The sequence below is a fragment of the Mytilus trossulus genome, chromosome 14, assembly GCF_036588685.1.
Source record: "Mytilus trossulus isolate FHL-02 chromosome 14, PNRI_Mtr1.1.1.hap1, whole genome shotgun sequence".
NCBI lineage: Eukaryota > Metazoa > Mollusca > Bivalvia > Mytilida > Mytilidae > Mytilus > Mytilus trossulus.
Genome location: NC_086386.1, coordinates 30,425,619 through 30,542,384, shown reverse-complemented (window position 1 = coordinate 30,542,384; position 116,766 = coordinate 30,425,619). Strand labels below are relative to the sequence as shown.

Below are 116,766 nucleotides of genomic sequence, written 5' to 3'. Positions count from 1 at the left end.
AACACAAAGCAAAGTTTACATAAGTGTAGGATAGTTGATTTATCATATTTTTAAATTATTGATAAAAATAACCCAAACAAAGATTCATCAGAGAAAAGTGCATTACAGGTTAATATCTGATTTTCCCGAGGTATACATGTACAAATTTCATGCGTCTTTTATAAGAAGACCGTCAAATACTCTTAAGATGTTTCTTATTATGAAGTTGCTGCTGATGTTAAAATAGTGAACTGATTGTTCTGTTTTTCTTTGGACCATTGTCATCAAGAAGTTGTATCATTTTTATACAGGAAATATATGGTTTTGTGCACTCAACAACCCCTCTAACCTGCGAGAGTTGTGTAAAAGCAAAACATCATTGACAAATGGTTGTTTATGACAGAAACTCGGAGAATATATGGCTTTCAGCACTCAACCTGCCCTTTTCTGTGAGAGAGGAGTTAGTACACAACATCAATGCTAAGTGCTTGGTTATGACCGGTACACATACAAATGTGTATTTGAGCACTCTCTAACCTGGGAGAGAGTTGAGTAAATACACAACAGTAATTATAAGTATTTGGTTAGGACAGAAACACAGAAATTATGTTTTTTTTAGCACTCAACTTCTCCAACATGAGAGAATGGTGTAAGGCCGCATCATTGTACAGTGATTGGTATTGGTTAGGACAGAAATACAGAGAATATATATGGCATTGAGCACTCAACCCTACGCCTAAGCTGGAGAAGTAGTGCCAGAACATACCATTATTCATTAAAAAATTCTCTACTATATGGCAGCTATAAATCTTTTCACATGCGTATTTTTGTATTTTCATTTATTTCAGTTTCAAATGTCCAAATATTACTAAATATAACCAAAACAAAGCAAAGTCCATATGAGTGTAAGGTCGTTGATTTATAATATTTTTAAATGTCTAAATACATTGAATTCATGAAAATGACTAAAATAAAGATTTATTGGAGAAAGTGCATTACAGGTTAATATCTGATTTTCCCGAGGTATAAATGTACAAATTTCCTGCGTCTTTTATAAGAGAACCGTCAAATACTCATAAGATGTTTCTAATCTTAAGATGTTAATACTCTTAAAAGTTTCTTATTGTGAAGTTGCTGCTGTTGTTAAAATAGTGAACTGATTGTTCTGTTTTTCTTTGGACCATTGTCATCAAGAAGTTATGTCATTTTCATACAGGAAATTTATGGTTTTGCGCACTCAAACAGCTACTAACCCGTGAGAGTCGTATACGATCAAAACATCATTGACATATGATTGTTTATGACAGGAACACGGACAATATATTGTTTTAAGCACTTAACATCCCCATCGTCTGGCGTATACTAAATTTAGTAGTCCTGATATCTATGATGAGTTTATTTACTGTGAGAGAGTGTGTCTTATTGTCAAGTTGCTGGTGTTGTGAAAATAGTGGACTGATTGTTTTTTTTTTTGTACAATTGTCATCAAGCAGCATTTTTCAGATGTAAGAAAACTGACGAAAATAATTAATGAATAGAGAAAAAAGAAAGAATAGAGGATAATGGGGTGCCACTCTATAAAGGTTATACGTATCTGATAATATGGAAGTACACATAGATAGTAAATAACTCACAGATATTGATAAATCATAGTAAAACATTTAATCGCGGGTGTGTTCTAGTATTTATAAAAGTACAAATGTAGTATAAAATCCTTCTGAAGTATGTCATTTGACAAGGCTCTTATTATAAGTAGCTAGTTTGACTGCAACTGTAAATAGGTCGGTGTCATGTGCATAGTAATACCATTTGACAGGGACAGTGTTTGTTATATAATACAAGGTCAAAAATATATTTCAATTCAAAGTCGATTTTACAAGAAATGGCTACACAACACAAGCTATTGTGAACTTTTCAAATCAAATGCATTATCCATAGCAAAATGTTTACACACATTCGGAATTATAATATGGATTATAAATATGGTCATCTGAAATGGGTGTCCAGTTTCATTATGTCAAACTTCACAAGTGTTTACACGAAATACCTTTTGAAAGTTTATCTTGAATTTTCTTATTTCGTGTATTTTTTCTTTTTCTTTTTTTCTAGAAGGGATGTAAAAAATGAAAAATTTTGTTTGAATTGAATTAAAAAAATAATCGACATTGATAAAAAAAAATATGGTTCTGGTATGTTCAATCAGGAAAGAAATGTGTTTTTCAACTTGAGAAACATTGTTTGTCCTTAGTAACAAACTCATCAGTGCTTCAATCAAAAGATGAAAGGTTGTTTCCTCTTCGATATATCTTACTTTGCCTGGACGTCAAAAAGTTGCATATTCGATTTCATCGATGATATTGGCTGATTTATAAAAGCGTCCAACGTCGAACTGAATGCATTTATATTGCTTTGTATAATCCTGACCGACGCCCTTGGCCGGTTTTAAGTGCTACTTCACCAGGTAACAGTCCACAGGAAGAAATGTCACCATTACCAAGACAATTATTCTAACTCCGAGTCTACCACCTTTGCTCTTACACTTCTCTAAAACAACAAACCCAGTTTGCTAAAAGTTAGTTTAAACTTATTTATTTATAGTGGATTGGAAAACAAGTTATTGCAAGCCAACTAATATTGATCCCTTTCCACAGCAGGTGCGAGTGCTGCACAGAAGCGACATTAGCATGCTCTTTTTCGAAATATACAATGATGTCTTTTACGTTCAAGATATATTGCTCTCTCTATAAACGGGTCAGCTATTTATTTCCCCCTCACGACGTCCTATCATCGTTTCTCAAGACCATACAAATAAATGGTGTCAAGGAAGAGCTGAAAATTCAGTCCATAAAATGAACGCCAAAGTAACTCAGATGCTAGATTACAAAAATTTAGAGCGCGAAAGATTATGGATTTGTAGAAATAATTCTTTCTCTCTGTCTCTGTCTGCCTCTTTTTCATTCAATTAGTCGGTAGATATTATCTGTCAATAAAGTGCAGCGCCTTCATTGCATAGTCGATTTTTCGCAAACGTTAAGATGTTTATATATAATAATTAAGGAGATTTTAATTATCAGAAGTTGTATTTCAGCGAAACAAACAAGGATATATATTTCGTGCCCTTAACTTTAAGGAAATTATTTATAATAAGCGAGAGAAACTTCCTGTTAAATGGAAGTGTAAAACCCTTGTACAAAATATCACATTCCTTTCAGAGAAATGGAATACTACTGATAAAAAACGCGCAAAAAAGCTTGAACGATTATAATCCACATAAAAGGAGTTAAAATGATAACTTCCAGGAAGTTAACTCTTTATCTAACCTTAACATTGCTGGCTAAATATTCACTCATTTCTACGAAATATTTGAACTATCTTTCTCGTTTATTCTGTCATTTCATTTGTTTTTTTTTTATAAACATTTATTAAATCAGATATTAATAGCAATATATGAAGAATTGTTGCACCATGGGTATATTATAAAAAAAGGAAAGCAGTATAGTTTAATCACAATATTTATAGACAAGACTAGACAAAAGCTATATATAAATAGCACTAATCACACCACTTATTACAGATAAGGTTTACAACATGATAAACACTTATATTATGAGAACGTTTGATGAGTTATATAAAACTATATATAATTATATCATACAAATGCAAAGTCATCCATCATAAGTATACAAAGCTTAAAGAAAACATGACCGAATTAGAGCTTACATCATATTTAACTCAGTTTTCATTTGCATTCCCCTTTTTCGCCACTAGTATAATATATATAGTACTATATGAGACATGGATGACTTTATATAAATATGGGCAACATAAGTATACCGCTGTTCAAACTCATAAATTGATAATTAGAAAACAAAATCAGGTTACAACCTTGATCCGAGAGAAACACAGCGAAACGTCTCAATTATTTAACGTGTTTGACAAACGCTTGTTTCTTAAAACTTATGCATTATTTCTTTGGCCAAATACATTTGTTATTTAATTTTTTTAAGTTAAAGTTAACGCATCTAGAAGTATCAGTTGACTTTGACCCAGTTTAGGCTCGTTATCTAGTGGACTTCAAACTATATATCATATCAATTTTCAGCGTTGTAAAAAATATTTACAGCAATCATATCAGACTAAAATGCGACCATTTTTAATTGGATGATTCTATAGAGATATATTTGTACAATTTGAAAAGAAAAGCATTTGTGATAGCATGTACTTCTAAAATTTAAATAACAAAATTGGAAAATTACACAAGGCAGCCTTCATCCTCTTCAATAAAACAAGTTTGATAATCTGATTGTAAACAATTTAAAACAAAAGTAATTAGAACGCAACATTTCGTTAGGTAAACTCGAATCTAAACTTTTCTTCGTGTCCTTCTTCTATGATGTGTGTGAGATGCACGTGATCAATGTCTGTTTCATCTGACAGCATGGTCCTCCATGTTCCTTTGAGGTAGTCATTACAATGAATTACTCCTCCGGGGCAATAGAGTGTATGACGTACAGGAAGTCGGAAGGCTGTTATGTGGAAGTCGCCATTGTCCACGAATTTTGCAAGAATGAAAAATCCCGAATCTTCTGACAAAGGACAATCTAAATGTGAAAAATCATGTTTTTCAATTCCTGCCCCACCATTTGTAGCCGTTACGTACTTTTCCAAGTATCCGTTTTCATAAGTGAAATCCTGGATTCCGTGACGGAAGAGCAAAGATATTTGTTCTTGTTGACTATCAGCAAAACTGCAACCATAATACCGCAAAAGTTCTGATGTGGCCTGTTCGGTTGGTATGTGTTTGTCAAATTCTAGTGGGAATATGATCTTTCCAGATTTTCCAGATATTGTACTTGATAACCATTGTGCGTCCTTTACTACCTTATGCTTTGGTACCAATGGAGGCAGGTCACTGAAACAAGCAAGGTCAATCAAGCTATACTGCCCTGGAACAATATCCGCTACCATTCCGTGTCCACCAGTCATAACAACAGAACCTGTTTTTCCAGCCCTTCGGAATGAAGCAAACTTATTCCATCGCTGTCTTATATAGGTAGTAAGTTCATTTGCTTCTGTGTCGTCATACACCTTCTGAAGGCGGCCTTGGAAATCATCTAGAGAGGAATCAGTGCCTTGTTCTATCTCTTCTTCTAATATTGGCGCAAAAACCTCTGCTCCACTGCCTGCTACCAATTTTTCAAAATCTTCAAACGAAATTTCATCGGTACTAACATTCGAGAAAGACTTCAAAATTTTTGACATATTTGCGTTTCTGTTCTTTTCCCAAACATATTCCGTGAATTCCCGGAAGTTTAATGTTCCTGATCCATCACGATCAGCCTCCAAAAATGCTTTTCGCATTACATTGACGCATTCTGCAGTTTCGGTTTCATTCATGACGTGATTACAAAAGTAGATTTGGAATTCCTCGAAGCAAATCTGTTCACTTTTATTTGTATCTACAGAATTAAAAACTAGATTACTTTCTTTTTCTGACATGTTTAAGCCAAGCCCTTGAAGGAAGTCTGCAAATTCGTTTTTATCCAACTGGCCGTTTCCATTCGTGTCAATCTTCATAAACATTGCCTTTATCTTCTCTGTACTTTCTTTTTCCAAGGAAGGACTCTTTTGTTGTGTTTCCTTTTCTGGTTCCACTATTTCAATAGAGGTGTTGAAAACATGCTTTTTAGTCTGTGCATCGGCTCGAAGCTTTGTTTTATTTAGAGCTGAATCGATATCCTCTTCTTGTTTAGTTGTTCCATTTTTCTTATTCCTTTTTTCCATATTTTTTAAATGCCGTTCCTTAAGGAGTTTTTGAACAGGCGTTGTTTTATCTCTAACGCACTGAACTATTTCCTCTAGGTCAGATAACCAGGCCCTTTTCACAGTTTCGTCATCGACAGCTATTTCCATTTCTAGCATTGGGACATTCGCCAGCCTAAATCTGCCTTTAAGATTTTTCATAAAACCACTGTACATTTCAAGGCTTTCTATTTTGGTATGTTTAATGAATGTGAATTCGCCTTTTTGATTGGAGTCATTGTCACTACTATAGTATCGAAGACACTGAGGTGTCAAAACACACCAACGTTTCACCCAGTTTGTCCAATTTGCCTGCTTCTTAGTACGTTTGTACACCTTGCCTTTTCTCATTACCTCTACAACCAACCACATGTAGAGACCGTCAATGCATGTGTTTATTTGTTGCTGTGATGTATTGGAAAAGGCAAAATCCTCCATAATTGATAACATTTCTTGAAAAGTAAATTTGTCTTTTGAGAAGACATCATCCGAAGATTTGAGATTATGTCCTAGATTGGCCAGAATTTTATCTAGAAGCCAACTTGCGTCCTCGCGGAAGATCACTGGTGGGTATGTATCTTCATCCATCAGACGATTTGTTATGCACCATAGTTTGTAAACATCTCCTGTTTCCAGCTTACTTTTTATTCCAGATTTAAGGATGCTCCAACTCAAATCCTCCAAATCACTGCAAGATTTTGAAAAAGCAACTCCAGGTTCCCGTATATTTTTCTTTACATACGCTTTGAAATCACTAAATTCTATAGTCGGCTCTGAAAACGTGTCGAAAAGTTTGCGTTCAGAAAATTGAATTGATTCATATCTAGAAGACGCTTTTGCCAGAAACCATTTCAATATTTCCTTATTTATGGTTACACTGTCGGGTCCGTCTTGATTATGTATAGCTTGCCAAACACTGGTCAACTGTTCTCCGGGCATTTTGACCTGCAAATAATAATGATGAAAATAATAATAGACAAACTTTATAAAACTTGTAGGAATTTTGGTCCACATTGCTCTTCAACTTCGTCCTTTATTTGGCTTTTTGAAAAACTTTTTTGGATTCGAGCGTCACTGATGAGTCTTTTGTAGACGAAACGCGCGTCTGACGTATATTCAAAATTTAGTCCTGGTATCTATGATGAGTTTATTGTACTCATATTTGTAACTGTACCCCATTATTAAGATGAGAATCATTACATATACGACTAATCCCACAATTTAATATGAACGTTATTACCCATGCTAATTTCGCAAAGAATAAGTACGTCTTTCTGGAATAAGACATAACTCATACCAAATGAAATAGATTTAAGAAGGATTTCTAAAATAATTACGGAACACACTTCGGACATGTGTAGGACTCTAAACTGCAATAGTCACACATAATATTTAGATACGCTGAAGTGCGTTGGTCATGACTCGGAAGTTCGATGGATAACAAAAGCAATGTCTTTTCAAGGTTGTAAATGTTAACATGTCAGTTAATAGAAATCAAATGTATTGTGAGAAGCAGCTATCGGGTAGTTATGTTAATCATCGATAGTATGTAGTTAATTTATACAGTATGAAACTACAAAAGATACCAGAGGAACAGTCAAACTCATGAATTGAATATTAACTGACAACGCTTGGGTAAAAATGAGAGAAGACAAACAGACATTGAGGACATACATATAATACCTTCATATATCTAGAATGATGCCAACATTGTTTGAAGAGATGTACATTTCAATGTTTCTAAATCAACAAGGTACTCACAGATGATGATAAAACAGTATATAAATTATCTCTTACTAGTGATCCTTATTTGCTAATTGCAGGATTTTTTTTATTTACACCATGCAAAAACATATTATACATTCCAATATGCCATAATTGTTTTATTCACATTGATGAATGCAAATTTAGATACTAACTAATTCTGATAAAAGAACAAATTCTAGAAAATGCACATCATATAGACCATCAAACACCAGCATTACAAAATGCCATAAGGCAAAATCAAATGACAAAACACATCAAACTAATGGACAACAAATGTTATATTTCTGACTTGGTACAGGCATTTTCAAATATAGAAAAGACATTGAAATAAGTGTACTAGCAGGAAAGCCAATTACGACTTAATTAAATTTTATTTTCACCGAGTCACGTACACTACATACATATATATCTGTTATGTAGTTTTTCAACTAGTTTGTATATTTATTTCACGATATGCTAATAAAAATATCGAAACTTGTATTCTAGAAAAAAACTTCTGAGTAAGAGACATCTTCATTAATAATCTTTCGTAAAATTCGTTGATGAAAAGAACGATGTCGAATATTGCAAAATTAAACATTCAACCCCTTGTAAGGTTCAAATGATACTTATATCTTTTATGTCATGTGTAAAATCTTTTCTAAGTCGATACTTATTATTTGTATTTCCTTGTAAAACATTATTCATTATAATCATTAACATGATAACCTTAGAGAACACGTAACTTTTACCATGTTTTATATAATTTCTACTTTTCTACACATCTCAAATGAGATTTTTACCTACTACACGTCTTAAACTGACACAGATTATGTAACGAAGTCACCTTTGACCTTTTACAAATAAACTTACAAATTTCTTTAAGTACCTTATTCCTGTACAATTCAAATGCGTTACAGTGTATTTCATGTTAAACTTATCCTGCAGAAACAAAAAAATGTTTCAATCATCATTTTGGTTTTACTTTTCGTGAAGATAAACAAGTCCTAAATTCATTTGCTATTGCATTCTCTTTCATTTTATTGTAATGCAAAGAACATTGTATTTAGTGTTTTATTTTGTCAGTTTTAATGAGGAAAATCATGTTGTGCACTTATATAATGTATATCAATAAAACAGGATATAAAATAGGCAAAAGATTCAAAAAGGATTTTCTAATCTTATAAATGAAAGATCTAAGCAACATAAAACTTGTGGGAAAAGGGGGTAACGTTTGGTCCGAAGGTATACAGATTCTGCTCAATTATTAACACATATTTTGTAGTTAAGGATGATTCGCACAAATCTGTAGTCATCTGTGGCACCACATATATTAATAAAGGGTCAATCGGATCGTGATGGCGTCCGTCAAACTTTCGCAAGATGATACGCTTTTCCCTTGATTAATTAGTTTTCTTGTAAAAACAACTTTCTATCAAGGAAATATGTTCGGAAACGAAAGATCTGTAGTACTGTATCATCTTTGAAATAAGAACTCCATATACAGATTTTGACTACATAGATATTGAAAGCTTACAATTGGAAAGGTGAAATGTTTTCATTTTGTCGTAAAGTTAATTTTTACGACCATTACCATCAATTTCCAAATGAAATTCAAGATATGGCGCAGACTTAACTATATGTATCTCTGGTAACCTTTATTTCTATTTCTTTGAAAAATACATGTTCATCGATTATCACTAACTAGTGTCCAAGGAAAACTAACAACCAGAAAATAATTTCCTCGTGAATCTATAATTTCCTATTTTCAATGATAAAGATGTGGAGATTTACTATTAAACATGATTCAGTATACCTGATGAAAACAAATTATAGGTTTGATATCTCATTTTAGAAGATACTTATAAATAATATAATACTAGGATATATCTTGGTTCAAGAAGTATGCATGATAAGTCTTAACATTATTGACAATTATATACATCATCTGGTTTTAAGACTTTTGTAAGAGTTAAACGAAAATTAACGTGTTAGGAAATATGGCAAACACATTGTCAGTGTGGAATTTTTTTTTAAAAGGGATCGTTATTCAAATGATATTTAAAAACAAACTACTAATAAAGAAAAGAAAAAACCGAACTCCGAGAAAAAGGTAAAAGGCAAAATCAAAATCCCAAACATCAAAATCCAAAACATATTAAACGAATGAATAACAACTGTCATATTCCTGACTTTGAACAAGCATCATTTTCTCATGTAAAAAACGGAGTTTTAAACCTAGTTAGTTTAGCTAGCTAAACTTCCTTTATATGAAAGCACTTCCACTGTTATTCATCAGACTCTACTCTGAATCATCAATCAGATAAGAGCGAGACAAATCAAATTTAATGAGCAAAAGACACTTTTGACAAATATACAAACTTCAACTACTTCTTTGTTGTTGAGGAAATAAATAAATTCACACGGAAATATGTAGTTTTGTCGTGAGAAAAAATAAAAATTAGAATTTCCTCCATATACAATCGATTTCTGAAAATTATTCAATATTACTTACTGCACTCATTTCAACATTAAGATAGAACGAAGAGGATATGGTGTGTTTATCTATGACACAAAATGAAAACATGCACAGGAAAAATCACAAAATGCAAAGTAACAGAACTTTTATCGTTGTTCTTCATATCAAAGATGAGGCATTCAACACGGATTCAAATGTTCCCACCTCACTGCTAGTAAAAGACGGCCCTTGACCGCTTTGAGCGGAATTCTTAGCAAACAGACTACCACAAGACGACTTCGAGTTAAATTTACAAGTTTAGTTCAGAGAATTACTCGAACAATTAGTTATATAAAAAGGATATCACATGTAAGATTATTTATAAAAACAATTGCCAAAAACGAGAATTTCTTTTTACGAAAACGAATACTATATATATACAGACAAAAGAAATATATCCATGGGAAACTAGACATAATCAACTGGTCTTTATGAAAAGTTTACCCAGTGAAATAGAAATTTTACGCCTTAGTATTTCCGAAATTTTGCACTAGAAATCCAAACTTATTGTTTCCCAGTGAAATGTTTCTATTTCTGGTTTCCTTTTAAAATAAATTGTCGACGACTCTGGTCAGCTCCATAAATTGTCTCAGTAGTGCGTTTATAATAGACACTCATTTTAGCATATGTATATATGTGAAACATCATGAAAATTGTCTGCGTTGCCTAAAGGCTTACAATATTTATGAAATTTAACTGATAAATAAGTATCGCTTTTTGTAGAGTTATTGCTTTCGAAGACGATAAACTTGTAAAATAAAAAACGTAAACTATTATTCAAATTTATTGTATGTGAATATCTTAAAAATCAAAACATGCAAAAATAGAAAATAAAACTCAGCAAAAAAACAAGCAAATGTTAGATTATAAGGAAAATAAACCGTCTGAGCATACAAAATATGTATGTTTTTGAAACGTTTTTGAAATCTATTGCAAAACACCTCTTAAAATAATAACTATCTCTGGAATTGACATCTTCCTGTTCCTCATTTAACAACATCAATAACGATAGGAGGAAAAGACACAGGTTGTTCAAGTACTACTTAAATTTTGATCAGGAATCTTACTACGAATTGCATTTGTTTTATTACTTGTAACCTAAGAACTGTTTAGAAATATTGATACATGCATTTTTTTGTATTCGATGCATAATATATGTGTAAATACTACGAAATGTAGGTTCTTTTAGATGCTTTGTATTTCAATAGTAGTGTTTACTATAATTATAGGTAAATTTCAACCCCCAACTATACGTTCATTTTCTTAGTTATCTAACGGTTAACAATTGTATAACATGTCAAAACTGATAGAAAGTAATACTTATGGCCACAAAATATTCTTTACGAAAGAAATAAAAACTTCCCCAAAATCAGATGGTATCTCTGGAGTTCATTCAACTAAAATTATAAATTTCTATTTGAAAATAAAAATTTTTTTTTACAAAAAATATTGATTTATTTATCTGTACAGCAAACCAACCCCAAGTGATGACAATACAATGCCAACTACTGAATAATGATAAGCTGGATTTCATTTGTATTAAATTTTAGAATAAACCAATGTAAAACTTGCATCTTTCCTTGTTTATCTTCACCAAGTAAATTTGAAAATCGCTAATTTAATCACCGCGAAAAAGGGATAGAAAGCACTTCACAGAAAATAAATTATCCACGGAAATAACAACTACCCTATTTCCACTGTAATGAGTGCCAATGAGAAAACTCTCCAAGTCCCAATTTGTAAAAGAAGAAACTTTATAGTTCAAAGAACGGAAAGGGGCTTTTGTGGCCGAGTGATCTAAGTAGTTACTACTGTATTCACAATCCAGTCGACACTGAAGTTGCGAGTTCGAACCCCGCTCGTGCGGGTGCACTCGACTCCAGTCTTAATTGACTAGGATTGTCAGTTTTCCTACCGAAGGTTAGTGGTTTTTCTCCGGGCCGCCTAAATGCGGTGATTAAAAGTAGCGTTAAAACAGCAACACTCAAATAAAAGTACGGTCTTCAACTTGAAGCCTATGCTCTCATCGAACAGCTATAGTATGTTTTAATGAGTTACTAAGATGATGATGATCTGCATTAATACATCAGTCTTGATATTTATCACTACAAAACCAAATAATAATTAATACAATGTTCACCATTTTATACAAAATTGACAACAGCTTATCATTCCCTTGATAATTAACTAAACTACCAAGGTTAGATAAACGTCCACCATCTTATGTTACATGTACTTACTGGTATTGATGTCTCAAGTCGTACAATAGTCACTACAGTGGGGATTTCCTTCAGCTATGCAAAATATATCTGACTCCTCGGTTTTATAAGATTAATTTTATATTGGTAACACTGTATTTACTTGTACACATCTACTTCGTGCTTTCCGGAGGAAGACAAACTGAAGTGTGATAATAAATATAAACAGATATTCATCAAATAATTGATTTTGTTTAAATTATTCTTAGAAATATATAATTTTCAATGAAAATATGTAAAGCTGAATCCGCTGCTAAATTATAAGGGATGATATATTTAAAACTTATTCTTCATTATAAAATTATTGATCATTTGAAATTTTATTCATTAAGCGTTTTCCAAGTTTAACAGGACACATATACTAATAACTCATGTTGGAAAGAAGCAAAAACTAGAATGTAGATTTATAAGAAATAAACAAAAAGATAAATCACAAAAATCAAAAAGAAAAGATAAAATACCGTATTTCGAATCTCAACGTTAATTTAGTTTATGAATAATAAACAACGATGTGCATAAAAAAATGAAAACTTCCAATTGTCAAAAGCAGAACTTTTAAAATTTTTCTAATTGTTTTTAATTCAAATTTTGTGATGATACAAAGAGCATCAAAAGCACATCTTTCATTGCAGTACTATCATAATATAAAGCAGAATGTAACAGAGATAAAATATGACAGTTTATACTTATAATTATATTAATTTTGGTTACGTTAAACATGTATAAATAATGGACGTAGTTTATATAACCATACATCTAAATATGCTCTGCTCCAAATCTATTTTTACAATGCGATGTGGTCGGTGCTCGCACCTAGACTTACATATGACCGTAGATACACTAGGAAGTTAACCCTGCAGAATAGCAATACATCTATTGTTTTCGCATCCTGATAAAACATAAACATGTTTCTGTTACGTAATTTCTGATAAGGGTAAGGTCATTATATAATATAACCCTCTGTAAGGAATTTAAGAGTGAGGCGCAAGATAGCAAAGAAATATTCAGGCCATTTCACAAAATATATAGTTAAATGACAAAAAGACAAACAAAAAAATCATAGAAAAACTAAAGACTGAACAACAAGAACCTTGAGGTGTAAACAAGCTAGATTCCTTTTCCCTTTTTACATAATATAACATTAAATCAAATTTGGTTTTACTCATGACATTTAGTGACAGTGTTGGTAAATCTCAATGCTTTGTTGTGTATGCCATGAGTGTAAGCAGTTCATGTATGCCATGAGTGTAAGCAGTTCATGTATGCTTGGAAGCGTCCATTCGACCACAAGTTTTTAAAGATCATTAGTCAATGCAATGGTTTAGTTAATAAACCAATGGTGTATGTGTACATGTTTATATGTACGCCTTGTAGGGTTCATATTACCTTCATGTATTTTTTACTGTTTATTTGTGAACGTTGCATTTTAAGGATATGACTTTTCATATGAATACTCAAAGCGAAAGGTCATTTTTATTTCCTTTATGGTATGATTGTAAGGTGTACATATCTGTCTAACAGAGTTCATATGACTTTATCATTATTTCCATAGTTCATTGGTCTGTATTAATTATTCAAGAACAGGTCCCTTTTTTAAACATAATTAGTCAGATGTAGTTTAAGCATTTAGTAGTAACCAGCGTGTTCAACTTTAGCTTAAAGTAATTAATCAAATTCTTTTTTTTTAATAAATTATGATTGTTTAAGTACCGTTAACAGTTCTTCATCAGTCTGGTGCAATAAATAATTATGATGTGTACACTTCTTTCGGGCAGGATTTTTATACCATAAACTCATATATTCTCCTAAGTTATTGTAATAACATGAGCAACACGACGGGTGCCACATGTGGAGCACGATCTGCTTACCCTTCCAGAGCACATGAGCTCACCTCAGTTTTTGGTGGGGTTCGTGTTGCTTAGTCTTTATTTTTCTATGTTGTGTCATGTGTACTATTATCTGTCCGTTTGTCTTTTTTTTTCATTTATAGCCATGGCGTTGTCAGTTTATTTTCGATCTATGAGTATGACTGTCCCTGTGGTATCTTTTGTACCTCTGTTATTGGCAAATTTAACTTTATCTTATGATCGTTATGTACATTTTTCATAAACTACAAGCAATAGAGTCACTACATTTGGTGTATATAAATATTGTTAAGTGTGAATGGTTGTCAGGAAGAGTTTACATAACCTTTTCATCTTCTTTTATTGTGTATTGGTCATTAACGTTACATTATCAATGTTATGTCTATTTCCCTGATACTGTGACAACATAGGTCATATCCTGATGGTTTTTTGATAATAAGTCGATATTGTTTTCTTTGGGTTATTTTCATAATAATATAAGGAAAAACTAGTTTGTTCGTGTTTAAGTATACACAAAACCCTTTTAATTCCCGATGATTTTTTTTTTCGTGTCGAGGGTTTAAATTATCAGCTCGCCCAATAAAACAGTTCAGATACTAGTAATTGTAATTGTTTGCTGTTCATCCATCCTAGTCTTCTATGATGAATTTTTCCCACAAACATAACAATTCCGACACCTTTGACACAATATACATGCTTGGTGTTAACATTATGCCACGTTTCAAGATTCTTTCTGAGAATATCATGTATATTGTGATTGAATACTTTATTTATCTCATTTGCAGAAATTTAAAAGATTTCGTTTAAATCTTTTTTAATGGCTACTTACATATGGTATCTTTAGGAAACGTGACGTTTGTTTGAAAATATTTAAAACCTTAATAATTATTTAACAAGAATGTGTCCATAGTACACAGATGCCCCAATCGCATTATCATTTTCTATGTTCAGTGGACCGTGAAATTGTGGTAAATTCTCTAATTTGGCATCAAACATAAAAAAATATCATATCACAAGGAACATGTGTACTAAGTTCCAAGTTCCAAGTTGATTTGACTTCAACTTCATCCAAAACTACCTTGATCAAAAACTTTAACCTGAGGCCGGACGGACAAACGGACGAACAGACAGACGGACAATCGAACGGACGAATGAACGGACGCACATACCAGCAATCTCGCGTTCTTCTTAAATTGAAATTTATTAAACAATGAAATGTAACATTGAATTTCATAATGACACGAGGTCACACAATATTACGCAGAGGTAAATTAAAGAAAAACTTCATAATTCTAGCTAAAAAAGGTCATTATAAGTATTGCATGCTTCTTTTTGTAATTTCATTGGGTTGTAAAAGCGTTGACCGTGCGCAGATTTTTAGAATGAAGCGTTTACACGCTTCATGTAAAATGTACTTCGGTCAACACATTTACAACCCAAAAAATTTTACAAAAAGATACGTATATAAGTACTATTTGGTACATTTTGTAACAAAACGTTGATCAATTGTTTAACGAAGACACCAAGTAACAGTCCTGTTTAATATCTTATTTATTCCTGATTAATAAGCCTCATATTATATCACCTTTCCCTGCATAAAGCAAGGCAAACATTTTTACCAATCAATTATGATCGATGTTTCCTTATTTCATTAAAAATTTTGTAACAATGCTTTTCATTCAAATTAACAAGTATTTGTAAAAGCATACACGGGTGCACTAACTAATTATATTTCTTAATCAGTTTCTAAATTAAGTATATACAAATAATCAACAACCTCTTTGTAAACAAAGAATTTGACTGGAATTAGCAATTATGTAAACTGAAATCTAAACTTTTCTTCGTGTCCTTTTTCTATGACATGTGTGAGATGCACGTGATCAATGTCTGTTTCATCTGACAGCATGGTCCTCCATGTTCCTTTGAGGTAGTCATTACAATGAATTACTCCTCCGGGTACATACAATGTATGACGTACAGGAAGTCGGAAGGCTGTTATGTGGAAGTCGCCATTGTCCAAGAATTTTGCAAGGATGAAAAATCCCGAATCTTCTGACAAAGGACAATCTAAATGTGAAAAATCATGTTTTTCAATCCCTGCCCCACCATTTGTAGCCGTTACGTACTTTTCCAGGTATCCGTTTTCATAAGTGAAATCCTGAATTCCGTGACGGAAGAGCAAGGAAATTTTTTCTTGCTGACTATCAGCAAAACTGCATCCATAATACCGCAAAAGTTCTGATGTAGCCTGTTCGGTTGGTACTTGTTTGTCAAATTCAAGTGGAAATATGATCTTTCCTGATTTTCCAGGTATTGTACTGGATAACCATTGTGTATCTTTTACGACCTTATGCTTTGGTTCCAATGGAGGCAGGTCACTGAAGCAAGCAAGGTCAATCAAACTATACTCTCCTGGGACAATATCTGCTACCATTCCGTGTCCACCAGTCATAACAACAGAACCTGTTTGTCCAGCCCTTCGGAATGTAGCAAATTTATCCCATCGCTGTCTTATATAGGTTGCTAGTTCATCTGCTTCTGTGTCCTTATAGACTTTTTGAAGGCGGTCTTTAAAGTCATCCAGAGATGAATCAGTGCCGCGTTCTATTTCTTCTTCTAATATTGGCACAAGAACCTCTGCTCCACTGCCTGAAACCAGCTTTTCAAAATCATTAAACGATATTTCGTCAGTAGTAATGTTAGCGAAAGACTTCAAAATTTTTGTCATTCTAGCAGACCTGTTTTTTTCCCAAACAAACTCCGTGAATTCCCGGAAGTTTAGTGTTCCTGATCCATCACGATCAGCCTCCAAAAATGCTTTTCGCATTGCATTTACGCATTCGGCAGTTTCCGTTTCGTTCATGATATGCACACAAAAGTAGTTTTGGAATTGTTCAAAGGTTATCTGTTCACTTTTATTTGTATCTACAGATTTGAAAACTAGATTGCTTTCTTTTTCTGACATGTTTAATCCAAGACCCTTTAAGAAGTTTGCAAATTCTAATTTATCCAGCAGTCCGTTTCCGTTCGTGTCAATTTTCATAAACATCGCTTTTATCTTTTCTGCACTCTCTTTTTCCAATGAAGGGCGCTTCAGTTGTGTTTTGTCTTTAGTTTCTCCTGTTGTTAATGGTTTTACTACTTTGGGTGTGTCATCGGAAACTTGCTTTTTAGACTGCCTCTCGGCCCGGAGCTTTGTTTTATTCAGAGCTGATTCGATATCTTCTACTTGTTTATTTATTCCATCTTTCTTTTCCCTTGCTGCCATACTTTTCAAATGCCTTTCCTTGAGAAGTTTTTGAACAGGTGTTGTATTATCTCTCAAGCACTGAATTATTTCCTCTAGGTCAGATAACCATGCACGTTTCTCATTCTCGTCATCGACAGCTATTTCCATTTCTAACACTGGAACATTTGCGAGCCTAAATCTTCCTTGCAGATTTTTAACTACACCACTGTACCCTTCAAGGCTTTCTAGTTTAGTATTCTTAGTAAACGTAAATTCGCCTTTTTGATTGGAATCAGCTTTTGTTTGAACTTTTGTTGACGCTTTAACATCCGTACCATAGTATCGAAGGTACTGAGGTGTCAAAACACACCAACGTTTTACCCAATTTGTCCAATTTGCTTGCTTCTTAGTACGTTTGTATACTTTGCTTTTCTTCATCACTTCTACAACCAACCACATATAGAGATCGTTGATACATGTATTTATTTGTTGCTGTGATGTGTCGGAAAAAGCAAAATCCTCCATAACTGATAACATGTCTTGGAACGTAAATTTGTCTTCTCTGAAGGCATCATCTGAAGACTTGAGATTATGTCCAAGATTAGACAGCACTTTTTCTAAAAGCCAGCTTGCTTCCTCTTTGAAGACCACAGGTGGGTATGTATCTTCCTTGACCAGCCGATTAGAAATGCGCCATAGTTTATAAACGTCTCCTATCTCTAGTTTACTTTTCAGGCCAGACTTCAGGTTGTTCCAACTCATTTCTTCCAAATCACTGCAAGTTTTGGAATAGGTAACCCCATTTTCCCGCAGATGTTTTTTTACGTATTCTTTGAAATCATCGAACTTAACAGTTGCCTCTGAAAACGTGTCGGAATATTTGCGTTCAGAAAAGTGGATTGATTCGTATTGAGCGGCATTTATAAGAAATAATTTCAAAGCATCTTTGTTCATGTTTATACTGTTTTGACGATCTAGGGCATATATGGCTTGCCAAACACAGGTTAACTGTTCCCCTGGCATTTTTCACCTGTAAAACAAGTTTGAAAGAATGTTAAATACAAACCAAAATGACAACAACTGGTGGAGGTCAACAAAATAAAACCAATATGGTATATATTACATCCGTCTGTAGAGCTTTTCTGGATTTTCCTTCATCATGAATGCCACATATCTGAAAAGCAGTTATGCATAAAAGTAAAACAGTTGGAGAGCTAGATGACCAAACAGAACTCAAACAAATAGCCAAAAATCATCGAATGTCAATTTTGCCTTAGATAGTTAGTTTCCTAGTTTTTTTTTCTGATTTAAGTTAATATTCTGAAAGATTTGCTATTAATAATTACAGTACTGAAGTACTGACTACTTAGCTGATGATACCCTTTGGGACTGAAAATCCACCACCAGCGGTATCGACCCAGTCATATGAAAGATGATAAAAACACTTCATAACTTTTATGCGTCTGAAGCTCTTTTCTGGACTTTGTATATGAAAATGTTTGTCAATTTTGTCGTTTGCTAAGTTTCTAAGTATGTATGTTTAAAAAGGTAGACCAACTTGAAAGACACTATTAAATGATATAAAAAGTCAAATCATATAAATACTTAACTCCGAGGAAAAGTCAAAACGGAAATTCCTTATCAAATGGGAAAATCAAATGATAAAACAAATGATAAAACACATCAAACGAATGAACAACAACTGTGATATTCCAGACTTGGTACAGGCATTTTCACTTATAAATGCATTTTTAATGTGAAGAGTCAAACTATATCTTCTCCTAAATTGTTAGCCTTCCGAAAGTGTGAATTGGAACACCAAATAAAATTTTACAACTGTTCAAGTAAATAAACTAATCAAAAATACCAGGCTAAAATTTTGAATCTGTATATATAGTTTGCTGCAATTAAGAGCATTAATGAAAGGCAATTTAATTTTATTTGGCATCGACTAATCATAACAAAATGAGTGAGATTGGAGATTTATTTAAACTTTTTTTTTTATATATATAAATAAAGGCCGTGACTTTTCTCGTTTGAATCGTTTTACATTATCATATCGGAGCCTTTTATAGCTGACTATGCGGTATGGGGTTTGCTCATTGTTGAAGGCCGTATGGTGACCTATGGTTGTTAATGTCTATGTCATTTTGGTCGGCTGTGGATAGTTGTCTCATTTTCAATGTTACCAAATCTTCTTTTTTGTTAGTTTGATCAATCATTTCATCATTTCATTAGATAAATATTTTATAACCATAAAAAGTTAAACTACAGAAGATATCTTAGCTGCCCTTATATTTGTACCTTATTTATGAATAGTATATCAAATTAATCTTAATTATTCCACAATTTCACTTTACCGCTATTACTCAGGCTCTAATTCTGCAAACTAGTATAAGTTCATGGAACAGACAAATAATACCAAATGAAAAGAGATTAAAATCAAGGTGTCTGAAATAATTGTATTGACAGAGTTATCAACCAAGACTTATAATTGAATATATTATAAAAACGGCCGACGTTTAAATCAGATGATATTGTTTTCATTGACAAAATGTGATCACATTATATGATTCTTGAGGAAAATGACTCCCAAGAATAATGTGTCTATTAATGTTCAGATATACCATGTTCACATTGCAAATTTTCTTTTTATTCTTATAGGTGTTTCATATACATTTTAATTTTTAGCACACTATATTTCGCGTCGTATAATTCGTAATAAAAAGGAGAGTTTAAAAAATTTAACAGCTATGAAAAGATGTTTAACAATATGTTCTAAACAATACTTATATCTCGTATATTTAATCTTTAAGTTTCTTTTGTATCAAAGATTAAAGATAATTTTTGGTATGCGTTGTTGAAACGTATTGAAGTCATACCAAACCGAATGTGTTTCCTTGTAAATATGTATAAATTGTGCATTTTACTACAAATTTTAAATGAAATTTTATCTGATAAACACGTTAAATGACACTTTGAAAAATTATACTTCTTTAAAATTATGTAACATTATTTAACGATGTCAAGCTTGAACCAAAATAACTTATTTCATACTTTTAAAATTCTTAAGTACAATCATCCGCCCGGTAAATTCAATTGTGGAATAATGTACAATGACTTAAGCTGATCTTGCAGATGATAGATATTTATAAATATTTTTTTCAATTATTGACATATCATCGGTTTCAATATCACAAAAACAGGGTTAGTCATGATTACTTTTGTATTACTATTAGATTACATTCTTATGATACATTGACGATTGTAAATTTTGTATATAAACTGTTTTTGATATAAAATATAAAAATAAGAAAATGTGATATGATTGCCACTGAGAAACTCTACACCAGAGATCAATTTATATAGAATTTAACTACTATTGGTTGCTGTACGGCCTTCAAAATAAGAAAACCCATACCACTTAGTCAGCTGTAAATGCCCGAAATAACAAATATTACCGTATAGCGGGTTATTTTGGCGGGTGTAATATTCGGCGATTTTCATTGAATAAGGTATACGAAATATGTTGGCGGTTATTATTTTGTTTTTTTGGCGGGTGTAAAATTCGGCGATTTTCATTGAATAAGGTATACGAAATATGTTGCCGGTTATCATTATTTAGGATTTAAAACTTTTAACAATAATTTGCACCGGCCGTTTTAAATTGGCGGAATTTATTTTTGCGATTTTTTTTGCAAAAATTTGCACCCTGCAAAAATAACCCGCTATACGGTTAGTCGTTCAAACTCATTTAAGACAAACAATTGGGCAACGCTCCTTTCTGATTTAATAGTCTAGTATGGAGCTGAATCAACCTTAAAGGGGTACTAGCTGTCAAATTCATGTTCACCGATTCTAATCAATTTCTCATATTTTATTTATAACAATGTAAAACATTTATTCAATCTATTAAAAGTATAAATGAAGCAATAAACAAGGCACATGCATGAACATATGTAGCTTCGTTTCGTGTGTATTTGAATCTAGAAGCCATCTAATTATTTATCGAGATGACCTCTATAGTTATCCGATGACCATATAAGCACTGTAAACATAAATATAGATATTAATAAATTAAGCAAACACGTGCGTTCGAATTATTCTAGGTCTTTTTATTTCCACATAACAGATAAAAAACAAATGTTTATCGTCGTTTTTACCTGTATTAGATTGTTTATTAGTGGATCGAATAAGTCAATCAAATGATTTGCCTTCGTTTCATTTTCAATGTTGACATTCTCTTCCTTAAAATAATTTTACACATACAGTTCACGTGTTATTCATCTCAAGCTTATGGGTTAAATCAAAGTTCAAATATATATATGAATACGGATTCAATGGAGTCAAATTAATCACTTGCAAGTTAATAATTCATAATCAATGTTTTTTTTGCTTATTTTGACAAAATTGAACCTTTTTGGCAACTAAAAAGGAATTATTATTTCACTATTTGTATTTCATTTCTGATTGAGCCAAACAAAATATATATCAGTTTTTGTTCAAATATCTCGTAGCTAGTGCCCCTTTAACTTGTTTACAAGACGAATGCAATTTTAGTTTACACTTTCCCAAGCTTTCACGAAAAACATAATTATGTAATGTAGCATAAGTGCATAAATCTTATAAAGTGCAAGTGGTAACATTTAAATTTACGAGGTATGTTTCCTCATATTATTTCTCATATGACTTTTAATATAGTAATTCGTGTATGCTCATTATGTAAAAAGATCTTGAAAAACACAACCATACACACGTAAAAAAAACCAACACCACAAATATAGCTTAAATTCCGTGTATACAACTTTTGTCTGTTTCATTTTAAAACTTATTTCAAACTAATAATCACTTTCTAATGATTGTGTTAACATTGTCGATGCCATTGTTATTAACTGGTAGCCTCGATTGATGTTGTACAATGCTGTTATAATGTATTGTGCTTTATTATACAATAAAAATAAAAGATATTTGATAGTTTGGCACAACTATTTGGAATTTTGGATCCTTAATGCTCTTCAACTTTGTACTTGTTTGGCTTTATAATTATTTTGATATGAGCGTCACTGATGTGTCTTATGTAAACGAAACGCGCGTCTGGCCTACTTAATTATTATCCTGGTACCTTTGATAACTAATTATAGTTGTCAAATACCACTTAACGAAACTACATTTATAGAATAACAGCAGAGAGATTACTAGTTTATTAATTAGACTACCTGTCATCAAATGTAAGACAACTCTTTTCTTGTAAGTAATGAATTTCATGCTCATTAATATGGTCGAACGACTATAAAACATAACGGTAAGCTCATCCATTGAAAGAAAGATGATAACTCAATCCTATGGCATAGATGCAAGATACAGATACATTGACGAACTTAATGATTCATGTCCATGTTAAGTAGCAACACACTTATTGCTCCATTTCTAAATAAAGAATAACCTTGCATCTGTTTGGTAATCAAAAATGAGGATAAGGTCATTATACGTTACATATTTATAAATGATATTTAAGTTTTAGGCAGAAGATACAAAAAGAATTTTCAAACTTATAAGTCGAAGACAAATATGCACTGTCATTCATTCCAACCAACGAAAAACGACCAAACGAAAAACAGCAAACACAACTTATAGAAAAATATATATGACAAAACGAACTCAACTTAAAGTCAGATCGTTAATATACAATAATAGATTAAACATTTATTCGTTTTAAAGACTTCAAATCACATATAGATAAGTGATAAAAGGTCACCGAACGGCTTTCAACAATGAAAAATCACATACCGTTTTGTCGAAAAAAATTTAATCGAAATAAAAAAGGAGAATCAACTGAAATTAAAAAAATGACCAATTGTACGAAATATTACATGACAATTGAATAAAAACTAATTTAACCTACATGAACAAACTACAACCAGGCTACTGACTTGGGACAGGCATAAAAAGAATGAAGCAGGGTTCAACAAATTTTTATGAGCTCAATCCTTTCCTTACCTTGACAGTGGCGTTTCAGCTCAAAATAGGTACAAACAGTAAAAATTAGTTGCAAATGATACAACTCAATACATCGATACACAGTACAAAAAAACCCACTCAAATACGAAGTAATTTAAAATTAATAAAATTAAAACAACGATTTAAGGCCTGAAAGATCATTTTCAAAATAATTATAGATCTTGGGGGAGTATTATTATAACGATATCAATTATTGTGATGTTTCAATCAATATTTTACCATAATTCTTAAAACAAAACAAAAAACAGAACAAAATATTTAACACATTAATTTTGAAATAATATCCACAAATGGTTAACATTGCATTGGAAAACCGCTTTACAAAAATACTAAACGTATAAAAACTTAAATAAAATTGAGAATGGAAATTGGCGTCAAAGAGACAACAACTTGGCCAAAGAGCAGACAACAGCCGAAGGCCACCAATGGACATTCAATGCAGCGAGAAACTCTCACACCCGGAGGAGTCCTTAAGCTGGCCTTTAAACAAATATGTTTCTGGTTCAGTGACAATAGACGTCATACTAAACTCCGAATTATACACAAAAACTAAAATTAAAAAATCATACAAGACTATATAAAAGACTGACCGACACACCTTTCATATTCAAAAAGATAAAACTACATAGTGAAATAATAGGGTTGAAGCATTCTTAATGCAACATCTCATATTTTACTTACCTGTATTAACAATGCTGCCGATTTCCAATAGTTAACTTATGAGAAGAATATGAATAGGTATATTGCTCCAGTCAACTTTAAAGGAGTCTACACTTGTAATCCAGGAAGCCTTTAATCTACACGGTGATTCCCGCTCAGTTTTGTTCTAATTTATATGTAAACGTGTTCTTCTATTTACAGATGTTATGCATTTCTTACTAATACTTTTAAATTCTTGGTAAAACATTACGCTACCAAAGTTCACGATTACTTTTCATAACAAGTGTCCTATTGTTTTCTTAAAGTTTCCGGATATCGTTTTTTCTGTCTTTTGTTCATGTATATTTTGCGTGTTATACTCTTTTAAATAAAGTTGGTTACATTTTTCCTTTTCTTTCAATTGTACTAATTGTCTACAATAAAATAACTCGATGAAACGATGAATTTACTTTCATTAGACAACCCCCTACCAAAATGAGATCACTCTGCTCTACATCTGAAGATAAATTGACCTTTGATATTCAAATCTGAAACTAACACCTCAGACGCAAAATGAAATACTAACCGTTATGTAGGTTTACAAAAACTTCATTATCTCAAAATGTGGTTTCATGTATCAGTCACCAATTTAACCATTATTATGAAAACTATAATAACTACCGTTAATCTACATTTGGTGAACCTATTATCCTGCTTCTCTGCTTTTGGTAAAATTTGAATCTAATCTTAATTATGCCAATGGTGAGACCCGATGGACAATTTGGAAATTTTCCAAATCAATTGCAGTTACTGTGGATTCATTAATATTTGTTAGATACAAATTTTCGTAAATGTTGTGGGTAGAAGAGAACAACGAACAAATATTTAACTTTATACAAATTTACTGAAGATACAGATAATGTACTTATTAATGAATTTGAAAGATGATCTGCTTCATATAAATTTAAATGGAAAAAGTGTCTACGTTGTACTCAAACTTACATATCACCGTATATAAACCACAGAAATTGACGAATATAGTGATTCAGGTCTATGTTAAGTACTTCTCTTGAACTGAATTTTAATGTGCGTATTGTTATGCGTTTACTTTTTTACATTGGTTAGAGGTATAGGGGGGAGGGTTCAGATCTCACAAACATGTTTAACCCCGCCGCATTTTTGCGCCTGTCCCAAGTCAGGAGCCTCTGGCCTTTGTGAGTCTTGTATTATTTTAATTTTAGTTTCTTGTGTACAATTTGGAAATAATATGGCGTTCATTATCACTGAACTAGTATATATTTGTTTAGGGGCCAGCTGAAGGACGCCTCCGGGTGCGGGAATTTCTCGCTACATGGAAGACCTGTTGGTGACCTTCTGCTGCTGTTTTTTTTTATTTGGTTGGTTTGTTGTCTCTTTGACACATTCCCCATTTCCATTCTCAATTTTTAGTAGCAACACATTTATTGCCCCACTTTCTATAAAACACAAACTTGCATCTGTTTGGTAAATTAAGATGAGGATTAGGTCATTATACATTACATATTTATAAGGATATTTAAGTTTTAGACAAAAGATACAATTTTTTTTTTCAAACTTATAAGTCTAAGGCAAATGAGCATGTAATCCCAAACAACGAAAAACGACCAAAAGAAAAACAGCAAACACAGCTTAGAAAAATAGATATCACAAAACCAACTCAACATTAAGTCTGATTGTTAATAAAGAATCATAAATTAAACAGTTACTCGCTTTACAGACTTCAAATGACATATATATGAAAAAAAAATGAAAAAACAAAGCAACTTAAAGACCCAACGACACATCTTTTCCAATTAAAAAAATAAATAAACTACGTACTGCAATGATAGGGTTGAAGCGCATTTAGTGCAACATATCATATTTCACTTACCTGTATTAACAATACTGGCGATTTCCAATAGTTGAAAATGAATGTGTATATGGCTCCTGTCAACTTTATAGGATTCTACACTTGTAATCCAGGAAGCCCATAAGGAAATAAACTTCACGGTGATTCACGACTAGTCCTCTAAGAAGTATATAAAAATGCATTTCTATTTACACATATTATATATTTCGAGCAAAAACTTTTAAACATCCCGCTACCAAATTACACAACTATTTATTTATAACAATTGTCCTATTTTTTCTTCTTCAATTATCCGTAAATCGTTTTTCTTCTTTTCTTTTCTTCGTGTATACTTACGTACGAATAAATTAAGTTGGTTAAATTTGTCTTTTTCTTTCACTTATAATAATTGTCCCTAATAATGAAACTTGATGAAGCGATTAATGTACTTTCATTCGACAACATCTATAAAATGAGACCAATCTGATCTACATCTGAAGAAAAAAATTGGTTTATACTACTTACCAAGTTTTTGATAGGTTTTATTGATAAACAAGAAATAATTTGATCTTTAAATTACCGAACGTGACTTATTCCCGTTTGTGACTGTTTTGCTGAGTGTTAATTCGCATTGCTATAAGACGTGTCATGGTACTTTTTTTTTTTTTTATCCCAAATTCATGTATTTAGTTTTGATGTTATATTTGTTATTCTCATCGGATTTTGTAAAAAAGTCTTAACTTTTGAAGTTGTAAATCTTGTTCTGTGATATTCGTGTGTTGTGGTAAATATAATGAATCACCAAGTTAATTTATTAGATGTAAGTTTGGGTCAACGAAATTTATACGATATATTTTGTTTACAGTTAAATTCAAAAGAAACATCGACAAAGCTAGATAATACAATTAATTATCTAATTACTACCACAATTTGATATTAATTAGTATAGTAATTTCCATTGTCATTGATAAATGTTATATCAGTATTACAAATCTAATCTTGAATTCTATCCTTATTCTATCTTATTTGAGGAGAATCTTTATTTTAGAAATTCAAATGTGACGTCACTTTGTGTGCATTGATGGCTATAGCTAACTCAGCTGTGTATATTTATGTGCTGGTTTAGGTTGTTTTATGTAAACTAACGTATTTGTTTTTATTCTGTTGTCCCCACTTCGGTTTTATCATGTATATAAAGTCATTTTATTTCATAAAATTTACTGTTTGAAAAAGAATGAAATATTTTAAATAATAAGGGTATTCTTATCCCAGGCAGAAAACCAAGTCGTATTGGGCATAACTTTTTGTAACTTTTGGTCCTCAGTGCTCTTCAACTTTGTACTTGTTTGGCTTTCGAACTTTTTTCATTTGAGCGTCACTGGTTAGTCTTGTGTAGACGAAACGCGACTGATGTATTAAATTTTATACCTGGTACATTTTGTTACCTATTATTAGTGTGTTTCTCTGTCCCATATGTTCTCCCATTTAGTTGTTTAAGATGTATGGTAGTCCTGTTATGTAATGCTGTCATGTTAATGTTATATTTAACATTGCCATAAAAGCGACGGAAGGTTTGGCATGCCACAAAACCAGGTTCTACCCACCATGTTTTTCTTAAAATGTCCTGTACCAAGTCAGGAAAATGACCATTGTTTTATTATAGTTCGTTTCTGTGTTTGTTACATTTTAATGTTGTGTTTCTGTTGTGTCGTTGTTCTCCTCTTATATTTGACGCGTTTCACTCAGGTTTAGTTTGTAACCCGGGTTTGTTTTTTTACTCAATCGATTTATAAAATTCGAACAGCGTTATACTACTGTTGCCTTTATTGGTATGCATAAACTGAAGATTATTCTGACAGAAGAAGAAGTATACTTAACAACAAAATTAATGTTCATTCACCTGTGTACAATATGTCGTAATTTTTTTTTTCTGAAATTGTTTAATATTTCATAATGGTATAATACTTTAACTTTATTTATTCTTCCCTTATTTTATTAAATTTGTATTTACATTGTATCATAGATCAAATTTATTCGTTCGTTTTGTGTTAATTTGTATTTTACATTTTTTGATTGAGCCATTCCAACTGATATTTTATAGCGTGTCTATCTATGTTATGATGTTACACTATTTTTCAGATAAGGGAGAAGGTTTGGTATCATTAAAACTCTTAAAACCGCTGAAATTGTTTGCACTTGCTATAAGTGAGAAATCTGATGTTCTAGTTTGTTTATGTGTTTCATAAGTGTTTCCCGTTTCTCGTTTATTATGTAGACCGTTGGTATTCCCGTATGAATGGTTTTACACCAGTAATTTTTTGGGACCCTTTATAGAAGAGGGTCGAAAGATAACAGAGGGACAGTTAGACTCATAAATCGAAAATAAACTGACAACGCCATGGCTAAAAATGAAAAAGACAAACAGACAAGTAATAGTACGCATGAAAAAACAACACAAACCCCACCAAAAACTAGAGGTGATCTCAGGTGCTCCGAAAGGGTAAGCAGATATTGCTCGACATGTGGCATACTAAGTGTTGCTAAGATGATTTCAAATCTGGTAAAAAGTTTAATTCTAGTCATAGCTTGCTGTTCCTTGTGAGCACAGGCTCCGTATTGAAGACCGTACCTTGACCTATAATGGACTTTTATAAATTGTGACTCGAATGGAGAGCTGTCTCATTGGCAATCATATCTCATCTTCCTATATCTTTTTGGTTAATTCTTAACTATCCCATCAGACACGAGATGAAATACAAACCTATATTTAAGTTTACAAAAACTCAATTATCTCTAACTTTGGTTACTAGTATATAGTAATCAAGGTATCAGGCTTATTATTTATTACACCAAACATAAGTTTAGTCTACATACTATGCCGGCGTTACACTAAAGCGTATAGATCGAAGTGCACCAGACGTATACGTTAGGTGCACGGAAGATGAACGTTCAGCAACCGTTGGAAGTTGGACTTTCATCGAAATGCAAATGTATACGCTTCGTCAACGCTATAACTACAGGAAATGTTTTAGCAAGTTGAACTTAATCTAGCTCAAGCGTTTGTCCAGCGTATACCTGTTCGCTACTTGCACGTACTACATACGTTACAAGCACGTTAGAAAATGCTGCAGATATGTTTAAGACACGTTTAGGGAATGTTGTACTGACTGGGAGTTTAAAGTCGTTTTAATGCATCTTTTTAGCACTTTAAGTTGAAGTGCCCTTTCGTTTTTTGTTTAATTTGTCATTTCAGAGTAACAAGACTCTTACTATCAGATTTTAAGGCATTATTCAAATATCGCACTATATTTCGAGTCTTTCTAGATTTAGCAATTCAAAACTGACTAGGTAAAGGCATTTCCGAAAGACAATTTTGGTATATGAACATTTTTCGTTTCAACATGACAGGCTGCAGCTTATATAGTATTATATGAGAGATAGATAATTGGAAAAATGGGATATTTGTCTGATGATGTCACGATACATGTACATTCATCTCTGTTAACTTTATCGTCGTTCGGTAATGCAAAAGATTAGATATGCGGGAAAAGTAATTAAGTTTATGTAAAAAGATATTGGATAAACATAAAATTGAAAGAGTGTGCAAAACATTGAACTAATATTTTGAAAGTTGTGTGCTACTATATACAAGATAGCAACACAAATGTTTCTAGTGAAAGTGAAATAGTTTCAGATAGGTAACTTTTTATTGGTTGAGTATTGGTTTTTTTATTTAAAAACTATCTCCACATACATTTTTCTCCTAAATTGGATTAAGCTGGTTTTTTAAAAGCTTAAAATTCAAAATTCGTTTTGAACACTGGTATTCTACCGTTGCCTTTATTTTGACCAGAAATAACAACACATAATAATGTTGTTCAGTTCAATGTGAATGTCACATCGATATCAAACTAGTTATGTACTAGATCATTCATTGTAACGTTTGTGAATTCAACAATATTGGAAAAATCATTGGATTTGTGTATATATATAACAGTGTCTGTAGGTGCTCTTTAATTTTTATGTCAATAAAATGTGAAAAAACAACATTTTTTTTACTAACTTAATTAAAAATTAACATTTGAAGGAAAATCTCAAATCTAGTATCCTGGTATTCTTTTAAAACTTAAATGTTTGAAGAAAGTTTAGTAAAACAAACGTGAGGAACAAGTTTTATTATTCCCAGAGAGAGACTATAATGTTTTCACCTTGTCACTCTGTCTTCTTACTGTCTTTCAGTTGGTCCTACTAATGGAAGTGTTTAACGACCTTCACTGGCTAATATTTCAGTCATTCCTTTTATTTCCAAAAGAAAATATAACGGAAGAAATTTATTTATGGTCAGCAGCATGACAGGGATGAAACATATGTTCACACATTTTATATTTATCAGACACCTTCCTCTATTTTCTTGATACTATTATTTTTTTGATATGCTGAATGAACTTCGAAATTTTTCGTCATACATTTCTTATGTATACTACCGAAGTGCATGAATTTATATCTGGTCAGTAATTTAAAAGTGATGAGTTGATCGGTAAAAACTTCCATACATCATGTACATATGCTTTATATTTTCCAATACTTTGATTTCCTTGGGTGTGCTATTTCAATGAAATATTGGATTACGTTTAACTTTGATGTGTTTATACCCTGATAAAAAGGGGAGCGATATATTCCTGCCTTGAATTGTAAAACGTTTCTGTCACAGTTTGCTAACATCTTGAAAAATACAAAGATCACACACCCTTAGAATAACAATACTAAACACTTCAAAATAAATATTAAAAAAATGATCAGCCGAATCATTACATGGGTTAATGCCGTTAGATTTTGATTGTGAAACTTATTTTGAGTTTTTCCCCACAATTTTCAATCTGTAAATACAGGCAATAGTAGTATACCACTGTTCATTAACTATAAATCTTTTTTTATTAAAACAGATCCGGGTAACAAACCAATTTCGAGGGAAACACATAAAATATACAAGGAAAACAACGAAAAACAATAAATCATAGAAACGATAAACTGCTACAAAAACAAAAACAAACACCAACAAACACAGAAACAGACTATTTGATAACAACTGTAAAAAAATCTACAAAGCGCTAATTTATAAAACGATTGTATGATTCCTTAAGGAAGATTTTCCATCAAGTGATGATCGTTTTGAATTGGTTTGCTAGTATTTGGTTTTTTATCTCGTGTGAATGTTTTTTTGTAACTTCATTGGAGTGTAAAAGCGTTGACCGAAATACTTTTTGTATGAAGCGCGGAAGCCCTTCATTCTAAAAATGTGCGCACGGTCAACGCTTTTACAACCCTATAAATACAAAGAAGAAGCATTCATTGACAAGACTTATAATTACAGTGTTTGTCGAGGACCATGAAAACATGAATTTTATCATTTTTCTTTTATTCAATTCACCTGTGCACTTTATTTGTTGGACCTCGTGTTATCATGGATGCTATGTTTTATTGTGTAATGCAATTGCTTAAGGAATAACAAGTATTGTGCAATTAGCCATTATTATTGAATCAGAATATCCTATTATAATAAAACATACATCTAATGTAATTATTACTAAATGAACTAGAATCATATTTAAAATATTACTAAAAAACTATTGGAAGACTCCTACACTAACGATTGTCCTTACATTTCGCTGATTTGACTATTGTTTCAAAATAAAGGCAACAGTAGTATACCGCTGTTCAAAATTCATAAATCGACAGAGAAAAATCAAAACCGGGTTACAAACTAGAACTAGGAAACGTATCAAATATAAGAGAACTAAGACACAGCAGAGACACAACACCGAAATGTAACACACAGAGAAACGAACTATAATGTAACAATGGCCATTTTCCTGACTCGGTACAGGGCATTTTATGAAAAAATGATGGGTTGAACCCGGTTTCGTGGCATGCCAACCCCCAGGCTTTAATGGCAGTGTCAATTATAAAATTAAAAGCACAACATTACACGACAGGGTTACAATAAATAAACAGATAAATAGGAGAAAGTATAAGACAAAGAAACAAACGAATAATAGCCATCAAAAGGTATCAGGTCAAACAAATATTTCTATACGCCAGACGCGCGCTACATCCACACACATCGATGATCATTAGAGGATTGTTTTTCCCCGTTTGAATGGTTTTACACTAGTAATTTTGGAGCCCTTTATAGGTTTTTGTTTGGTGTGAGCCAAGGTTCCGTTTTGAAGGCCGTACAATGACCTATAATGGTTTACTTTTATAAATCGTTATTTGGATGGAGAGTTGTCTCATATTGGCACTCACACCAATTCTTCCTATATATATCAGATGTAAAAAGTTTGAAAGCCATAACAGCTACAAAACAGGAACAGAAAGGTAAAACAATCAAAAAGTAAATGATAAAAAAAACCAAGGTCTACAAAAATGGTTACATCATTATTTTGAGTAACTGCATGAATGACGATTTTGATTCCTTTTCAAGTATTGACAATTATCTTGAAAGTGCTTTTCTGGATTTTATCTTCATTTAGAAGTCTCGAAGCCGATTATTTGATAGCCATCGTATTAGTCAATTGTCAAATTAATTGACTATGAACATCTCACAAAAAGTATCATAATTTCAATTTAAATAAGCTTGGATATTTGGTAATAATTCTAAATATGTTACAAATCTAACGTTCTCATCAATTCCAACCGAAATCGAAAGTTATCTCTAGATTGGAAGCAAACCAAGCTTTCTGTTAGCGATGGATGTAAAAAATGCGATGATCCGGACATTTTGTTTTCAATTTCAACGTCAAATATGTTTGCCCTTATTGTAACATAACCGTGTTAAACCAAAGATTTCCCTGTCTTTTTTTCCTACGACTACATATATGTATTTAGTTTAAATATTCTGTTTGTTTTGTGCGTTACGTGATAGAAACCGAATCTTCTTTGTAAAAGTGTACATAAGATTATCTGTTTCACTTCCGAGTATATGAAAGTAAATGTTTAGTTTATCAACTTTTGAATAAACACCATCATCATAGTGTTTTAAGTTAACCTTTTGAAATTGAGAACAAGGAAACGGAGAATTAAACAGGTAGACAACTTTTAAAAATTAAGGAATTTGTGTGAGGTTATATAAGTGTATATAAAAAGGAGGTCAAAGAGTACTCGAGTACTGGAGTATCGCTAGGTAATTCTGACGAGTTATCGATTGGTAAATCTTCATCGAGTTAACATCATTACTAAAAACCTTCAACCTGAACATTGATAAGAATTTGGTCGTACATTGTACATAACACATATGTCGTATATGTTGTATATCTTGAGGCTAAACAATTCTGTTCTTAACTATTTTTTTTCTACTAACAAACTCTAAACAAATTTAAACTGGGTATTGCATGATATCGTGTGTAACAAAACTTTCATTCATTCATTCATGTCTTTAGTTCCTCATAATTGAGATATAATGAATACACAAAATTAACTAAGTTAAAACATCACACATCAAAAAGATTAAACGAAAAGTCCTTATGCACTTTAGTCGATCGGCATTAAGTCCTTGTGCAATCTTGAATGATGACATATCATATATTGCCTAACGTTCATATGTTGCTATGCATTGAACAACATGAGCGTGACAAAGCTTCTCAAACTCCAAATGTTCGGCAATGACCTATAATGGAATTCGTCCTAGTAAGATTTGATAAACATCCTCATCATCATATTCACTTAGTTCGAATACAGATGTACAGAAAAAATCTCAATAATCATATTCCACCACAAATCACGCAGCTCTGTAGTACAAATGCAGGAACAACATGCATGTACTTAGACATCATCAAAGTTTATGACGTTGCTATGTAAAATACAATTTAAAAAAAATCTGAAATATAAAGCGCCGATGTTTGAATATCAGATGGCTTGTATCACCATCTTAAGTACTTTGAACTCGTTAACAATAACTGCAAATATGTTTTTACAATGTCATTATTTCATATTGCTTTGCGTATACATTTGTGTCTTGTGGTCCGTTATATTAGTATCAAAGAGTTAAGTGCCTTTTTTTAACCGCTTTTATTGTATGTTAATCTATGTACCTTCGTGACTCAATTGATAGATACATATAACAACAAGGAATGAGTTGGGGACGTATAACATAAGTGTATGTGCCTGTTCCAATGCTAGAACCTCTGGTGTGGACACCTGCCAACATTTGTTTACAATAGGAGTTATATATCTTTGAAATTATTGATGCGATTTCAATTCACTGTCCTAAACAAAATGTATATGTTTGGTCTGCACGAGAGAATAACATTTCAATAAACTGTCTTCTGCCGATGATGGAAGTGTTTAACGACCTTGACTGGCTTTTCAGCCCTCGCACAGTCGGCTCGGTGTCGGAAGCCGTGTGGTGAGCTTTATCATATTTTGATGCGTAGGGTCAGGAACAGGTGAGGACGCCATAATTAGGCCGCCATCTTGGTTTTGGTGAGTTGCTTCTGTTTTGATGTTTTTTTTAACTTCACAACGGCTAATTTCAGGGCCAGATTGGTCAGCTTGGTAGCCCGCTAACCTCGACGATGGAGTACTGGTAGATGAGTCTCCGATGTAGTTTTAAAGATGACAGGAAGCATAATCAGGACCAAAGCCGTGAGGCAGTGAAATGAAGGTCCATTATCTAACGCCCAGGATACAGCATTCGGACGTCAATTCGCATAACACTCCCCCATCTACAATGGGTTTTGGAGTGCATGTTAACGCGGGAATACGCCAACTGCTAAGTTTACTGTACAGCGTTGGATAGGTTTCTGTCATCTAAAGTAATAAATCTTTGATCATCTGGAAGTAAACCCTCATCGAAGATAGCGGGTAAATTAGAGCTGGCCCAGCACGTCCGTTCAGATGTAATGACTTAGAAGTGACCGGTGTCCATTTAAATGGAATATAATCACCATAGAATTGCATTACATTTGTTTTAAATTTATTTCGTAACTCTCCGTCAATATTCAGCCTTTTTCTACAAACAATGCACATTTAGACATTGATAACACAGTCTTCGTCGTTTCAATGGTAAATATCATTATCAAACTTTATTTCCTCCAAAATGAGACCTACAAAATACAACATGGATATGGATGGTTGTGTAAAATATACAACCATTCGAGCAAAGAGCAAAGCACAGCCACCATGCGTTTATTGATTACAATAATAAAGTTTTGGTATCATAAGTTGACAGAATTCACTGAATATTTTCGAAGAAAAACTACTTGCATTCTGCAGTATTGAGGAAACGAACTTCATTGAGAACTACCAGACTAAGGTATGGTGTTAAAATATTCCAGATCGAGATATTCTTGAGTGCTCATGAATGTCTTATTTTAAACACAGTCTGTATAAGAAATTGGTCAGATAGGAAAAGTTTCTGTGTTTTTAGATCTGTGCACAAGACTTAGCTGATGGTTTGGGTTATAATAAAGAATGCAACTTGAATTTTCACTTTCGGTGTTATTCTTTTGGTATACTTTGTTTGCTTTTTTGATCAAGTTCATGTTTTTATACAATTTTTAGATAGCAAAAATCATTGTATTAAGGCCTGCACTACGATCTTACCACACTGAATTGAGGGCTTATTCGGATAAAAAGTATTTTGTTAGTTATATACGATAAATTAGAGTATGGTTGTTTCGGCGAGGGATGGGGTGGTTGAAGAATTCTATACATAAGTTTGTCTAGATATGTCTAAAAGGGCGGTTGGAACTTTTTATGTCTATATAATATGTTTAAGGTAACGAATGGAACTATGTAAGTATGTCTATTTTTTTTTTATGAGTTTAGATCACCCAAGTCAAGAAAAAAAATCATATTATGTAAGTTTAAAGGACAGAGTAAGCTGATACAACATTTAAAGGTACACACCAACTATTAAACTGTCATCCGATAAATCAGATCATTACTACCAGTAATTAAACATGTGTCCCTTTTCAAAGTCTTCCAACTGTTTCCCTGATTTCGCTAGTTAATCTTTTATATTTTTGTTACGTTTATATGCTATAATAAAAACTTGAGTAAAAATTTCACTGCATTCTTTTGCAGATTGTTCCTATGTTGTCTTATAATTTTAATAAAGTTTTTCACCATTTGGTTGTATTTTGTAATAAGAGTAAGTGCCGGGTATTTTTCTTGTTCTTGTATTTCTAAAGTTTTTTTTATTAATAATTTGGAACCAAATCGAAGGACTAACGACTTTTGTCCCCTTGTTGTTTTAAGCTTGTAATAGATTCAGATTAAGTATGCTAATTAGATATGTGCGCATAAAAAGTGCGCACAAATCTCAGTGTGTAATTTTAAATTCTCAGTGTGTAATTTCAAATTCTCAGTGTGTGTTTTCAGTTTATTTATTCTCAGTGTGTCTTTTTGAAATCTCAGTGTGTAATTTTCAATTCTCAGTGTGTAATTTTCAATTCTCAGTGTGCGTTTTTCATTTTTGTAATCTCAGTGCGTCTTTATGAAATCTCAGTGTGTAATTTTTAATTCTCAGTGTGTAATTTTCAATTCTCTGTGTGTAATTCTCAATTCTCAGTGTGCGTTTTGAAGTTTTTAAATCTCAGTGTGCTTTGTTGTAATTCTCAGTGTGTAAAATTTTCGAAAAATGGTTTAATCATAGTTTTGACGAGAACGGCTTGCCATAGTGAACCTGATGAATCAAATTTAGAATGGAAATGGGTAATATGTGAATGAGACATCAACCCGACCAAAGAGCAGACAACTGCCGAAGGCCACAAATTGGTCTTACACGCAACGAGAAAATCCCACACCCGGAGGTGGTTATCAGCTGGACCCTAAATAAAATTATGTACTATTTCAGTGAAATGGACTTCACATAAAACTTCAAAACAAAAAAATGAGCTAAAAAAATGAAAAAATCCCAAACATACGGAACTAACAAAGGCCAAAGGCTCCTGACTTACGACAGGTACAAAAATGCGGACGCTATTCTAGAAACAGGCAACTTTCTATATTATGTGTTAATGTAGGGCATACACAATGCTATTCGTAACTTAATATTATAAAAGAATATGTGGTATAATTGCCAATGAGACAACAGTCTTCACACCAAATTAATCAAGAAAGACGGTTTATATAAGTTCTTCCTGTTTCCAATTCCTTATTTTTTTATTGTATTTTATGAACTTTTGGAAATAAAATAAGTGTTTAAATTAAACTAAGAGACAAACATGACACAGAAATTAACAACTATAGGTCACCGTACGGCCTTCAATATGAGCAAAGTTAATACCGCATAGATAGCTATCAACTAATCTGAGTTGAATAGCTTTTCAAACGTCTCCTGAATGCATCTCGGGATAAGGGTTTCAAATGTGAAAATTAAGTCAAAGCTAAATCTTGACGAGCTATGAGATGTGAGTTATTTGTTGCAAACTGTTATGATTTATAATACCAGTTCAACTTCTCAAAATAAACGAGTATTCCTGTCCAAGTTCACTGTAATGAAATGTTTACTAGCGTCTCTGATGGTATGATGTACCCGGAAATACATTATGTTTAAACTTTGAGGAAAGTAATTATAGTAGCATGTTATCTTATTTTAGGAATTTCCACATTAATGGTTATTAACTATTCAGTGTAAAACTATTTATTTTCACTACCAGTTCAATGTTTTTCAATAATAAGTGGAAATTTGATTTTTTAAACGAATTAAGTTTAAATTTAATTTGACTCTTTAATAATGTAATGTAACGTAAAGGTTAAGTTACAACAAATTAGAACAGGCACCAAAAATCCACTTCTGATAAAATACCAATAGTTAGAAATATTATAATATGGAAATCTGAATCGCCTAAAACCGGTTCGTCTAAATGAATAGTAATATGTTTTTACTTTCTATGATCAAGGAGGTTATAAACTCTAAGTTAGTATCAAGATGTGAAAAAATATATCAAAGAGACAGCAATCTAACAAAAAAAACCAGATATAGTTGCACGCATTATTTAACAATAAGACATAAATTCAGATTAATAAATTCGTATTTATCAGCTCCTTCAATGTGCAGTTCTATACTTTTACACACATATTCTAATAATTTCGATCGAGTATATCTCGCATACGAGAAATACGGAAATACAAGCCAGAAAATAGAAATTGATTGGTCATGATTTAAAGAAAGACTACACACATGTTACTTAACTTTTGTACCACAGGTATATCCTCAGTGCAGGCGGTGTTGTCAAGATATTTCAAAAGCAGGATTTGAACCCCTGCCAAGGGAAGAACAAATATTTGCTAACACAGTAGGCTGTAAAAGTCGAATGAAGAAATCTAAATATTTGTACAACTAGATTGTTTATATGTATATCTATCGGCATGGGCTCTGTGCTACTGGTTTTTGTTTTAACAAATAAAGTGGAATTTCAAAATCTCAATCTTTTGTAGAGATTATATATGTTTTTATGTGAACTTAAAAACAGAAAGCTGTATTAAAAGATACGTTTTCTACATGCTACTTTTCTTTTTAATCGATATAAAAGTCATTTTATAAATCATGGGAACTTATCCTTACAATGCATTTATACATTTTTGAAAAATGAAAATGGTATGTTTTTTCTTTCTGTCTTTGTTTGTTTGTTTCGAGATGCAATTATCATGATGAATTGGAGATATAAATGAAAAACGTCCCCTTCCATTATGTTAAATCGAATAAAATAGTCGATGGTTGCTTTCAATTTTTGAAATATATTGTCCCGGTATTGTTTGTTCTATGACATTGGAATAAAGCTGATCGATTAAACCATTTTACTTTCTATACAAAAATTATTTCAAATCGATTGCAAATTAATATATATATACAAATAACTGAACTAAACCACAAAATATTGTTAAATTCGTATTGACTTAATAGTAATACCAATACTGAAACTGAGGAATGTGAGATTTCATAATTCTCGCGTGGTTCTATATCAGAAAGGAAAAGTAATTGTTATAAAGTCAAAGTTTAATTTTAATTGAATTTGAATTTGAATATTTTTCCTGTGTTAATCATCAAGTAAGGTAAGATTTTTAACAATTGTATTTTTTCGTATCTTGAATATTTCGTTTTAAGTTTTTATTTGACTTGATACGTGAATTGACGGTTTTTCTAAATCTGCCGAAGATGAAGCTACCTCTTTTTAATATATTTAGGTAAATCTGAAATAACTTCACTCAACACACATGTTTTGTTAGTAAGTGAACCAACTGGTATATTTGTTTATCTTTGATAAAATGCTGTAAGACACATTGCTTTTCTTGGATGCGGCTACACGACAATTAAATGAACGGAAAAAGAGTTTATCATGATTTCATTCTATAGCGATGCCTATTTTGGATTGATATTGAAAGCGACGAGTGTGCTTTTTGGTGCGAATGACAAAATGAAATACAACATGTATTATGATACATGTATATAGATAAGTTCTATAAACTCGTGTTAAACAAGAATTAACGCGATTTTGTTACAGCTCTTACAGGTTCATATATTCGTTTTGTTGGCGTGTGCTGATTTTTAGACGTCAATTGTCTTACGTTGTGATCTGTGTTTGATAATGGTCAGGTTTGACAATAATTTTGTCTATTTGTTGGTCTTAAGATAATGACTGTATGGACGTTTCCTAAAACAAATATATATTCCAACTTTATAAAAATAAGGAGATATACGTGGTATAATGTATGATTTCTTATTAGACAACTATCCACCACAGTTTAAATCAAATACATATATATAAGCAACTATAAGCCACTAAAGAAAAAATCAAATACCATATAATGGTCGGCTATAAAAGGCCCGACCTTGAAAAATTAAATAAGTTGTGAAAACTAACGGCCTAATTACCAAAACAATATACGAAATAAGTATGACAGACATGAACCAACGACAACCACTAAACTACATGTACCTGACTTGGGACAGGCACATACAAAATGCGGCGAGGTCTATCAAATTGTAAAATTTGTAAATTTTGTGTGATTTGCTTCCAATAGAAACGTTGAAACCTATAACAATTGACTCAATGTGATAACAAGGTACATAAAATCGAAGTCGACGAAACCTTTTACTTTAAATCAACCGTTACAATTAAGAGTGTCTATGTACTAAATTAATTCCTTTCGATTATTTTTATAACAAAACATAAGGCGAAAAGTAAAAATATGTCAGAATATGTTTCAAAGTCTGTCAAAACAAAAAGAGATTGTCAACATTTATGACACTTTCAATTCACATAATGTAAGCTTAATTGTCTGTATATAATAATAATGTAAGCTTAATTGTCCGTATATAGATAATAATATAAGCTTAATTGTCCGTATAGATAATAAGCTGATTAACACCTTAAACCCATAAAACTACAATTAGTATTACTATACTGAGTATTGACTATTTTACAATTTTGGAAATAAATCATAATACATTTAAACCATCATACTTTATTTCCTCCTACAGGAGATTGACATAAGAAATATTTTGTACAATTACAAAGTTTTGAAATCACAGTTAGAAATGTCAATAGCTTAATATTTTCAATGGAAAAGACTAAGTATTTACAGTTTACAGTATTTAGGTAGAAAAGTATTAAGGACTTCCAAACGATGTTTTGGTGTTAAAATGTCACAGAGATCTTCATGGTTGCCAAGCAAAAGATCTGAGAATTTCTCGTCCGATTTTGAAACCGTTGTGTACACGAAATTGAAACTAGTTAATTCAGAACATCTAAACGAAAGAAAAAGAGAGCTGAAAAAATAACAATAATGCGCTAATTTATACCCTGACACAATGAGGGAAAATTACCCGAATACGCAAGAAGTTCTACCAATATCAATTGAAAAAAGATAATCCCTATTTCATGTATACTAGATGTCGTACTACTATCATATACACATTGTTGTTGTTATATTACATTCTGTAATGATAAAGAAATGATAAAAAAAATCCTGGAAGTGAATTTGGTTTGATCGTATCAGACCATTTGCAAGATAATAGTTCGCAGAAGAAAATATTTGTAATGTTATTGATTTGCAATTTCGAGAATTATTAATAATCTCTTTTTGTTAAAGTCTTTCCGAACAGTTTAAAAGAGCTGGTTAAAAATTGTAGCAGTCTAGCAGATGAATTTAAGAATATTTATTTAAATCATACAAAAATCACATGATTTGAGTTGTTCAATTCTATATAAACAGTAGAATAGAATCAAAACTATTCGCATAGTTAGTTAGTGCACTCTCTGTCAAATACATGAACCTATGTTTCACATTTATAACCAATCGTCTTAAACCATCAATGAGACAACCACAAAATACTAGAAGAAATAATTAATACACGAACAAGGCTATAATTTATAAATTTAATAATCCTCTCTCAGTTACGATATGACCAAAAGTTTTAACGACAGGAAAATAGAAGACGTGTTTACTCTTAAAATAGTGCCTATTTAAATCCCTCTTTTATGGTCTTTTAATCTGAGATAATCTTCTGTAAACCTCGATTTCTTAATTACGTTAATAAAAGTCCACCATTGGTTTCATTCATTATGTTTATATGACTTAAATTCTATTGTATTGTTATAAAAAAATCGACGGTATTTCGTTGTCAATGTTGAAAAATAAACGTTAATACCCTTGTGTATAGAATGTATACACTCATTGATTAAACTTCTTATAGAAAATGCTTTCTTTATGAATTTTCTCGGTGTACATTCATAGTTAAGACATTTTTTGTACTGTTATGATAGAACGATGACATGTGTTTTCACTAGTATTTTATTTGGATTTTCATTATAAGGAACTCGTGTTAAAGTATATTGATTTGCTGTTTCTGATATGTAGTGTTTAAATTGGGGGTAAGTAGAACAAGATTAATTTAATATAGAATGGTGAAAAACTTAGGGATAAAATTCGAAACATTTTGAAAGTTATTTTCCTCCCACAGTTGACTGTTGATATCTTAGTTCAATACGAAATTTTGTTCAGTTGAAATGCACAAATGAATAAGACACAGAGAACAGGAACTTTGTCATATATATTAAACAAGTGCAAAAAATCGTCTTTTTTTGTACATCATAAAAATGTTCATCTATTGATTCCATATATTTCTACTTAACATTTATGTTTATTCAATAAATAGCATGGTACTTATTTCAAGTTCAGATATTTTAATATATTAAAAGAAATTTCGATTTTTATCCAAACTTACTGAATCCCACTTAGAGTGTTTGTGTTTAAGTCAAGTAGTTTAAAATATAACCTATACAAAAACTAAAACTTAGATTAAAAACAGTATGGAATATATCACATGTACGTGTATGAAGTAAGTGTAAATTCAAAAAGGAGAAGTTAATAAAATCGAACAACATTAACCAATTAAGGTGCTATGGATCTTGGATTGTAAAAAACAGAGAACAAAAGGTCCAGATTTTCTATCAAGTTAGCAAAATTTGATGCAGGAATGCAGATATTTAATGTGAATTTTCATTTAAATGAACCAATTTATAAAAATATATCTTATAAATATTAATATTTTTGCAAATGTTGATTATTTTCAGTTGTTTAAAAAAAACAATCAAATTTGCATTTTAAGGGGAGATAACTCAAAAACAGTGCATTTTCTGAAGGATTCTACATGGAATTTTCCTATTTTGTATTTTAGACGGAAAAAAACGCACAGTGACCCTACCTTTTCTTTTGATATTCTCAAAGAATTGTCTGAAAGCTATCTTTTCCTGAAGTTTTTAACAATTCTATTATTTTGTTTAGTTTTTAATTACAAAATGGTGTTTTTTCCTGTATAATCCATACAAAATGTGTCGTTTTGTTACATACTGTAGATTGAGAAAATGCGCGGTGAACTATCATTTTGATTATATTTTTCACATAAATCAATAGATACTACGTTTTGGCAAAGTATGAACAAATTCTATCATTTTTATTTTAGACTCCCATACCACCTTAAACGACTTGAAACAGCTGTCGCTTCAAACCTAAATATTTAGCAGACGACAGCAGAGATTTTACCATACATTTTTATCAGAACGCTCGTGCAGCATAAACTGTATTTTTGAAATCAATTGCTATAATTTGAAATCAGATGTAATTCTGATTTCTTTCTTTGTATTATTAACTGTCTAAAATTGCTCCAAACATCACTTAAAAATGGCTTTAAAATATGAATGAAAAAGTGATCTCCTACCATTGTTTCGGGTATGGTAATAATATAATTTCTTTGAAATACTTTTATCTAAAATATAGTGATTGTTTTTTTTTTCAATTTATCTAGTGCAAAACTTCAACAATGACATATGATACATAGAGTACCAAAGTTGTTTGAAAACTTCAAATGAATTTGGTACGTTATTGAACTAAAGTGTTAATTAATAAGAGTGCATGACTGTCCCAAGTTTAAACTCTGTAATTCAGTGCTTGGTGTATCTTTTTGTTTACATAACATGTGTTTCGTTTTGTTGTTGTTTATATAAAATATGTTTCGATTGTTGTTCTGTACAGTTAATTTCTTGTGTTGTGCTGTTGCACCACTCTCCCGGGTTAAGAAGAAGGTTTGGTGCCAGCTAACATGTTTAACTCCGCCTCATTATGCATGTATCTGTCCCTAACACCTGTAAATCAGTGGTTGTCGTTTGTTTCTGTACTGATTGTTATAGTTCGTTCTTATGTTGTACTGTTATACCACTGTCCAAGGTTAGGGAGAGGTTTGGGATCCCGGCAACATTATGTATGCATGTGCCTGTCCCAAGCCAGGAGGCTAACATTCAGTGTTTGTTGTTTGTTTATGTGTTACATATTTGTTTTTCGTTCACTTTTTGAACACAATGAAGGCCGTTAGTTTTCTCGTTTGAATTGTTTTACATTGTCATTTCGGGCCTTTTATAGCTGACTATGCGGTGTGGGCTTGTGTTCATTGTTGAAGGCCGTACGGTGACCTATAGTTGTTAATGTCTGTGTAATTTTGGTCTCTTGTGGAGAATTGTCGCATTGGCAATCATACCACATCTTCTTTTTTTTTTTATATCATATTTGTTTTTCATTTATAATACATTGTAGTTTTACATGAATTATGTCATTGCTTTTTCTCTTTTGAATAATTTTTCATTTGTCAATTCGTTTGGTTTAATATATTTCAATGCGGAACGTGTGTTTGCCTATTGTTGCACGAAAACGTTTATCTATAATAGCTATCATACCACATCTTTTTCTTTGTATACTGGTTACTTTTACCCACATTCGAATTAACCGAGTTTATTTCTGATTGGCACCTGAAACAAAGAAACTAATAGTTCCTTGACACAACAATTCATTAAACAATTTATAACATGAAGATAGAAGATTTTTTTTGTTTAAATATATTGTAAATTTTTAGCGGCTATACACTTCCACTATATTGACTGTTTATAGATTGTTTCCTCATGCAAAATACGCTTTTAGTTGCAGCTGAAATACCGGTATGCAGATAATCGGTGTAATAAAGATACTCAAGACCTTAGCTTGTTAGTTACTAGAGATCATCAAAACCTTGACAAGTCTTTATAATTAGGATTCAAAACTAAATGTCAATCTGCAAATCAGCCCCCCCCCCCTCCAAAAAAAACAACAAAAAAAAAAACCCGCACGAATTTACAAAAACAATTCCACCAACTCCCAATTCCTGAATTGACAAAATAATATAAATTACTATGCGTTTATTTTTATAGACAAGAACAATAAAATAAGTTTGTAAAGCCAACATATTTGACTGTGTTTTTTTTCCTCCATTTTATAGAGTCAATGGACAAAATCCGTTTCAAGTTTCTTAAAATACAGCGATATATGCATGTATATGTCAATTGGCAAAGGAATTAAAACCTTTTATTAATGTATTATAATAGGTGATTTATTGTTATAAAAAGGATTAGACGTCTTTTAAATAAGTTTGATAAAAAGGACCAATTATTATATAATAATTTTACGTTAATCTTTTGAATTTAATATCGAAAGGTATAAAAGGTGTTTAACAACGCAATGTGCTTTGTTTATGATTTAAATGATACATAATTTTCTGTTTTATTACATAACTCATATCATTAGTGTAGAAACTTTACTTATTATCCAACCAAAGTCATTGCTCAATATTTTATTACAAAATTGATTAATGGAAAGACCTCAAAATGAGACTTATTTTGGGGTTATTGTTGTTAAGCATTGAAAGCAAGATATTTCAAGCCCTAAAAAAATGTAAGTCAAGATCATACCACATCTCCTTTTTGTATTTGAAGAAAAACACATCACTAATATTTTACCTATGCCTTCAGAACATCTGGAACATTTGGTTTTATAGAGTTTTATAACTTAATTCCATTCAAAGAGGGGGGGGGGGGGGGGTCGTACCTTTTCATCATATCTCAATTCATAGCAAACGTATATGTCCTATCGGAATTGAGACTTTAAACAAGAAGCACTTGACATGCTATTTAACCTTGCAATTTCGAGGATACGTTTGTTGCGAAGCTCAACATCTTCCCCATAACCATTTCCAACCTACCCATTGCAATTGCAATCTAGCTGGACGTCCTACTTTTCAGAAGCGTCCTTTTATATGACTGTTTTTTGTTAAATTGTTCGCGTCCTATATATGCCTGAAATAATTGTCATTGATGGTTTAACAAGCAGCAACAAATTAATCAATCATTTAAGAAATTAACATGCAAATATAGCGTACAACTTTTTGTTTTATTGTGGAGTAATTTGATTTGATATTGACCAACAAGAAAAAGCCAAATCTCGTTATTTCATCTTCAAAAATATTCAATTTGATGATAATTATGATGTTCCTTTTCTGTATAGAATCATATTCAAAACAGTGTGGTCCTGGCCATTGATTGACGATCTAAATTATCCCATTGAGTGGGCCAGATTAGGTGAACCTTTGTTTGTAAAGAAGATTGCTCACTACTTACTTATTATAGAATTTAAACTATGGGGTCACCAAAGGTAATGCCTCTAATAATAAAAGAATTCGAAAAAATATTCAGGAATAACCTTTATGTTTTGATTTATATTATTGATATAAATCAACACATTGTATTATTCCGGACTCGTTTTTCGAATTTCTTTATTTAGGTGTTGAGAACCATTGGTGACCCCACAGATTCAGTGTCTTTAACAAGTACATAGTGAGCAGTGGTTGTTACCGACAAACGTTCACATAATCTGTCCCAGTCAATGGGATAATTTAGGTTGTCAATCAATAGCCAGGACCACACTGTTTTGAATATGATTCTAAGTGAGAAACTACAGCGACAACCTCATAACTCGATGTCAATGATCTCCGATAAAACTAGAAACGTTTGCAAAAGCGCCGATTTCAGTTATCTTACTCTTAACTTATCCAATGTAATACCCTAGAATATAGAGTATTAAAGAATTGCAAGAGAGTTTTCCCATTGTGATCATTTCGAAAATAGATGTGCAAATGTAAATATATATTTTTATAATGTCTTATTAACTTTCATTCAAATCTGAACTCAAAACCTACCTACAATGCAAACTAGGCAGAAGTCGTCAAAAAGTTGTGAATACCTTTTTTTCGGTGGGGATGCCGATTTTCATGTAAAGAAATATTCAAACTTTAAAATATTCAATACGATAAAAAAAAAAAACTGTCTCATACAGGAAAGGAAATTGAGAAGTGTTGAACAGCATGTTTATCTGGTCACATTACTCCGAAAAATGACCCTGTTAAATTTAAATCTCTTCTAAATATTTATCAACGGATAGATCTAAATGCACCACGCTTTATAATTATATCTTCGTGTTTTACCTTCCATCAAACTGGTAGTTTAAATCCCTAAGACGTATGATTATCACTTTAAGAAAATGAAAAGAAATTAATGTGAAAATTTGAAGTAAATAATACTCATAGTTGGCATGCTTTATGTTGCATTCGTATAATAGGTTACGATTTCGGGTCTAAAAGAAGTCTGTTATATAACTCCAGGTCTAAATAAATAGTAGTTTTTGAAAATGTTTATTTAAGATACGGAAACATTAATTCAATAATAAGCATCAATATTATAAGTACATAGCATAGGCGTTTGTACCTCCTTTAACGCAAACAAAACAAAACATATATTCAATTGAACGAACCGTGTGCATTTTTTTAGCATGACAAAACTGAGTAAAACGTTGCATTAAGGGTTTTTAGTTTTTCAAAAGACTTTTCTAAAGCCTGTACACTGTTAATGCTATGTTTCTTATGTGTTTCATTTTAATCATTGTTCTTGTATATTTGTATTTTTAATATTCGTTTCTCGTGATAGCATATAATGTGTTTTTTTCTGGCAATATTGTTCAATGAAAGCAAACATGTGCTTTAACTAGGCTTTGTTAATTTGGGTTTAGATCTATATGCGATTACAACCTTTCCCCTTTTTATATCGTTAAATTCTCACTGCGGGTCATTCGAATGCTTTTGTTTCCATCTCAAGTGTTGTTTTTGTCGTACTCGATGTCGAAATGTACGTCACGCTATTTTTGTTATGACAATATTGAGATGTGGTATGACTGACAATGAGGTATCCATCAACCCTCAAAAAGAAAGATTAAACATGCGAACAATTTCAGGTAGCAATATTTATTTACCGCCTTCAACAATGATAAAAAATTCGTATCGTATATCAAAGTATAAAAGTTCCCTAGATTTGACAAGGTTTGTATTAAAAATTCATAAGAGAAAGCCAAAGACTTTTTCGAATGCAGTCATAGTCTAAATCGAACAAATATGTATTTAATTTACCACTTTGACATTGAACTTGTCAATTTTGAACATAATTACTTTAAAAGATATCATTTTTGTTACATAGTTTTATCTTTATAAATACGTCTTATTCAGTAATTAATTTTTCGAATTGAAATTATAAAATGTCGCCGAGTTGTACTATTAGATTGATTAAAATAATTTATTTCAATATAATCAACTAAGATATTATCTTGTCAATTTTTCTTGACCTTGTTATATTGATTTTAACAACTCTTTCTTTTTCAGGGACATAGTAAAGATTTTTTAATTTAAATCATATATTACTAATAAGGTCAAGCAATGGATATATTCAAGGAGGGTAACGAAGAGACTTTTGATAAAAGATCAAGAATAAAACAGAATGTTCGTGTTGTGTCACCGTCTACCAAACATAAACGCATACTATCAAGACAACATAAAAGTTCCCATTATCTGAACAATCGCATATCGTCGGCTATTAGTTCTGATTCTAATAAGATTCCGCCGAAAATAGACAACCTCAGAAAAGAAATTGCTCGGCGTGCATCTACAGTGCCGAACTTTTTAGATTGCTATGACTTGAAAACAGTGTATGATGAGGCTAATTTACGAAAAAAATTCAGAGAAGTTGTCGGAATCCGAAATCACACGTCACCAGCAGTGCATCAACGCATAGACCCAGGTGCGCATGTCAAAAATATTTACAAACACCTTAATATATCTCAGTACGAGGTTGAGGATACTTTAAATGGATTATCAGAAAAAGACGAAAAACAATTCGTAGAATATATGAAAAAGAAGCAACATGCTGCATTATCAGGTCTTTGGAATATGGCGGCATGGTCTGTCTGTGAACACAGGGCATCAAGAGTGCACAATATAGACGAGTTGACCATGGCTATATTATCTAAACAGATGGCAATAAAAAAGATGAGAGAAAAAATATCACGAAAATTAGAGTTACCAGTTGACAAATTTAAGCGCATCGCTCAACTTCGTCAAAATGTTAGCTTTATAGAACAAAAATTTGACAACATGAAACAGGCAAGACCCAAGAAAACACAATTATTGAAAACAATGCATTTGTTCGAACAAGCTGGTACCAGCAATATGCCATCTAGATTTACCAAACCAGGAGAGGTTAGTATGTAAATAGGCTTTTATATTCATTATTGTTCTCCCTGGCACTCAAACTTTCTCCATTATCAAAAACTGATCGCCACGAAATAGCACAATAGTACTGAAAATGGCGTTAATCATGATTGTTATAAACATCTGATTATTTCACTTTCGATCGTTTACCTTAAAAATACATGCATACGTATGCTTCATCTACATATTGTTTGTGTGTGATAGTTTTTGATAAAAGATGTAACACCAGCTATTCAATGACATATTACCCCAAAATTATGTATGTAGTTAGATCTCTATATTACAAACATAGAGTTTTACTTTTTTTTAAATAGTTTAATTGCGTCCAACTGTGCGTTGAAAAAGAATTTAGATATTGAAATAGATATTATTGAAAGTGGTCCAATTTGTAATAAAAGTTTTATTTCTAGTATGTTGATTTATTAAGTAGAGACTAAACGGTATGTCAAAAAATTATATATAAAAGGACTACCTAATTCCTTTTAAAAAGCACTTTAAACAGAGTTTTCTATTTATTCGATAATGCATATAAAGTTAAAGCCAATGTTTTGAAGGATGTTCAAACTTATACAAAGTTACAACGCTTCCCATAAATAATCACGAAGGAGGGAGGAGGGACTACGAATACATGAAAATGCCATGTTCCTATAGAGATTTTCCTTTTCAGTTAGATCGTGTTTATTTGGCTTCTTAAGTCTCGCATCAAACATAAATTTGCGATAAAATCATAATAGATAACATGAATTTGACAAACAAAAAAACGCTAGACGCGTGTTTCGTGTACGAAAGACTCGAATAAAAAAGTCATATGGTCCAAATAAAGTAACTTTGTAGTTCAGTTGATAAGTAAACAAGTGATTATCCGATTTAATTACTTAATTACTTTGAATATTGACCTTACTTCAATGAATAAGCTTTATACACATACCGAACCCAATACCAAATGGGTTATTGAAGCGACATATATTTTACAATTATGATTAAATATAGAAGATGTGGTATAATGCCAATGAGACAACTATCCATCCAAGTCATAATTTGTAAAAGTAAACCATATTACATTTTTACCAATAAGCTATTGTTATAACATAAAACTTTAAATGTTGTTTAAACGTATATAGAATAGTTCAAACATGTCTATTATATGTATATAATTTAAAGAAAAAACATCTTTACTATTCTTAATGGATAATTTATCAATTTTATAAATAATAAGGGATTTTAATTTTGCACCTTTCAACAATGAAATTGAATTTGAATCACAAAAACAGCTTTCTAGTATACAAAAATCATAATTGTAATGTATTATTCTTTTTTTTTGAATTTTATCTATTGTTCGGATTTTCCTTGACTTTATCAAATGAAAATATATAAATAAAAAATATAATGTTTTAAATGCACACACTTTATAAATAAAGACAACAGTAGTATACCGCTGTTCAAAATTCAGAAATCGATAGAGAAAAAGCAAATCCGGGTTACAAACTAAAACTGAGGGAAACGTATCAAATATAAGAGAACTACGACACAGCAGAGACACAACACCGAAACGTAACACACAGGTAAACGAACTGTATAATGTAACAATGGCCATTTTCCTGACTTGGTACAGGTCACTTGATGAAAAAATGGTAGGTTGAACCTGGTTTTGTGGCATGCCAAACCTACCGCTTTAATGGCAGTGTCAATTATAACATTTAAATGACAACATTACACGACAGGGTTACAATAAATAAACAGATAAATGGGAGAAAATATAGGACAGAGAAACAAACGAATAATAGCCATCCAAAGGTAACAGGTTTAAAAATATTTTTATACACCAGACGCGCGCAACGTTCACACAAAACTATGCTCAGATGTAAAAAGTTATAAAAGAGAAAAAGAGTAAATATTAATAAGATAACAAAACAAAAATACAAAGTTAACAGAAAGACACCTAGAAACTAAAAATAGGAAGTCTAGATCTAGTGACAATGCAATAAATGAAGGCATAACATATCACAAATTTCGGCCAAGCTTGTTGTAAACAAATTTTTACAGATATTTTCATACCCAACTGATAACATTTAATCCTTTTATCTTATTCAAATGTTAGTTATTTGTGTTTTTAACTTTTATAAAATTGAGAATGGAAATAGGGAATGTGTCAAAGAGACAACAACCCGACCATAGAAAAACAACAGCAGAAGGTCACGAACAGGTCTTCAATGTAGCGAGAAATTCCCGCACCGGAGGCGTCCTTCAGCTGGCCCCAAACAAAGATATACTAGTTCAGTGATAATGAACGCCATACTAATTTCCAAATTGTACACAAGAATCTAAAATTAAAAAAATACAAGTAATAAAGGCCAGAAGCTCCTGACTTGGGACAGGCTCAAAAATGCGGCGGGGTTTAACATGTTTATGAGATCTCAACCCTCCCCCTATACCCCTAGCCAATGTAGATAAGTAAATGTATAACAATACGCACATTCAAAATTCAATTCAAGAGAAGTCTGAGTCTGATGTCAGAAGATGTAACCAAAGAAAATAAACAAAATGACAATAATACATAAATAACAACAGACTACTAGCAGTTATCTGACATGCCAGCTCCAGACTTCAATTAAAGTGATTGAAAGATTATGATTTCATCATATGAATATCAGGCACAATCCTTCCCGTTAGGGGTTTATTTTTTTTTGCAAAGTTTATGACTGTTGTGACGTCTACGTACAGTGATATCAGTGTTGAAATAATTTTAGTCTTTTAGTTAGTTATAACTAAACTAACGAGAAAAAAACCTTTAAGGAGGTCAGAAGCTACAGAAGGGTTAGTAGTTGCCGCATTGATGTTATTTTGTCGGATTCAAAATCATCATGTGATACATTTAATTGTAACATGTAAGTTTCAAATTTAAGACATTGATAACTATCATATGGTAAAACATAATTAACACAGTCTTTTCATTAACAATAATTTTCTTTTTCAGGCAAAAGCTTTCTTCAGGAAATTTGGAAGGATAGTTTTAATCGTGCTTAACTGGATCTTTCTTATCATGGAGTAAGTTGTTATGCCCCATTTATGATCATTATGTTTTCGGTTCTGTGCTTCCGTTCGTCCGTCCGTCTGTTCGTCTGTCCATCTGCAGGTTAAAGTTTTTGGTCAAGGTATTTTTTGATAAATTTGAAGTCAAATCAACTTCAAACTTAGTACACATATTCCCTATGATATGATCTCTCTAATTGTAATGCCAAATTAGAGCTTTAACCCTATTTTCACGGTCCAATGGACATAAAAATGATAGTGCGGATGGGGCATCCGTGTATTATGGATACAATCTTGTTTCCATATCATTATTGTTGCAGAATAATTATACATGGTATTCATAGTATTACTATATCAAAATTGCAAAGTAGTAAATATACTGAAGTCAAACAAACACTTTGCCTATGTTTTATATTATAACTATGTTATTAGATATAAGAAGATATGGTATGAGTGCCAATGAAACCATTCTTATAAAAGTACGGTCTTTAACACGGAGCTTTGTCTCACACCGAACAGCAAGCTATAATTTGCCCCACAAATAACTAGTGTGAAACCATTCAAACGGGAAAACCAACGGTCAAATCTATATGAAAAACAAGAAACGATAAACATTTATAAACCATATCTACGAACTAGACAACTAATGAACATCAAATTCCTGACTTAAGACAGGTGCAAACAATTGCAGCGGGTTTAAACGCTTTAATCATGGCACCAAACTTTCGCCCTTATCTGATAAAATAGTGTAACATCATAACATAGAAAGACACACTACAAAATATCAGTTGAAATGGCTTAAACTCGATCAAAAGACAAATTAACACAAGTGACGTAAATACACTGAATGAATAAATCTTATCTATGATCTATGATGCAATGCAAGCATGTCAAAAGAAGCAGTGCTTAATTGATGTAAGGTTGCTAAATATAATTTTGTAAAATAAAGCTTATTTATCATAAATTGTAATCTTTTATCGTCGAAGGAAAGGAAATTGCATCTTCAAAATGAAAACTAGTAATGATTTACTACTCTCTGCTATGCAGCTTGATGCTAGGTTAGATGTGATATTTAATTGACATATTGGTAATTAGTAAATTTAAAAAAAAAGTAAAATTTTCTAAAACGCATGTTGTATACACAAAGTATTTTGAACTTGAAAACCAAAGGAATAAAACCAAGACAGTTCTTTCATTATAAACAAATACTGTTAGCTAGAGGTGGTACTGCTTCAATTTTTGTTTTCCATATATGATAGTTATGCGAGTAGATGCTTTGTGGCACAGATATGAACTGACACACATTTTGGTATACAATTTACAGTAGCAGCGAAAGTTCAAGGCTAGAGAGAGAACTGAAATCTTTTGTTGACATAGCACAAGAAGCGGTGAATGCAAAAACGTCACAAGCTATGGTAGAACAAGGACTTTCTTTTGACAAACAGGCATACAAAGCAAATAAAGAGGTAAGGTGTAAATACACTCATTATAGATACCGGGCTCAAAAGATTTTCAATGTGTATAATGTCGTAAAACCGCACACTTCAACTATACCAAAACAATAATACTAGGAAAATTGCAAATATCTATATATTTTATGAAAATTGATTTCTCTGTTTAAACAAAAAAAACAAAAACAAAAAAAAACACTCATTCTGTTTTGTATGTGTTACATTTCGTATTACAAAATATGCAGGTCTGTTATTAAACTTTTGATCAATTTGAATTAAGAGAAAAGAAAGTTGTAGCTGTTAACAAGAGATTAAATACTTTTTGAACATCATATCTTGCCACCTCTAAAGTGTGAGACAAATGTTGAGTAACGTTGACAGGTGTGCTTTTTTTACATTGTATGTAGACCATTGTTTTGTGAGAAATAAAGTCATTAATTAAACAAGATGTTTTGCATATGATTTGTCAAGTTAATGAACTAGAGATAAAGGATACTTCAGATACAGTAGAGTCGGCCTCATGTCTTGACTAACATCTAGAAATTAACAATAAGGATCTATTGAAAACAAAACCTTACGACAAAAGAAATGATTTCAGCTTTCCAATTGTGAACTTTCCATTTCTAAGTGATATTCCCCAATTGCTACGATATTCCCGTGCTAGCATTTCCTAATATGATGTTCTTGATAGAGGGTTGTTGCTCACAAGGAAGCTAATAAATCAAGAATTTCAAATGGTGAAGTTGAAATCATCCCGTCGTAAATTTTACGAACGCCACCACGAGTCGGTTGACCGTTATGAAATAGCCGTTTCACAAATGATATCGGATATGTTACGTACGCCGTAACTACAATCCCCTTCCCTTTCATGAAAATGACTTACCGAATTATACTATTTACCGGATTTGGTATCTTATAAGAAACACGACGGGTGCCTGTGCAGCAGGATCTGTTTACCCTTCTGGAGCACCTGATATTACCCCTTGTTTTTGGTGGGGTTCGTGTATTTTATTCTTTAGTTTTCTGTGTTGTGTCTTTTGTGCTATTGTTTGTTTGTTTGTCCTTTTTTTATTTCTAGCCATGCCGTTGTCACTTTATTTTCGAATTCTGAGTTTGACTGTCCCTCTGGTATCTTTCGTCCCTCTTTTAATGCCTTAATTAACAAATAGAACAGGCAGATCATATGGTGTAATTAAAGTTTAAACACATAATCACTTTGAATTCGTTTTACAGTAACGATAAACAATTTAAAGAGAATACTTTTATGATTTTTTTTTTACTGTGGATATGAAGACGCTTATTCCTGTATTATCTCAATGTTTGATCACACTTCTCAATGTCCGTCTTGTAAATAAGTAGATGTTCGTTATCGGTGTAATTTCACGTGTTGTGTTAGCATACCAGTATGTACTAAGACTATTATCATATGTTACTAAAACTATAAGCATATGTTAACTACCAGCTCCAAATATGTCGCTCAACTCAAATTTTTGTAATATAACAAGTTTTACTTAATGCATTATTTGTAAGTTCAAAGCTTATATTGATTTCATGGCCAACCTTATAAATAGGCATATTGACCATTTTTTGAGGTACACAATCAATTAGATTGGCTTTAAAACAAACTATTATTTCAAGTCACATCTGAGTGTATACTCATTGGAATATTGACGTGTTATACAGCATAAAAGGAATTATTGAACTAATTTATTACCGACCGTCCAAAGGCTGTATAGCCAGTCAAAGTCGCTAAAACTACCATCGTTTTTGCATGTACCATACCAATTTGCTGTTTTTAGATACACAATCAAATTCATTTGCTATACAACAAACTATTATTTCAAGTGACATCTGAGTGTATATTCATTGGAAATTATTGTGTTATACAGTGTTATAGGAATTAATGAACTAATGCATGTACCATATACGACGATAATTCCTCTGTGGACGAGTTTAATATTTATTACGAGTCAACAACGTATAATCGATACAAAAGTTTATTTGTTAATGTTTATTTATTAATATTTATTTATTAAACTCTGTTAGTCTTGTTTTTTAATGAGTTTTACAAATAAAAATAAATAAAAAAAACAACCACGCACATAAAAACCTTATATAAGAGTCATCAAAATGCATAGCGACGTTATGTGAGCGATGGCAATGGGCATTGAAGAAAGGATTTCTAGGAATTGATTCTTATTCCATTTCAACATTGAATTATTGCATTTCCAAGATTTTTTTATATTTTGTATAACAACAGCATTTTGTATTTCCAATTGTAGATATCTTTAACAGTAGAACATAGAAAAACACTGACAACAAGAGCGAGCTTCAGGAGCCCAGATATGGTCAAACAAGTAATATATTTAAATATATACAAAATGTTAAGGGATATTTGGATCACTTTGAATAAGATATATTAGATTTCAAAATTCGGATATGTTCAGAAATTCACTTACAATGGATGAGCCCCCCGTCCCCTCCAAAAAAAAACCACCACAAAAAAAAACCATTAAAAAAACCCAATCCAAACCAAAAAGACACACACAACCATGGTGGATGAGACTCGAAAGGAAAGAGAAAAAATATACCCGAAGAAAAGTTATTTCGATTTATGGTATAGTTGTACGTGTAGTTAAATTAGAGACCACGAACAAAAGACCTTAATTAGTATGTAGAATTTTGTTGTTGTCTTTACTTGAACTTTGTCTGAATGACGCCTCCTATATATATTGATTCATATGTGCTGGCAGACAGAAATTAGAAATAATGAAACATGTCTTATTTAAGGCAATATAGTCATTAAAATCGAAAAACTGAACACAAAGACAGAGAGTGGAGGCCATTTTGTTTAAAGAATAATACATACATTGATTTCTTTACCAACAGGTTATGCATGGTTTACAAGCTTTAAAATCATTGGCTGATTATCCTCTTCGAACACAAGAACGACTATGTCAAGTTGCATGGTATCAAACGTAAGTATTGCATATATTTTTGATAGATTATAACAAACTAAATATAAGTTGAACTCTGAATTTAAGGTTTGACTATCGAACCATTGTGTTGTTCTTCACATATAATTTTTTATTTTGTTTAAAATGAAATTGTTAATGGTTGCTTCTTCAGTCTTACGAGTCTTTAGAAAAAAGTTGCACTCGATATTCACACCAACTTGCAAGTATTACTTTAAATATACCGATTAAGATTGGTTGCCTTAAAATGTTGCGTAGTAGGTTTCATCGACTAGATAGATAATATTTCATTGACAGGAGATGATTTTTAGTACGGAAGATAAGGACTTAAAGTAAGGTATAGTTATTAATGATCATGACATGATCAACAAATATGAGTTTATCTCGACGTAATTTGTGAGACTAAATGCAAAGCGCTTTAGGCCAGGTGAGCTAATAAAAAGGATCGATCGTCACAAAACATTTGACGTTAGTAATGCGTTTACTAATATACAAAAAAAAACATATATAAATTACAAACGGGGCTGTTTTGGCTTGAAATTTCTAAAACATGATTTTTAAGATATGATTATTTTACAGACTTGGTCCCAAGAAAGTTATATTACGAGAAGGCCACAACGCAGAATCATTTTATTTCATTTTAGCCGGCACAGGTATGTTTTGTATTTCATGTAAGCTGCATATGAGTGAGATTAATAGTTCTGACACAACAATGTTACTATACAAGGTGTTGTTCAAATGACAAACAGTATAGATTCCTTAATAGTAAATGCATGGAATATACACAATATCCTGTCTATTCCAATTGTATAAAAAATCATCGTAGATACCAGGATTGAAATTTCATTTTTACACTAGACGCACGTTTCGTATTCACAAGACTCATCAATGACGCTCGAATTAAAAATTTATACTATAGTTAAAGTTAAGCACCATATATTTAAGTTAAAAATCCAATTTGAAATTTCCAATTTCGGAAATTAATTGTTAATATTGATTGTATCTAAGTATAAGAATTGTATCTTATTTTCTTTATAACAACTTTTTATTTTTGTTATGTTTTGAAAATAATTCGATTTTGAAATATGAAATAAAAAGATATTTGTTGCTAATTCGTGTTTTGTAAATAACGATGTAGTTGTCAGATAAGTTCTAAAATAGCTTTTGTAAATTTCATATAAATCTATCATTTCTTTTGTAATTTCCCTCAAAAGTACGATTAAAGATGTTTGATACATTTATAGAATTAACTTTGATTTAACAGCTTTCGTGAAAAAGATGGTTAGAAATGAAAGAACCGGGGAAACAAAAGTGCAAGTGGCAGCCAGACTGACTAAAGGACAAAGTTTTGGGGTAATGACAATAATTTACACACTCATAACTGCAACCTGATACTAATGTAATATCCTGTTCAAAAATATAACTTTAACTGTTTATCAGATAATATTTGATTTGTTTATCACTCAAAATGAAGTCAAACGAATACATCCTTAACTGTATATCAGATACTATTTGATTGTAAGTTTTTCAAAATGCGGTCAGAAATATTTATCCTTTACTGTTTATCAGAAGATATTTGATGCAAGTCACTAAAAATGCGGCAAAACAAATATATCCGTAACTGTATATCATATTATATTTGATTGTAAGTCTTTCAAAATACGGTCAAGCAAATACAAAATGTATATACTTAACTGCATATCAAATAATATTTGATTTGCATGCCTTGCAAAATACAAGCAAACATTTATAAAAAAGATCAAGTTTGTGTTACTTGGTTCATAAATTAAACATTCAGGACATATGTTAAGAATTGAAAGCAATACATTACCCGTGTACTTCTCATCTTCAGATCAATAGATCAAATACAACTTAAGAACGTCAGCTGAGCAGGACATATTATTCAAAAGTAAACACACGTATTATAAATCTAAATTGTTATTATTCATATATTTATTACAGTTTTCTTGGGAAGACGGGGTAATGTTATAACAAATCCTTAGACAGTGTAGTATTTTTTTATGTTGTATTCTTCCTGTAATTTTTTTATTTGAGTAGCACACATAGAGCTCGTACCAAAATCAGCAAAATCATTTTAAATCTATATAGGCGCATTCTTATATGGTTGTTGAGAAGAAGGATTAAATATTCATTATCTGAATTTAAAATTCAAGATATGCAATGGAAAATCCAAAAGTTTTTTGATATTATTAAGATGGGATCTTAAGGCAGTATAAGGGCATAAAACATCCAACATTTTATACTTGGTCAAAATCAAGTTTAAGATCGAATTTAAAAAAAAAAATATAAATATATAATAAAATTCTTGGTATACAAGTTAGTTTAAGAGGTACACTTTGTTGAAAATTTACCATAAACATATACGCGGAAAACCTTTGTATGTAAATAGAATAGAAATAAATTTTGAGGTAAGATTAGGAATGTCACATTCAGAATGTACGTTGAATGGTGGTTCCTTTGTATGAAAAAGTATGGTAGTCTCACTACACCATCTATCAGATTAAGCCTCATAATTATCCCGACCGTCTTTTTTTTAATTCATTCAATCTCACATTTCAGATATTAGATTATCTTTTTTCCTGACACTTGTACATGTTACTTGTATTTTGAATGTAACGGCTTGACATTAAGTATTAAATTAATTTGTTTTAAAGAAAAATGATGCAGTTTAAAACTAATCAATGTCCAATTTAATGAAAAGTATGAAAAGATTAAATGCATGTTCTTGACATTCATAGAATTTCACAACAAGAAAAAGAAAAGGGGTATTTATAACTTCTGAAAAACTGAAATTGATTTCATGGAAAACGCATTCAATTTAGACATTTCTGTCATATTTAACCAAGGTCCTGAAGTTTTTATTAGTTTAATCAGTACTTCAAGTTAGGTCGCTTTTAGTTTATTTTATTTTATTATCAGTTGCTTTGTCATGTAGAACGTTGCATTAACCCTCAAAAACTCGGTTTCATTTCTCGGATTTCACATTTCGTGAACTGTGAACGACATTTCATATTTAATGAGAATGATACATGTCGGTATTTCTTCAATTTTCACCAATGATATCTCTATATATACATACATATATTTGTATCAATATACTGTTGACGAGGTGCCAACATACCAAACAAAACGATCAATGAATGATGAATAATCTTAATTGTGTATGTGCGTGTGTCTGAATGTCAACATTATCCTATGTTTCGAAACAAGTATCGATAATTCCACTTCAACATGCATATACAAAGATACATTTCTAGTTATTCACATTCCATGGGACAATCTTAAGAATCGTGGTACTTTAGGATATTAGTATCAAACAGAGTACAGTTCAATGCAAGATGAAATTTAAACAGGATAACTAGTTCTTATTGCATGTAAAATGCAATGTTCGTACAAACCTATACATCAAAATACTATTTACGTTTGAATGGTTAAAGCCAGTAGTTATGTGATTAATTTTGTTGGTGCTTACCCGTTTGATTCCTTTCCAGTAGCTGTAGTGTCGTAGATTTTAAGAATTATAACACTTAGATTAACTTAAATAGGATTTTTTAAGTTATTAGTTTAATTGACGATCTTTGTTTTTTAGAATCGTTTTCTTAGACTTTTATATTTAAATATCGACACAAATAAAAATTAATAGAGTATTATAATTGCTGCCATTTCATTCAGATAGCTCCATGCTGTCAGACTTGTTTTGTTCGGTCTGTTTAAATAGGTTACTGTGTGCAGTCATCCTCCATTTCTTTTGTAATTAACCTTGGAAACACCAAATTCATTTTGAAAAGTTGTAACCGATAGAGAGCTTAGAAAAGAAAAGCAAAGACATCAGAAAGTATATCCGTATTTATATTTTATATAAAAGTCTATATATAGTAAATTGCATTTCAGTAAAACATGTAAAATTCAATAATTTTTAGTTACCCATAAATCGTTTTATTTTTTATAACACAAGCAACAAGACGAGTGCCACATGTAGAGCAGGATCTGCTCACCTTTCCGAAGCACATGAGATAACCCTTAGTTGTTGGTGGGGTTCGTCTTGCTCATTCTTTAATTTTCTATGTTGTGCAATGTGTTCTATTGTTTATCTGTTTGTCTTCTTTCATTTTTAGCCAGACGATGTCAGTTTATTTTCGATTTATGAGTTTGACTGTCCCTCTGGAATCTTTTGTCCCTCTTTTTTGAGTACGTTAATATTCTTAAAGTTTCAAAACATTGAACAAACTATAAGAAATGGTGCTGTGATTATCACATGACGTTGCTTGATTACCGACGATCACACTTGTTATTGACTGATTCAACACGGGATTACGTTTTTGTTTTCTGATAATTTAGATGGTAAGTGTGCGGCAGATATCACTACACTTTTGCATTATTATGAACTATTAAAATATGAAATATGCCGGAACAACCTCATCAATAGTGATTATTTCTACTTTTTGTTCAAGATACAATGTATTTGTCTGCTTTTCTGTTTTAAGATGAAATGCATTTGTCACATATGAGGGTTCTTTTTATACCTGGCTGCATATGGCCAATCATATGTAAAGTACATTTGGAAACGTGTATCTAATGTAAAAACATTTTCCATTAGTTAGTTGTTTAATGTAAAAGTCTAATTGATGGGACCAAATGAGATTGTCAATTAACACACAGCAAACATTGACTTTGAAATTAGATGTCCAAATATTTTAAAATTCGATTTTTTAAATTAACAATTTTTTTAATGTCTATTTTGATCATAACGTCATCTGAAAAAGTTTCTCTAAAAAAAATACCGTTACATCTTTTAAAAAATCTAAGTAACTTGAATCTCAACCCAAACTAAGGGATCCTCATATGCATCGGTACTGAAATGTGAATCTGCTCTACTGGTGCAAATCTCTTATTGTTTCTGTTAAAGTATCGGCATGCATTTTCTATATAAACACCTGCGACATATAGCAAAGGGAAATCTTGAATTATCATTGCTTTGTTTCCGGAGCAGCCATTGAACTCACCCCGGTTGTTGGTGAGTTTGGTAATGCTCAGTTTTGAGTTTTCTCCGTTTTGATTAGTAGACTTTATGTGTTTTGTTTTGTGCATTTGCCATGGCGTTAACATTGTCAGTTTGTTGGTAATAAATTTAATTAAAAATTTATTATCATTAAAATTTCACCCACTTCGAAGAAATCATCCAACTTGGATAACATCATTAATGAATTAACAAATGTTTCAATTTAAGGAAATTGGTTTGATATTCAACACAAAAAGAACAGCAACAGTTGAAAGCACAACACCAATGGAATTATTAGTCATAGGCAAAGAGGATTTCAATGCTATATTCATGCATGCAGATGACCAAGATGAAGAAGCAGAGCATGTGAAATTTTTACGGTAATATACAACTGTAAATTTGTCTTAACATAAGGTGTTCGTTTCAAATACGATGCTTCAACTTCTGATTAACTTGTTTAAATGTACACATATATCTTTAGGTCAATAAATTTGTTTGTACTTGCTTTTACCGATTACTCATTAGTTGTAAAAGAGGAATAAAAGATACCAGAGGGGGCATTCAAACTAAAAGATTGACAAAAAAAAAACGACAAAGTCATGGTTAAAAATCATAAGACAAACAGACAAATAATAGTACACCAAACACAAATTAGATCACTAAAGACTAAGCAACACGAACCCCGCCAAAACTTGGGTTCATTTTTTTCTGTTTCATTTTCTTTTAGTGTGAAGTTACAAATAATATTTTTCAAATCAAATTGTTTTCTTAAATAAAATTTATTGAAACGTTTGATGAGAGAATATTGTGTAAATTTCAAATGAATTTAATCACTGATATTTGAACTGTAAAATGTATTACACGTCTTTTGTTTTCACAGACAAGTTCCTATTCTGTCACAATGGCCAATTGAGTGTTTAGTTAATGAACCAGGAACGTGCGTTCTGCATTATTTCAAGTAAGTCAAAATTCATTTTGTCTTCGTTGTGTTATATAATTTTATTTCAATATTTATCCTCTCCATAGATTTGAGCGATTTGAATACCGATAAATAACTGTCGCTTTTTTAATACCAGAAACATAAACATTCTTTGACGATATGGCAAAAGTTGATTTTAGCAGATTCATGAAGTCTTTCAGCAAATTGACTGAACCAGGACATAAATATGTAGTAAATTTTGTTATATAAAGCAAAAATAATTGTTTATTAAACTGGTATCCTGCCTTGTATAGTTCAAGATTGCAATTTGATTCTGTCATTACATTGGAATAGGAATAAGACTCACATCAAATACCAAGTAGTAACTATGTACAAAAGTTATTTAAAAATTGATTTCATAAATTGCAGATTTTATTTTATTATTATCAATGACAATGTTATAAACAGGTTTAAAGTAATGTCTATTCAAACATTGATATTGTTTAAACATTTTGTCTTATTTAAGTTCTATGTTATTTTGGTATGTACTACTTATTTCGTGCAATAACAAACAAACAAACAAACTCATATTTTTTGGCTTATCAAAGCGCCTACAAGGAGCAGAACAATCAACATTAATTACATACAATAATGTAGTCTTTATCTCAAGGTAAACTGAGTGGGATATCTAACATTTGTCTTTATTTTGACAGGCGAGGGAGTCTGATAACACCAAATGGTAAAACAAGCGAGTGGTTATATTGTGTAAAATCGGTAAGTTCCGACATATGACCAAAGGGAAACAAATCTTTCACATTTTTAAAATGTAAAAGAATGATAGTAAAGTACGTCAAATTCAAAATAATGACTTAAAAGTATCGTGTCACTTTAAAATTATAATAATTCAATTTCTATTATATAGGGACAGATTAAACAATGACTAGGCGCGTCTGGCGCAAGTACAAAATTCCAATCCTGGTATTTATGATTAGTTTATCTATGAAATGCCAGATATTGTGTTTTAATAAATAAACCGTCAGACTTTGTTGCCACGCAGTTTCCATTCAGATATACATTTAAATATATTTTTCGTTTTTGTCCAATTTAAGTTACTTCAATACAATAGATTAATGCGAATAGTGCATTTTGTACTTTTAGCCAGCAATGCCCTTCAGGTTCGTGATGTATTTTGCATTCATTTTTACTCGAGCGTCACTGATGAGTCTTTTGTATACCAAACATGCATCTGTACACGTTGTTTGTAGCCTGGTATCTTTGGATGAGTTTTGTAAATGTGTTTCACGTCCATGATTTGGTAAATTTGTATAAAAAAATCGATACCGATAGAAAACATTGTGATAACCTGTAGTGAGCATTCATGACTTAAATTATTCATGACATAATTTAAACGCAGGGAACATGTGAGGTGATGAAGGATTTGAAAGCAGCAAGAGCACGGAAATCTGGACAGAGCTATATCCATCCTGATCCTGTCAGTGATATTATATTACCTGAACTAGGTATGGGTGCATGTAAGTTTTTGAATCTACATTTTAAATTTTGACAGTTGTTTATTTATTTTTCTAATTCATGTTAAAACTGCAGTTATATACTATATAGTATTTAAAATAATATAAATTTGATACAATAATTAAGTTTCGAAATCAAATGGACGAAACTATTGAACTTAAAAATACTAAAATAATGATACTTAAGGTGGTATGGGAGTCTAAAATAAAAATGATAGAATTTGTTCATACTTTGCCAAAACGTAGTATCTTTTGTTATATGTTGAAAAATATAATAAAAATGATAGGTCACCGCGCCTTTTCTCGAGCTACAGGACGTGACGAAATGACACATTTTGTATGGATTATACAGGAAAAAACACCATTTTGGGATTAGTTTCTAAATAAATTGATAGAATTGTTAAATAGTTAAGGAAAAGATAGCTTTCAGACAAATATCAAAAGAAAAGATAGGGTCACCGTCATTTTTCCCGGCTAAAATACAAAATAGGAAAATTCCATGTAGATTCCTTTAGAAAATGAACTGTTTTAGAGTTACTTCCCCTTAAAATGCCAATTTAAAAAAAATAATAAAAACAACCAAAATTAATCAACATTTGCAAAAATATTGATATTTATAAGTTATAATATTCTTATAAATTGTTTCTTTTAAAAGAAAACTCACATTAAATATCTTCACTCCTACATCAAATTTTGCTGATTTGATATAAAATCTAGACCTTTGGTTCTCTGTTTTTTACAATCCAAGATAAAGGAAGACACCCATATCACTTTAATGGATTTTGATTAACTATGAGAATCGATACTGACAAGATCTTCATTGCTATGTCCATTTACACTGAAAAAAAAATGTGTTCTGATATTATTTAAAAGAAAACATCTGCATGAAATGATACCATCCATAGTACTAATATAATTATGTTCAATACTACATACTCATACTTTTTCTTATATTTTCAGCACCAAGAGTAGACACTGGAATTACTCATAAACGAAAGTTTGTCATGACTCCAGAAGTATTTGAAGAAATGTCAAAGTATTATGAAAAATTGAAACAGGTAAATGGCTTAAAAGTCAATTTTAGAAGTAGCTGAACAATTTGCACAATAAAAAAGCTAGATTCCCGATTAGATAATCACTTATTGCATGCTTCAAGTTTGAATCCAAATCCAAATATATTTTAAACCCCTCAATAAATGTAGTGATATTGTAGTTGAGTTTTAGTTCAGCATTTGTTTTTATTGATTAGTTTTAGAGTTATCCGTGTTCTAGGTCAATTAATACGAGTGTAAACACTATGCATGAACATTGTAACAATATTCCTGTCAAATACCAATTTTAACACATTTTAGGTCGATATAAGAGCTAAACAAAAAGAGGACAGTAGTTTATATATTTTCAAATATGTCTATGAATTCTGAAGTGTCCTATGATTCCCGATTCGATGCATAATAGTTTGGGAAATCCTGAAAGCCATATATATGTTAATAAGAATTTTAATTTATCTTCAAAAATAAAACAAAAATAGGGGGGGTGGACAGAGGTAAGGAAACAAGAAAAAGATCGGACAGGAAGAGGGAGTTTGAAAGGGAAAACGGTGGAAGAAGGAAGTTGAAATAGATATTCCAGTCTTGGAGTAAGGGAAACGGAAGTGGGACCAAGTTAAGGAAGTGGGTATTAGGGGGCTAATAAATCAGATTCAGAAATTGTAATAGTGTTCTTGAATAAGTTCATACATGTATAACATTTTAGTAGTTTCAAATCATTATTTTGTTATCGTATATTACGTATCACGATAGTTCATGTAGTTACATTGCCAAATATATGACTTAAAATTACCAGACTTTGAAAGAAAAGAAGACAGGTGATCAGGAAGAAGAAAGAGATCGAAAAATAAAACAGAAAAATGAGAAGAAAAAGAAAGAACAAATGGCAGCTTTACCTAGACTTGAGCTAAATAGTCAATTAACTTGCATAAAAGACGAAAATGAAGACAACGATACAACATATATAACTTCTGTTAAGAGTAGTGACGTTTTAATTATGCCTCCAGTACATTCGACAAATTATGGATCTAAAGGAGTTTCAGCTAGCACGTTTAATGACCGAATGTTATCAATGCTGAAGATGAAACCACACTACGTAGGTGCATTAGTATTATCGTGGGAAAATCTAACTAACAACGGTTTATCACTTTCCTATAACAAGGCTTATAACTACCTGTAATTCAAACTCAAATCATCGTTTACCTCGTATATCAGATAAACTTTAACAAATATTTCAGAATGTTGCATTTATATGATTTTGCGTTATAATATCTGGGTGCATGCTTACTAATGTCTACTTGCTTTATAGTTTTTTCTTATTTTTTGTATAACTATCTGTTGTGTTATAAAATTCTAAATTCTGTCGTGAAACAAATATGTTATTTCTTTAATTAACACATAATCTTATTAATGCACGCATTTCTAATTAAGAACATAACATTTTTTTGAACTAAAAGTAAGTATATGCTTTATTGCTTTTGTCGTAGTATAAGGTACTATACGAATTAATTTGATGTTTGAATTTATAGTTTTGTATTTCTTCTGGTAAAATATTTGATTGTAGGGAGTCTTTTCAGAAACGCGTAAACAAATTAAGAATATATAAACATTTCTAGTTCATTTAAAGATTGGCATTACGATTACCAACAATTGTCAGTTAGCACGTTAAGAAACAAAAAAGAAAATAGATTGCATAATGAATGTTTATTTTACAAAATTCCTAGCATTGACACAACATACACACACACTATAAACCGATTAAAGTCTGAAAAAGGCAATACTTGTACTCGATTACTTTGAAATTATACTAGACCATTCTGAATAGGTTATAATTGTACTTGATTTTCCCCAACTTTTGTTTATAACCATTCAAAATATCTAAACTATACATAACCAAGTCTGGACCATATTAGACCACATCTAGACCATATCCGACCAAGTCTAATGAATCCGCAACATATTCGAAAGCTGTCTTTCCAATTTTGTTGTCTTTTTTCCTTTGGCTAGAAATTTCAGCAAGCTATATTTTGTATAACAAAGTGGAAAGTCAGATTCGAAAAAAATAATTGGTTTAGTGATGAATAAATTATAGTTATACATTTAAGATTGATAAAGACAGGTTGATTTGTAAAGTAATGTTCAGACTTTGATCGAGTATGATACAAGTGTTGGTCGAATTTGGTTCAGACTTAGACCGAGTATGTTTCAGACATTCGAGTCCTTTACAACAGTCTGGAAAATGGCCATTGTTATATCATAGTATGTTTCTGTGTGTGTTACATGCTTATGTGGTGTTTCTGTTGTGTCGTAGTTCTCCTCTTATATTTGATGCGTTTCCCTCAGTTTTAGTTTGTGACCCGAATTTGTTTTTTTTTTCTCAATCGATTTATGAATTTCGAACAGCGGTATACTACTGTTGCCTTTATTTAGCCTAGTCGAGTATGCGTCCAGACTCTTTAGTTTGTTGAAGATAAGGGTCGACATGAAGTGAGGACTGTTTTCTATGTTTCAGACAACAGTCGAGTAATATCGATCAAAATTCAGACCTATCTAAAATGGTCGGAAACAGATTTGAAAGTTGAAACAAATGGTGCATGTTTCAAATGTTAACTGTAGTGTTACTGGTAGGATACCAATTGTAGTCACCTTTAAATCAATAACGCTAATGGTCGAAAGTTGGAAAAGTTAAACTATTAATACAAAATTATAAGATACCAAAGTAATTTAGATGAAGATTGTGCACAAACCAGTAACTTTATTTTGGGCAAAGTGCTAACATAAGCTAAAACTGTCAAAATATGCAGACAATTATAAATTGTATACACCAATAGAACACCAAAAACTGTTTTACGACAATATCTGATTATGAACTACAACTACATGTTTATAAAATTTGTTGACGACAGTGGGATGACGTCATCAGATTTTTGTGTTGTTGTGATGCTGTTTTTTTACGCATTCCCTGTCTTTGTCTTGGAGACTTTGCTTAAATTTCTTTAATATGTCAATTTTATTATTACTCTTTAATGTTGTCATTATTAGAAAGAGAGTTGAAATGATACTTTCAAGTTCAAATGTGTTATACATCAAGCATTCATATTTTACATCATGGTAATATTCTGATAAAAAAAATGCAATTACATGTGCGGATACAAATATATTTCAATAAATGTATATATAATACATCATAATTGTTTCATAGATAAGTTCGAATACATATATGTTTTACATCAACTATATATATTTTGGCATCAGATGTTCCCAACAGCTTCAATGATTGAAAAAGAGGCTCCTTTGAAGAAAAATGATCCAGAATCAGAGGAAATTTGCACAGTCAGAAAGAATTCTGTTTTTGTTCATGTACAGTTACTTCAGGCTAAAGATGTTTTTGTGAGTATTATTACAACAATGGGAGGTTAAAATGCACTGTTCAAGAAAATACCTGTAGTTAAGTATGATCTCAACCAGAAACTTACCTTTATAAAGTGCTCATACTGATAATTCTTTCATAAAATGTATAAATCCCTATTAAAACTGCTGACATTTTGAGATTGGTGCACATTTTTACACTCACATTCAGCAGGTGCTCTCAGAGTCAAACGTTGATAGACCTAATATATATAAATGCAAGGTCTGATTAAAAAGATAAACATTCTTTTAAAAAAATTAAATACTTATCAATAGATTCATCTCGCTAAACTATTGATCCATTAAAATGAATTTGAAATGAAAGTGGTGCACTTTTCAATTTCTAATTCGAAGTCTAAATTTAACTCAATTTAACAAGTTAAGTGACCGCTCGATGACGGCAACGTTTTCCTACCTCCAAAGGATAGTTAACACTTCTGTTTGACTCATTCTTTTGTCTCTTTTCTTTTTTATATTAACTTTACATTCATTTTAAGATCCACCATATCAAAAACATATCCGTACAGGTTCTCCCCAAAGTCTTCCTAGTACAATGTAGTATTGACAATTAAGAACTTGAAAACTGACAACAATCTTTGCTAATTTTTCTTATGGTCATTTATTTTAAGACTAGCACATTTAGTGCGATATATCTACAACAGAAATGTTTAAGCTGTTTAGACTTTAAAGGTTTTTTAAAAACAAAAGAGACTTGCGTAATTTTGTATATGGTATCAAATGCCACCTTCTACTCATTAATATGTGATATTGAATACATTATAAATAAACTCATCATAGATACCAGGACCATCACATAATAAATGAAAACGATTGTATCATTAAATTCTTATACCGACTTCAACGTTACTAGGAATTACCTTTACTTTCAGGGACTAAATACTTTAACAGGTTCAGATGACGTTGAAGATTTGATGAATGAAACGCCACCTTTATGCTTGGTATGTACATTACTATTTAGCATAGCTATCATGTGGTCGAACGTGTATTTAAAAAGTAATAAATATCAATGATACCAGGCTTATGGACCTTCGTATGCCATTTAACATTTTGTAAACAAAAGACAAAACAGTGACGTATGAATCAAATTAGGTGAAAGGCTAAAGAAAGCTTAATTAAGCTTAATTTGGGTGAAAATCTGTAGTTTTCTAACAAGGCATTACTTTTGTAAACAGTTACATTATGAATAGGACATTATCAGTGGCATTGCAAAACCGACTACTGGTAAACAATGGTTTGTAACAAATAATAAAAAGTAAAATCATAAAAATACTGAACTTTTCAATCAAAATCAATTCGATTCGGAAAGTCCATAATGACATGGCAAAATCAAATAACAAAACGCATCAAAAACGAATAGACAAGAACTGTCATATTCCTGACTTGGTACAGGCATTTTCAAATGTAGAAAGTGGTGGATTAAACCTGGTGGATTAAAATGGTGGATTAAGACAAAGAACAAAAAAAGGCCACAATATTAGCTTTCTAAAAAACTATGGATTGCTTCGCTCTACACTAATTTAAGGTTATATGTTTGCATGGGGTGTTAAATTAGTATTGGAAGTGTGGTATTTTTTTAAAATTTTAAATGATACTTTAAGAGTGTGCATTATACACCCATGCGTTAAAATGTTTAAAATATCTTGTTGAAAATTAAAACAATTATTGATTTAGACACGACTCTTGAGGTGTGCCTATACTTTCAGATGTTATAAAATACAGATAAAGCATTTTTGAAAACATTGTATAGGATTGGGAACATTGTTTAGCAAAGCAAAGCGTGCAAATTGCAGAGTAACAAAGCAATTAAACACGTATTAAAAATTGATATTTTAATATTGAATTTATGTGTGTAATGTATGCATAATAAAACGAACATGAATTAATTGCAGTTGATTGGAACTGAAATACACATAATTAATTTTCTGGCATTTGATGCTTTATCCTGGACGAGAAAAGTCTGTTATTCTTTATCTCATTTAAGCCAATAGCTGTTGCTGTATCTTAGCCTCATTATAATGCAACAAATTAGAATCTATATTATAAGTAATGTATTCAAGATGGCGTGTATTTCGACTGAAACTAATAGCTCCGCACCGTGATGCGAAGCAAGAATAACTTTTTTGATATTACTACAGTGTTAAATTCTTAGCAGCGACAATTCAATATCATGGCCTTCAGTCGATAATAATTGTATCACATGACACTGTATTTAACCAAAAATAGTTACAATATATCGCAAAAATACTTAGACAAATTCAAAACAGAAAGTCCCTAATCAAATGGCAAAGTCAAAGGATAAAACACATCAAACGAATGGACAACAATGGCCATATTACTGACTTGGTACAGGCATTTTCAAATGTAGAAAATGTTGAATTGAACCTGGTTTTAAAGCGCTAAACCTCTCACTTTTTTACAATCGCATATCATTCCGCTATTTTTACAACGATGAGTGAACAAAACAGACATAATCGGAAAAATAGTCAAAATATGGTTACAGCAGTTATCACTGTGTTATAATCTCAAAAATCATCAATCAAAATTTAAAATCACATTCCTTGTTTCGCGTATTTGGCGTAAGAAAATGCAAACGTTCCAAAAAAAATTTTTGTCGTTTAATATCTATTCAAAAAAATTATAATTACTGCATTGAATTTTCTTAACAAAATTTATGTTAGAATTAATAAGAGAAACAGACCGAGATTAAAAATTAATCAGTTTTTTAGATTTTGTTTGAATCTTTATCTGGTTAAAAACTGGCGTACTAAATTATAATCCTGGTACCTTTGATAACTAATAGTACTACTACGCGAATGAGCTAATTTTGTCGTTTGTGGTTCTAAGTATAATTAAATTTATAATAGAACAATAACATAATGACATATGGTAGAACAATTACATAATGCCGGGATCTTTAAAAGTACAGAGTCACATTATAAGAAACAAGGAAACACAAAAAGTCGCATATACAAAACACTCTAGCAAAAATGAAAGATAATAAGTACCGAGCAACGTCAAATGAATATCAAATAAAACAGATTAAACAGGAAAAAGAATCGATGATAGTTTGAGAGACCTTTCAATTTTTAGATAACATGCTTATTTGTTACATTGACAGGTTAGCCGAGGTGCTGAGATAGTAATGCTCTCGAAGAAAGTTTTCTTGAAATACGCCAATGACAGATTTCGAAGGACTCTCAGAGAAGAACTAAGGCCGTATCCAACGGAATCAAAGCTCCAAGATAAATTTCAGACGAAAGTGGACTGGGACAAATATAAAAGTACACTTTTAGAAGACGTTCTTAAACAACAATGTAGTCTAAAATATGCAACAGGATTGGTTTAAATACAAGACTACTTGTCATTCATACTTTAAATTAACAACATATACCAGATCAAATTCACTCTGCATTTTGACTCCTCATTTCTCATATCTTTAAGTCAGATCAGAGAATTATGAGATCATCAACAAGAATTGTCTAATTTTCTTTGATGTTTTGGCAATTCAAGAATTATACGTTTTGTGTAATAATGCATGATAATATATCGTTGTCTATCTTGTGGTCGTTGTCGTTAATATTAATAATGTTAATCATTTTGTAATTATCATTAAACAAACCTTTTTATAAAGCAGTTGTATATGCAAACATTAACCTTTGTTGAGAAAATTCAGTACAGTAAATGTACTGTAACCGAATCTGTCATACATAATAATAAAGATTACAGATTGAGAAATGAGTATCTTATATGCAGTGTAACCTGCCTAATTCAACACCGAGTATTCTAACATCCTGTTTTAACCGAAATATTCTCATGGTCCCAAAATATACATATTCTTGCTGAAAAAAAACTTGGTAATCCGACACCCTGCTTAATCCGAAATTTTTTTTCTGTTCCACCTGTGTGTTGGATTACGTCTGTTACACTGTATAAACACATATGATTTAAAATTATTTTAATATATATATAAGTAGATACATTTTGATACACCGAAAACTCCTGGCATGAGTTCGATTCTTGTACGTAACTTCGTGCCTAAGAGATTTTAGTGAACTCATGATACAATTAATTCAAAATACAAATTGTTCAAAGGCAAAATAGATAGATGTATTTTTTGTTTACTGAATCTTTGTTTACTGAACTATAATGAACAATAACCTGTTTTTCTTTTGCTGTTACCAGTTTTGAATATATATAAATATATTGAACTCAAAGGAAATTCCTAATTTTTAAACGACAAAAATATATATAGTTGTGGTTTACAAAGCTATAAAGAAGTGATTAATGACGAGACTTATCTGTAAAAAGTGACGATTTTAATTTCCCTTGTCGCTGCTGATTTGTGTTACACAGAGTATAGTACATAAAAATACATAGAAAAACTTGTTCAAGTTTCAAGTCTCGGTGCTGAACGGGTGTCACATTTGGAACATGATATGTTTACTCTTCAGAGCACATGAGACCATCCCGGTTTTTAGAGGTGGTCGTGTTTCCAAGTCATTCGTTTTCAATGATGTGTCCCGTGAAGTATTTTTTGTCTGTTTGTCTTTTTTTCGTTTTTAGCCATGGTTGTTGTCAGTTTGTTTTTGACTGTGACTCTGGTATCTTTCGATACTCTTTTGCTGGAATTATATATACTTTGAACAGACATTATAGTAGCCATTTACTTACCATTGTGTCTACGGTTGAATTTGCACTATTGGTTTTCAAATTTCCTAATATTGTTAGATTTGGTATTCGTTGTTGTTTTTATCGTTTTTACAATTAATTCGTCGTATGACACATTCGTTTCCTACACAATAGGAATTGGTGTTGTAAATTATTGTCTGATTTATGCGCAATGAAAGAAATAAAACATTCGTTAAAAGATCGACACAAGACATCAAATAAACTCATAGATAGACAATAAACTGACAACGCCATGATTAAAAATGAAAAAAAAAATGATGATATAAACTGCATATATCATAAAAGTTATTAAATACCAACAGTCCTCCTGGTAACAATCAAAATCAGAATCTGAATAACATTTTTAACTTCATTCAAATGTACAAGAATCATTTACAGAACTTAGTATGTAACAAATCGTAATATAATGGTTATAGTGTTTCGGGGGATTCCCCATTAATATCCTTTTAATCAAGGATGGACACGATTACTTATTGATGCAATCGATTATTTATCGGTTATGTACGGGAATTCGATTACTCTGAATTTTTTATGTAATCGATTGTAATTGATTACTTTAATTACTTTTCGAATACTGTCGAATGCATGCTATAAAACCACAAAGAATGTTGTTAAAAACACAATAATATTACTAACTTATTCAAAATGAAATTATAACTTTACAAAAACACCTCTAAAAGCATAATATTTCCAAATGTTGACAGTTGTTTTCTAGTTTGGACCATTATTGCAATGACTTCGACCACTTCACTAATTGCTTCTTTATATTGTAGTTTTCACCCAAAATTTTCCAATTTATTTCTGTCATACTGACCTACGTTTGATATTTACATGTACTCGTAATTAACAGGCATATTTGAATATAATTCATAAAAATGTGAGAGGTTTCCTCTGAAAGGAATTATATAAAAAAAAAGAAAGAGAATCAGTTCAGCTAATTTTAAAAGATTGAAAATTTATAAAAACATGAATAAATTTATCCTTTTGTTTGGATAATCCACCTTATATTTACATGCTATACACCTGCCAATGGAGAAAGACTCATAAAAATTAACCTAAATATTTCACTTAATAAGATCTAACTGAAATTAAAACAAAGTCTGTATCTCATTGATTAAAAGTCTTTGCTCATTTGAATAGTAAAACACGATGGTTGTTGAGAATTCTTTCTTCTCTATTAAAAATCATAACCAATATACATTTTAGTATCAAAATGAGATACATAAATCTATTACCGAACAAAAAATTCAATGCACTGGTGTATTTATAATTTCTTCCTGATTGCAATGTCATACCATAATGCAAATCAACATATGATATATACTAATCTACAATTCTAGCTCTTATTGGAAAAAAAAGAGGGACGAGAGATACCAAAGGGACAGTCAAACTCATAAATCTAAAACAAACTGACAACGCAATGGCTAAAAATGAAAAAGAAAAACAGAAAAACAATAGTACACATGACACAACATAGAAAACTAAAGAATAAACAACACGAACTCCACCAAAAAACTAGGGGTGATCTCAGGTGCTCCAGAAAGGTAAGCAGATCCTGCTTCACATGTGGCACCCGTCGTGTAGCTTATGTGATTACAAATCCGGTAAATAGTATAAGTCGGTAGGTCACATTCATTAAAAAGAAGGGGATTGTAGTTACGACGTAAGGAACATACCCGATATCATTTGTGAAACGGTTATTCCAGAACGGTCAACCAACTCATGATGGCGTCCGTAAAATTTACGAAGGGATGATTTCAACTTCACCATTTGGAACTCTTGGTTTTATAGTTTCCTTGTGAGCATCAACCCTCTATCAAGAAAATCATGATAGGAAATGCAAGCACGGGAATATCGTATCAATTGTGAGATATATACCCCGTATGCAGGTGCTGCCGGAATGTTGCTACTAAGAAATGGAAAGTTCACAACTGGAAAGCTGAAATCATCTCTTTTGTCGTAATGTTTTGTTTTCAACCGACCCTCATTGTAAATTTCTATATGTAAGTAAAGATATGAAGCCGACTTAACAGTATTTGTAGTATCCTTTATCTCTAGTTCGATGGGATAGATGCGTTCCACATAGTCACCAAATTTTGAATTGTTTAGTGAAAGAACATCATCTATATAGCGTGAAGTAGAGTTAAAGGATATTACTAACTTCTTATCTTTCTTCCTAAGAAGTTCCTGTATGAAGTCAGCCTAATAATAATAAAGAAACAAGTCGGCAAGTAGAGGGGCACAGTTTGTTCACATTGGAACGCCGACAGTCTGTTAAAAAACACGTCCTCCGAACGTAACAAACATGTTGTCAATCAAGAAATCAAGCATCTTGATAATATCAGTTTCAGATAATTTTTTGTTTGAATCAGAGTGATTCTTTACAAAGTAGGATTTATCCCTCCCTAAGACAAGATACTTGTATCTACGTTGACCTTTCTTTTTTATGAAGCAAAGTATTACCAACCCTTTCAATTTGCCTTTTAGTTTGGAATGTGTAAAAAGTAGAAAAGTCAAATGTTTTAATACTGTTACAAGATGAAAGAGAGTTAGATTATATGTACTCTAAAAGACCTTTGGACTTTTTAAGTATCCACATCTGATTCACGCCACCTCTAGAATAGGCAGTTTCACTTTGAAGCCCGTGTCTGATAAAATAGATGTTATTAATTTGGAAAGAGGTCTCGTGGAGCACTTGGAAGACCCAGCAATATATACCGTTGTTTGTAAGGACACTTATTTAGTTTCCAATACAGTGATGGAAGATCCAGTTCTTCATCTTTGGTTGAAATTCCAAATGAACATAGAACAGACCTATGATTATCCAGGATTTCCTCTTTGGTAAGTGCCGTGAGGGTATATGTTGAGTTTCTAAGTGAATTGTCAATACCTAATTCGTTTATCAAGCAGTTAATGGAAATTAAGCCTTAATGAATTGTTTTTCTGTCATATATTTTCTCCTATTTATCTGGATTTCAGTCCTGTCAAGTAAAGTTGTCATTTTAATGTTATAATTAACATTGCCATTTAAGCGGAAGGTTTGAAATGTCCTAAAACCAGATTCAACTCATCATTTTTATCTTAAATTACCTCGTACCAAGTCAGGGAAATGGCCTTTGTTATATCATAGTTCGTTTATGTGTTTGTTACATTTTAATATTGTGTTTCTGATGTGTCGTAGTTCTCTTATATTTGATGCGTTTCGCTCAGTTTTAGTTTGTTACTCGGATTTGTTTTCCCTCTACTGATTAATGAATTTCGAACAAGTTATACTACTGTTGTTTTTATATTTTATAAAATGACCATGATAACTAAATGCATCCATTTGTCCATTTTCATTTAAACTAGGTTTTATTTCCTTAAATTTTATTTAAAGTAATCGAAATGATACTGGAATAATAATAATAATTACTGGAAAGTAATCGATGAATACATTATAGATTTTACAGTAATCGATAAAATTACGATTACATGTAATCATTAATATTGTCGATTACAGATACTACTACATTGATAAAATGTAATCAATTACAATCGATTACGACTACAGATTATGAATAACCAATCCCTGTTACTAATAAAACTTACAATTGAGGCATGTCAATGCAACATACCAGAATAAAACGTAAATTAATAACCCGAAAAAACGGAAACAACAAACAAACAAACAAACACAACTAAAAAGACCCTTTGACCCTTCTCCCTCTCGACGAAATCCATTCAACAATCATATAAAGTATTCACAACTTTTAGGTGCATGTTAAACATTTGACTTGTCTCAAAATGAAATAAGAAAATAGGGTATTGTCAATGAGAAAATCCAATGCCAAAGACGAAATGACATAGACTTGAGAGACCAAAGGTCAACGTACAACCTTTAAAATCAGCAAAAACTGCAACCGGATAGCAAGCAAAAAATGTTTAAGTTTTGATTATAGACACTTTGTATGCATACCTGTTCTTGAAAGCTGTGTGGGGTTGCTTATACATATAAAACCAGTAAGGCCTGTTGATTCTCAGTTGTATGATATCTCATTTTAGGCTTTCTGATTTCTGGATAAATAATTGTCTATAATAAAAAAACATTATCTATGAAAGTATTTTTTTATGTGAATTAAAATACAGATATTGTATAAAATAAAATTGAAAATGGAAATGGTGAAAATGTCATATACATATATCGGAGTATGTGTGTTTGTGATCAATTAAATGCATGAATTGAAATCTTGATCTAGTATATAAGAACATTTTTTTTTCTTGTCACCATTATAACAATATCATAGTTCTTAGTTATAGTCAATGTCCCGTTTATTGATGCAGGACATTACTATTCCAGTATAAAAAATAGACGAAAATAGATACTCGTCAAGTGATCTAATTTGAGCGAACAAATTCCCATCTTAACTTCATATCGTTATATTTGTTTCTTTAAATTCCGCTTTGGTTAAATATAAGTATGTTGAATATAGACCCTGGAATCTCACTTAAATTTAAAACGAGCATACTCAGTGAATCGAATTACTGACTTCAAGCTGTTTTCTTTTCAGTCATTACAATGATAGTTTCAAATGTTTCATCAATATAACACCATCAATTTTTCATTCCTCATATACACATTTGCATATGACATTTTGTAAAATAATTATAATTCCCTCTTAAATATAGCTATTTTCATTATACACTTTTCGATTGTCATCCTCACTGCTTAATGTCACGGATATAGGACCTTAACATTTTTTTTTATCCTTCAACATCACGTTTTGCTATATAGCTGAGGTTCTCGTACCGGGATCTATATAATTCAAAAGTTGGTGAGTGTGTTAAACTCATCTATCCAATCGAACTTGAAATAAAAGATATCTTAGATAAAGTTACGTCTGCTTTATATCTCGACTCATATCTAGAAACTGACAGGGAGAGGCTGAACTTAATGACACAAGGGATAATTGATAAGGGACTTTGCGTTTTGAATTTTTCTTGTTTTTATGTTGTAAATTTACATTTCAGCTACCCATTGTGAATTTTGCACTTATATGAAGCTATCTTTCAGCAGTATATACGATATAACACTTTTCTGTCCTATCACGAATTCCTTGATAAAAGGGTACAACAATACCGAACTCGAAGATAAATACAAAAATGGAGAAGTAAAAAAACAAAACTCAACAAAATAAAACGTTATTCTTTATCAACCAAGGAAGCTATTGAATCACGGATTTTGTTTTAATTTGTTACCGGAAAGTCATCGCTTTTACATTTTACGGACGTCATGATGATTCGATTAATCTTGGTGGCATATTTGTGTAACCTATACCAATTGTCGATATGATTTGGGAAAAACCTTCTCTAAAATGTATATGTATATTGTAGTCATGGTTGAACACATCTCTATCTGTTCACTTGTACATATTTACTATATGATTTGGGAAAAATATTGTCTAAAATGTATATTTATATCGTAGTCATGGATGAAGACATCTGTATGTGTTACTATACAATTGCAGTTTTAACATATTAAGTGGGAAGTCATTGTCTGTGCAGTCACCTTTAATTAGGCGTTATCAAGGTAAATGCATTTATATATTTGATGTAAAAAAGTTGTAAATTGCATTCAGTTTTGATATAGTTTGTTATCTTTTTTAATATAAAGTGTAATGAAAATGACATGCAAGGCTAGGAACACAAATATTAAACACAAATCGTAAAATGTCAAAAATCTATCATTCGACGCATAGTTATTGATATTTACTGGAAGTTTATAAACGTGAACTACAAGCCTTGGTACATGTATCTACGTTATAATGTTTTGCCAATTTTTAGTATTTCTTAGTTTTATATCAACACAATTGCAAATGAACTAGTTCGTTAAAAGAGTATTTATGGGTATTTAATTTGTGCAAATTTTAAGTACAAATCTACAACCTTAATTGTCTATAGTATGTCTACATGTCATTTTGTTTGTCTTTTTCACATAGTTGTTTGTTGTTATATATAGTTATCAAACTTTAACAAGATTTTGACGGATGTACTCTAATTGTGCCTTTATCTTTTATATAGATAACGGAAGGTGAGTTATAAGTGCCAATGAGACAACTCTCAATCCAAGTCACAATTTATAAAAGTAAACCATTATAGGTCAATTTACGGTCTTCAACACGGATCCTTGGCTCACATCGAACAGCAAGCTATAAAGGACCGCCAGCGTCATGCTCAAAAATAAAATGTCAATCCTGGTATATATGATGAGTTAAAAATAAAAAAATAGCGCAGTGTTGATGATTATGAACATCTAAAACTGTTAGTGCTTTATCATCTTGGTCGGACAATGGGGTTTTGATTTACTGAAGGATTTAATCAAAATCAAAAACATTTCCTAGATAAACCTTTTTTTTTTTAAATCGTTCATAATATTAAGGATATGTGGGTCGTTACCGAATTTGGAATACATCTTTATTCAGTTTATCTTAGTTCCCTTCGATGTTCTATTTTGTACAAGATATCTAATGATTTTTAAGAAATTACTGTGGAGCATCTGGCATCTAACTGCTTCTACAAATACCAACAACTGTATTTTAATGATAGTATCATTAACACAGACGTTATTGTATTTTAATATGAGCTACTCATCAAACTCATACAGTCGCGCAAAGTTCTATGAATAGATTTTAACATATTTATACCTCTGCTACTTACTCCAAATATCTTTAAGTTAGCTTATACCATAATTTGTTCCGCCTTCATTATGAAATGCTTTACAAAAACGCACAATCAGTTTTTCCTTTCCTTGTTGATATTTTATCGTGTGTTTTTTATGTTGCGATGTTATACTATTGTTTCAGAAAAAGGGAGAAGGTTTGGTACCATTAAAATGCTTAATCCCGCTGCAAATGTTTGCACCTGTCCTAAGTCAGGAATCTGATGTACAGTAGTTCATTTCATTTATTCCTATTAGACTTTTAACTGCATGAATTTTGTTTAACTTACATTATTGACTGACCAACTTATTACTGTTTATTTCAGAATTGAATTCCTTTCCTATAAATAGATTTGTATGTACAACCATGCATTATTTCAGTCAAGGTATTAACCGACCAGTTTGCGTTGTGATCTATGCATTTGTTTATGTGAAATGTGAAGGAAAGTTTTGTAAAACATGCATTTAAAACCCATTTAAACTTTATCTTGTTGACATACTCATACTGAGTCTTAAGTGCATTCATTAAGAGCCGGTACCCGGTACTTTTACCCGCCTACGGCAGCGTCTGGTACCGGCAAAAAAAATAAAAAAACCAAAATATAAAGTGTAAAATTCTTTTGAAATCGTTTAAATCTATATTTTTTCTTTACTAAAGTGATAATCTCCGTGTACGCCGTTCATGTGTATGTTTAAAGGTGTCTTCGCCGTGGTCCGCGTTAAAGTATATTTATATATCTTCTACCAATTTAGGTTCACCTCCAAAATAAGCAGAAGTGATACTTATAAACCACGTGTCTGTATCTGTATCGTAAGAGCGCTTTATAATGCGACGATTTAGCACTATATTTTCAAGCGGCAAATTGTTGATTATTTAAACAACAACAACATATTAACTATGTCTAGTTATGCTTTCTATGAAAAGGAAAGCATCTTGTATTACAGATTATTTTATGAATAAAAGGTTTAACAAAGGTGAACATTCTATGAAATTCAGAAAATCGTTAATTGTATCAAACCAGTTCGTTTCCCGTTGGACCATACCTTGTCCCTGATCACCGTTTTCTCGATATGTGTTCTATGTTGTGATTTAAAGAATTATGACTGCTGTCTGCATGAAATTGTTAGTGTAAGATTTCGTGAAACAATCTGAAGTAACATACATAACTGTTACGTTAACAAAATATAAATTCTGACGAATTTTTAGACTTCTAAAATTTAAAAAAAAAGCTCTGAAGAAGTGAAAAAACACAATTTAACAGTTACTTACTATAGTTAAGAAGCCTATAATTAATTCCCCCCTTTTTACCTAATGATTATAACAAAAAGTTGAAAGCAATAAAAAAAGCTACAAGTTTTATTATTTTTTTTAATAATATACTACATTGTACATGTTGTATGTAACTTATGAATTTCATTCACCATATTGAACAAATACAAAACATTTAATAAAAGTATAAAACAAAAAAAAACATTGAAACAACATTTCACATGAAACCCCTGCATTGTAGGTCATACATATTTTATAGTCTGCATCCCAATGGGAACAAACTGTGCCCCTCTACTTGCTGACTTGTTTCTTTATTATTATGAGGCTGACTTCATGCAGGAACTTCTTAGGAAGAAAGATAAGAAGTTAGCAATATCCTTTATCTCTACTTTCCGCTATATAGATGACGTTCTTTCATTAAACAATTCAAAATTTGGTGACTATGTGGATCGCATCTATCCCATCGAATTGGAGATAAAGGATACTACAGATACAGTTAAGTCGGCTTCATATCTTGACTTACATCTAGAAATTGACAATGATGGTCGGTTGAAGACAAAACTTTACGACAAAAGAGATGATTTCAGCTTTCCAATTGTGAACTTTCCATTTCTAAGTAGCAACATTCCAGCAGCACCTGCATACGGGGTATATATCTCCCAATTGATACGATATTCCCGTGCTTGCATTTCCTATCATGATTTTCTTGATAGAGGGTTACTGCTCACAAAGAAGCTATTAAACCAAGAGTTCCAAATGGTGAAGTTGAAATCATCCCGTCGTAAATTTTACGGACGCCATCACGAGTTGGTTGACCGTTATGGAATAACCGTTTCACAAATGATATCGGATATGTTCCTTACGTCGTAACTACAATCCCCTTCCCTTTCATGAATTTGACCTACCAACTTAGACTATTTACCGGATTTGTAATCACATAAGCAACACGACGGGTGCCGCATGTGGAACAGGATCTGCTTACCCTTCCGGAGCACCTGAGATCACCCCTGGTTTTGGTGGGGTTCGTGTTGTTTATTCTTTAGTTTTCTATGTTGTGTCATGTGAACTATTGTTTGTCTGTTTGTCTATTCATTTTAAGCCATGGCGTTGTCAGTTTGTTTTAGATTTGCGAGTTTGACTGTCCCTTTGGTATCTTTCGTCCCTCTTTTATAACTGATTTAAAATAATTATAAGCAATGTATTTTCAGATAAATACTCTAGAAAAAAAACCAATTCAATGTTAACTTACCCAAAATTGAAGCAAATATAACAGACTTTTCCCTATTTTTTAAAGTAAAAAATTAAGGCTGAAATACCTAAAATCCAGGAGCTTCGGGGGGCTTTCCCCCTGGCCCCCCTACCAGGGCTAGCACTGGACCCACTGGGGGCATTAGGCGGCCCCCAGACCCCTGGCCCTTTGGGTTGGTTCTCCAAAAAATCTTAAAGGTACCACCAGTCTTGAAAAATAATGAAACCCCCTCATTTTCCCGAATCCAATGATATGCTCTTCAACATTGTACTTGTTTGGCTTTATAAATATTTTGATATGAGTGTCACTGATGAGTCTAATGTAGACGAAACGCGCGTCTGGCGTACTAAATTATAAGTCCGGTACCTTTGATAACTATTTACACCACTGGGTCGATACAACTGCTGGTGGACATTTCGTCCCCGAAGGTATCACCAGCCCAGTAGTCAACACTTCGGTGTTGACATGAATATCAATTATGTTGTCATTTTAATAAAATTTCCTGTTAAAAACTTTGAATTTTTCGAAAAACTAAGGATTTTCTTATCCCAGGCATACATGTAGATTACCTTAGCCGTATTTGGCATAACTTTTTGGAATTTTGATTCTCAATGCTCTTCAACTTTGTACTTGTTTGGTTTTATAAATATTTTGATATGAGCGTCACTGATGAGTCTTATGTAGACGAAACGCGCGTCTGGCATACTAAATTATAATCCTGGTACCTTTGATAACTATTTACACCACTGGGTCGATACCACTGCTGGTGGACGTTTCGTCCCCGAGGGTATCACCAGCCCAGCCAGTAGTCAACACTTCGGTGTTGACATGAATATCAATAATGTGGTCATTTTAATAAATTTCCTGTTAAAAAACTTTAAATTTTTCGAAAAACTAAGGATTTTCTTATCCCAGGCATAGATTACCTTAGCCGTATTTGGTATAACTTTTTGGAATTTTGGATCCTCAATGCTCTTCAACTTTGTACTTGTTTGGCTTTATAAATATTTTGATATGAGCGTCACTGTTGAGTCTTATGTAGAAGAAACGCGCGTCTGGTGTACTAGAATATAATCCTGGTACCTTTGATAACTATATATATGATATAGCCATATAGTATGTTTGGCGATTAAATCTAAAAAATATTGGGTCTGGTCAGGAGACTGATATATCTCACTCGGATTGCGCCGTCTTTATTATTGAATAATCCCTATTTATTGCATTGTTTCTTACAACTGGGGAATTTTTGACGATTTCAAAATAAAGTGTTTCTTTTATTAGATCACTTCGCGTTTGACATCTATATCAGCGTGTCTACTAACTTTTAAAATATGTTCAAAAGTGTTGAAGCTTATTTCTCTTGTTTATGTTACTGGTTTTTAAATAAGTACTTTTAAAAAGCATAAAACTTCGACAATTTATACTTTACATTAATGATAGTAGGTTTCGTTTTATCTGATGTCTTCAAAATGTATGAGATAAAGTCATACCATATTTGAGTGTTGTTTTCGATAAAAACTTGTTTCTATAATTAAAATTTGTTATCCAATGTAATAAAGCGAGATTTGGTCCTTGATATTCAACTAAAGATTATACAATAGAGTCTATATCTTATAAATGTCATGTTTTTAATTACATTGTAAGAATAATGAAGATTTTGGCATTGTTTGATACTAGTATTAAAATTTTATTAAACGTAATTTACCTTAAATATTTTATTTACCTTTAAGTGACACAATCTCTGTGTATCAAATCAAAACTAGCACTAACCTAGTCATATTTATAAATTAACTGTTTGTTACACTAAGGATTTTCTACCTCAGGTATAGTTTAGCTTATAGGAATTTTGGTCCTCAATGCTATTTAACTTCGCACTTTATTTGACCTTAGTATTCTTTTTGGATTTAAAAAACGACGAAACGCGCGTCTGGCGTAAATACAAAATTAACTCCTGGTATATATAATGCGTTTATTATTAAGTTTTCTTTGATTGTTTTGCTTATGTTATCTCGTCCACACAGCTGAATTGTGGTCAAACATATGCTAATTACATAGAATACGTCTACGGTAATATTTTAAAAGATGTTCTCTAATGTATTCTTGCTGTACTTGTATCAAGTATCCTTTATTGTTTCTTTTCTTTTCGCTGATAGTTTGAACATCGTTCATTTTCATTTAAACGAATATGTTACATGTAGCCATCTTTTAGACTACAATAGATGATTAAGTATGTGTTGTATTCATTCGTCTAGCTCTGTCTTCGCCCTTCATGTTTCTAATTTGAAAGGTATTGTGGTATCTCTGTTTCGTTTTTATTCTATAGTTCTATACTTCGTTTTCATTGCATGATGTATAAAGCGGTGTCCTACACACTGGACACTCCTGTTTGTTGTTTACAGATTTCTATTGCACGGTCCATGGAATGCTAAAAAAAGAATAAAACATGCTTACTTATACACATATTTACCATTTATGTTACATGGGCTTTTGTTTGAGATCTTCTTTTTATTATTTACATTGCGATTTCATGACGGATATATTACTCTACACAAATATGCATTAGGTGTTTTGGAGAAATAGCAAAAGAATTTCACAATGTAAACACAGTTTAATGGTTCAAACGCGATTTTGAAATACTTACTGTACTTGGGCACACCTAAGTGCTATAATGTCTGCCTCTACCTTAGGCTCCAAACAGATAACGCAAGTAGATTCTATAAACATAAAAAATCATAAACATTTAAAATACTTATACTTTTTATAGTTGAAATAACTGTTTAGACTTAACTATTATATTTTCTGGTCTGTCCAGTCGTCTTTGCGTCCGTCAGTTCGTCTTAGGTCCATGTAAGATTGATAACTACTGTATAAGTTTCGAATTTTTTCTTACTTTTTATTAAAAAATGAATGTATGGCCATATTCAACTATTAGCTTATTAGATACTAAATATGTTCTTTGTGAGTCTTTTAAAACGTATCGGCATATCACGATTTGATCCTGATTTTACTGATCGTTAATGTATAATTGTTCGAGCTGAGAATGATATACTATAGTATTGACCCTTGTTTTAGTTTTTATGTTTTTTCAAACCCGATTCACGTTGCTTCAAAAATGACAAAATGTGCTTCTGATGTACTAAATGTATAAGCATGGTATCTTTCATAACTTTTGATATATCAAATTCAAAAGTATTACGGTTGCCTTATTTTCAGAGACACTATATTTATGAACGTACCTGTTCGAGTCAGTTTTTTTGTAGACGGCTTTGCGTAGATTGGGGCTAACTTTTTATAATCCTGGTACCTTTGATAACTTTTTTGCGTCTCAGTCGAATGATGTTGTAACAATAGTCTGTTGAAGCCCGAATAACGAATTTCCTGCAACGAAAGTATTTGTTTTATTATTACATGAAGATCCAGTCTGTGTTTCAATGAGCAAATAGTTTTAAAAGATACTTCGAATTCATAGCTACAAAACACTTAAAAGTACGTATCTAGTGTTCAGCTCCTGTATACAGAGGAAACAAAATTCTAGAAAAAATATTTGATGCGTAAACAGAATAAAAAGAAAACACACAAACAAAGGATATGGATGAGGATTTTTCTAATATCAAATGTCAATCCTTGATATGCTAATTTTTGACTGCTTTCCTAATACTTCATCCATAGTTTTTGTTATTGAAAAGTCTGTAATATGCGAACTATAATATATAAGGCGAGAATCAATGAACTGTAACGTTTTTCATAACAATTACTGCATGCATATTCATTCGTGAAAAAAACAAAACGCCAAAAATGCTATTGGAAACATAAAAAAACAAATATCTATTTTTTTTTTATTAAATCTTCTTTTGGTTTAAAAAGGTTTTAGAATGAAATATGGTCAGTGGATATGTAATCTTACCTTTCTGTTTTTTGTTCTTTTATATCTTTTTGATCTACATCTACCGTTTAAGTAAGAGCAACAAGTAAATAAGCTGTCGCACAACTTCAGACAACAAAGACATGCAACAATGAATAATACTATACCGATTCCAATTACCACAATAAGTACCATTATGTGCCCAGGCTGAAACAATAAAACGAAAAACATATTTTAGTGGTGTGAGATCCCTGAATAATAAAACTGATCATGGCAGTATGAAAAACATCAAACTACTTGTGTGAAAAAAGTAAAATCACAAAATTACTGAACTCCGAGGAAAATTCAAAACGGAAAGTCCCTAATTAAATGGCAAAATTAAAGAATAAAACACATCAATCGGACAACAACTGTCATATTCATGACTTGGTACAGGCATTTTCAAATGTAGAAAATGGTGGATTGAACCTGGTTTTATAGCGCTAAACCTCTTTTTTTTTATGACAGTCGTATCAAATTCCGTTATTGTTACAACGAAGCGTGAACAAATCAGACATAATCAAAAAAGACAAAATCGAAACCTACATAATGGATCGCGCATGATCGGTTGTTCATAACAGAGAAATGAGGCATTCAGCATTCGTACAGTTATGAGCTATTATTTAGCTGTTTGGATTTTTTTCTTATCTTTATTCAGCTTGTTCATAGTTAGGTTAAGTCTGGATTTTTGAATGAACCTTTTTGACTTATAGCTCTTCAACTGTTCGGTTCTTTATCTTTGTTTTTCATATATTCGGATTCATGATATTATTTAATGTTTTATGTTAATTTTGTAATTCTAATAAAGTACCCTCTCGATAAAAAAACCCCAACTCCAAATGATAAAAAAATTATGCATTAAAGATAATCATTACAACATGTACAGATTAAACTCTTAAGATCACGAAATCACTCAATCTCTACAAATATTTCAAGTGGTAAAATATATCTAAAAAGAAACTATAATTGAAATATTTTTTTCTAGTACTTACATCCATGGCTTTCTGTTAAAATGATATCGAAATCGCAAATGCCACCATTATTTATTTCCGTCTTCTGGTTATTTTGGGAATTAGGCAACATTTTTTTGTGGTTATCACACTTTTCAATTTAAAAATATCAAGGTGTAATATTGTTCGTTTTCACGAAGTTTAAATCCCAGGAATAAGGCTTAAATTATCAACGTGTCATATCATTTCATATTACTTCGGTTCTAATAATATATATTCCGTAAGACAGACAAAAAATTAAATGTCAATGCATTGTGTTGAATAATTATATGGTACGTTTAATTATATAAACTTGTAGATTTAATCTTGTATTGAAATAGGGTATGTACGTATGTACGTATGTACCTATGTACGTTTAACTCATTTGGTCAGTTAAAAATTCGGAACTGCCCTCGATAAATGAATCAACAGCTTAATTTTTTTATTACATGTTGACTTTTAAAATGCACCACTGGTATTTAACGACATACAGAATATCTCTCATTGAGCATGTATGCATAAGTTTGAAAAAATATGTTTACACTAGTGAAAATCCTGAAAGGACCCGTTTATAAAAACTTTATATATGTTTGTCAATCAACCATCATTCATTTAGAAGACGTGTGTGATTTTCATAGAATTAGCAATTTTCTTCATTTCATCTTTAACGAATCGACCAAAACTGTTTATACTGTAACTGCTTTATAATATTTCCTAATTGCATAGAATATAAGGACGGAATGCATGTCCACACAAAGGACTACATCTGACAATAAAAATACAAAATAAAAATTGGCGTTCTCGGGACAGATATATTGCAAGCAACAAAGTGATGAAACAATTCTGATTCTACATATTTGATATATCAAAACAGAGTAGAATAATTTTCCTTTATTAGTTATCTCACAAAAGGGCTTTTCATAAGTTTTCAAGCTAACCCATATTTTCAGAATCTTTCTATACGACATTCATGTGCGATATGAAAAAAAGCTAAAATGATTATTTTAAGTACAGCTATGACAGAACAATTCTTATTGCATTTGGATTAAGTTTGGCAATATACTAGATTTTGTTAATTGTGTAAACATATAATTAATCAATATTACTTTTACTGTTGAGTCTGTTTTTGATGTTTTTGGCGTGAGTCTGTATTTAAACATCCTGTTATTGTGTTATTATGTTATTGTTCTATGATAAGTTTTGTATTCTTCTCTTTCATTTTTGCTAATGATTGCGTTCTATATGCCTGTTTGTGTTTCTTTTAGCTAGGAACAACACCAGGTTTAATCCATCCGCTTTTACATAAGAAAATGCCAGTACCAGGTACATGACAGTTGTTATCCATTCGTTTAATGTGTTTAAGCTTTTGATTTCGTCATATGATAAGTAATTTTCCGTTTCCTTTTGAGTTCAGTATTTTTGTGATTGTACTTTTTATAAGTTGCTGGTCGCTGGAGCAAGGTGGGTTTATACTTGGTTGGTCGCTAACAAATATTTCTTTTATATAGACATGACGCATTTAAAAATAACTAAATATTTCTTGCTATTGAAACTCTGCTTTTTTAAGGTATTTTCAAAACCAGGTTTATTGATCATCCTTCAACATATTGTTGAGTTCTTGTATGTTCAAAAATTAAAGTTTGTGAATATTTGTATGATTCTACAGCTGTCCGTGACACTTTTGTTTGTCTAAATGCATCGCCGTCTGTATCTTATTCTTATCATGCTGTTTTGAGAGCATCCTTCAATATTGAGGTTAGTGAACACGAAAATCGACTAAAGTCATCTAAGAACGTTTGCAGTTTTATTTACATTGAGAATTGGTTTTTCATGTTTATTTTTATCAGATCTTTTGTGTATCAATTGAACCACCGCCATCCCCGTCACCTTCGAGATAGTATTTTGTCTGGCAACATGTTAAAGTATATATGGGCATATCAAATTGCAACCATTATTATTAATTTTCTTGTCACAAAAGCAATACCTGAGATCTCAGGCAGCCCTGAATAACATAGATAACTCGGTTGTACAAATAATTTACTTATCAATTTGAAGGTTTTTGTTTAAACATATAAGATTTGAAAATGATTTTCTCTTATCGCATATCGACAATAAATGTCTCTCAAGTAATGATCTTATCCTTTTCAGCTTGAATGGAGAGGCACTAAAAGTATGAATGAAGCAAGGCTCAGTCTTAGACATTGAAATAATATAAGAATAAGTTTTAAAGTAATTGATTGAACAGCAGGTATACTTCAGTTTCCGTATTATTTGACATAAAAAAAATTTAACAAACAAGGTTATCTTTCCTTTCACGCAAGTTGTATGTATAATATCGTCAAATTTATGTATGTTTATCATACGTTTCTTTTGAGCAATCCTGAGTGGTAACTTGCAAAGTCAAGATTTGTTACTCGTGATTGCATGTAAAGTGTCTTCTTTACATATCAGGTACTTTCTTCTTTTCTTTTTGATGGCGTTTCCTCAAATCTTTCAAGATAATGTTGTTGGTAACGTATTTGGTGTTTCAATATCACAACTTTGTCTTCGCCTTTCATTCTGCAGTTTTGAATGTTTTTGTTTCTCTCGATAATTTTACACACTATATTTCATGCATGAAGAATAGAGCTGTGTCCTACACAATGGACATTCCTGTTTGTTGTCTAAAGATTTGTTGATGCACGATCTATGGAAAGCTGAAAAATTAAATACACACTTACTAATATACATGTTCCGGACCATATGAGTATTTGGACCATACGCGTAAAGTCATGACCATATGCGTATACTCATATGGTCCGACCATACGCGTATGGTCCGACCGTACGCGTATGGTTGGACCATATGAGTATAATACTCGTTTGGTTATCAACGGGCCGGACCATATGAGTATTTGGACCATATAGGTAATTTTTTTAAATTTTATTACAAAAGTTTCAATAGTAGAAAAACTTTATCTACAAACAAAATGATGGTTACATGACAATGTATTATTTTTATAATTCAAATACTTCGTAAAAAATAAATATTGATGTGCTATGGTTTTCATCGCTAATTACATTCTTGCATGTAGGCTTGGGGTGATATTTACTTTCACATGGTATCATATACTTTTTTGTGTTTGCAAGTCTTGATTATGCTGCTGCACGATCCATTTCATATTTCTACAGTGTTTTCAAGAAGCTCTAGGTCTCAAATATCGTAACAAGATTGCAAAACATCCTATTCACAAGACAACTATATAAACTATGTTACTTTCCAGAGACTTCTTGTGTAACAGTTCATTAAGAAATATTTGGAATTCATTTTTTTAAGTCGCCATTCACTCGTTATAAGAAATCGGTAATGACCATCGGTATAAAATGTGTTTATTATTGTTTTGACAAGTAAGTAAAATTAACTATGTGAAACTTTTTATTTTTATTTATGAAATTAGCTACTAGAATTCTTTTTATTATAATATAAATTAATAAAACTAACTATATGTCTGATAGCGTCTTTTTAATGGACGGTCATATTATATGACGAGTTTAAAGGTATTAAAAGTAAACTGTAACAGAGTGTTAATAACCCCGACCATACGCGTACGGTACGACCATACGCGTATGGTCGGACCATATGAGTATATAACCATATGGTCATGACCATACGCGTATGGTCCAAATACTCATATGGTCCGGAACATATATATTAAATACAAATGGGATCAATTTTAACCTTTATAAACATCGGTCAGTTCTAGAATAATTACAATTTCACCTATATGATAGATACATTGTCCAGGTCTAGAAATGTTTCGAAAGGTTAAAACTGATCCCTAAATGTTGCAATTTTTTTCTTTTTTTTTTTAGCACATATGTTACATTGTTTATGTGGGGCTATGTTTAAGATCTTCGTTTATTATAAATCGATTGATGAAATTACTGAAAAGTCTATGAATGTTTAATGCTCAAGATGACGACAATTTACCGAACAATTACGATTATTTATCCGGAGAAAATACAGAATTATAGTACAATGTTCATACCAAAGGATATATTCAAACGAATGAACTTCATTGTAATTAAAGAATATCGATAGATTATCGTGTCTTGTGTGGGTACCGTTGTCGCATACCCCGTATCTGTATTAATCCTGCAATTATGTGTCTTATCAAACATAAACAACCAAACAGATATCGCTTGGCTGTATCTTTATACAATACAGATATCGCTTTAAAGCTCCACCAACTGCCGCACTACGTTTGTGTATTGCTGTCGACTAGTGTTGTATGAATCTGCGTGACCTCATAATGTATTGCAGTCGCATTCCAGTGACACATTTGACGCGTTTTGTTTGTTTTCAAACGTTTCTTCTGATACATTACAATTAGATCCATTTTATAATCACAGAGAAACATGACTAGCAGGATTGTCTACGACGCCAATTTACATTTTCAAAACCTGAATGTGTATATGTGTAACACAAAATCTACCATGTCAATTTCAGCATGTTAAGTATAAGTGAATATCGATTTCAGTTCAAAATTCTGCAGTCCAGAGCATCACTGTCAAGTTTTGTCATTACTAGTTCATTAGTTTATTAAGAAAAGTCTAGTATAATGTAAGACGATATCAACAGCGTTTCGAGCATAATTTCTTCGAAAAATCCAAATCAAGTTATACCGTGAAATAATATAAAGGAGGCCAGTAAATGATCAAATATTTATCTCATCTACCTACAAACAGTTGAACATGACACAAAAGATGACTTTAGTTTGATAAATACCACGATTTGATCAACTATCAATATACATGCTTACTGTCTCCTAATTCGGGGTTCACACATTCCCGATTATTGCTCCCGTTTGAGATCAGACCACATTACGACACGAAAAGTGAAAAAGTCGGATAAGTATCCTCAATTATCTGGAATGTCTTATCATTGTCTGAACGCAGTCGTTTTAGTTCGTAACAGAATCCTACGGGTCGGGAAGGTTCCGAATAGTTCGGCAAAGCACCCCGACAGCTAGGTGCGTCCCGTAACATTCGGGGCAACTCAGCCGATTTTGTCTTGTCGGATTACTATCGTGGCTATGTCGTGACAGATTCTGCTGTATCGGATCGAATTTCGAACAATGTCTTGTGTATTCTGGACGGTGTCCTGTAGAACGGGAATGATCTGGAGTATTTTTTCATAGCTGTTTTTCTGTCCCGACAATTACAGAATACAATACGACTGATTCCAGACAAAGCCAATTGCAATGCGATATAGCGGATCATGAGAGGATTACGTTCCGAAAGTACCTGATCATCCCGAATATGCAGACAGTTTTCGAACGGATAACTTCCGTCAGCGTCGGCTCACTGTCTGGTCACTGTCTGATCTTTGTCGGATTACATTCGGTGGAGTCGGGACGCAGTCGTGACAGACTCGGTCGAATTTTACCTGGCGAAAAAATACAAATCGGGTTAGATGCCGATTCAGAACGGGATTATCGGGAATAATTCGCTTAGAAACGGTTGAATATCGACGCTTCCTGAACACTATCTGATTCTAATTTAAGTTTGAATTTCCATCCACAATTCACAGGATCTTGATCAGACTCTTTTTTTTTTTTTAATCGGGAATGGTCCTGTCAAGGACGGTAGTAAAAATCGTGAATGTGTGACCCCAGCTTTAAGAGATTTCATTAAGTCCTTACATTAAACTTAAACTAGCGTCGCGTTCCAGAGAGGGACAAAAAAGTTTCTCTTTCAGTTAGGATTTGATGTTACTGCATTAATAATAATTTCATTACTCATAGAATAGTTGTTAAAGTATTACTTAGGAATTTTTTCTATTGTAGCAGGATATAAGAAATAAGACAAAAAGTTCCCCAAAACACTGAGTAGGGCTACTATTATTCATGCTAGAGTCCTATTGCAGGGAAATTCATCGCAGAATATTTAAATTTTGTAATATTTTACCCATTAAGCAAGAATAAGCCTTTGCTAAATTTGCACTTTTCGAAAAAAAAAGGCGCGGAATTTATCTTTGTTTTCAAATAAAAAATACTTATATCAGTAAAGTTTAATCCTGTCCAGGTATGGTATATAGGTAGAGTTTCCAGTACAAAATTGCCTCTTTTGTTTTTTTCCTGTGTACAAGCTTAAGTAACCATGTAGCCTCAGGTTTTCAATATATCCTATAGAAATCCCAAAAAATAAAAAAATGGTGCTTTGAATTACCCAAAATATATGTTTGTAACCAAAAAATAATGAAATATGGTTAATAACCTATAACTATCAAATTCTATGGAATATTTTTCGACCCTTTTTTCGTTTGCAACCGGATATGACGAACTATGATTTGGTGGTATGACACCTAAAAGTCCTTGTTTTTGTCAATCAATTCATGTGATTTGCTTCGAAAAAAACGGCGAAAGCTAAAAAAAGGCGATTTTGAAACGAATAACTCGAATGCAAACCTGCAAGAGACTTTTCTTAATTTGATGATTGCTACAAGGACATCAGTCATAAATATATTTCAGCGTACAATTATCTTATACGTTCAGGTTTGTTACATCCCATTCTGAGCATCACTGATGAGTCTTATGTAGACAAAAAGCGGGTCTTACGTATTAAATTAGAATAGATATAGGAAGATGTGGTGTGAGTACCAATGAGAAAACGCTCAATCCAAATAACAATTTAAAAAAATAAAACCATTACAGGTCAATGTACGGCCTTCAACACCGAGCATTGGCTCACACGAAACAACTAGCTATAAAGGGTCCCAAAATTACTAGTGTAAACCCATTCAAACGGGAAAACCAACGGTTTAACCTATATAAAAAACGAGAAACGAGAAACACGTATAAATTACAAATATATATATATAAACAAACGACAACTACTGTTCATCAGATTCCTGACTTAGGACTTATAAGCCTGGTACATTTGATAACTATAAAACTTGTCGAAATGTGATATTGTATTGTTTATTTGTGTTTTTCTTTGTCCTGAATGTTAAACAAAATAGGTTCAAACCACCATTTTTTTTCTTAAAATATCCCGTACCAAGTCAGGAAAATAGCAGTTGTTATCTTATAGTTCTATTCTGTATTTTTTTTCCTGTCGTCCAGCGGTATACTGCTGTTGCCTCTACGAAGACTAAATTGCGGATTTGTACTAAAAGTAGCAACAACACGGGTGTCATATCTGGAGCCAGTTAACAATCCGGAACACTAGAAATCACATTCAATATTTTGTGGGATTTGTCTTGCTCAGGTCTTAGTTTTCTATGTTTTACATTTGTGTTATATTGTTTGTCTGTTCTTGTTTTAGCCATTGAGTTTTCAATTTATTTTCTACTTATGAGTTGGAATCTTCTTTTGGTATCTTTGCCTTTCTCTAATAAAAACTGTTGATGGTATGATACGGAACTTTAATTCATGATGACATGATACGGGAAATGTACTTCTAGTATAATTGTTGATGCCATGGTACAAAAAGCAGGTATTACGGTAGAATTTCATATGATGACATCCTGCTGCATTTCTGTGCGTGTCCTTTGTCAGTAACCTCATATTTTTTTAGTCTTGTATTTTTTTTGTTTTTAATTTTCAAATCGGATCATTTGTAAATTTCGGAGTTAAGTATAGAGTTCATTTTGCTAAACTAGATTAAGTATTTATTAAGGATTTAGACCATCTGCGTCCGGGTGCGTTATTTTTTCGCAGCGTTGTAGACCTATTGATGTTCATATGTTGAGTTGTATCCTTGGCACATTAAACGGAAAGTAATCAATAGACAAACAAATACAGTACATAGGAAACTAAAGACTGAACAAAAGGAAGCATAGCAAAAACCAAATAGAAATGTTTATTGTACTATGTTCTTTTAATAACGTGAAATGAAGAAGTACTATGCAATAAGGTCTACACTCTTAACAACGTGCACGTTTTGGAAAATGAAACTCAAAAGATAAACATTATTAAATATAAAAATGAAATACAGTTTGCCGCTTCTTACTTATATTTTAGAAATGTCTGTTTTTAATTTGGACTTTCCAATTTAAAAAATATAAAAACGTATTTTTATTACGTGTTACCTAAATATAATTCGTATGTATAAGGTATCAAATAAGAGCGAGTCATTTATCTTATAATTACGTCTTTTTAAATACACATATACCTATATATACTTATGAATAGTTCTTAAGACAAAATCAATAAATATTATTAACATAAATGTATGTTGAATTGAATGACAAACCTTATGTGTAATTTAAAAAGGCGTCTACGTTTAAAAGGACATTTAAGGATCGTGGTCTGTGTGGTTAATTGACCGATCATGTTATGATATTACATACAAGCAACAGAATTGGAAGAATTCGTAAACTTAATGAACATGTTCGCATAAATTCAGTGGAAAACAATTAACTACTGCAGAATGAACTTTTCTCTCGTTATGATAAGTACAACAAATGAACTGTATTAATATATCGTTTACTATCAATCTGGCAGTCTATCAAGTATTTTGTATAAAATTTTAGACATGCATGGCATTGCCACTATTCTGGCTATAGCTAGAGGAATCGGCCAATTATTTTTGATGGTAAATGTATTCCAGTATTTTCTACTCATTGCATAAAATATCTACGGAAAAAATACATGTCCACAAACGATACGATACATATTATACGTCTTAAATTCAGAGAAGATGATAAAACTGTATTCTTGTTCCTTCTGAACTCCGGCTATACTTCATTACCATTGCCTGGTAATACAACTAAACTGAAAAGACTGTCTATGACTTCATTTAAGGTTGTAAGAATCATTTCTCAACCTACAATACATGAATCTAAATACTGATTATATTATATATACATCGGTGTTCATTTTTGAGATTTGTTTTTAAATTTTCTGTTAAATTTCCTTTTTTCTAAAATTGTATTCATGCTATTTCAACGACAACTATATATTTTCCCCAATAAAGTAACAATCCCTGTTGTACATACTGTGGGACATTTTGTTAATAGTTAATGTTCACAGCTTGGGCTCTTTTCGCAAATGAATCTTACGATAAAAAACGATTGTAAGTTATACTGAAATTTTTATTTTTATAAACATTATTAACATTATTACTATTATCACTTTTATATATCTGTAATTTCATTAGTCCTTTTGATAGAACGGTTTTAAACATGTTTATGCATAAAATGTTTAAGTAAAACATATAAGAAATACACATAAAGAATAAAGGCTCTTATGTGTTTTGCTTCCTGTATCATCATTGTACATTCAAATGTGTACGTCAAAGTTTTATTGAATCGAAAAGTCAATATCATTCACATAGGATGACATATAAAAAAAGACAAATAAATCATTATTATCTAGCAAAAAAGAAATTCATTGTAAGTTATTGTTTTACAATTGTATCAGGAAATAAACTAGTTGATCTTTTTTGTCCCATAAACCACATATAAGTATGTCAGTTAATACTTACTAAAAGAAATCATCAATTTGTTTCAATTCATCAATCATTTAATCGACCGAATTAATTTTATATTGATATAAGTGATGTGTATGATGGTTAGATTAAGTTCAGTATACTTGTGAGTTCAGAAAACAGTTAAATAAAAAAAAAATAATACCAAACTCCGAGAGAAATTCAAAACGGAAACCCCCTAAACAAAATTAATGACAAAATCAAAAGCCAAAACACATCAAACTAATTGAAAACAACTGTCATATTCCTAACTTAGTACAGTCATTGTCTTATGTAGACCTCCAGTGTATATCTTATCTTAAGATTATACCTTTTAAGAACAGATTATAAGAACCATATTCCGATAAAAACATGTGCCACTTTTATTGACGATGGATTCCTTTAATAAACGGAATTACATTTTACAACTAGAATTCCCGAATATCCCACATACAAAAGTTTCTTAATGTATCACTTGTTCATCATAGATATAAAAAGATTTGGTATAATTGCCAAAGAGACAACTCTCCATCCAAGTCACAATTTATAAAAGTGCACCACTATTATAGGACAAAGTACGGTGTTTAACTTATATTTAGATGACACAGACTCCTTCAACAATCCAGATTTTTCAAATCACACAATTTAATTTAAAAAAAACTCAATAAATAAATTCAATAACAGTTTTAATGATTGTTCTTTTTTTTCAGATGTGAACTTAATCATTACTATATTCGTACAAAGTAATGACTCAGCAAAAGTTTCCATTGACGATCATGCTCCTTTAGATCCTTTTTATTGTGTGTTGAGTTCTAAGTTGGTTCGATACCCGTGTTTCATATCAGATAACAATGAATTACTGACCGTGCAAGGGCTGTATAGCCAGTCATTATCGTTAAAAACAATGCATTCTATATCATCATTACTTTGAATTTCATACATTTACCTTTGGGATGTTAATATCATCAATTGGTGAAACCTTTACTGCCATTCTGCAGGAATTGATAACAAGATCATAAACAATTCACATAAATAAAGGCAACAATAGTATACCACTACACGAAACTTATAAATCGATTGAGAAAAAGACAAATCCGGACTGTAAACTTAAACTGAGGGAAACGCATCAAAAAATAAAAGGAAAAAACGACACAATAGAAACACAACATTTAAATGTAACACACACAGAAACGAACTATAATATAACAATGGCTATTTTCCTGACTAGGTACAGGACATTTTAAGAAAACAAACGGTGGGTTGAACCTTGTTTAGTTTTATGGCATGCCAAACTTACCACTTTTATGGCAATGTTAAATATAACATTTCAATGACAACATTATTTAACAGGACTTCAATACAAATAAATGGGAGAACATAAAGGGCAGAGAAACATGCGAGTAATAGCTAACAAAAGGTACCAGGTTTAAAATTCAATACGCCAGACGTGTGTTTCGTCCACACAAGTGTGGTAGAGTGTTTAGCATTAATATTTATTTTCTTTTAGAATAATTAATATTAATTAGTAGCTTTATTATATGTTTATTAAGAGTTCATCAATTCTTCTATTCTCTTATTTCTTCTTAGTACAATTCTACTCTATTTTTCTGGTTCATTAGTCAGTCAGTCATGTGTCATATTATCTTGTCTTCTATTGGTCACAGTCATTGAGTTCATAGTTTTTGCCACTCTTTTTCATATACCTTGAGAGAAAGCTTTACATGTAGCAGCCATATTTAAAATAGTTATATAGTTTATATTCTGGACTTATTCCATATTAATCAGGTCAGTTACTAATATTTCTAAGTCTTTAACATTTGCACAGTATTCCTTTAGTTTGAATCTGAGAGAAAATGTATTTTGAATGATAGAGGTTATGGAAGAGGTAATGGCAGAGGTTATGGTAGAGGTAATGGCAGAGGTTTTGGTCAGAATCAACATCAGTCTACTCAACCGATTACATGCTACCGTTGTGGAAGAGACTCGCACATTGCCAGAGGATGCCGAGCCAACACTGATGTCAACAGCAAACCTTTAAACTAGATGATGTCATCGACAAGGGGCAGCCGATCGACATGAACATACAAAGCCCTATACAACAGAATTTATGCAAATCAACAATACCACCAGGACTTTGTGGACAACCAACAGAATCAAAAATTATCATCAATGGCATTGAAACTTCATCTCTTCTAGATACAGGATCCACTGTTTCAACAATAGCTCATGAATTCTACACTCAACACTTTACTGACACACCACTCAAACCTTTAGAACAGATTATCAGCATTGAATGCGCAGATGGAAATTCATTACCGTACCATGGATAACATTCAACTGAAAGAAACCGATCAGCATTATCCAACCATACTACTTGTTGTACCTGATAGTCCGTATCACTCCAAAGTTCCAGTTCTGTTGGGAACAAATATACTGACAACCATCATGGATAATTACAAAGATAGATTTGGCAACCGATTTCTTCAGACATCAGATTTAACAACACCCTGGTATTCTTCGTTTAGATGTATACTATTGAGAGAAAAAGAACTTAAAAAGATGAAAAACAGATTAGCATTAGTTAAATCAGCTGAATATGAAAGAGTCATTATACCACCAAACAGTCAGATATCCATCAAAGCTATGACAACCAAAGAACTACCTTACCACTCTACATCTGCTATCACACAGCAAACAAAGTCATCTCTATTACCATCAGATTTAGATATTGAACCATCACTGATAGATTATAAATACCAGCATAATGACATGTTCAACCTCAGAATTTGTAACATCACTACAAGAACAGTCACCATTCAACCAAACGCCATAATTGCTGAACTACAACCTGTACTCATACAAGATAAGCCTTTAAATAAAGAGAAAGAATTTGAACCACCATTCCTACAGCAGGAAGACATATCCAACGACAATATAACATCAGATCAACTTCAACTTGGAAAAGATTTCATTACATCATACCAGGATATATTTCCAAAGATGATTACGACATTGGACATACCAACATAGTACAACACAAGATACTCTTAGAAGATGATAGACCGTTCAAACAACGATACCGACACATACCGCTTTCAATGTATGAGGATGTTAAGAGCCACTTATACCAGATGCTCCGAGCAGGAATAATTAGAAAGTCTCATAGTCCGTATGCCTCCAACGTTGTTCTAGTTAAGAAGAAGAATGGCACACTAATAATATGCGTAGATTACAGAGAATTGAATTTAAAGACAAAAAAGGACGCCTATGCTTTGCCAAGAATGGAGGATATGTTAGACTGCATGGCTGGAAACAAGTACTTCTCGACCGTAGACATGAAGTCTGGTTATCATCAGGTGGGGATACTTGAGGAACACAAGGAGAGGACAGCATTCACCGTAGGACCTCTTGGACTCTACGAGTGCAACCGTATGCCTTTCGGATTTGCTTGCGCCCCCGCCACTAGTCAACGTCTTATGCAAGATTGCCTCAGAGATCTTCACATGCGTATATGTTGCGTATTTATTGATGATGTCATCATATTTGCTAAAACGTATGAGGAACACCTAGAGCGACTTGAGATGGTCTTTGACAGATTTCGACAAGCCAACTTGAAGCTTTCGCCATCAAAATGTTCTTTCTTCCAGCCAAAAGTCAAATATGTAGGACATATTGTATCTGAGGAGGGAGTAGAGACAGACCCAGAGAAAGTTGAGAAAGTAATGAATTGGCCTACTCCAAAGTCACCTGAAGAAGTACGTAGATTCATCGGATTCGTAGGATACTACCGCAAGTTCATCCGTAACTTCAGTCAGATAGCAAAGCCACTTACATCCATCATGCCAACTTCAAATATAAAGAAAGGGAAAAAGAAGACTAAGAAAGAACAACAAGAAGCATTTCAGTGGACTGATAAGCAAGAAACAGCTTTCACAACATTAAAGCAACACTTATCATCAGCACCGATACTTGGATATGTCGATTACTCTAAACCATTTGAACTCCACACTGATGCCAGTGGTCAAGGACTTGGTGCCGTATTATACCAAGAGCAAGACGGACATCAACGGGTTATCGCATATGCTAGCAGAGGTTTAACAAAAGCAGAACAGAACTATCCAGCACATAAGATGGAATTTCTTGCGCTAAAGTGGTCCATAACCGACAAGTTCCATGATTACCTCTATGGCCACAAGTTTAGAGTACTCACAGACAACAACCCACTCACATATGTACTCACGTCTGCAAAACTAGATGCTACTGGACACCGTTGGCTCGCTGCACTAGCCGCTTACGATTTCGACATCATCTATCGTCCAGGCAAGACCAATGCAGATGCAGATGGACTATCCAGATTGACAACTATCAGCAAAGATTCCATTAAGGCGATATGTGGATGCATGCATATATACACCGTTGATTGACTCCTATGCCATATCACCAGATACCATCGACATTAGTAATTTGGATATGCACATAGAGGTTTCAACTGATACCAACTGGTCAGAAGTCCAAGCTATGGATCCACTACTCCACGCATGGAAAAAACAGCTGAAATCTGGACAGAAACCAGTAAAAGGAAAGATATTAGCAAGTCCACTAAGTAAACAGTTCAACCATCTCAGACTTATAGATGATGTACTTTACAGAGAGATCACCATCGACGAAAAGATACACCATCAACTCATCATACCATCTTCACACATCAAATTAGCATTAGAAGCATTACATGACGAAATGGGACATCCAGGGAAAGACAGAACCACCAGTCTAATAAGAGAACGTTTTTACTGGCCTGGGATGAATAAAGATATTGAGAATGGATTCAACGATGCGAAAGATGTATTAAGAGAAAGAAAGATCCAGGAAGAGCACCACTAGTCAACATCACAACAACTCAGCCAATGGACCTTATATGCATTGACTACCTTACTCTAGAACCATCAAAGGAAGGAATTCAAGACATCTTAGTAATCACCGACCACTTTACACGATATGCACAGGCCATACCAACACGCAACCGGACTGCAAAGACAACTGCAGAAGCATTGCTCAACAACTTCATCGTGCATTATGGTTTACCTAACAGAATTCACTCAGATCAGGGTCCATCCTTTGAAAGTAACATCATTCAGGATCTTTGCCGTCTAACAGGGATAAAGAAGTCAAGAACCACACCATACCATCCGATGGGCAACGGCATGACTGAGAGGTTTAACCGTACATTACTGTCAATGCTTGGAACTTTACAGCCAAAAGATAAGATCAACTAGAAAGCGTACGTAGCTCCGTTAGTGCATGCGTACCACTGCACTCGTCATGAATCAACAGGACAATCACCTTACTTTCTGATGTTTGGCCGACAACCAAAGCTTCCCATCGATTTAGCATTTGGACTGGTAAAAGACAAAGATAGGAAACCACACACCAAGTACATACAAGAATTGAAGAACAGACTAGTGGATGCCTACAAGCTTGCTTCAGAATCAGCAAAGAAAGCACATGAAAAACAAAAAGAACATTACGATCTGAAAGTTAGAGGAGCAGTGGTGGAAAAAGGCGACAAGGTATTAGTGAAGAAAGTTGCATTTGATGGAAAGCATAAGCTGAGTGATAAATGGGAGAACGATATTTATTTAGAATTATCACAACCTTATAAAGATATACCAGTGTACGTTGTACAAAAAGATAGTGGCGAGGGGCGTAAGCGTACATTGCATAGGAATCTTCTATTACCTGTGGGATATATTTCAAGTCAACCACCAACGGCAGAACCATTACCTAAACCAGTCCCTAGACCAAGAACGAGATTGCAAAAGAAGATCAGCTCTAACACAGACTGAACTATGGAGGATACCGATATCGAAAGTGATGATGATTATGAGATATTCGTACATCAACGACCAATGGTTGACAACACTTCATCCAGTGTTGGTGATGATGAAACAGATAGTCTTGATGATCACGAAGAAGAAGTACTACACACTCCGGAGTCAGATAGGGACGCCCATGATATAGATATAGAGGTACAGGAACTAGATTCCTTACACGAGGATGAAGAGCAGGAGTCGTCTTTAGAACCAGAGACGCTAGATCCAGCTCATGATGATGATATACCTCCAGTTGTGCCTCGTCGGTCAGGCCGAGATAGGACACAACCTAAGTGGTTACAGTCTGGTGATTATGTGACGAAGTCTGCAGTTCCACCTGTAGATACACCTGTAGCTGGGTGGAGACAGAAGGCAGATTACCTGTCTAGTTGTATTGCTAGAGGTTTATTTTCAGGGATAGAGCTGATTGATTCCTACTGTATTTATTAGTGATTGCAGTATGAGTACATTGCAGCTTCAGATATAATACTATTTCATTTTTATTTTTCATAGATATTATGTTGTATACTCTGAAATGACGTGGACGTCATTTTAGATGCCAGGGGAGTATGTGGTAGAGTGTTTAGCATTAATATTTATTTTCTTTTAGAATAATTAATATTAATTAGTAGCTTTATTATATGTTTATTAAGAGTTCATCAATTCTTCTATTCTCTTATTTCTTCTTAGTACAATTCTACTCTATTTTTCTGGTTCATTAGTCAGTCAGTCATGTGTCATATTATCTTGTCTTCTATTGGTCACAGTCATTGAATTCATAGTTTTTGCCACTCTTTTTGATATACCTTGAGAGAAAGCTTTACATGTAGCAGCCATATTTAAAATAGTTATATAGTTTATATTCTGGACACTTATTCCATATTAATCAGGTCAGTTACTAATATTTCTAAGTCTTTAATATTTGCACAGTATTCCTTTAGTTTGAATCTGAGAGAAAATGTATTTTGAATAAGTCAGAATGATTGTGCATGAATGATAGATATTTTATTTTAAAGAAGTATTTCCATGAACTCAGAGAAATAATATATCATAGATATAGTAATGATACATGTATTGGTACAGTTATTTTATTATTATAAAAGGTCCAAAGTAATGTTTGCTGAACATTTAACTTATTGTTTATATAAATGCTAGCTGATATAGTTAGTTCATTAGACTTATGTAGGTTGTATTTGTATTTTAACAGGACCAGAATATCTTCATAAATTATATTAATCTGGTGATGTTTCCAAACAGGAGATAGACCTTTGTACCATATACATGGTAAGATCAGTGTTACATGTTTTTTTAGTTTACTGTATTGTCTGTGTTTGTCTATTTAATTTTAGTTCAGTATATGTATTGTTTGTGTCTTGTGAATAGTAGTTACCTGTATGTCAAAGCAACACTTATCATCAGCACCGATACTTGGATATGTCGATTACTCTAAACCATTTGAACTCCACACTGATGCCAGTGGTCAAGGACTTGGTGCCGTATTATACCAAGAGCAAGACGGACATCAACGGGTTATCGCATATGCTAGCAGAGGTTTAACAAAAGCAGAACAGAACTATCCAGCACATAAGATGGAATTTCTTGCGCTAAAGTGGTCCATAACCGACAAGTTCCATGATTACCTCTATGGCCACAAGTTTAGAGTACTCACAGACAACAACCCACTCACATATGTACTCACGTCTGCAAAACTAGATGCTACTGGACACCGTTGGCTCGCTGCACTAGCCGCTTACGATTTCGACATCATCTATCGTCCAGGCAAGACCAATGCAGATGCAGATGGACTATCCAGATTGACAACTATCAGCAAAGATTCCATTAAAGCGATATGTGGATGCATGCATATATACACCGTTGATTGACTCCTATGCCATATCACCAGATACCATCGACATTAGTAATTTGGATATGCACATAGAGGTTTCAACTGATACCAACTGGTCAGAAGTCCAAGCTATGGATCCACTACTCCACGCATGGAAAAAACAGCTGAAATCTGGACAGAAACCAGTAAAAGGAAAGATATTAGCAAGTCCACTAAGTAAACAGTTCAACCATCTCAGACTTATAGATGATGTACTTTACAGAGAGATCACCATCGTCGAAAAGATACATCATCAACTCATCATACCATCTTCACACATCAAATTAGCATTAGAAGCATTACATGACGAAATGGGACATCCAGGGAAAGACAGAACCACCAGTCTACACAACCGAGTTGGTCAAAGCCTCAACCCACAAAGCAACGTCACATTTGTAATGCGAAAAAACACACAGTGACGTCACATAATATTTTGTAAAGATATTTCCCCAAAATAAGATAGAATTAGAATTGATAAAAGATTAGATTTGTAATACTGATATAACATTTATTAATAACAATGAAAATTACAATACTTATTAATATTAAAGTGTGGTAGTAATTAAATAATTAATTATATTATCTAGCTATGTCGGTGTTTCATCTGAATCAAACTGTAAACCAAATATACCGTATACATTTCGTTAAACCAAACTAAAATCTAATAAATTAATGGGGTGATTAGTTATCTTCACCATAGCACACGAATATAGCAGAAAAAACGTTAAGACATTTGACAAAATCCGATGAAAATAACAAGTATAACATCAAAACTAAATACATGCATTTGGGATAGAAAAGTACCGTGGCACGTCTTATAGCAATGCGAATTCACAATCAGCAGTCACAATCAAGAATAAGTCACGTTCGGTAATTAAAAGATTAGACGACGAAATGACATAAAACAATCTAACACGTGGTATTTCGTTTAGACAAAGACATGTCGTATGGATCAACCAATTCGGGATGGTGTCCGTAAAAATTACGGAGAGTCATTTTTAATTTGTCCTCCTCATTACTTTGTTGGAGCAGTTTCTGCGTAAGGAGCACACTCCTGTATATGAAGTCCGTATAGTGTGAACACTCACGAGAATAACGTATCAATTGAGATATGTAAAACCTTGTTTTGGTTAAATGATCTTAAATAGTAAAACTGAAAGTATAGTCCTTTTATTTATTTATTGTTGTTTTTGCAAATTGAATAATTGAATAATTATAACTATTAATTTAAATGTTGATGGCATACAATTAAAGAAAGACATAGATTGATATATTCTTGAACTTTCGTTCTTTTGCTGATATTGTAAAACTGCAGCTTGTAAACTATGATAATTTTCTGGGGTATCTCTGCTTCACAACTGAATAGCATTAGTATATGACAATCATATGTCGGTTGAATTTAGATATTGTTATAATATTGGTCCGCATTTACTTGTGTTGTAGTTATCTTATATATAGATATTTGACCTTCATGTGTTTTTTCAATATTGGTTTTTATTTAACGGTCTCTAACTCTCATTTTGTTATATATTTACGTATCGACATTGAGAGAATTCCGCAAAATTATAACAGGGATATTATGATAATAGCATGTATCCTTTGTCTTGTTGTCTTTTTCATACTTTTGTTTAGGAGATGGTGTATTTTCAATGGCAAATAATTGATTGTATGTGCTAATTTTAACATTTTTTCTGAGAATAGAATCTTACTTTAAGTATGGACAGCTGTGTATTTTTAGATAGCACTTGCTTTGTTTTAGTTTATATTCTATTGATGTGCCGGAAGGGGAGGGGTGGTACAGTCAATCCTTTCGGGTATAACTGTGCCGACAGCGTTCGCCAAAATCATACCCTGTTCTAACCAGAAAAAAAATGAAAAACATACCCTGTTCTAAAGAAAAATAGTGAAAAAAACATACCCTGTTCTATACACGCTCAGAAAATGTATACAATGTTCTAGACCGTATAAAATAGATGCACTTCTAGACACGGGTTCTACACTGTATCTTAAACCGTAAATAAGCGATATGTTCTAAACAAATCTTTGTTTAAAACAAAGACCCTGTTCTCACCAGCAGGGCATGAAAAAGTGACCCTGTTATAACCAGCAGGACATGAAATTGGAACATTGTTCTTACCAGCAGGGCATGAAAAAATTACCCTGATTAGCTGCACACTCATACCACTAAAAATATAGGAAGCACCCTATATTAGGCTATACTAGAAAATTATGCAGTTTTGTATTCCCACTAGAGATTAATCCAGGAAAGCGATTCTCACGCACCAAATATATAGTGTTATTTTCATTTTACACATTATAACATCGAAGTTATTTTCTGTTAACGTTTTCTAATTGTAGATCACATTTTCCAAGGTGACAAATACTGTATATTGGTATCTATGATGAGTTTATTTGCAGACAAATATGATTTATCTCTGTTCATTAAAAAATGTGATTTATGACTTTCAAAAATATTTACAACAGTTATGCTGATACAGTATAAAGGTTCATGACCTGTACATTGCATTATCTTTTTTTTCTATTCAGTGGTTAAACAATGAATTTGGTCTTTTTAATTCTTCATTTTCAAAATAATATTATCCACAACAGCGAACGTCGGTAACTATCATAAAAAAAAAAAAAAAAAAAAAAAAAAAAAATGCTCTTATCCGCAGATGTTATATGTCGAATCTTCAATAAAATCAATAAATGTCTGCTTAAACTTTCAATTTCATTTTGAAATTAATAAAACAATCATAAAAAATGAACATTTAAGAAATTAAGAAATATTATGGCGATGACACTATTGAAAAATAGACCCAATACATCATTGTTGATTTCAATCCAAAAATAACATAAATCTAAACAAATCAGAATATATATCTCTTATTTGATACATTACTCCGGGGTTTGTATATCATTATTTTCGTGATAACAGGTTGCTGCTCATAAGGAACCTATTAAACCAAGATTATTAAGCGGTGAAGTTGATATCATACCTACGTAAACTTTACGAATGGAAACATCAGTTGGCTGATCGTTATTAAATATCTGTTTCACAGATGCTAGGGGGTATGTTCATAATGACGTCACTGCAATTCAGTTCTCTTTTCCCGAATGTGTCATACAAAATAAGACTTATTATAGGGTTTCTTATAACACGAGGAACACGACGTGTACCACATGTTCAGCAGGATCTGTTTACTCTTTTGGAGTACATAATACCACCCCAGTTTCTATGTGGGATTAGTGTTGCCAAGACTTTAATTTTCTCTGTTGAGTTTTGTGTACTATTGTTTTTCTTTTCTACATAAGCCATGGTATTCTCAGTTTATTTTCAACTTATTATAGAAATAAGAAGATGTGATATGAGGGCCACTGAGACAACAATAGCAATGTGTAAAAAGTAAACTACTAGGGGTAACACCCATAACAGCCAGCTGTAAAGGGTCCCAAAATGAATAGTGTAAAACAATTCAAACATAAAAAAGAGTAACGAGAAATACATTTTAACCAGATCAACAAACGATAACCATTTAACAACAGGTTCCTGACTTAGAACAGCTTAAAAACAATTGAAGCGGGTTTAAACACACACCTTAACCCTAACCTGAACCAGGCGTATTACATTACAAAATAAAAAGGCACATTATTAACGATCCATTGAAATGGCTTTACTCAATCAATAATAATATTTACAAAAACGAGTGAAAATACACTGAACGATCTATGACATTTGGTCAAAATATCTCAACCACATCAGATGGAAACAACTGTCATATTCTTGACTGGGCATAGGCATTTTCTTTCTTTGCGGAAAATGATAAATTAAACCTGTTTCATAGCTAGCTAAACATCTCACTTGTATGAATAAAGGCAACAGTAGTATACCGCTGTTCAAAACTCATAAATCCATGGACAAAAAACAAAATCGGGGCAACAAACCAAAACTGAGGGAAACGCATTAAATATAAGAGGAGAACAACGACACAACACCGAAACGCAACAGCACACAGAAACGGACCAAGCAACAGACAAAACACCACAAGAATATGACAGTCGAATAAAATTTAATCATATTGAACAAAATTTAAAACAAAATAAACACATAAAACAAATTAAAAAATAAATATAAAGATAAAAGTACACCAGGTTCCATTGTGTTATTTTTTTAAACATAAAACTTCAGCTTTTGTAATTGTTTTTGTTGTTGTTGTGAATAAGAATATACGCCACATGATTATTTTATTTGCAAGACCACCTGTGTGTATATCATTTGAATATCAGTGTATAGCTATCACCTGTTTTTCATTGTTTGCCTGAAATGAAATAATCAATCAAAAGTCTTTATCGGTTTTGTTTAGATCAAAATTTTCCTTTACTATTGAACAGATAAATCGTGTTCAATATGGATGTTTTTCAGTCGACATATTGTTACATTTCATTGGTCCCCAGGCAAAGGAAATCCCCTTTCAAGACTAATATATATTTCAAAAAAATCCCAATTAGGGATGATATATCAGGTTTTTTTTTGTTTTTTTTTGGTTAAATATGACATGACTCTTTACTTATACATCCCGGCATTGTATAATGTTTAATATGTCTTCTGGTCTTTGTTTTCTCATAATGTGCTTTGTCTATATGCCTTTTTGTGATTATTTGTTACATATTAGTATGAATTTATAGTAATTAAGATTATAACACAATTTTGACTTCTTTATTTCAAATTGTGAAATGTTTACCTGTTGTTTCAGTTTTTGTTTGTTCACAAATCGTTATCAATATATTGCGACTGTAATACAAATGAGAGTTTGGCTAGCTATATAACCAGCTTAAATCCACCATGTTCCACATTCAAACATGCATGTAGTAAGTCAGAAATGATGAATTGTGACAGTTGTTATCCATTCGTTTAAGTAATACATGTATGTTTGAGCTTTGGACTTTCCATTTTGAATTTGCCTAAGAGTTCGATATTTTTGATACCTTACTTTTTAATATCCCAAAATATCAATAGTTATGATTACTACTAAAGAGTTATTTATGCTTATCATTTTTTATTATTTTAAAAATCGGTATGAAAGCGTTAACAAACAGATGCATATTATATAACACATAAACAATCAAGCGTCCCGGTGATGGAGAAAACCGGTATATAATTTTCCTAGAGCATACACTACGAAACATAAACGATAATCATTTAATAAAGAAAGATACATACATGAAAACTTTAAACTTATCAAAATCAAGCATACTTATTAATGGTGAAGTTAATGTTATGTTTTTTTAAATGGAATGGTTTTCTGGTAAATCGCAATTGTATAATTAAACTTAATTCTTTTCTGTAAAAAAGAAGACAAATGATATCTAGCTATCTGCTTATTTTGAAGGTGTAGCAGAACTATATGGAACAGGTTTCCGTGGTGTTTTCGATGACCTACACAAAAATATGCAAACTGTCATGAACTCATTACCCAAGGTCATAATGTTAAAAATGCTATCTAGTTAGCCATATTGTCTTGTCGTGTGAATGAACCTTGTTTTATCCAATTTGATTTTTTTTGACACGTCAATTATTTCTTTTGAAGGTTATTTGTCTCAGGTTGTACACTGTCAGTAGTGGTTAGCGGAGGACTCAAACAGCCAAGATATAATATTTATTCTGTATGAAGGTGAGTATAACGACAGCAGAAATCATAGTACATCACTCAATATTTCACACATAGAAGATGTTTGAACTAACATAGTGTTTCACAAAGAATGTATCGTCTCTTGTTAAGGCTCTTTTTTTTAAATTTACACAGTAATACATTATTTGTGTAGTACATTGGAATATGTTTCAAGTCATGAGAATAACGTATACTGTCGTTGTAGTTTGGCATTCACAGCATACGGTCACAAAATAAGTAGCTACAGTGATCGTTCAACATACTGCCATATCATTATATATTTCGAAGTTTAATTTACAAAAGGATTAACAACCGTATTTCAATAACACTTTCAGCGTTTGTTAATGACGTTCAAATTCTTGGGAAAATGAGACGAACGCATGTTTCCAGTTTATGTGATCGAATTTAAGATAATAGGCATATACGGCTGCATCGATCATAAGCTACTTGTTATTTGCATACATATTCAACTATCATATTGGGCGTTTTTCGGACTAATCATTGTATGTGTCTCACTGAGATCGGTTTTAAATTATCTTAATGCCGTATCATCTGTGAATACCGCAGTGTCCTCAGCTCTAGTAAAATGATCTGTGGTTGATATATTATGTGGTTATTGTTATAATATATGTGAAGAAAAAATAGACTTGTAAGCTGTGGCAAGATACTGTCACTTAAATGATTTAATTAATGACATAAACTGTACCAATTATACTGCACAAAATGAGCATGTCGACAATTAATATCTCCTCAGTGATGCTCGAGGCCATTTTTATTTTCTGAATATAACCTTGAAAACAATAATACTAAATTATAGATTGATTTGTCCATCGCGTTTTTCTGGATTTAACATCATACGTGACGAGCTTTCTGCCTAACAAGACATATAGAGATGCGAAAAATGTATTTATATAGATTAGACCGTTGGTTTTCCCGTTTGAATGGTTTTACACTAGTAATTTTGGGGCCCTTTATAGCTTGTTGTTCGGTGTGAGCCAAGGCTCCGTGTTGAAGGCCGTACTTTAACCTATAATGGTTTAATTTTTAAATTGTTATTTGGATGGAGAGTTGTCTCATTGGCACTCACACCACATCTTCCTATATATATCTAAGGTCAGTCTTGTCTTAGGGAGTTGGAACCTGAGATTATGTACATTTTGTACAAGTTACATATACAGTGTGTTTATATTTTGATATGCATTTAAGAGATCCATTAATTCCTTATCATTTTTAACAGCATGAAGATTAAATTAGTTTGAATGAAATGCTTACATGAACAACATGGTCGGGTTTGTGTTGCTTAGTCTTTATTGATATTTTGTGTTTTGTGAATTACACAATCGGTAATCTTGTATGTTCGTTTGTCTTTTTCTTTTTCTAGCCATTGCGTTGTCAAATTATTTCCTATTTAAAACTTTGAATGTCCCTCCGGTATTTTTTGCCCCTTTTTCACAAATTCTAATGATGTACTGTTTCACTTAACTACTTTAGTATATAATTGTCTTAAGTTATGATGGTGTGCAGGCAGGAAACATGTTTAATTTTGCACCCTCTGTATTTGTCTGCCCCAAGCCGAGGGTCTTTGATTGTTTAGTGGTTGTTGTTTGTTCCTTTATATCATTTTGTTTGGTTTATTGTTTTGTACATAAATCTGGTCGTTAGTTTTTTCGGCTTAAGTTGTTTAACATTTTTCACATTATGGCTTATAAGGCTGTCTATGCTTTATGGATTTGATGAAGGCTATACGGTGAACAATATTAGTTGTTAGATTTTATTTTATTTGGCCTCAAAGGGCAGAAATTATAGCTTATTTTGGACATGAGATCAGATATATAATGTTCTAAATTTCTAAAATGTAAACAGTACATTCACATTAGTTCATTAATTTCTCTTCCACTTTTTTGGGTGAATTTGATGTAGTGTTATTTGTAAAAACAGTAACAATCACGTGCATCATTTGTCATATATTTTTTTTAAGTAAAAAACAACAAAACCACATGCATATGTGTTGTCACCTCTCAATCTTGTTTCCGTCATGTCGTTATAAATCAAAGAAGATAAAACTAAATTCAAAACAAAAACATGACAGCTAATGAGAATTGGAGACATTGAAAGAATATTAAAATAAGTAACAGATCTTTACCTGCACTATGTGTGACCTTAACTTATGTATCATTGTTCAAGTGTACTTGTTTTTATTTTTAAATTTCAGGATTTATATTTAAAGTGTTGCCCGATAATATTTGTCCTTAGTTTAATTTTTTTCAGCTACGTCGATTGTAATTTATCATTTATTCCAACTTATTTGCTATTGTTTACAAACAATAAATATACTTTTAGCAATAGTACAAACATATTTTCTGCAAAGTAAAAACTGAAGGCAATAACATTGTTATCGTATAAAATATTGTGAGACATTTAAACTGTTATACATAGTATCAGCAATTATGATAATTTAATGCTTTGCAACACTTGCTACCGCTGTTTGAAAAACAATGCATCTCCCATCTCTCGTTAGTGAACTTTCAGACTTGAATAACATTTTTCTTTTCAAGTGTTCCCACTATCAAATTAACATTGACTACACTTCCCCGATGAAATTGTATCAGTGGTTCTTAGCAGAACTTTTCAACGACGTCATCGTTTCAGAGTTAATGAAAGCTAGTTTAAAGCCAAAAACAATTGATAATAAAAACAAGTCATGCATCACAGACTACTATCAACGAAAAAACACATCCAAGGCATATCATTTTGCTATTACATATGTTTCTTTGTGTTTCTACGTTCAATCTCTATATGTTGTCACGTCTACTACCAGCATTGTATGATGGTTCAATTTTTCAATTGCATTTATGTGTTTCTACCATCAAGACGATCTATATGTGGTCACTTGAGTGTATTTTCGGTCTTGTACGACATACGCCTGTATAAGTTTCTACCATTAAGATATATCTGTGGTCACCAACGTCTTGTTCAGTCTTGTATTGTGTGTGCCTCTGTGTGTTCCTACCAAGAATATATGTCTGGTCACCTACGTGTACTATCAGTCTTAAACTAAATTTGTTATCACTGCCCCATCTTAGACTATATTACCAGACATGTACAACAATGTATGACATATATTTGATTACCTATATGTGTTCCAAACAGCAAGATCTATATGCGTTCGCTTTAATTCTGACATGTATGACATATAAACATGCACCTTTATGCGTTCCTTACATCAAGAGTCCACTACATGTACATTAACTAATAACTGCTGACTAAAACATTAATCATTACTGTGAACTATGACAGATAATTATTTTAATTTGTACTATTGATTTACTACTGATATTTCCTGAATATTATTAGCTGTTTTAATGACATTTATTAAATGGTATAATATATGAGGATGTACGGTAATAATAAAAACAAAATTATGTTTAAAATTCAAATGTGGAAAAAAGTCTGATATCTTTTAATATGCTGATTTCGTCCGTTCCTATGATCTTCTAAGCTTCCTAGTACATTCAAAAACTATTAATCATGTGTACCTCGCTCAAAATTACTTATGCATTTAAATGAAGAAATGAAATAACACATGCACTTTAACAATTTTCGGTACTAATTCATCTTGAGATTGCAAATCTTTGGCTTTGAGCGTTCCGGCGATCCTGATGACGGTAAATCCAGAAAAGTGCTTCTGACGTAAAAAAATATTAAACGTGTTGTTTTCATTTTTTGTGAACACCATTAAAAATTAAACGCGAAACACCACTTGTAAATCAAGTAATATAATAGAATATATTTTTCCTTTATAATATATTACATGTCGTATTATCTGTGCACGTTATCTCTATTTAAGTATTTGGATATATTCATTTGTCTTGCTTGACTTGTGTTATGTTCAATTAGCTTAACATATCTTTGTTTTTAATGTCGACATCAGGTATGATCGACTTTTTTGTGACGTCACCATTACAAATTAAGAACTTGATAAATAATTAGATTAAAACATTAAACAGGTTGTTTAAATTTAATTAAAAGTTATCAGCCGGTCATGAAGTAGTGTATATATGCGTTGATTCTAACAAATACGATATGCGGATTTTGATTTTTGAAAGTTAATGAAATATCAAACATTAAAATTGATGATCGAAAAATCATGTTCTGTGTTTCGACTCGAATGCGGGGGAAAAGATATTTAAGATGCATATGCATGTATTACCATATTTGATGCAACTTAATTTAATTATAATTCAAATATAAATCACTAGACTAACAAGTATGTAGGTCCAATTAGTTTGACGATTTGATGAATAAGTTTTCAACAATAATTGCTGTGTTGTCTGTCAGTGTTTCTACATGTATGAATAAAATAAGATTCAGATATGTATCAATGAGACAGAATAAACTCATTAAACTTTCCAGAGTAAGGTTGATTTGATAAAACAAAAACGTTTCTACGTAGTGATTTATCCATGGCTTTTATAAATTTGGGCTAGAGTGTTGTTGATGAGGGTAAATATAGAAAAATTCTTTTTACGCATCTGATTTAGAACGTGTATTTTTCATTCATGACAATAAACAATAAAAGAAGAAAAAAAATAATACTTTTAGGCAAAACTTTGTGCGACGACTTTTCACTTGTACCTTTGTTTGGTTTGTAATTTATGATGAATGTGGACTGATATCCAGTTACTCTCGTAACTGTGGTAAATCAAGGCAGCAGTAGTATACCGCTGTTCGAAATTCATAAATTGATTGAAAAAAACACAAATCCGGGTTACAAACTAAAAAGTGTATCGGATGGTCGGTAAATACTATATATCTTCCTCTTATACACTATTCTGTGACTATCACACAGATAAGTAGTCTCTGACTCACTTTAATTTGATTGAAATATTTGTAAGAAGAAGAGACACTATTATGATAGATCCACCTGACGTCATTGCTAAATTGATCTTTCGATTATGCGTTGTCATATTCTATCTGCTGTATTTTCCAGTTTAATAAGACAAGAGTCGGTTTGACAACGTTAATTGGACCCTATATACCATTATCTAAAGATGGAAATTGAAATAAATATAATAAGATATGGTGTGAGTCTCAATAAGACAACTCTCTATCCAAGTCACAAGGTATTAGAAGTCAAAGATGATAGGTCACAGTACGACATTTAGCACGGACAAATAAGTATTCAAGTCAGATAATTCATTAACTAGAAAAAACATAAAAGTAACAAATCGTATTTGGTTATGTGTATATACTCAAATGGTCCGATAATACGCGTTTTGTCCGGGGTAGTTAATATGATGGACGTTGGAAATGTGCTACTACTATCAACTTCAAAGTGTCTAAAATTGAGAGGTTTTTTTGGTTAATTGTAAAATCATTTTTATATGGTCATAATCGAATTTTCCTTATTACAAACACTATACATCTGACGACTTCGTCTATGGAAAATAATACACACAATTTGCAATGAACCAAACTACAAGAATCAGTTGTTTTACTCAGAGACAATTGGGAATTTGAACCCCCTTTTCTCAATTTTTGTTTTTCTTTAACTGTGGTGATTTTAACATTTTTTTTATGTTTCCAAATATTTTAGGTATTGCATTTGTGCTTACTCTTATCATATGATTTCAGAATAACAGTACTGTATACGTTTTTTTCATTTTATTGTTATATGAAAAGAATGACAGTACGTACAAATTACTATAATTACTAGTAAGTATGTTTGAATGGGATTAAGAAACACATCAATTTTAAAAGTGGCAATAATTGCAAATTAGAAAATCAAAATCGAAACAACCGAAAAAGACGCCTGTGTCAATTTCGCTTACGGAACGAAAAGCCGACATAAAAAAGCTTTAAATTGACTCTGGAAAATTCAAGATAACATATACACCCTTATGCATATAATATGAATGAGTTAAGGGATTAAATTAAGTACTGGTGTAAATTTCGGTTTAAAGACCGAATAGTGTTTCTATATACATGCTTATGCCTTTTTGATTTCTTTGTTTCATGTGACGTGGTTCTGTACTTACAGAAATATTTGTTTAAACATTTGTTTGTTTATATTGTGATTATGATAAAAACATATTGATGACTGCTTTCTCCCTATTTCTGATATTTTTACCAATTATGTCTGTTTGTTTTAATCACACATCTTTGGTCAATATGATGGAACGTAATGCAACTGACAAACAAGTGAGAGGTTTAGCTAGCTATAAATCAGGTTCAACGCCTATACCAAGTCATGAATATGACATTTATAATTCATTCAATTGATGTGTTTGAGCTTTTGATTTTGTCATTTAATTGAGGATAAGTACTTTTCTTTTTGAATTTTCCTCGGAGTTCAGTATTTTTGTGAAGTATAACTTTTACTGCGAAGGAAAATAGAATGTATTCGAAAAATACCTATATCTTCTAAAAAGGACTGACTTTTTAGCAAGCAAATGAGAATATACGCATATGGTCTAGCCATAAACATTGGTCGAAACAAATGAGTATACACCTATGGTCATGACCATGCCCGTATGGTCCAAATACTCATAAATCCGGTGCGGAACATCTACACATACGATCATGTTTCGGAATCCAACAACCTAATGCAGTTCAGAACTTAAAATGTGTTTTGAATTAGTTTAGTACGTAACAAATTTTGAATCTATGTAAAAATATGCTGTTATGGTTTATAAAAAAATGATCCTCCAATTTAAAAAGCTTACATACTAAATTTGTGGTGCGGGAATGGGAATTTCTCGCTACATTGAAGACCTGTTGGTGACTTTCTGCTGTTGTTTTTTTATTTGGTCGGGTTGTTG

At 32.0% G+C, this 116,766-nt stretch overlaps 4 protein-coding genes across 11 annotated transcripts; 1 reads left to right on the top strand and 3 right to left on the bottom strand.

Moving 5' to 3' along the window:
* Positions 1–3,964: 3,964 nt before the first annotated feature.
* On the bottom strand, positions 3,965–12,434 carry LOC134697392 (switch-associated protein 70-like). Its single transcript, XM_063559648.1, has 2 exons — positions 12,286–12,434; positions 3,965–6,726 (listed from the first exon to the last, which is right to left on the bottom strand). Exon 2 carries the CDS (start codon positions 6,718–6,720, stop codon positions 4,327–4,329), a length of 2,394 nt encoding a protein of 797 aa, XP_063415718.1. The 5' UTR covers positions 6,721–6,726; positions 12,286–12,434; the 3' UTR covers positions 3,965–4,326.
* A 3,267-nt stretch (positions 12,435–15,701) lies between these two features.
* On the bottom strand, positions 15,702–26,124 carry LOC134695621 (uncharacterized). Of its 2 annotated transcripts, none has more exons than XM_063556922.1 (2): positions 25,964–26,124; positions 15,702–18,427 (listed from the first exon to the last, which is right to left on the bottom strand). In XM_063556922.1, the coding sequence occupies exon 2, from the start codon at positions 18,418–18,420 to the stop codon at positions 15,982–15,984; it is 2,439 nt and encodes an 812-aa protein (XP_063412992.1). In that variant the 5' UTR covers positions 18,421–18,427; positions 25,964–26,124; the 3' UTR covers positions 15,702–15,981. The 2 variants fall into 2 exon arrangements, with proteins under 2 accessions (XP_063412992.1, XP_063412993.1); XM_063556923.1 differs by lacking the exon at positions 25,964–26,124 and adding an exon at positions 24,097–24,290.
* Positions 26,125–38,818: 12,694 nt separating this feature from the next.
* LOC134695604 (uncharacterized) lies at positions 38,819–72,012 on the top strand. Of its 7 annotated transcripts, none has more exons than XM_063556884.1 (18): positions 38,819–38,980; positions 47,994–48,866; positions 51,853–51,923; positions 53,233–53,374; positions 55,642–55,716; positions 56,249–56,337; positions 56,914–56,987; positions 57,599–57,687; positions 58,297–58,314; positions 61,583–61,734; positions 62,235–62,312; positions 62,987–63,047; positions 63,688–63,805; positions 64,763–64,860; positions 65,645–65,944; positions 68,104–68,238; positions 69,147–69,215; positions 71,396–72,012. In XM_063556884.1, the coding sequence occupies exons 2-18, from the start codon at positions 48,048–48,050 to the stop codon at positions 71,621–71,623; spliced, it is 2,616 nt and encodes an 871-aa protein (XP_063412954.1). In that variant the 5' UTR covers positions 38,819–38,980; positions 47,994–48,047; the 3' UTR covers positions 71,624–72,012. The 7 variants fall into 7 exon arrangements, with proteins under 7 accessions (XP_063412954.1, XP_063412960.1, XP_063412959.1 ...); XM_063556887.1 differs by lacking the exon at positions 38,819–38,980 and adding an exon at positions 41,511–41,802 and having other exon boundaries at positions 63,688–63,793; XM_063556883.1 differs by lacking the exon at positions 38,819–38,980 and adding an exon at positions 41,511–41,802.
* Positions 72,013–84,152: 12,140 nt separating this feature from the next.
* Positions 84,153–87,179, bottom strand: LOC134696703 (uncharacterized). The gene is made up of 5 exons (XM_063558624.1): positions 87,073–87,179; positions 86,084–86,248; positions 85,416–85,557; positions 84,821–84,893; positions 84,153–84,604 (listed from the first exon to the last, which is right to left on the bottom strand). The coding sequence occupies exons 1-5, from the start codon at positions 87,076–87,078 to the stop codon at positions 84,583–84,585; spliced, it is 408 nt and encodes a 135-aa protein (XP_063414694.1). The 5' UTR covers positions 87,079–87,179; the 3' UTR covers positions 84,153–84,582.
* Between the last annotated feature and the right edge of the window lie 29,587 nt (positions 87,180–116,766).

What these genes read in the sequence shown, in the direction of transcription:
- LOC134697392 (XM_063559648.1), bottom strand. Translation starts at nt 6,720, where the DNA reads ATGCCCGGAGAACAGTTGACCAGTGTTTGGCAAGCTATACATAATCAA.
- LOC134695604 (XM_063556884.1), top strand. Translation starts at nt 48,048, where the DNA reads ATGGATATATTCAAGGAGGGTAACGAAGAGACTTTTGATAAAAGATCA. An exon ending in TTTCATTTTAGCCGGCACAG is followed by an intron (nt 56,988 to 57,598) that starts GTATGTTTTGTA and finishes TTGATTTAACAG; the next exon opens with CTTTCGTGAAAAAGATGGTT. An exon ending in TGAAGATGAAACCACACTAC is followed by an intron (nt 65,945 to 68,103) that starts GTAGGTGCATTA and finishes TTTTGGCATCAG; the next exon opens with ATGTTCCCAACAGCTTCAAT.
- LOC134696703 (XM_063558624.1), bottom strand. An exon ending in AAAGAACAAAAAACAGAAAG is followed by an intron (nt 85,558 to 86,083) that starts GTAAGATTACAT and finishes CTTTCGTTGCAG; the next exon opens with GAAATTCGTTATTCGGGCTT. An exon ending in CTTAGGTGTGCCCAAGTACA is followed by an intron (nt 84,605 to 84,820) that starts GTAAGTATTTCA and finishes TTCTTTTTTTAG; the next exon opens with CATTCCATGGACCGTGCAAT.
- LOC134695621 (XM_063556922.1), bottom strand. Translation starts at nt 18,420, where the DNA reads ATGCCAGGGGAACAGTTAACCTGTGTTTGGCAAGCCATATATGCCCTA.